Source organism: Bos taurus, chromosome 20 (assembly GCF_002263795.3).
Source record: "Bos taurus isolate L1 Dominette 01449 registration number 42190680 breed Hereford chromosome 20, ARS-UCD2.0, whole genome shotgun sequence".
Taxonomy (NCBI): Eukaryota; Metazoa; Chordata; class Mammalia; order Artiodactyla; family Bovidae; genus Bos; species Bos taurus.
This window is the reverse complement of record NC_037347.1, coordinates 22527337-22671515: the sequence shown is the minus strand read 5'-3', so window position 1 is coordinate 22671515 and position 144179 is coordinate 22527337. Positions and strand designations below refer to the sequence as shown.

Here is a 144179-nt window from a genome sequence, read left to right as displayed (position 1 = left end):
GCAGCACGCCAGGGTTCCCTGTCCATTGTCAACTCCCAGAGTTTACTCAAACTCGTGTCCATTGAGTTGGTGATGCCATCCAACCATCTCATTCTCTGTCATCCCCTTCTCCCGCTTTCAATCTTTCCCAGCATCAGGGTCTTTTCAAATGAGTCAGTTCTTTGCATCAGGTGGTCAAAGTATTGGAGTTTCAGCTTCAGCATCAGTCCTTCCAATGAATATTCAGGACAGATTTCCTTTAGGACCCATATGTGAAAGTGAAAGTGAAAGTCGCTCAGTCATGTCCGACTCTTTGTGACCCCGTGGACTGTCTCTAGGCCAGAATACTGGAGTGGGTAGCTTTTCCCTTCTCCAGGGGATCTTCCCAACCCAGGGATCAAACCCAGGTCTCCTGCATTGTGGGCAGATTCTTTACCAGCTGAGCCATAAGGGAAGCCCATAATAGTGCTGTCTGTAAGAGACTCTCTTCAGATCTAAAGACACACACGCAGACTAAAAGTGAGGGGATGGAAAAAGTTATTCCATGTGAATGGAATTCAAAAGAAAGGCAGGGTAGCAATACTTAGAGTAGACAAAACAGACTTTAAGACAAAGACTATAACAATAGGTAAAGAACGTTACATGCCAATAAAGGGATCAATTCAAGAAGAAGACGTAACACTTGTATTGTGTGTGTGTGTATATATATGTGTGTGTGTGTACACACACCAAACAGGAACACAAATACGTAAAGCAAATATTAACAGACATAAAGGGAGAAATTAACACAATAATAGTAGGGAACATCAACACCTCACTTACATCAATAGACAGACCATCCAGACAGAAAATCAATTAGGAAACCCTGGTCTTCAATGACACATTAGACCAAATACACTTAACACATATGTATAGCACATTACATCCCAAAGCAGCAGAATACACATTCTTTTGAAGTGTACATGGAATATTCTCCAGGATAGATCATATTGTAGGCCAGCACATTTAAGAAAACTGAAATAAAATCAAGCTTTTTTTTCTTGCCACGATGCTATGAAGTCCGAAATCAAAAGGGAAAAAAGTGCAAAAACACATAGAGGTTAAACAACTTTCTATTAAAACCTAATGGATCACTGAAGAATTTTTATTTTAATCTGGAGACATGAAAATGAAAACACAACTCAAAATCTACAGGATGAAGCAAAAACAGTTCTAAGAGGAAAGTTCATAACAATAGAAGCCTACTTCAGGAAATAAGGAAAATCTCAAACAAACAACTTAAATTTACACCTAAAGGAAAAAGAAAAGAAAGAATGAATAAATACCAAAGTTAATAGAAGAAAAGAAATCATAAAGATTAAAGCATAAATAAATAAAATAGAGACTTAAAAATTATCAAAAGGATCAATGAAACTAAAAGCTGGTTCTGTAAAAAGATTTTAAAAAACATTGATAAACCTTTAGTCAGTCTCATCAAGAAAAAGAGAAAGCCCAAATCAATAAATTGAGAAATAAAAAGGGGAAGTTGCAACTAACACCACAGAAATACAAAGGATCATACGATATTACTATGAATAACATATCCCAATAAAATGGGCAACCTAGAAGAAATGGACACATTCTTAGAAACGTACCATCTCCCGAGACTGAACCAGAAAGAAATAGAAAATATGAACAGAGCAATTACCAGTAATGAAACTGAATCAGTAATTAAAAAACCTTCAACAAATAAAAGTCCAGGGCCAGTTGGTTTCAGAAGTGAATTCTATCAAACATTTAGGGAAGAGTTAACACCTATCCTTCTCAAACTATTTCCAAAAATCGCAGAGGTAAGAATGCTTCCAAACACTTTCTGTAAGACCAGCAGCACCCTGAAAACCAAAAGATACTAGGACATAAAAACCAAAGATATTAGGAAAAATAAAATTACAGACCAATAATACTACTGATGAACAAAGATATAAAAATTCTCAACAAAATATTAGCAAACCAAATTCAACAATACATTAAAAGAATCATATACCATAATCAAGTGGGATTTATTCCAGTGATGCAAGGATGGTTAAATATTCACAAATCAATCAATGTCATACATCACATTAACAAACTGAGGAATAAAAATCTTATGATCAACCCAATAGAAGCAGAAAAACTTTTGACAAAATTCGACATCCATTTATGATAAAAACTCTCCAGAAAGTCGGTATAGAGGGAACATATCTCAACATAATAAAGGCCATATATGATAATCCTACAGCTTATTATAATACAGATTAATAACATCACACTCAACAGTGAAAAGCTGAAAGCATTTCCTCCAACATCAGGAATGAGACAAAGATACCCTCTCTCACCACTTTTATTCAGCACAGTATTGGAAGTTCCAGTCGTAACAATTACACAAGAAAAAGAAACAAAAGGAATCCAAATTGGAAAGGAAAAAGTAAAACTGTCACTGTTTGCATGTGACATGATACTATATATAATATCTTCAAGACATCACCAGAAAACTATTAGAGTTCATCAGTGAATTAGGCAAAGTCACAGAATACAAAATTAATATACAGAAATACGTTGGCATTTCTATACACTAATGATGAGCTGTCAGAAAGAGAAGTTAAGAAAGTAATCCCATTTACCATGGCATGAAAAAGAATAAAATATCTAGGAATAAATCTAAGGAAGTAATTAAAAAAACTGTACCCAGAAAACTATAAGACATTGATGGAAGAAACTGAAGATGATACAAACACTTGGGAAATTTTACCATGTTCATGGATTAGAAGAATTACTATTGTTTAAATGACCATACTGGAGAGGGCAATGGCAACCTACTCCAGTACTCTTGCCTGGAAAATCCCATGGGCGGAGGAGCCTGGTAGGCTGCAGTCCATGGGGTCGCTAAGAGTAGGACACGACTGAGCGACTTCACTTTCATTTTTCACTTTCATGCATTGGAGAAGGAAATGGCAACCCACTGCAGTGTTCTTGCCTGGAGAATCCCCAGGACGGGGAAGCCTGGTTGGGCTGTCTATGGGGTAGCACAGAGTTGGACACGACTGAAGCGACTTAGCAGCAGCAGCAGACCATACTACCCAATGAAATCTACAGATTCAATGCAATCCTATCCTTTTCATTACAGGGGACTGGAATGCAAAAGTAGGAAGTCAAGAAACACCTGGAGTAACAGGAAAATTTGGCCTTGGAATATGGAATGAAGCAGGGCAAAGGCTAATAGAGTTTTGCCAAGAGAACGCACTGGTCATAGCAAACACCCTTTTCCAACAACACAAGAGAAGACTACATATGGACATCACCAGATGGTCAACACCGAAGTCAGATTGATTATATTCTTTGCAGCGAAAGATGGAGAAGGTCTATACAGTCAGCAAAAACAAGACCGGGAGCTGACTGTGATTCAGATCATGAACTTCTTATTGCCAAATTCAGACTTAAATTGAAGAAAATAGGGAAAACCACTAGACCATTCAGGTATGACCTAATCAAATCCCTTATGATTATACAGTGGAAGTGAGAAATAGATTAAAGGGACTAGATCTGATAGATAGAGTGCCTGATGAACTATGGACAGAGGTTCGTGACATTGTACAGAAGACAGGGACCAAGATCCTCCCCATGGAAAAGAAATGCAAAAAAGCAAAATGGCTGTCTGAGCAGGTCTTACAAATAGCTGTGAAAAGAGGACAAGTGAAAAGCAAAGGAGAAAAGGAAAGATATTCCCATTTGAATGCAGAGTTCCAAAGAATAGCAAGGAGAGATAAGAAAGCCTTCCTCAGTGATCAATGAAAGGAAATAGAGGAAAACAACAGAATGGGGAAAACTAGAGATCCCTTCCGGAGAAGGCAATGGCATCCCACTCCATTTCTCTGGCCGGGAAAATCCCATGGACGGAGGAGCCTGGTAGGCTGCAGTCCATGGGGTCGCATGGAGTCAGACACGACTGAAGCAACTTAGCAGCAGCAGCAGCAGAGATCTCTTCAAGAAAATTAGAGATACCAAACAGCTTATACAATTGGATATAAAAATTTTTTTAAATGGGCAGAAAATCAGGCACATGAAAAGATAATTCATGATGTTGAGCATCAGAGAAATAAAAATCAGTACTACAATGAGATATCACCTCACATCTGTCAGAATGACCATTATAAAAATGATCACAAATAATAAATATTAACGAGAATGTAGAGACTGAGAATGTGCAGAAAAGGGAACCCTTATACAGTGTTGAAGGGAATATAAATTGTTACAGTATGAAAAACAGTATGGAGGTTTCTCAAAAAAACTAAAAATGGAACTATCATATGATCCAGCAATTCCACTCCTGGGTGTGTAGCTGAAGAAAACAAAAACGCTAATTTGAAAAGATATATGCACCCCAATGTTCAAAGCAGTATTATTTACAATAGCCAAGATATTGAATCAACCTAAATGCCCATCAACAGGTGAGTAGATAAAGAAGAGGTGACATATATATATGTGTGTGTGTAAGTAAAGAAGTATTAGTTGCTCAGTTGTGTCCAACTCTTTGTGATCCCATGGACTGTAGTCCACCAGGCTCCTCTGTCCATGGAACTCTCCAGCCAAGAACACTGAAGTGGGTAACCATTCCTTCTCCAGGGGATCTTCCCAATCCAGGGATCAAACCCGGGTCTCCTGCATTGCAGGCAGATTCTTTACCGTCTGAGCCAACAAGGAATGTATATATATTAATATACATATACAAACACACACACACAAAGGCATACTATTGGCCGTAAAACAGAATGAAATTTTACTATTTACAACAACATGGGTGGGCCTGGAGTGTACTATGCTTAGTGAAATAAGTCAGACAGAGAAAGACAAATACAGTATGTTATCACTTATATGCGGAATCTACAAATAAAACAAATTAATATAATAAAATAGAAGCAGACTCACCGATATAGAGAACTAGCAGTTATCAAATGCAGAGGCGGAAGGAAAGAGAGGCACAACAGGGGTAGATACAAATTACTACTACTCTTACAAATTAATAGATACAAACTACTCTGTATAAAATAAATGAGCTACAAGGATATACCTTACAGTGCAGGCAACACAGTCAATATTTTAGAATCAGTACAACTTTAGAATTCTATGGCTTTCAAGAATAGGCAAAACAAGCCCATGGAGATGAAAATAAGAATAAATGTTACCATAGGCTGGGGAAGTTGGGTAGGAACTTTCTGGGGTGCTAAAAATGTTTTATATCTTAATCCAGTGCTGACCGGGCTTCCCTTGTAGCTCATTTGGTAAAGAATCTGCCTGCAGTGCAGGAGACCCAGGTTCGATTCCTGGGTTGGGAAGATCCCCTGGAGAAGGAAATGGCAACCTACTCCAGTACTCTTGCCTGGAGAATCCCATGGACAGAGGAGCCTGGCAGGCTACAGTCCATGGGGTCACAAGAGTCGGACACAACTTAGCGACTAAACCACCACCACCAGTGGTGGCCACATGGGTAAAAAGTATGTAAAAAGTCTTTGAGATGTACATTGTACATGCCTGCCACTTATAATCTAGAAATTATATCTCAATATGGGCTGGAAATGGAAAAAATATTGAAAATGTTTTTCAAAATTGAAAATAATTTTTCTAGTAAGTCAGAATTTCCCACTCTACTTCCATGGTAGCAGTTTAGTTGAGACCCCATGGACTGTAGCCCACCAGGCTCCTCTTCTGGGATTTCAAGAATATGGAGTGGGTTGCCATTTCCTTCTCCAAGGAATCTTCCTGAACCAGGGATCAAATCTAGATTTCTTACATTGCAGGTGGTCTCCTGCATTGTAGGTGGATTCTTTACCAACTGAACCACCAAGGAAGCCCTACTTTCATAGACCCCTCCAAAAAACTTCAACATTCTACCATGTCCTGTTTAGATAAGTATATCTTCTGACCTATCCCTCAAAAATCACTTATTCATCTGTTATTTGTGGAGCATTCACTATATCCTCCAAACAGCAGAATTGTATTTGTGGAGCCACAGATGGGAAAACAACCAGCTTATCCCTAGAGCGCACCTGCCCCATGACAGACCTGGGCTTCTGCGTGAAACACAGAAGGAGAGTCAACTCTCAGTCATGTATACAAGTGTCTGGTTGAACTAGAAATGCAGGGGAAGGCATCTCACCTACAGACAGGTGAGTGAGTGTGGAGATGGGAGCGCCTTGCCCCCATTTAATCTCCTGTCCTTTTTGTAATGCGCCTGTCTGACAGAAGATGTGGTGGAGCATGGGAAGAGGGGGAGTTCATCCTGATAAACAAAAGGTTGCCAAACCACCTTCAAAGGTGTTGAGACAATTCAATAGGAATCACTTCTTCCCTTCAGAGTACAAAGAACTGATGGCATCTAGGGGGGTTGTCTAGTGGAGGGCGGGGTCAGAGCCAGTGCTGTAGATACAGGGAGGAAGTTTAGGAACACAGGTTTTCCAAGCACAGCACATGGGAACAGGGGGTGGGGAGAGGGCTTGGTAAGTTCCCAGAGTCTGCACCAGCTGAGGGTTTCTGGTACCACTGTCTTCAAGGAAATTCTAAATACCTTCCAAGCTTTGTATTCTATGAAACAGAACTAGATCCATGCTTTGTTGCCAAAGGCACAAGCAGCCTGTCACTGGTGTTCACCAAGGACAGTCGATACAGTATCCAAAGGAGCCAACGACCAAGTTTCTTTTTTCAGGAATTTTAGGCCTCAATGCAGAGAAGCAGTGTTATGTATAAAATTTGGGTGAATCCCGCTGTATTGTTCCTTGTTCACTGTCTCATTATCCTCAGCTTCTAAAGATGATGATATCTTCTCTTACCTCAAACATTTATAACCTTTCACCAAGAAATACCAAATTTTAAAAATACATATTCTGGTCATTTTTACAACTATATATTTTTCTATTTAGACATTTTAGGAGAAACACACACATGTATCCATCAGCTTACAGCACAAACCCTTAAAAGAATGTATGCAGAATACCCTAGAGTTTGTTAAAAAGAAAGAGAGAGAAATTATACTAAATACATACCAATTTTAAATAAACATTAATTCCTTTGAAATAGTAACTAGGAAGATACTTATTCCAACAAAACCTCCTCTTTGAAACTATCTCTAGAGCTACTTCATCAGTGGCCTCTAACACAGTGATAGATAAAATAAAATTCATTATTTTATAATTACAACTTTTTTCAGTTAAGAAAGATGTTGGCCCAACTTACAATCAAAACCAAAACCACCCTTAAAAAGCATGATTAAAAAAATATCTGCAATTCAAAAGTGTAATTATTTTTTTAAGTGTGGTAAGCAATGGTGGCATTACAGGAATGTGTGACAAGCCTCCCATGCAATGCTTTAATGGAGACAACAGTCATTTTTTTATAATAAGACTTTTTTTTGTGAAATATCTTTTAAAAAGAGAGGGAATTCCATGGTGGTTTAGGGTTCAATCTCTGGTCAGGGAACGAAGATCCCAGAAGCTGTGCTGTGCAGGCAAAAAAAAAAGAAAAAGAAACAGAAACCCACATAATTTTCAATCTCATTATAATGTCATCATAATTCTTTCAGTTGAGTATACTCATACATTTGTACCATATATCATCACTTTTTGAATAAGTCCTTTTTATTTTTTAAAAGATAATTTGTAAATTTTTCCTATTAATAAGTTAACATAAATTAATTGAAGAGATCAAAAAACTCAGACAAGTTTTGAAGAAAGTATAACCACTTATGGTCCCACCAATAAGATTAATTATTTTAAAACAAGCTTTATATATTACCTTAAAAAGGTTAGAATGAAGTTAAGATGGCCCCGATGATTGAGAAATAACATTCAGGAAAATTTGTATTTATCTTGTAGAAACTGAATACTGGGAGAGAAAATCAAGTTACAGCATTTGGTCTGCAAGTCAGATCTCAAGTTACCAATGTCAGATATATAAGTGCCTTTGGCATTAAGGATTCTTAGCATATCATCTGAATAGTAGTGCCTTTCCTAGCTGAGAAAAGTCATGTCTCACAGAACAGAGGAAGTCAGGGGCTGTTTGTCTTTCCAGGCAAGTCGGCCTGAGGAAAACAGAACAGGAGGTGTTATCAGCCTTGCCCTCTGGAATGTAGAACGGGGCCACTGAAAACTTCCGTCCACTGCATGCATGCATGCATGCTAAGTCATCTCAGTCATGTCCAACTCTTTGCAACCCTATGAACTGGAGCCTGCGAGACTCCTTGTCCATGGGATTCTCCAGGCAATACTGGAGTGGGTTGTCATACCTTCCTCCAGGGGATCTTCTCGACACAGGGATAAAACCCATTCTTTTATGTCTCCTGCATTGGCAGGCAGGTTCTTTACCACTAGAGCCACCTGGGAAGCACTTTCAACCACTGTGTACTGTAGTGCCAGCTGCTCAGTCGTGTCCGACTCTTTGTGACCCCACGGACTATAGGCCAACAGGCTCCACTGTCCATGGGATTCTCCAGGCAAGAATACTGGAGTGGCTCACCATTTCCTTCTCCATAGGATCTCCCGAACCCAGGGATCAAACCCAGGGCTTCTGCATTGCAGGCAGATTCTTTATTATCTGAGCTACTGGGAAGTCCAACCACTAGCTATGGCCAAATCCTGCCAACACTCCAGAAAAAAAAGAAAAGAAACCTACTCTTCTTAAGGGCACCAAAGTTCACCTGTGAAGGCCAAGGTAAAGAAGAAAGCGTTCTTGACAAATACCTTCCCGGGTCCTGGAGTCCAAATGTTTACCCACTAATGATTGCACTTGTGAGCCAACAAAGTCTCATGCATCCCCCTGCAACTTCCTGCATGCTCTTGGCCATAGAGATGCTTCTCCCCTGTGTCTCGGTCACTGAGCTGGGTGCTAACGCTATGGACCTGGAGCAGAAAAGGAGCCAATCTGGGCTGGAGAGGCAAGTTCAGGAGATATTAGCATATAATATGGACTGAAGTAATAGACTGAATTATATCCTCAAGGAAGAGCACATAGAGGAAGAAGAGGAAAAGACCCAGACAGAGATCTGAGGAATCCTTAAAGTCTGGCAGGACATGGTGACTGCCAGAATATAGGGGACAAGGAACAGGGGCAGGCACAATGTGGTACTTGTATTTTGAATGCATACCATGTTATCATCATTTGTTATAAAGTTCTCCTTTATATTGAGTATCTCAGTATAAAGGCTTCGTCCTGTTTATCTTTGGGCCTTTCTTAGTACCCAGCAGGTGCTCAATTGATATCCACAGAAGAGAGAGTAGGAGAAAGAGGAGAGAGAAGGAGAAAATGGCAGAGACGGAATGGGAACTAGAAAGACAGGAAGGAGGAAAGCAAAGAGGTAGTATTTCCACAGAGTCCATGTCCACATTGCCCGTAATAAACTCAGAATGTTGGTGCCTAAATTAAATTCGGAACCAGAAGAGACAGAGCAAGAAGGCTGGATACAGAACATCTGAATACATGTCCTGCCGAACATACTGTTGCAGATCTCAAAGCCAGCTCCGAGGAACGAGCCTCCAGAACAACGATGAGGAGCCCTGCTCCCACTCAGAAAGTACTGCAGTGTTTCCAGACCTATAAGAGAAAATAGTGTAACTTCAGCAAGGTTGCTGAAGGCTTCTTTATTGGTTCCTTGGGCTGTCTAAAGACAAAGCAGTAAAATAGATCTGAGGAGCTCAGCTGGCCTAATACACGGCAGAAAAGACTTAGTAGCAGCCACATGATGTGTGTTTAGAATAACCTGTTCACACTGGTGCACTGGCTTCCAGGACATAAGACTGTGAGGTGGATTATGGAGTGGGCAGAGTGGCTCTGGTTCCCATGGCATTCATACTGCACCCGTGGTGGGGTCCCACAATGATGCCAAATGATAGTTCCCCAAATGACCCTGGTCTGCATCTTTGAAACACGCCTGCTTATTTTCTCCCAATAAAAGATTCTCTCCATTTGACTTTGTAGGTCCTTGAAGCTAATAAATTATGAAACTGCTTGCCTAGAAAAATATTTTTTATGGAAAGAATCAATTGTAATCTAGAGGAAACACTCACTGTCTGAATTCCAACAAACCTGTTCCATGATATGGCTGAGTTCTTGCACTCTGTGCAAAGCCAAGAGACATACCACGAATAGAAACAGTTCAAGGCCCTTGGTCCAGCACTCCTGCTCTGTCCTGCGAACTCAGCCCTCTGATAGGAAGGTGGGGTGAGAGACAGGGAGGCTCAGAAAAATCTTTTTATCTGACCATACTTGGAACTTTTTGTTTAGTCTGGAGAAACCCAAACGATACAGCTCTTAAGATTCTGTACTTTTTAACTTGCTGTTTGTGTATGCTACATGCACACACACACACAAAAAACTGTCCAATTACAAAACACATTTCTAGAGCAATTTAAAGTTGACTTGCTAAATAATGAATTACAACAATGTACTGCTTTTCTGTAGTTCCTTTAGAATACAACATTTAGTCTCTGGATACTTACAGGAATTTTCTTGACAACACAGATAATACCCCATTTTTCAAATTAAAAAAAAATTGATAAACAGTCCAGAATAAGCTTATTATTTCTGATGAAGTCCTCATTACCTGTCCAATTTTCCCCTCCAATTTTCATTCCACTCCTCCCCACTCCCAAGAAGGGCACTAGACACCACTCATTTCTTTGCAGTATTCACACACATACAAGCATGGATGCCCGAAGCATTCACCAAATTTTCTTATTTTCTACAATCTTGATGCTCTGGTGTTTGGGGCATTGATCCTAAGAGACTGCCCCTGCTAGTGCTAGCTGTCTCCCAAAGACAGCGAATGACTTCCCCAGAAGCAAGCCTTTAATAAACTAGCCAACCAGTTCAGAATCTACACCCCTAAGCATCACCCTTATCAAATTCTCACACACCAAGCCAATATTTCCCCCCTGCTTTAAATCACACCAGGGCTAGATATCAGAAATCTAGGGACCAACCACTCTTACAACCCAGAATCTACCTAAATTATAAATTATCCAAATTATTCAGTGTACCTTCCCGGCCTCATTCATTCCTCTCTCCCCCCTCCCTCCCCCCCCCCCACCAAAAAAAAAAAACCAGTAAAGGCTCGGGCCATGCTCTGCCCTGCCCTCTCTGCCTCCGGATTCATCCTGCTTCCTGTGTGGCCCTGCATGGCCTGCTGTGCTGGGTCTCATGTTTCCACAGATCTGCAAGTACACAACTCTCTCTTCGTGACAATCATTTGTGTCCATGTGTCTTACCATACCTGATTTGAACAAACTCCAGGTACATTTTTAACACACCCACATTCTGAGAAAACCCAATAATCTAAGTGCTTTAGAGTTCACTCACTTTTACTAGGCCATCTAAGAAATAGAAGGATAAGGATGAAAAATTCTAGTTCAAGGATCTAATCCCTAGAGCAGAAGGTATCTTCTAAGTCTCAAATTTCATTCTATCTGACAATACAGAACCCTTACTTTGAGTACTAGGCATGTGGACCTAATTGTGTTTTTATGAAACTGCAACAGGTACACATGCATTTATGGGCCTCCCAAAACCAGGCATAATAACTCACACAGTTTTGCTTCTGCTATTGCTCCTAACACATGGAAAGATCAGAAGGCGTAAACAATACTGATAGTGACTAAGACCTGGTCACTGAAGTTAGAGTTTGGCTCTGTCGCTACCTTGAGCAAGATATTACTCAAGGCTCAATTTCCTCAACTGTAAAACGAGCATAATGACATGACATACCTCGTGGAGAGGGTGAATAGTTAAATGAGAATATATGTAATAAATTTAGCAAAATTCCTAGAAAATAGTACGCCTTCAATCAATATTTTCTACTACCTTCACTGTAATGGGTGCTTTAGTGTGATAGTTAAATGGCTTTTAAGACAAAGTCTCTTCTTGTTATGGCAAAATAGCTTGTACCTATCCATCAGTTTACTCAGAAAAAAACAAAACAGAAAGGGAACATTTATTAAGTACCCTATGAAAGCCAGACTCTGAGCTAGACCTTTTGCATTATTAATTTTATCTCATCCTCACAACAACACTATGAAGTAATATCATATCTGTCTTCCAGATGAGGTGACTGAGCCTCAGAAACACCAGTAGCCTCAAAATAACCCAACTTGTAAGTAGCAGAGTCAGGATTTGGACAAAATTCTGCCCAGCTCACAAGCCTACTGGTCCTTGTTGCTTCTTGAGTGGAACTTGAATCCAGCATCCCTGGGAAGTTCAACTATTTTAGGGATTCCTGGGAACTGGTAGAAAGCAAGGATGACACAGTGATATGCTCCTTAGCAAAGAGAAAATACTCAAGATCGCCACTGCAAACCAATAACACAGAATAGAGATACAGGCACTGAGGGAAAACATAAAAAGACAGGAGTAGATGAAATAAGAACTGACGGAATTTAGAAAAGAAGTGGAAGAAAAACATTCTAGCATCACAAAAAATGGGCTTCCCTGGTGGCTCAGATGGTAAAGATTCTGCCTGGAATGCAGGAGACTCAGGTTCGATCCCTGGATCAGGAAGATTCCCTGGAGAAGGAAATGGCTACCAGCTCCAGTATTCTTGCCTGGAGAATTCCATGGACAGAGGAGCCTGGCGGGCTGCAGTCTATAGGGTCGCACAGAGTCGAACACAACTGAACTGACTTAGCATGCACACGCATGCATGGTAAGAAAATGAGTAAAACAGCATATTGGAAATAAGCAGATTTTTTTTTTTTTAAGTTTAAAAAAGAAAAAAAAAAAAGATGATGAATATGAAAGAGACTAAATCAGAAAACATGAGCAAAATTGGTACCCCTGAAAAAGAGAATCCAATAATGGAACAGTAAAATATTTCAAGATACAATTCAAAGTGACTTCTGCTCAGGTGGGGGCCCCCCAGGATGAGGGGGTCCTTCTCTAGAGAGTTAGAGCCAACAGAATTCTTTAAATCCAGCTCCACCAGCCAATCCAAGGAGTGTAACATTTTGAATAACAAAATTTATTCTTTGGTTATAAAAGCTAAAGAGGAATTACTTAAATTTACAAATTGAAAGATATATCTTTGTCCCTAGGGGGGGTGAAAAACACAGCACAACTGTTTGGCTACAAAAATTTTTTTAAAGAACCATTTTAGTATCCTGGAAAAATAAACAAACAACCATCAAGTCACTTAACAGAGGTAGAAAAAAAATCAGTGCTAGAAAACAGAAAAGCAAAGCCAAAAAATTCCTCAGGAATATAAAGTGTGACCTAAGAATTTTATTATCGACCAGCAGAAGTGTAAAATCAATGGGTAAACTTTTCTGAAAATATAAGAGATCATTGGCCATAGCTTTTCATCTGTGAAAGCTACAAGAAACAAATATTACCCAACCAAAAGAATAAAACCTCCGCATTAAAGAATGACTGGTTGTTTTGTGTATTTTATCCAATTAACTGGAAGGAGAACAACTAGAACAAATGTGGGTATTTATTTATACAGTGGAAGGTACAAATCTGGAGCATGTGTATATAATTAATAATATTTTTAAGGTGAAGAAGAGAAGATGTGTGATGATGACTCAACACTGAGTTTTGCTCTTTCTGTTCAGAGTTAAAGACCCCAACCCAGAGTCCAAGGGATGGACCCTGGAAGCCAGGACCTGAGGAGAGTGTTGTAAGTAGCTCTGCCCCAGCAGACTTTGTGGTAAGGCAAGAGAACTGTGGTTGGAGGGGCCTTAGTGAGGGAATACTGAGGGACTTTCAACAGTGTCCCATGAGAGTGTCACTATTTGGGCAGTTGCTTTCTTAGGTTATTTGCCGAGAAGCCTACCCTGAAATGTGGGTTCCTGTGAAAGTAAGTGATTATCAAAGAGTGCATCAAAGAATCTGCTAAGAGGGTGGGGGAAACCTGACCGGGAAGGAGAAGGGAAGGGACTATGAGATTTCAGGCATAGTCCCAGTCTCCCAGGCTACTCCCACTGGGGGCTCTAGACTATAAATTACCTCTCAGAGCTTGTCTGTTTCGCAGCAAGGGGGCTAAGCTTTCGTTATTCTGTTCCATTCAGTCATTGGCTCTCAGGGAAATGTGCTGGCTTAGTCCCTCCGTTGTGTCCAACTCTTGCAACCCCATGGACTGTATGTAGGTAGCCCACCAGGCTCCTCTGTCCATGGGATTTTCCAGGCAAGGCTATCGGAGTGGTTTGCCATTTCCTTCTCCAGGGGATCTTCCCAACCCAGGGATCCAAACTGGGTTTTCTGCACTGCAGGCAGATTCTTTACCAACTAAGCTACCAGGGAAGCCCCACTCAGGGAAAGGGGGATGATATAAAACTCCAGTCTCCCAGGCACACCCACTTCTCTACATCTACAGGTGAAGAGGCTACAGCCCAAAGGTGCTCCTCAAAGAAAAGGTGTAATCCACCCAGTCCACCACCCCTGAAGAGCCAGAGGTCACAAGATGAGCATGGAGGAGCAGCAGAAGAGCAAGGCTAGGAGTTGGTGGAAGGCAGACGACACCCCTGGGAACATCTGAGCCACAGCCAGGCCCCAGCTGGAGAAGGGGAGATGTTTGCATTGGTAACAGAGACTGATGTTTTGATTCCATATTAGTCCAAACTTTTTAGTGAAAGCGAAGCCATCTGTTAACACCAGAAAGTGACAAGAAAAATTAAGGATCTACCAGAGATCTACCAGAGAATTCATCTGTGGGCAGGCAAGAAAACAGGAGAGTAAATTTCAGGAGCCAGGGAACGAGCAGAAATAAAGTTACTGCTTATACCCTACTAACTCTAACTCATTCACCAAACTGCTTACAAATATATGCTAGCCACCTTATAAATATGCTTATAAGTAAAGATATGCAACAAATCAGTAATAACAGCAGTTACCCCAGGGGAAGGAACCAGGTGACTTCGGGGCAGAGGAGTGAAGGAAAAGTCAATTTATGACTTTGAATTCTGACTACAAACACATATTTTTTAAAAATAAAATCACTTCCATTTAAAATCTTTTAATGAGTATGGAAAATAAAGCAAATAGAAAATTAAATAGGAAGGTAAGCTGGAGTCAGGCAAGAGTTAGTTTACGAAATATATAAGATAAATCTTATCAAGTTGCTGTGGAACAGAAGACAAATCTGGCTCTGGGTTCTTGGCTACCAATGTGAAAAAAGTAACACCACTATTCCCAGCATCTATCAGATGAAAACAAACCACTTGTTCAAGAAAAACAAAGCTATTCCTAGAACTAAGATTAGAATTAAATTTTTCCTATAGGTCTTCTCTTTCGGATCCTAAAAAGGAATGAACAAATTTTCACTAAATTCATTATTATAAACAGGGCAAAATTGGTAGACTTGCTAATCTCATGATATTTGTTAGTATTAGTAATAAGAGCAGAAGGTGATGTTGACCAGGAAAACAATTATCGGCTTCATAGGTGAAGTAATGAAATCACAGCAATTATTTGGCTTTAGTAGGAGAGATGGGAAGAAAATTAAGGGGGCTAACAGCACTGAGTCATTAGGCTGCTGCTGCTTGAAATTCACTTAATCTTCCGAGTCAGATAGAACCAACTATGCACTGAGGATTAAATGTCACCACCGTTTGTCTTCAGATAGTACTTGAGTTTTGTGGCATATTCAGTATGTAGTAAATGAATGGTACGAATGCAACACATGAATGGTGCAGAATGTTCACCTGTTTTTCAGTGCAACACAAAGCAAATGTGAATCAGCATTACACAACCTATTAGAGTGGATGAAATAAGAAAGAATGACCATACCAACGTTGTGGAGCAACTGGAACTCTCATACCCTGCTGGTGAGAATGTAAAGTGGTGCAACCACTTCAGAAATTAGTTTGACCTTTTCCTTAAAAGCTATACATACACTTATTTATGATCTAGCCATTCCTAAGGATTTTGCCTAAGAGAAGAGGCAAACTGATCATACAAGGCTTGTACACAAATAGTAGCAGCTTTATCTATAATAGCCAAAAACAGGGAGGAACGCGAATGTCAAAACAACAGCTGAATGGATAAACAAATTGCAGTAGAGCCACAAGAGAGTCCCACTTACCAATAGGAAGAAATGAACTATTGGCATATGCAACGCCAGTGGTTAGGTGGTTCTCATGTGGAAGGCACGTTACACTGTTTCACTTCAGCCTCACAGGCACTCTACAAGGTAAATACTGTTCTCTTTCTAGAGCTGAGAAAATGGAAGCTTAGAGAAGGCAAGCAGTTCAGTGGGGTCACTCAGCTGGTGAGTCGCCAGAGGCAGCACGCAGACCAAGCCAGCCTGATGGAAAGTCCTCATACACACTTTGCTCAGCAGGAAGTGCTTTGGGTTCCTTGGACCCAGCAGGCTCTTTGAGATGAGGCAGTACCATTCAGGAGGTGACCTCCTAAAACAAGAAGGGGTCCAGAGAAGGAAAAACAATTTTTTTTTCAAATGATACCCAGGTGACTCACCCTTTCTTGTCACTCTGCTCCAAATTTTCATGTCTTAATCTTGATATATCAGATCTAGGGACCCATTGGAGTGCTCCCCAGGGAGGCTGCCCTTTTGTCTCAAGGCACAGGTCTGTACAAGCAGCAGCTCCACCTGGGCATCTATTACCATAGCAAGCTGCAATTTTATATTCTCTTACTGTTTACTTCTGCCTTAATTACAGGGTGGGGGAAAAGAGCGCCTAAGGTTTGCCAAAAACTTGGGTGATTTTTTCAAGTTCCTTCCTTTCTTTCTAGTTGTTCAAGTCTGTTGGGAAAGGCAAGAAGAACGCTTTTGGAACTGAACTTGCTGATGAGTTGCCAGGGTTTAGAGATCTCTGCAAAGGTCGTTGTTTTCTGTAAAGGTCATTGTCTTTTCATGAAAACCCCGGCGAAGCATGCCAATGCAGGAAAGCCACCAGCTTGCCAAATGTTCAGTGTCCCAGTCACCTGCTCTTCCTGCCCTAGGAAGGATGTGGATGATCTCTGGAGTAAAGGCATCAGATCGGTTTTGTTCCTTTCTTGCTCTTAAATCAGCTGCAAAATGCACAAACAAAGCACACACAGGACTGTTCTCAGAACCCTGTGCTGCTGCCTCGTTAAACGCCAGCAGCTGCTGGGTGTTGCACAGAGCGCGATAAGCAATGTGACATTCGTGGCCATTCACATCCTGAGCCTGGATCATTGTGCTCTCAACGGAATTTCTGAGGTTTCAAGCCCCAGAGAATATCCCACCAGTGAAAACACGGACAGGCGGGTGAGGTCCAGGCAGGGGGTCCTGGGTGGGGTGGGAGGGTGCACAGCAGAAGTGGCCAGAAGAATCAAGCAGCCCAATCACGAGTTACTTGCTCTTCGGAAAAGCAACTCTGCTGACAAGAGAATTAGGGCAGGATGATTTTGGCAAGCCGCGTGTTGTGTTAGCTGCACAAACTTTTTCTTTCCTCTTCGGCAGCCTCTTAATAATTGGGTGGGAGCTTCTTTTCACATTTCGTGAAGAGGCAATTCCTGTCAGATGTTTTTCAGAGGGGTTTCCACCTTATGTTTGCCAAACACACACAACTCCAGATGCAACTCTGAGTCTATTCAGTTTGAGAAGATTAGAGGTCGCAGGCATTGGCAGGGTTTTTACTTTCCTGCTGGCCTCATAGTTTCTCACGTAAAGTGAATTTTTACTCTTATCGCTACAGCAGGTCTTAGTGCAAACTACGAGGGAGAGGAAAGGATCCAGAGAGTCACAAGGGAAACTGGCACCTCCCTGGAAGCTGCCAGACCATGTGAGAGTGTCCTGACGGGAGACATTTCCCTTCCCCCAGGAGGGGCCTCTATTTCACCTCCTTATGGGCAGACACTAACTTCCATTCCCATATGGGGCTTGTTGGAGGAAATTATTTCAATTACTTCCCTTCCATCTTCCTGCCTGTTCCAATAACCTCTGTGTCTCACTATTGCAACTGCAATAATCCAGGCAAGAGATAGTGGTGCTGGGACAGGTGGTAACAGTGGAGGTGGCAGGAGGAGGAAGTTTCTAGATATGAATAGAGAAAGTTGCAGGATTTGCTGATGGACTGGGTTGGCTGAATGCCCTCAGTCTTGAAACTTTTGGTAAAGGGATGGTCCCAGCAGTGAGTTCAGAGAGGCATAGGACTGAGCTGTGCATGCTCAGCTATGTCCGACTCTTTGCAACCCCATGAACTGTAGCCTGCCAGGCTCCTCTGTCCACAGAATTTTCCAGGCAAGAATACTGGAGTAGGTGTCATTTCCTACTCCAGGGGACCTTCCTGACCCAGGGATCAAACCTGCATCTCTGGCGTCTCCCCCACTGGCAGGCGGATTCTTTACCACCCCATCACCTGGTCAGGTTCAGAGATATAAACGCGCCTTAAATTCTGGCACTTGGGCAAGGAGCAGAAGTCCCACTTATTGAGTACCTGCTAAGTGCCAGGTGTGACCTTACCTACTTTTCACAGAGACTTCCTCCTCACAAGTCTTCGCAGTAGGTTTGACTGTTTCCACCCCCATAGGACCTGTGTCTGACCCTAGAAGCTGTCACCCCGAGCCCCTTACAAGGGACAGCCCCAGGGGTGTGCACAGCAGAGTGACTCCGTGAGGATCCATAGGCTCAGCAAGGGCAGGCATCATAGCGAGGGGGCCTGACACCTCCCCTACTGTTCAGCTTTTCAGCAGAGCTCCAGGGTGGAGCTGCAAGACCTGGGTCTGACCCTGCACTGCGCTTCCTCAACGGGATGCAGGATGCAACTGCCGGGGCTGCAGCTGCCAGAGGCAGGAAAGCCAAGCAGGGAAAGGCAGGCAATCCTGTTGACCCTTCCAAACCCCGGATCCAGCTTTCCCATGCTGACAGAGAGGGCCCCATCGGGGCACGGCTGGCAGCCCCCGTAGGCAAAGCCTCCCGAATTCAGAGTTTCCACATGTTGGTCTCCACACCCCAAAACTTTCAGCTAGCCATCCTGGAGGAGTTCCGAGGTCACTGATTCCAGGCCGGCCAGGGCTGTTGGGAGGAAACGGGCCCACTCAACCCAGTGCACCTGCACTGGGCGTAGTGTATTTCTCCTCTGGTTGCCAGAGCAACAGAAACAACAGTGGCTGCCTCAACCCCCTCAACACCACAGCCCAGACGGACCCCGACCAACGGAAGGCAGACTTCGCATCTGAGTTCTCCTATTTTTTCCCCACATACCTACAAGTATCTTCTCTGAAACCAAGAACTTACCCAATCCTCATCCTAAGCTGAAACTATTCTCAAAGCTCGGCATTAAAAAAAAAAAAAAAAAAGAGAGAGACAATTGCCTGGAATCTGCCCCCTCCTCTATTTTGGATTTCTGGCTAGCCTCATAGATTAAGCCCCTAACTCACGCTCCCCACAAACAAGCTTTTCCTGGCATGTCTGGGTTTCTCTGAATCGCAGACACCAGGGATAGAGGGGGAAGCTTGGATCCAGGCTTGGAGCCGAATACCCAACTGGGGGAGTGTCCCCTGGAGGCTCCTCTTCGGAATGACTGTGCAAGATGCTTTTTCCAAACCCAAGTGAAGTGTGCAGTTTCCCAAGCTGCAGCCACAGCTGCTGACTACAGAGCTCGTACCCCACCACACGTGGGCCTGGCTACTGCCCTTACCAACAAACCCCGGACCCATGTGTGTTTTTTTCACAGAATTTTTTTTTTTTTCACAGAAAATTCCTCCTCACAAGTAGGTGCAGTCCTTTATGAGAGGATTAGTGTCTTCATTCCACATGAGGACCCACTTCAAGAGGACAAATGAGTAATAATAATTTATGACACCAACTGACTTCTGTGAAAGTGACTAGGAAATGGACAACTTGTCCTGCCTGTTAATTCACCAATGGACATAATAAGTTCAAGACACACTTGCACGGAAGCAGAGAGATATGGCACCAGCCTCCAAGTCCAAGTGTACAAGGGGCACGACTGGCTTACATGTGCCCTCCCGGCTGCAGAAAGAGAATGGAGACAGGATGCCAGGGTCCTCCGCCCCACCCTGGTCCGTTAGCATCCACCGCAGAAGTACCCTGGAGGAAGAGGAGGTAAAGCACCTCTGTGCTATTTCTTGAGTTCCCTCTGAAATCCCACAAGTTAGATATAGCACTTCCCACACGTTACAAATAAGAAAATCCAAGTTCAGAGAGGTCAAGTGACTTGCCTGAGCTCATAGAGCAGGCACATAGCAGGACCAGGACTTGAATCCAGATTTCCTATTTCATGTTTTTCTTCAGTGGCTTATTGAAAGACTTACGGGAGAGGCTCCTTTCCTTAATTATTCCGTGCAGTAAACCAGGGCATATATACCAAGACCTATCTTTTTGATTCTATTTTTAACTGTCTCCAAAATGTACTCTGTACTTTAATAGGCACTTGAATGGGTGAAAAAATAAGAGCAAGCTTTTACTGAAAATCAAATTTTAGTTTCCATTCTGCTCGCAGATTTTTCAGAGAGCATCTCCCGTGCACAAAGCACTTTGGATATTACAATGCCATGTGATACATAGTTCCTCTACTCAGACTTGAGATGGGTTGGGAAGACATGAACCTAAATAACTACCATACGACACAGACATGATTGGTATGTGCCCCAAGAACAGTGCCCTCAGAGTACTGGGAGGTCCAAGGGGGTAAGACATACTGCTGTTTGACATGATCAAGGAAGGGTTCCAGGAGGAGGTGACTTTGAAGCTGAGCCTTATCTGTCACATGATTTTCGTAGACAGAGATTGAAGATTTTAACGTTTAGCAAATATCTGATTGGACTTCAGGTTTTTTTAAGTAAAATAAGAATAATATTTCCAGTATCATTCTATAACACGTCCTAGGCAAGGAGCATTTCCCAGATGAGAAATGGAAAGTGGCAGTGTCCAGAGAAATGGAATCCAGCAGCTCAATTCATCTGACTCTATCCTAAGTCCATGCAGAAATGGCTGACAGGTCTCCCCAGACTTTGTGGCACCTTCTCTCCCCTCACTGTGGTTCCTGCCTCCCTGCGACAGCCAGCAAAAACCTTACCACTGTTGTGGCCAGGAATAGGGGTGGGCATCGTGTGTTCATCCCTATTTTTCATTCACCATTCAGAAATCAGCAGGATACTTATTTCCCATGATAGAATAAGGCAGGTCTTATGCAAACTGGTGGTTCCAGGACCATTTGTACCAAGAATAAGGTTTTTCTTCTGTCTTCTATACCAGCCTTGAAACTCTGACTCTTTTTCTTTCATTGTTCTCCTGTATCCATCTTTAATAGAGCAGATGATCACTGAATCCACAAAAGCAGTGTGCTATACTGCAGGAAATCTCAGGGTTCTAACAAGCATGGGATGTGTCTGTCTTGTACTTAATTCTCCCTATCAGGAAAGCCTTTCTCCCTCTTTCCGTTCAACCTAGTTACCTCCTACCCAGTCAAAGGGCACCTCTTCAGGGAAAACTTTTCCCCTTCACACATATATACTGAGGCCAGACTTCCCTATTGTTGTTGTTTAGCCACTAAGTTGTGTCCAACTCTTTTGCAACCCACCAGGCTCCTCTGTCCATGGGATTTCCCAGGCAAGAATACTGGAGTAGGTTGCCATTTCCCTCTCCTGAGGATCTTCCCAACCCAGGGATCGGACCCATGTCTCCTGCATTGGCAGGCAGATTCTTTACTGCTGGGCCACCAGGGAAGCCCCTAGGCGTCCCTACTACCTACTCTCATTTTAATTCCTTCGAATTTTAATCCTTCCTAGTTTGCAGTTACATTAGTGTGAATCTCCTGTAGCAGATCTTAATCCTGAAGGCAGGTATAGCCTAGGATTATCATCATATTTGCCACATGGAAAGTACTCTGTCAATAACTGTGGACAAACATCCTAAGGTAGTGATAAGCAGAGTCAGACAGCACTTGGCTGGAATGCCAGCTCGAAAACTTACTATTTTGACAATTAATTACACTCCCCATATCTCAGCTTCCCCTTCTGCAAAATGAACATAACAATATCTATTTCACAAGGTTATGTTAAGAAAAATATAGATAAAAGCATCTAGCTGGCACTTTGTAAGTGCCCACTCAGTAATATTCATTTCTTTACCTCTCTTGTCACCAGGGCTCCCAGGGCATCTTTGACCTTGACCCTCAGCCCACACAAACCTTTCTTCATAAACCCAAAAGTCCACCCTAGAATTCAGATTAAATGTGAATTTAATTCCCATTCAGACTTCAGATTAAATCTGAATTCAGGTTAAAATTGTTCTCTGGGGTTATCTGAAGCTGAGTGATGAGTTTCCACTCATCACCTGTGTCTGTCAGGATTCTAAGCCGCAAGCAGCAAAAACCAACTTATTCATTTAAGCAGAAAAGCTATAAAAAGCAAATGGGAAGCTCAGAATTCCTAGGATGGTATGGAATCAGTCTCAAGCTCTCTACCAAGAACAATGCTCCGAGTTGGGCCACAGGGCTATTTCGAAAGTTTATTTTAGTTGCTCTTAGCCTATGGAGAATAAGAGCAATTCCATGTTTACACAGTATGTTAGGCAAGAGTTTTTCCTCTCGTGTGGTCACCTATGGCAATGTCTGAAACAGCCAGTCCTGGTGAACATTCTGCTCTTAATGTGGTCCCCAAAATAGTATTCTTTGGGCAAATGAACTTGAGGAAAGTTCCCCTGTGAAAGTCACAAGGCACAATAGCCAATTATAGGCTCTGAGAAGTCATGAGATAATGAAATTTGTTGAATTTTTCAGCCCAACACTTTTGAAGCTTATTTGACTACAAACCACTGCCACATTTTATTGGGGCTCTCACGACACCTCTTGACATCCATACCATGCTGCAACACAGATTCCTTGAGATCTACTCAGAAGATTCTGCAAATTTCCTTTTTGCTGTCTGTCCTGCCTCCCTCAAGAAAGTTATCACAAAGTAAGTGAATCTTGATTGAGCCTAAGATCATGGCATCTAGTCCCATCACTTCATGGCAAATAGTTGGGGAAAAGTGGAAGCAGTGACAGATTTTGTTTTCTTGGGCTCCAAAATCACTGCGGACAGTGACTGCAGCCATGAAATTAAAAGATGCTTGCTCCTTGCAAGGAAAGTTATGACAAACCTAGACAGCATATTAAAAAGCAGAGACATCACTTTGCTGGCAAAGGTCCATATTAGTCAAAGCTATGGTTTTCCCAGTAGTCATGTATGGATGTGCAAGTTGGACCATAAAGAAGGCTGAGCACCGAAGAATTGATGTTTTTGAATTGTGTTGGAGAAGACTCTTGAGAGTCCCTTGGACAGTAAGGAGATCAAAGAAGTCAATCCTAAAGAAAATCAACTCTGAATATTCATTGGAAGGACTGATGCTGAAGCTCCAGTACTTTGGCTACCCGATGTGAAGAGCAAACTCATTGGAAAAGATATTGACGCTGGAAAAGATTGAGAAGGGGGCAACAGAGAATGAGATGGCTGTATGGCATGACCAAATCAAGGGACAAAAATTTGAGGAAACTCTGGGAGATAGCGGAAGACAGAGGATCCTGGCATGCTGCAGTCCACGTGGTCACAAAGAGTAGAACACAACTTAGCAACTGAACTACAGAGAAGAGAAACATGGATGGTGCAGGGAAGCATAATACTTGCTGCTCCAAGTCCATGGACCAGCAATACCAGCATCACCTGAGAGGTCTGAGAAATGGAGGCTCTCAGACCCCACCCCAGACCCAAGAAAACAGAATCTGCAGTGAAACAAGATCCCCAGGTGATTCGTCTGCACAGGAAGGTCTGAGTGATACTGACATAGATAACTTCCACACCTGTAAGCTCCAATTCCAAGTAATGAATGTTTAAGGAATTCAATTACCACCCAAATTCCCTCACTAGATAAATGGTGTCTATACCTCCAGGGGATCTGGTTCCTCCCTTTAGCATTTTACAGAGCTCAGCATTCTTTCAAAGGGATTGCCTACACCCTTTGGGATTTCGGGACTTTAAGGAAACCTTAACATTTTGTGGTTTGGCCACAGAGAAACTGAGCTGCCTTCTATGATCTTCTTTAAAACATCCTGTGGGAGGCCCTGGCCCCTGGCACTGAGGGATGTGCCATCCACATCACTGTCTCCAAAAGGTGCTATTGTAGCTAGCTGCAGACCACGTGACACTTAGAAATCCAGCTCTGCAGAGCACAAAGGGAATTCTAAAGAGGCACTTCATTCGTTTTCTGCAAAAACTAGGGTCTCTCAACCACCAGTAGATGTGTTAAGTAATATACTGTTAAGTAAGATGTGTTAAGTAAGATATTAAAAAATATAAAGGTACATTTTTTTTTAATGTAAACTATAAACAGAACCAGTTTTGGCATCTGGAGCTTAGCCTGCCTGACATCTCATTCACCTGCCTTAAATTACAAAACGTCTTACTATTTCCCATAAGCCTCTGCTTTCCTGAGCAAGATTTCAAGGGATTTACAGTAACACAGACCTGGGTTCAAAGATGGGCTCTGCTACTTATTAGTTCAGTGGCCCAAGCATTTTGCTTTACCTCTCTCAGCTGTGGATTCCTTCCTAGAAAAGAGCCATGAGGACCAGTTTCACGGAACTGTTGTGATAAGGACTCCATCAGGTAGTGTGGGGAGCACCAGCACAGTGGCTGCTTTGTGTCAAGGGCTCCAACCTCATTCCATACTGGACCCCCACATAGCCTTTCTCCAAGCCCACTCACAAGTCTCAACTCAAAACCTCCCTGCCCACCACAGTCCTCCAGTCTGACGGGACCACCCTCCTAATCCACAAGCTGTGGGAATAACAGCATGGATCTTCCCTCACTCCCCAATTACCCCTCCCACTTACTCAGACCACAAACTCTACAGCCTTCCTAGAGTTCCCCACCTTCCCAGCACCCCTCTGGGGCTTCTCTGGCCTGTGCTTGGGGAAGGAGATAGAGGGAGCTTGGGAGTAAATGGAAGAGGAAGGGCTGGAAGAGTCCTTTTTCCAGAAATCTACAATCTGGAGTCTATTCCCACTGCTTCAGAGACTAAGGAAGGAAAAGGAAAATTCGGCATGTTTTTTTTTTTAAGTCATGGGGATAATCTTTCTTCTATTTATACTTTGAACTGTAGAAGTTGATTCTACTAACCAATTCTCACACATGGGTACAGATTCTATCTTTGGGGGGGGATATTATGATATATAATAAATATATATTTGACCTTCTTCCACAGTTCCCAGCACTGAATTCCTAAAACCCCTGAAATCTCCTAAGTGATGAGAGCTATAATGTGGTCTTTTGTTATGTTACTGTGGTGACCTCACCTAAGGATGGGGGTTGGCTGCCAAGAGGATCAATCAAGTGATTAGAGGGTTGAAACGTTCAGCTCTACCCTCTTTGACCTCCAGGGAGGGGAGAGGAACTGGGGATAGAGTTCAATTGATGACTAATAAATTAATAAAATCAATGGCTAATGATGTAATCAATCATGCCTATGAAATACAGCCTCCATAAAAACCCAAAAGGACATTGTTCAGAAAGCTTCTAGGCAGGTGAACACATAGAGAACCCTACCTTCACCTCCCACCCTCTGACAGACACACACTCTTGGAAATTGGAGTCATTTTAGGGGGGATAAAGAAAAATTACTTGTAAGTCCCTCACTCATCCTTTACAGAGAAGAGACAGAGAAATGACTCCAAGTGACATGTGGAGTGAGATGGGAGAAGACCATAGGCCACCAACTAATATTTGTTCTAGATCTATTTGTGGACTCACTGTCAGTACCAAGGGAATGCCATTGTTAGTCATCCCAGCAAGAAACAAGTGTTTCCCAGAAAGATAACTTGTTCTGTGGACCAAAAGAATGCACATTAGCAATACTAAAAAGGTGGAAATGACTGATGTTGCTAAATAGCAAGTCATATGCTTAAATGCATTAAGCAGAAAAATACATAAGACTTTTTTCTGAAATATGCTCTACCAATAACTATATTTTAAATAGTCAACAAAATGATTGTTTAAATTCAACAGTTCTAGGTTTCTTAAAGTACTTGAAGGAGGCCCACTTCCTACATCAAAGGCTCAGGATGGACCCTCAAAGGACTTAATGTAGGTCCCAGATAGGGGATCTATCCATAGCTGCATCTCATGGAGCAACTCAAAGTGTGGCCCATGGACCAGAAAGACTGGCATCACTGGAGTTATTAGCAATGCAGTCTCAATACAGACACAGAATACAAATTTATGGTTACCAAAGAGGATGGTGGGGTGGGGGGTGGAGAGAAATTAGGAGTTTGGAATTAACATATACACACGACTACGTATAACATAGGTAAATGACAAGAATAGCAAAGGAAAACTCAATACCTTGTAATAACCAATAATAGAAAAAAAAATTTGAAAACGAATATATATGTATAACTGATTCACTTTGCTGCACACTTGAAACTAACACAACGCTCTAAATTAACTATGCTCCAATTAAAAGAAGAAAAAAGAAATGCAGAGCCTCAGACCCCACCCCAGAATCAAAATCCACATTTTAACAAGATCTGCAGGGATTCAGGTGCTCATTGCAGTTTGAGAAGGGTTGTTTTAGAACATCAGAAGCGTAAGGAATTATCCCAGAGGTCATCCTCTGAGGGACAGTCAGAGGAAGGCAGATTCATTCTGTCACAGCTATAAAACAACTTTAAGAGATAGTGCTTTTTTGAGGCATTACTCAGCAGGGCAGGAGTAAGGCACTTTTTTCAGACACCCTGACACATTCCTACTTTGATAAATCAACAGTCCCAATTTAGAGGTAGACTCTTGGGGCAGGAACAGTCAACCTACATGCCAATATACCCACGGATCCACACGTCCCTTTCAAGAAGCCTACAACAGTGTTCCGTGGTTCGCAAGGCTCATGAGGTAAACTTGTTCTTTACAGCCACACTCACTTAACCCTCAACCATCAGCCATATCATAAAATTGATGTGCCAGAAAATACAATAACAGATTGAGCAACATCAGTGAAATGGAATCATAGGATGAAGGAGGAGGACAGAAATGGAAGGGATATGTTACAACTTCTGTAGCAATCAGGGCCAGTAGAATGTGTGGAGTTTTAGGCTTGGGGTAGGGATGAAAAAAAGTAGAAAGGGGTCAACAACAAAAACTGTCCTAACTGGCCTCTGGCTTTTATTGAATAAATTCAAATGTGTTCTTAAGGCCCTTTGACTTTCTGAAAATTTCTGGCAATTTATGATTAGAGTGTTTGATGAAGCAGTTTAGACTGAGCAGAAGAATGTCTATACCAGAACATTTTTATCAGATGTTTAAAAATGCACCCAAAGCTTGTGTGCAACATATAAAAATAGGCATATTTATTTATAACATTGAAAGCAGACCAGTTCAATCTGTGTCACCAAGAGCCTGCCTCCAACTGCCTCCTTCTTTATCCCATTTTGCCATTTTGAGAACTGCTAGAAAAATTACAGTAGTGCATTAGCAGGGTTCTACTTCCAAATCCTGCAGTGAGAGAGAGCTAAATGTCACAGAAAAATGGTAAAAGACTGAAAATTCCCTTGTAGAAAGGCTGATGGAAGAGTTCATTTACATGGGAAAAAGAAGTAGAAGGCATGAAAAAGAAAGCCCTTTCAGTGGTACTTGTCCAAATTTTATCTTCTATCTGCACTCACATATCTTCCACTTTAAAATACTCTGCCCAAATTTTCAGAATAAAATTTAATTCTTCTGCAATCCTGTCTCATCCCCACTGGAAGAAAAAGTGGGCTTCTAGAGCAACAGCCCTGCCCCTGACTTGGATAAGAGGACATACACAATGTATAGTAACCTCTACCATTTGTATGGCCCTTTCGCTTTATGAAGTCCTCTAACATACAACATCTCAAGCCTCTGAAGAAGTATGAATTGTGTTTAATTAAAGCCTGGGTGATGGAAGTGAATAGAAAGTTATTTTGAGGTTGTTCACATATCTTCAGCTCCTCTTATCAAGCTTTCAGAGCTCTATTCTAAACAGTTAGGGGGTGGTAGGAGGCAATTATGTCTCTTCTCTAGCAGCTGCCAGAGATTACTGCCGTCAGAGTAATTATCACCAAATAATTGTTCCCTTTCTTCCTTGCTGATGAGGCAGAATGGGAACACAGACTCATATGAAATAGATTTTATACTTTCTGAATACTAGTTGGATAGCTCAGGTCAGTGGACACCCACTGAAGGATTTCCATGTTGTGTCTTAAAGAAAATTAAAATTCATTTCAGACAAAAGGAAAAACCATCAGATGTCACCTACATGAAGTTAACCAGGTTTCCTGAAGTTGACCGACTGTGGTTTCAGATGGGAAAAAAATGCCCATTTTAGGTTAAAATGGACTTCCTCTGCTGAAGATGATTTCGGAAGATGGTAACAAGAGTAGCATTTTCTTACTCTGAACTTTCAGGCAAGTACCTGGTTTACCCCTGTAGTGGTATTTGTGAAAAGACAGTGCTGACAACCCCAGCCCACTCCCTGCCTTTATGACATTCACAGGGAGATTATTAAAATTGTTTACTTGGCTGGGCTCTGGAGCAGTCACGAAGTCCAAATTCTTTAACGGAGTCCTCAAAGTTGTCACAGGACTGAAGATAAGACAGGCTATGATGTGAGTGGACAGTTCTGCAAAGTTGGCAGCATTATTTTCAGGCTCCCATCTACCCCAGAATGCCCTAGACAGCTGTGCGATGAATGTTCCATACAAACAAATACTTATGGGCAATTCAGTACAAATTAGTGGGCCAGAACAAAGCTGAATAGATTATCATCAGAATATTTACATTCTGTGATATAAAGGTGGCCATCTCTTTATTCCCTCATCAAAGTTCTTGATCCTCAATTGCTGTTGTTTGGTTGCTAACTCATGTCCAACTCTGCAACCCCATGGACTGCAGCATGCCAGGCTTCCCTGTCCTTCACTATCTCCTGAAGTTTGCTCAAACTCATGTCCATGGAGTTGGTGAGGCCATCCAATCATCTCATCCTCTGTCACCCACTTCTTCTCCTGCCAACCTCACTCAATAAACCTGCATTATTATTGCCTGATGTGTACCAGACAATGTGGTAGGGACTAGAGCAGGGAGGAGCCTGGGGAAACCAAGATAAGCTCTCTGCCCTCAGTGGGTTCACTGTGGTATTCCTCACTCTTTTCTGACAGAGGCAGACTGGCAATAAGACTTCTGAATTAGCAGTCACAAGATCAGGGTTTGAGACCTGGGTCCACACTTGCTAGCTATTGACCTCTCCTTGCTTCAGTCTCTTCATCTGTAAATTAATGGTAATAATACGCTGGCAACCTACCTCACAGAATTGTTGTGAAGACCGAATGAAATTAAATATGAAAAATCATTGCAAAGTATTATGCAAATGTGAGCATTATTATAATCATGGGTCACAGTGAAAGAGCTATTAGAATCCTAAAAACAATGCTACCTCCAACATGAACAATAACAACCACCCACAGCAACTCCCATTTTCTAAGTCCCCTAAAATCAGCACATAGGAAAAGTCAAGTCTGCTTTCCTTTAAAGGCAAGGGTGTATCATAAGTATTTGGGTGACTCTAGTGCCAAGAGCACAGTAGGTGCTCAAATACATTGAAAAAACAAAATTGCCATGTGGTTCCACGGTTAAAATAGACAAAACAGAACCAAAGAGGCCACTCTGGCCACTGCTGGTAGGAAAACGGGGCTCAGAATCATACGTCTTAATGGTTATAATTGATAAACTTATCTTCTTATATAATTATGCAACTATGTCAGTAGTAATAGTAAATTCAAAACTATTTTCTGTAGACCAACTATAAGCCAAAGGGTTCCTCCTTGTCTCCCAGCATAACAAGACTCATTGCTAAGAGCTTTGAATGTTGCTTATGTTTCACCAAGATTGTAAAATCATAGTCAGTAGCCTATGAAAAGGGTCTGAGAAAAGTATAGAACCATGACTTCTTAGATAACTGGAAGCTAGCTTCATAGGTATAAAGTTTAAGGAGGAAAAGGATTCAGAGTCTAGATTGGGTAGGACGCAGCACAGAGACTCAAGACACACATCAATTTCTGGGGCTTTGATTTCCAAAATGATGATAATGGGTGGAGCTGTAGTTGGGGTTCCACTTTTCAGCCTTAGGCAAATAGCTTAAATCTGCTCATCTATGTTTTCCAAATCTGAAGGCAGGAGGAGAAGGGGACGACAGAGGATGAGATGGTTGGATGCCATCACCAACTCGATGCGCGTGAGTTTGAGCAAGCTCTAGGAGTTGGTGATGGACAGGGCAGACTGGCTTGCTGCAGTCCATGGGATCACAAACTGAACTGAGCTGAACTGAAAACATATATAACATCTTTCTCAGTATACCACAAACACAACAAAAACAACAAATACCCCTAGGGCCCATGAGAAGTGAATGGGAAAGGGAATTTTAAAAAGTAATACTTATTCACTTAAGCCAGTGCAGAAACTGACAGAGAAAAGTATGGGGAACAGAGTTGGGGAAAAGTACAAGAACTTGATTGCGGGCAGCAGGAAGCTGGCCTAGAATAAAATTCCCTGCATGTAACTGTGAAACATATACCTCTAGTTAGGGGACTGAGCACAGAATAGACCAAGGATTCTTTATATGGACTTGACAGAAGCAAAAGATATTAAGAAGAGGTGGCAAGAATACACAGAAGAACTATACAAAAAAGATCTTCATGACCCAGACAACCATGATGGTATGATCACTCACCTAGAGCCAGACATCCTGGAGTACAAAGTCAAGTGAGTCTTAGGAAGCATCACTAAGAACAAAGCTAGTGCAGGTGATGGAATTCCAGCTAAGCTATTTCAAATCCTAAAAGATGATGCTGTGAAAGAGCTGCACTCAATATGCCAGCAAATTTGGAAAACACAGCAGTGGCCATAGGACTGGAAAAGGTCAGTTTTCATTCCAATCCCAAAGAAAGGCAATGCCAAGGAATGTTCAAACTACCGCACAATTGCACTCATCTCACACACCAGGAAAGTAATTCTCCAAATTCTCCAAAGGAGGCATCAACAGTACGTGAACTTAGAACTTCCAGATGTTCAAGCTGAATTTAGAAAAGGCAGAGGAACCAGAGATCAAATTGCCAACATCCATTGGATCACAGAAAAAGCAAGAGAGTTCCAGAAACACATCTACTTCCACTTCATTGACTACACTAAAGCCTTTTACTGTGTGGATCACAACAAACTGTGGAAAATTCTTCAAGAAATGAGAAAATGAGACCATCTTACCCGTCTCCTGAGAAATCTGTATAAAGGTCAAGAAGCAACAGTTACAACCAGATATGGAACAATGGACTGATTCCAAATTGGGAAAGGAGTACATCAAGGCTGTATATTGTCACCCTGCTTATTTAATTTGTATGCAGAGTACATCATGAGAAATGCTGGACTGGATGAAGCACAAGCTGGAATCAAGAATGCCAGGAAAAATACCAATAACCTCAGATATGCAGATGACATCACCCTTATGGCAGAAAGCAAAGAGTAACTAAAGAGCCTCCTGATGAAAGAGAAAGAGGAAAGTGAAAAAGCTGGCTTAAAACTCAATATTTGAAAAATGAAGATCATGGCATCTGGTCCCATCAGTTCATGGCAAACAGATGGGGAAACAGTGGAAATAGTGACAGACTTTATTTTCTTGGGCTCCAAAATCACTTCAGATGATGACTGCAGCCACAAAATTAAAAGATGCCTGCTCCTTGGAAGTAAAGTTATGACCAACCTAGACAGCATATTAAAAAGCAGAGACATTACTTTGCCAACAAAGGTCTGTATAGTCAAAGCTATGAATTATTCCAGTATTCATGTATGGATGTGAGAATTGGACAATAAAGAAAGCTGAGCACAGAAGAATTGATGCTTTTAAATTGTGATGTTGGAGAAGACTCTTGAGAGTCCCTTGGACTGTAAGGAGATCCAAACAGTCAATCCTAAGGAAATCAGTCCTGAATATTCATTGGAAGGACTGATGCTGAAGCTGAAGCTCCAATACTTTGGCCACCTGATGCAAAGAACTGACTCACTGGAAAAGATCCTGATGCTGGGAAAGATTGAAGGCAGGAGGAGAAGGGGACAACAGAGGATGAGATGGTTGGATGGCATCACCGACCCAATGGACATAAGTTTGAGCAGCTCCAGGAGTAGGTGATGGACAGGGAGACTTGACATGCTGCAGTCTATGGGGTTGCAAAGAGTCGGATACGACTAAGTGACTGAACTGAACACCTTATAATAAGTCTGTGTAACCTCCTATGGCCAACAGTCCAGTTAGATGTGTGAAAGAATCTACCATGCCCTGCCATCATAGCGCAAAAATATATTAGAGCATCTGAGAAGAGCTCCCAAAGTGCAGAAACCCAGAGTATGGGTGTGGGTCAGACAAAACAGGTGGCCCACACAGGCTTCTCACTTCCCTTGTTCCAACCCAGCTTACTTTCCCCTCTACCACTCTCCACAGGACATATTTAAAAAGGAAAAACTATCTTGAAACCAAAGCTATTCACTTACACTTCACTTACACTTCAACAAAGTTGATTGTTTTTTGAGGGAACACAGGAAAAGAAACAGATAAGGAGAAGGGAAAGGAAGCACATAAACAGAACTTGTATCAGACCCCGAATCGTTTCAAGTAGAAGGACTTTCAGAAATATTCTTACCTCCTCATCTCAGCAGAGGCCAAAACAACTAAATGTGCTGAATCAAAGCTCTGGGCAAAGAATATGCCCGCAGAGGCAGGCCTCTTCTGGCCAGCCCTGAATCCAGCCTCTCCAGACCCAATCATCTTATCTGGGGTCCCAGATCTACTCAGGATGGCTTGTCAACCCCTCGTTTTACAGGTGAAGGAAGACGCATATGGTGAAGACTTGCCCAAGGCCCTAGATCTGGTGAATTACAACTGAGATCTTCCAATACCATCCACCTGCTCTTGCATGCTCATGAATAATGTTTTGTTTTATTTTTGCCTTAGGAGGGACCTGGCTTCATTTTCCAAAGAAACCAACTCACCAATTACCAAACTGTCAAACCTAGAGGAGGGATTTGCCATTATTTTTCAAATCTGTGCACCGAAAGTACACCTAACACAATACCTTAAAACTGATTCCAGGAACAGATCTTGTAACCAAATAAAGTTTATTCATGAAGGAACACATATGCACACAGCAGATCTGTTCCATTCAGTCTGTTGGTCTTCTCCCTTCTTTTATCACATGTCCCTGGCTCTGGGATTGTGTCACGGCCAGTCATAAGACTAAGGATGTGTTAAGATGTTGTGTTGACAGATATGTAGAAGAACACTAGTTTCATAGTTTGGCCCTATGTTTCAGTTGATACAAGTAACATACACGTACTTTTACTAAGAAATAAATATAAAGCAGCCAAAACCAGACAAGTTCTAGATCACTGGGGCTTGACACCCAAGCCTAAGATGGTGTTCCTGGAATGCAGCCCAAGATCCTCTTCTACCCATTGTCCCCCACCCTCTTTGTTGTTCAGTCGCTCAGTCGTGTCTGACTCTTTGCGACCCCATGGACTGCAGCACGCCAGGCTTCCCTGTCCATCACCAACTCCCAGAGCTTGTTCAAACTCATGTCCATTGAGTCGGTAAGACCATCCAATCATCTCATCCTCTGTCATCCCCTTCTCCTCCCTGTCTTCAATCTTTCCCAGCATCAGGGTCTTTTCCAATGAGCTGGCTCTTTGTATCAGGTGGCCAAAGTATTGGAGCGTCAGCCTCAGCATCAGTCCTTCCTATGAATATTCAGGATTGATTTCCTTTAGGATTGACTGGTTTGATCTCCTTACAGTCCAAGGGACTCTCAAATATGGATCAAGTGTCCTCGCCAATCCAGGCTTTAATCTTCCTGTGGCACATGATCAGTGCCTCTTTCTTACTCCTCTCCTGGAGATTTCTGTGTTGTGAGTTTGGAAACCCTTTCTTCCACTATATCATGTTCCTCTTCTGGTCATTTTGTCTAAAACAGAGTATGGTTCTATTCCTTAGTGAACCCCTCATGTACTGGTCTAAGCTTGAACTTCTACTTCTCTACTCTGAGCGCCTCTCTGAGGCATCAACTCTATTTCCTGACCAGAAGTAGAATTTCACTCTCCCCCTGTTCAAAAGCTCCAAAAAGTTTTAGATTCATTCACAGAATCCTGTTTTATGTACCTCTTTATTTTCCTGGGCTCCAAAATCACTGCAGATGGTGACTATAGCCATGAAATTAAAAGACGCTTGCTCCTTGGAAGGAAAGCTATGACAAACCTGTACAGCATGTTAAAAATAAAAAAACACCACTTGACCAAGAAATGTCCATATAGTCAAAGCTATGGTTTTGCCAGTAGTCATGTACGAATGTGAGAATTGGACCATAAAGAAGACTGAGTGCAGAAGAATTAATGCTTTTGAACTGTGATGTTGGAGAAGACTCTTGAGAGTCCCCTGGAAAGCAAGGAGATCACACCAGTCAATCCTAAAGGAAATTGTCCCTGACTATTCACTGGAAAGACTGATGCTGAAGCTGAATCTCCAATACTTTAGTCACCTGATGTGAAGAACCAATTCACTGAATAAAACCCTGATCTTGGGAAAGATTGAAGGCAAAGAAGAAGGTGGCAGAAGATGAGATAGTCAAATAGCAGCACCAACTCAATGGCCATGAATCTGAGCAAACTCTGGCACAGTGAAAGACAGAGGAGCTTGGCATACTGCAGGCCATGAGGTCACAGAGAGAAGAACATGACTTAGAGACTGAACAAGAAATTATCATTAAATGAAGCAAGTCAGGAAAAGACAAATATCATATGATATCACTTATATCTGGAATCTAAAACCACGATACACATGAACTTCTTTACAAAACAGAAACAGACTCCCAGAAAACAAACTTATGATGACCAGAGGGGGAAGGGGAGGGGAAGGATAAATTAGGAATTTGGGATTAACATATATACACTAGTATATATAACACAAATAAATAAGAAGTACCTACCTACTGCATAGCACAGGGAACTATATTCAGTTTCTTGTAATAACTTATAGTGGAAAAGAATCTGAATTTAAAAATATATAACTGAATCACTTTGCTGTGAAAAGTGATTTAAACTTTTAAATCAAACTTGAAATAAATTTTAAATAAAACCTGAAAAGTTTTAAACCAACTAGGCTTCAATTAAAATAATACATTAAAAAAAACTACAGTCGTATCAGCATTAAAACAGATAGATCAAGGGAACAGAACAGGAAGCCCAGAAATAACCCCATGCCTGTATGGTCAACTAATTTATGAAATGGAAACCAAAAATATACAATGGGTAACGACAGTCTCTTAAAAAAATAATGTTGAGAAAACTGGACACCGCACATAGAAGAATGAAACTGAGCCGCTATCTTACACTATACACAAAAGTTAACTCAAAATGGATTAAATATTTGAATGTAAGACCTGAAACCATAAAACCGCTAGAAGAAAACATAGGTGGTAAACTTCTTAACGTTGGTCTAGGCAATAATTTTTTTGGATTTGACACTGAAAACAAAGACAGCGAAAGCAAAAATAAACAAATGGGACTATATCAAACCAAAAAGCTTCTGCACAGGAAAGGAAACCAACAAGAAGAAAAGAAGAAAATATTTGCAATCACATGTTTGTTAAGGGGTTAATATCCGAAAATGTAAAGAACTAATACAATAGCAAAAGATCTGAATAGACATTTTCCCAAAGACTTTCAGATGAAAAAATGCTAAGTATCACTAATCATTAGGGAAATGCAAATCAAAAACACAATGAGACATCACCTCACACCTGTTAGAATGACTATTATCAAAAAGACAAAATAAGTGTTGGCCAGGATGTGGAGAAAAGGGAATTCTTGTCCTATAAGCGAGAATCTAAATTGGTATGGCTGCTATGGAAAACAGTATGGAAAGTCCTCAGAAAAACTTAAAATGAGCTACAGTATGATCCTGCAATTTCATTCTGGGTGTTTACCCGAAGAAAATAAAAGCACTAACTGAAAAAGATATATATACCCCCATGTTCATTGTAGAATTGTCTACAATAGCCAAGATATGGAAAAAATGTAAGCGTCCATCAACAAATGAATGGATGAGGAAGATGTGGAGTGCATGTGTGTGTATAAAAGTTGCTGAACTCCTGCCATTTGCAAACTCATGCACGGAATTCAAAAGCACTATGTTAAGGGAAACAAGTGAGACAGAGTAAGACAAATACTGTATGCTGTCATTTATATGTGGAATTTAAAAAGAAAGGACGGAGAAGGCAATGGCACCCCACTCCAGTACTCTTGCCTGGAAAATCCCATGGACGGAGGAGCCTGGTAGGCTGCAGTCCATGGGGTCGCTAAGAGTAGGACACGACTGAGCGACTTCACTTTCACTTTTCACTTTCATGCATTGGAGAAGGAAATGGCAACCCACTCCAGTGTTCTTGCCTGGAGAATCCCAGATGGGCTGCCGTCTATGGGGTCGCAAAGAGTCAGACACGACTGAAGCGACTTAGCAGCAGCAGCAGCAAAAAGAAAGGAAGTTCATGGCTATAGAGCACAGGTTGGACCATATGGAAGCTCTATTTTTAGTTTTGGACATGTATCAGAGAAAAAAATAGAAAGGATACATATACCCCAATTTTCATTGCAGTACTGTTTACAATAGCCAAGACATGGAAACAGCCTAAGTGTCCATCGACAGATGAATGAATAAAGATGTGGTACATATATATTGGGTTGGCCAAAAAGTTCATTTGAGTTTTCAATAAGGTTTTATGGAAAAGCCCAAATGAACTTTTTGGCCCACCTAATACAGTGAAATATTACTCAGCCATTAAAAAGAATGAAATAATGCCATTTGCAGCAACATGGATGGGCCTGAAGATTATCATAATAAGTGAAGTAAGTCAGAGAAACACAAATATCACATGATATGGCTTATATGTGGAATCTAAATAAAAAATGCCACAAATGAACTTATTTACAGACTTAGGAAAAGAACTTATGGTTACCAGGAAGGAAGGGTAGGGGGAAAGATTGGGAGTTTGGGCTTTACATGTATATGCTACTATATTTAAAATACAGTAGTGACCTACTGTATAGCACAGGGAACTCTGTTCAATATTCTGTAATAACCTAAACAGGAAAAAATCTTTGAAAATTGATACACATATATGTATAACTGACTCATTTTTCTGTATACCTGAAACTAACACAACATTGTTAATCAACTATGCTCCAATATAAAATAAAAATTGAACAAAAAAGAACAGATTGTGGTTGTCAGAGGTGGGGTGTGGGTGAAATGGGTAAAAGACACCAGAAAGTACAAACTTAACGGTTATAAAATAAACAAATCATGGGAATATAATATATAGCATGGCAACTATAGTTAATAATATTGTATAGCATATATGATGGTTGCTAAGACAGTAAATTTTAAAAGTTCTCATCAGAAAAAAATTCTGTAACTATGTTTGGTGACAGATGTTATCTAGACTTAGTGTGGTGATCACTTTACGATACATAGAAATATCAAATCATTATGTTGCACATCTGAAACTAACACAAAGTTGTATGTCAAGCCTACTTCAATTTAAAAAAAAAAGGAAAAAAAAAACAGCAACTGCTATTGGGGAACCAGAACTTCCTGCTATAGTAACCCTCTGAGAAACTGCATAGAACATTTTTCAGCATGAAGGTAAGGAAGCAGGGTTACTTATCTAGCCAGGCCTGTCCCTCCTTGGCTGAGGGTTGTTCCTCAGGCAATACTCTCGGCACTTGCAGTCTCATCTATCTGCTTTCAAGCTCACATTCATGGCCAGAGAATACCCACAGGCAGAGAGAAGCAGGGGGATGTCCATTTGTACAGGCTGTCCATAGTTGAACCCTGGCGCATCTGCTACAAAGATGGTTGTTGCTGTCACTCAGAGTTCCCCCTTCTGTATGATCTTTCAGAATCCAACTTAATTTAAGATGTATTGAATGCCTACATTCCATAATGTACCAGACTGGACTCAGGTGAGTACAAAGATGTATAAGATACAGTTCTTCCACACATGGAACTGCATATCTGATATATGAGAAAAACAGACATATAAGTCACCATAGAATAAAGTAGAATATGAGAAATGTTGTATTGGAGCCACAAGCTATGAGAGCTAGAGGAAAATGAGATTCGTGTTGACGAGAGGGAAAAGGCTATCAGTGCAGTTTTCCAAAGCCAAAATATTTTAAGCATATGCTAAATCGACAAACATCCAATTCCCACCAAAAGCAAGAGAAGAAACATTCTTTCACAGGGCCCTAAAGCCAGAAAAACAGCAAGAAAATTAGAACCACTTTATCTCAACTCATAGAAGGAAATAAGTCACATACTTCAGTATCGCCCAGTCTTCTAGATACATTTTAAATGAAATCACAACAGCAAGATACTCCTTCTGCTTAATATTTCATTGTCCACTTTTAGTCTGCTGTCATGAGAAGAAACACAGAATTGACAGTCTTCATGAGACTCTCAAGCTCAAGGAATGTGCCCTTCTCCTGTTTTCTCTGCAACAGGCAGTTACTTTCCAGGTCCCTGCTATTGACAGACCATTTTGGAATGAAGCTGAACCAGACCTCAGCAGTTTTCCAAATCCAGGTGAAGAAACTGGCTGACTTCAGCATGAAAGACAAGGGCTGGGGAGCAGAAGGTGGATGGATGAGTCAGCCCCCATTCGTGGAAAGCAGAGGTTTTGTTAGGAGAATTTCAAGCTTTCATTTTGTGGTATTTGGGAGCTTAATTCCTTGCTTCTAATTAGATGTCTGAACTGTAATCACGAAGGTATTTCACAATTAGTTTCTTAGATCTTTAAGAGGTTCTATGAATAACTTAAGTGAGGGGAAGAAGAGGAGCCATGTGGCGAAGGAACAGAAGGGGGCTTCAGGAAGCTGCCTGCTGATTAGGTATCAGAGATGTCACAGCCCAACTCTAATATCCAAATACTATTGATGGAGAAGTGTGAGAATGAAGGCCTGGGGTGGCGGTTCCTTGTTCTTTTTGCCCAGCTCCTGCTTTTCTGACTCTTCTGGCTTTCCTGCTCTAAACCAGAGACTTATAACAGCTGGAAGTTTGGGGACAGAGCTAGAAGCAGCAATTGTACTATCACAACTCAAGTTCTATGCAGCTATGCCCCTGCCACCATCTCAGATGCCAGAGGGCAACAATAGGGAAGACAAGGTTGTATGGCTCTGTGGAAAAACAGCAGATTGAATCTGCCCTCTCTAGCTGTTACTCCTTCAGTGTCAGCTGAGAACACTGGGGAATACTTGCCAGGATTCTCTCCTTTGATCTCTAACAGAGAGACTCAACAGCATTATCATGCCCAAGCCAGCCACAATCCAACCACTCTATTACCAAAAGGAGATCTTGCCTAATACCACCATATACGATCCAGGAGTACTGAAGACTGTATGTTTTCCAGAGGGAAGAAGAATGCCATATTCAGAAGTTCGAGTCCAAAATAAATTGGGGTCCTGAGCATTTCCCCAAGTGTGCTCTGTGATTCGGCTACACAGCGTTACTTCAGAACCACAACAGAACAATCCCTAGTAAGGGTAAGTCCTAGATCGTTGGAGCCAAAACCAAAAAGTCCTAGATTACTGTAGTTTGTGGTCCAAGCCTGGCTTGTCTCCTTTTATGTGCTCTTAAAACATCTTCAGGTGAAGAGTAAGAATGGAAATGATAGTATATATGATTTTTGAGGGCCTCCAGACGCCAACTGCTTCAAAGTCATTACTTCATATCACAACCCTGAACAGTAAATATTATTATTCTCTACTTCATAGGTGGGATCAAGAGGTCGAGACTAAGGAACCTGACCCAAACCATGCAGCTAATAAATGACACAGCCAACTCAGAAACCAGCTCTGACTGACTGCAAAGCTCTTTCCACTCCAATGTGTCCTGTCTGCTAGCCTGTAGCACACCTGATGAAACATGGACAGTTCCCATCTGAGAAATGGGAGTGAGTTGGCTGTCAGGCAGACCTGAATCTGATTCCACAGTCTGCCATAGGAATTTGAGAAAGTTACTGGGATTCAGTTTCCTCATCTGTAAAATGGGGGAAAAAACAGTACTTAACCTCATCGGGTTGTTGAAAGGACTGAATGAGATACTGTTTGTGAGACACTTACCATAGTGTCTAGCACACGGTCATACTTGACAAATCTTGGTGATTATTGTAGTTAGGGTCTGGACTCAGAGCTCCCCAAAGAACTTTAAGTTTTTTTAACTTGGATACACAGAATTGGGTAAGCTATAATCTTTGATTTATGACACATTCTCATCATTAATCCATGGGTCCTCTTTATTAACTCACATACTTATTTCATACTCAATACCCACAAAACTACCACTCAACATATACAACTGATAGTAACTTATACTCTTTATGCATACTAGGGACTTCATATTTATATAATATGTATGCTTACATATAGCTATGTTGTTGTTGTTTTAGTCACTAAGTCACATCTGACACTTTTGCAGCCCCATGGACTACAGCCCACCAGACTCCTCTGTCCATGGGATTTCCCAGGTAAGAATACTGGAGTTGGTAGCCATTTCCTTCTCCAGGGGATCTTCCAGACCCAGGGATCAAACCTGGGTCTCCTGTATTGCAGGCATATTCTTTACCATTGAGCCACGTGGGCAGCCCACATGGAGCCATACATCTAGTCTAAATGTATCAGCACAATGAAAGTACTCAGTGTTCACTGGAAAAATGACAGAATCAATAACTGTAACATTTCTTCATTGATCTCTTGTACAATGTGACTGAGTGTTAAGACAGAAGTCTTTTAGCCTCATTGGACCAGATAATAGATACCACACTCCAAAAGAGATGCGATGCTCGGAATAGAGTTTGCAAAGGCAGTATGTACAGACTAGTTTTTATTAGCCCTTTATCACATTAAGAGCAAACCCCACTCAGTTGAAAGATGAATGGTCATTTAAGATAGGAGGATTTGGGGAGAGAACAATGGCGGCACTCTGGGTCTCATGCCCATCCCATGGGGTAGGGGTCAGAGTGCTTTCCCTGGACCTGAAGTCAAGAAAAGGGGCATAAGTGGTCCACTTAAGAGACTGACCCATGTGCCCTGAATATGGTTGATGTCTGTCTCAGGGCTGAGACATGTTAAGGGCAAGTAGTAAAGGCTAGCAGGCTGCTGTCACAATGAATAAAGGAGCATGGTTGCATCATGATGGAACAGTGGTCCCAGACACTCAGAGTAGAAGAGACATGAGTGTTTCTTGTGGATTAGATATCAGCCACAAAAGACAGAGATGGCCTGAGATCATCTCACATCCTAGCCAAGAGGGCTGTCTGGAGGGGCAAAGTGATGCCATAGGAAGGCAGGCCATCAAGAGTCCCAAGGTGAGAAACTGTGAGCCAGCAGCAAGAGAACTACAAAGCCACCCCCAGAATGAATAGACCGCAACTGCAGGACTCACAAAGATCCCCCAAAAGAGCTGGCCACAGCCACCTGCAGGCTCTGATACATCTCACAGTGCTGGTTAAGTAAGAACTTTCCTGCTTCCTTCTCTCTTCTCCTTCCCCTACTTCCAACACAGGAAGAGCCAGAGGCAGCCCAGAGAGTGGATGAGAAGGGCTGAGAAACACAAGGCAACACAATGGAGAAGCAAATCTCCTCCTCATCCTCCTCCTCCTCCACTGGAGATCCGCATGTGGGATGGGGCAGCAGTGATAGGGAGATGTCTTACCTTGGAAGGAAATGTACATTTTTCTTACAACATTGGACTGGGCATAATAATTACTAAACTGACACTGTTTTCTGACTAGGAATGATCAACATAGTTGTCCAAGAGGGTCCAGCTTTCTGGATTGGAGAAATTAGCTGTGTTCAAAAGAAATGAAATTAGCTACGTTCTGCATAGGGTTTCCCCGGTGGTGCAATAGTAAAGACTCTGCCTGCTGAGCAGGAGACGCAGGTTCGATCCCTGGGTCAAGCAGATTCCCTGCAGAATTAAATGGAAATCCACTCCAGTATTCTTATCTGGAAAATCCCATAGACAGACTGTAGCCTGGCAGGCTACAGTCCATGGGGTTGCAAAGAGTCAAACACGATTTAGCAACTGCATGCGTGCACACACACACACATACACACGTTCTGTGTAAATCCTGTGAGTCCCACTTGCTGAAAGTAATGGTTATAGTTATAGGAGCTCAACTGAAATCTCTAAGGATCAATGTACAGTCCTCTAGACATACCCTGGGTTTATCAAAAATTCTTACCCAAAATGGGATCAGGAGCCCTATTTTGGATCTCTCTCTTCATCTAGGGCAATCAGGAGTTTGAACTGTGCCCAGAAAATGTTGGAAGAGCCTCCAGATTTTCTCCATTGTGACCAGCCTTGAGATGCTCATTAACCATTGAAAAATAAGTGACTGTCCTGCTTCTGTGTCAAGGCTGGATCCTTAATGAAAACTGGAGTCTTCCCCTTAGTGGTCCTACCACCTCTCTGAGCTGCCAGCAACAGGCAGAGCACTGGTTCTCTTACTCTGGAGATGCACTCCGAACCCTGTCACCTTCATGATTTGAGGGGGTTCTCGCTGTTTTTCATGCTTTCAAGCATATTTTGTCTATTCCATCCCTTCCAGAACTCCTCTGCATAGCGTCCCTCCACGAGCCCTTAGGTATACAACCGTCCTCTTCATCCAAGGTCCACGCTCAGAGGAATAATCGAAAATGTGAGTCGCTGAGTTGTGTCTGACTCTTGGCGACCCAATGGACTATAACCTGCCAGGCTCCTCTCTCCAGGGGATTCTGGAGGCAAGAATGCTGGAGTGGGTTGGATTGCCATTCTCTTCTCCAGGGGATCTTCACAACCCAGGGATTGAACCTGGGTCTCCTGTATTGCAGGCAGATTCTTTACTGTCTGAGCCACCAAGGAAGCCCTTGTCTATAGCAAGTTCTGCTGTGCTCCACTGCTCTCACTTGCCATCTTCTGCAGAGGCCTACCCTGAATGTCAGTTTCACTTGGCCTGGAAGCACCCAGAGCTGGAAGTGCCTGGGAGTTTACATTCCTGCCACCCAGGCCTCATGGCTAATGAATGCCTGATGCAAAAGTAAAAGTCCAGCTCTCTTGCCCAGTCCTAGGACAAACTGCAGTATAGTTTAGACTTAAGCACTCCTCTTGGGACCCAGCTAAGGGTGGCTTCTCACTTTAAGTCATAAGTGTCCTTAGTATTTCTAAAAGCCTTACCTGTCCTTCTTCTCTCCTGGTTTTGCTTCCCTCCCTTCCTGGTTTCTCCTTAGAGCAGTTTATCACTAACCATTTATACAGGAATCCTCTTCTCAGGGTCTGCTTCCTAAACCCACCTAAGACAAAAGGGTAGACCCACTCTGTTTTCCCAAACCTGCTAACTTTATGCTGCAAAAAAGAACTAATCTCTAAGCAGGAAAATAAAAGAATGGAGGTCTCAGGCAGGAGCAGCTCGGTGACCCAGAGCACAATCCAATCCTAAAACCCCTCCTTCCCCTCCAATCTCAGACAGCAAAGAAGTTAGAATGACTTCTTAAGCACTCTTTGAGTGCCTAAACTCAAAGACATTAATCACAAACAAACTTTTATTCAAATTTGTTTTGACTCTCCCTCTTTGTTTTCAAATCTGTTTGGACTGCCAATCTTTCTTTTAGTACCTGAGATTGAATAAACATTCCACTTAAAAGCAGGCATTTTAAATGCTGAATACCTATTGAAAGCTAAGAGACCATAAGGATAAAGGTCAAGATAAGCCTAAAATGAAGTCCCAGTGAAATTCAATACCTGTTTCTTTATATGGAATGGTGCAAAGCTAAGCTGATTGAACTGGATGATAGAGCAGCAGTCCTCAGAAAAATCAACAGAGGTACACTGTGCACCTATTTAAAGGACATCAGCCCATTAAGAAGACCTACGCAGCAGAACTCATGGTCCTAAAACAGATGGGGAAATGGCAGCTCCTTAGAAATCCAGAAGTGGAGGCCTCTGACTCCTGGCTGGGTCTCACCAATGTGGATGCACCTGCTATTTCCTGATTCCCCACTTAGAGAGCACTGATGAGTCACGAAGAACTCAACATGCCCCTCCTTGACCACTTGGGACAAGTCAGCCAGGACTGTGTTCTGACTGTGCACGAAGGTAGTGTGACCCCCATCACTCCAAGCAACTTTACAGGGAGAAGAGTCAATGACAAAAACGATGACCACATTTCACAGTTCCCCATTTGGTCCTGCCCTCCTTCTCACAAGTTGCTCGTTACAATCAGAATCCACATCAGCAAGTACCCAAATTTACTTTGTTTCAACCCTCCCCTGAACCAACTGTGTTAGAATTAGTGGTGGGGCAAGTGCTGATGAAGACTTAGGTTCTAAGAGTTGAAACCAAAGCAAAATGTCTTTTTATGTATATTTTCATTTGTTGGGAGGAGCATTAACAGAAATACATTAGGAGGCAAAACAGCTCAGTTGAAATTAGTGCTGGAGCCAGACAGCCAGTTAAAATCCAACAGCAAAGCATTCCAATTGTGAATCCTTGAGCAAAGTTCTTTGACTCTACGGTGCCAGTTTCCTCATTTGTCAGATTAGAATAATATAAGTGGCAACCTCATAACAATAATAAGCTCTAAGGGAGTTAATACTTGAAAAGTCCTTCGGTAAGTTGTTGTTGTTCAGGCACTAAGTCATGTCCGACCCTGTGTGACCTCATGGACTGCAGCATGCCAAACTTCCCTGTCCTTCACTATCTCCTGGAGTCTGTTCAAACTCTTGTCCAGTGAGTCAATGATGCCATCCAACCATCTTATCCTGTGAAAACACTCACTAGATAGAACCTGTGACTGTTGTTGCAGTTGCTGTTATTTATTTCTCTATCATCATAATCATCAGCCAGCACTTCCCTAAGAAAATTTACAAACTTGAATCAATTTCTGTTGCCTATTAATTGAAGTTAAACAAATATCTGCCCTACCACTCAAGTTCCAAGTATCTGAATAAATCTCTCAGATTGTCTCTACATGTATCTTGATCTAAAAGTCTATTCTATAGAACTCTTAAGCCAAATATCTCTTGCATTCCATTCTATGCAACTCCTCTGATATCTCAGAAATTCAAGGGATTCAAGATAAGAAGTCTCTATTTATACTGGATATTGAACACGCTGTAAGAAAAGCATAGGTCAAATAACTCAATTCAGTGTGTTTCTCTTCTTGCTACACAGAGACTCACTGCTACAGCTTACTAGGTTTAAACAAAACCAGTAATTGAGTACTTTTAGTACTTTCCCTTCTGTTATTCCACCAGGCTAAGGTTATTTTCTGTTACCTGATGTGTAAGAAAAATATGTCCCTCTTCCCTCTTTCATCCTCGCCTTCTCTAGTGGGTTCAACGTGCAACCTGAAGAGTATATGTGGTCTCTACTAAATTTCAATACCAATACTCAAACGGGTTTGATACTCAATAGTACTAATACTGCCTAATATTCAAACACTAAAGGAGCATAAACAATGAAGTAAAACACGTGGTCAGGACAGACTTCAGAATTTGCAGGGCTCACATCACTTCATCCTTATGGCAGAAAGTGAAGAGGAACTAAAAAGCCTCTTGATGAAAGTGAAAGTGGAGAGTGAAAAAGTTGGCTTGAAGCTCAACATTCAGAAAACTAAGATAATGGACCATGGCCCTGGTCCCATCACTTCATGGAGATAGATGGGGAAACAGGGGAAACAGCGTCAGACTTTATTTTTGGGGGGCTCCAAAATCACTGCAGATGGTGACTGAAGCCATGAAATTAAAAGACTCTTACTCCTTGGAAGGAAAGTTATGACCAACCTAGATAGCATATTCAAAAGCAGAGACATTACTTTGCCAACAAAGGTCTGTCTAGTCAAGGCTATGGTTTTTCCAGTGGTCATGTATGGATGTGAGAGTTGGGCTGTGAAGAAAGCTGAGCACCGAAGAATTGATGCTTTTGAACTGTGGTGTTGGAGAAGACTCTTGACAGTCCCTTGGACTGCAAGGAGATCCAACCAGTCCATTCTAAAGGAGATCAGTCCTGGGTGTTCATTGGAAGGACTGATGTTGAAGCTGAAACTCCAATATTTTGGCCACCTGATGCAAAGAGCTGACTCAGTTGAAAAGACCCTGATGCTGGGAAAGATTGAGGGCAGGAGGAGAAGAGGACAACAGAGGATGAGATGGTTGGATGGCACCACTGACTCAACGGACATGGGTTTGAGCAAAGGACAAGGAAGCTGGCGTGCTGTAGTTCATGGATTCACAAAGAGCCGGACATGACTTAGAGAGACTGAACAGCAACAAGTACAAAATGAAAATGTTGGCTCCTTATTCAAAAATTATTAAAGAATTTCAAGATGATGACAGCAGAGCATCAAACCTAAGTACTGTCTGCAGAAGTCATATGCCCAGTAAGGCCTGATCCTGGTCACAGAGCTGTCACCACCAGCGCTACCACTCTGGCCCAATACTCCTAAAACTGCCATCTCTTGCTTTACTCCAGATATCTGCTCAAGACAAGAAAATCATTTGCCATCATCCTCCTGTGAGACTTTAGGTGTCACATGCCATTCACTTCATCTGTAGTATCCTGCTCACACAGACTCTAGTCTCTTCAAAGCTTTGTTCAGTACAGTTTAGATGAGGCATGGCAAAGACAGAAGGGGCTACTCTCCCTGCTGACATCAGGGTCCTGGAGTCTGGGGGCAGATAAGGAGGTAGCAGAGACATGGAATGTGCTTCAGGGTGAAGCCTGCAGGGACTCCCAGCACCCCAGAGTTCTCCCTATTTATCTGCACTATTCACTGCCCAGAAGATCTAGTTCTGGTGTGTGCAACTCTAAACAGGTAGGTGACATGTAGCTGTGCTGTTTTGTTTTCACAGGCCTATTTGCATTTTCCCTACTTCCCTACCATTAAGACCTCAATACACACAAGGAAAAAAGACTAGACTTGGAGTCAGAGCCTTGGTGCCTCATCTTGGCTCTCACTAGGTATGTCATCCTGGGCAAGTCACTTAACCTCTCCAAGCTTCAAGTTCCTCACCTATAAAGTGGGGTGATGAACACAGGCTCTGCGTACCCCACAGGATTACAGTAATTCTCAAATAAGATACGATATGTGAGTGACCCCCTGAAGCAGGATCTGTGCCCCAGCCACTCTTTTTTGTTCTCATCTCTCTAAACATAGCACAGTGTATTCAATAAATGTTGGATGAATCAATAAAAACCGCATAAACAAATCAATTTTGTGAGGGCAAAAACCATTAACTTTCATTTTTAATTCCTATATCAAAAGGTTACCCGAGGTCCTACTGTATAGCACGGGGAACTCTGCTCAGTGTTATGTGGCAGCCTGGGTGGGAATGGGGTTTGGAAGAGATTGGATACATGTATATGTACGGCTGAGTCCCTTTGCTGCCCACCTGAAACCATCAGAACATCGTTAATAGGCTATGCTGCTGCTGCTGCTAAGTCGCTTCAGTCGTGTCCAACTCTGTGCGACCCCATAGACTGCAGCCCACCAGGCTCCCCCGTCCTGGGATTCTCCAGGCAAGAACACTGGAGGTTAATAGGCTATACTCCAATATAAGATAAAAAGTTAAAAAAAAGGTTACCAGGTAACTTCCAAAGAGTATTCCTTCGTTAATACAAATAATGGTTCCTCTTTTCTTTCCCTGGGTTTCAGAACTGTAATGTGAGTACAGTCACTTTAAAATTCTTTCCTGTTTTCCACTCTCTCTAATTACATGGTATCAGGAGCCAAAAGATAGACCATGAGATCCTGAGGTTGCTACAACTTGCAAGTGACGCAAATTATCATTAGCAAACTGCATCTGGAACGGAGCTAAAGCACTTCACCCAAAATGATCCCAGGAGAAACAGCTCACTCTAATGACAGTAAAACCCAAATTCACAGCTTAAGGAACAACATATCGTGACCAACCTGTAGCTGTATTAAAAGCACTCATTATTGCTAGGGCATGTTGTACGGAGACTAAACCAACTGCCCTTATCTGTAAAAATTTTTAAAAACTGCTACCAAAGCATTTCACACATGCTGAAAACTCCAGGCTAAATTGGTTGCAAGACATAAGGCCATCAGCACATTCAAAGAAATAGTCTCTGCAATTATCACTAATTAACCAGCCCTAACAGCTGGGAACCAGTTGGAGAGGTTTACACTTGAATGTAAATGAGGGAGGAGGGACCTGTGTAATGAGATGAGGAACATATTTGTTTTGTTTTGACTTCTTTTCAGACATATTTCAGTTTACATAAATATTTGAAGGTTGGATCAGACAGGATTTACAGCACAATGGTATTAGGAATGTCTTTATAAAAACTTGGATATGGCCTAAATTAGTTTTCAAGAAGGAGGGGTAGAGGTGGGAGCAGAAGTTTGATTTTCTTTTTTAATATTTAACTTCACGCCCTGACCAGCACCTCATACCACTTAATAAATCACAGGTAGCTCTGACTTAAAATGAGTGAGGAGCGTTTCCATGGCTTCAATTTTTGCTATAGATTTCAGAAGGAACAGATACTGCCTGGAAAGCATGCCAACCTTTTGACTTAAGCACTGCATGTGTGACCTCTGGTTGACCTTGGGCTCTGGGATTGGAGGGTTAAAGTAGTCTTTTGGCATTTGAGCCTGATTTTTTTCTTTTTTTCCTCCGAAAGTGTTTAGAGAAATAAGAGAGGGCCCCACCCTATGCAACGGGGCAAGCTGTTTCCTGCAGGAGCAAGAATTCCTGGCTATCTCAGTGCCTTGTGAAAAACACTTCTTCAGGAGAGGAGCTCTTTCTCAAAGGATCTGCTTCTGCTCTGTTTCTCTTTCAGCATCTACTTTTGCAAAGAGTTCTTTTAGAATTAGCACGTTCTTCTGCCTAAACACATGTAAAACAAAGGCAATGCTTGAAATGCCAAGTCTATGTGTTCCCAAGGTGAGAGTTGGTCCAAAACAGGAATCTAACTAGTTGAACCTCTCGGAACATGGGCTTTCTTAGTTTTCTTCTGAAGGTTGATAGTTGAGGGGCAGGTGGACTATGGGAAACTTAACCTACATAATCATCTCTTTAATAAACGTACACTTTTATTAAGCCTGATGTTTGATTACAGGTATATGTGAAATGAATTAGCCTACTTCTGAGTAAAGTAGGAAAGCCTTCATAAAGAGGTTTTATTGTTTACATTCAATGCAAGGAGAAGTCTGACTCAAAGTACTCAGATTTAATCTTGTTCTGAATTAAAACCGTTCTATTATACTGTAACTACTGGTGCTGTCAGGAAAGGTGAATCCAGGATTTTTGCCAGCCACGGAATCCCTTTATACAAGGAAGGTATACATGTGGCCACGAACACACAAACATGCCTGGTTTATTGGCAGCTGTCCTCAGTGCAGGAAGAAGAGTTTATTTTCCTTTAGGAACCCACACTTGAATAATGTGCTGGTGCCCTAGCTGTTTCATAACTCTCCATGTAATTAAGCAGTTGGCATGACCTTCCAAGGCAAGATAATAATAGGAGTTAAGCAAAGGCAGGGCTTGTACACAAGGACACTTTGGACTGCTCAAACTCACAAAAGCCCTCAAATAAATGCAAAATTCTTTCAAATTCAAAGCATTTTCCCAGTGTAGTGACAGCCCCTCCAACCACCCACACAACCCTGCGTGTGAACATGGTGAAATCTTCTGTAATTCAAGAACGGCAAGGTACAATTCAAAAAGGGGTTGGGGGTGAGGGGGAACAGATGCTGGCTATCATTCCTCAAAGCCACCTCCACTGTCCAGATGAGTTCAAGGATGAATATCAAAGCCAGTCATTTGTAAAAGTAAATCGCTATAGATTGCCAGAAGTAAGCTGGTTTTGAAAAAGAAATGACAATTAAAAAAAAAAAAAAACAGTCAGAAGCACACATTATATGGCCACTTGACTTTTAGATCTTAAAGTCAAGATCTAATAGAGCAGATTTGCACCTTTCCTGGGGACAGAGTGGCTGTCCCCTGAGTGGCTCAATAAGCAGGCAACAGGTAGGTGGGGTGGCAAATACCCCCCCAAAATGGAAGATGGCTGCCACCAATGCCTTCCCTTCCTGCATGCACATACTGCCTCTCCCATCAAGATGTGTATTCCGATTCTCTCTTTGAAGCTGGCCTTAGTGATTAGCTGGACAATGCTGCTGCTGCTGCTGCTGCTAAGTCGCTTCAGTCGTGTCCAACTCTGTGCGACCCCATAGACGGCAGCCCACCAGGCTCCCCCGTCCCTGGGATTCTCCAGGCAAGAACACTGGAGTGGGCTGCCATTTCCTTCTCCAAGCTGGACAATAGATACAGCAGAAACGAAGTCATATGACTTTTGAGGCTAGTTCATTAGAGCTTGACAATACCCTGAGACTTAAAGAACACTCATTCGTGTACTAGCCTCCACACTTAAGAGAAGCGCAAACCTCATGAGAAGTCACATGTGGGCATCCTGGTAGGCAGTCCCAGCTGGACTCCCAAACAATAGCCAGTACCAGCTGCTGACCACATGGGAAAGCCACCTTGAATGGGCCACCCCAGCCAACATCTACCTGCAACGACATGAATGACCCCAAGCAAGAACTGCCCAGTTGATCCCAGTTAGCTCACAGATACAGATAAGACAGACATACAAGTATATGCACGTATATACATATTTATATATATGAAGAATAATAAAATGACACCCGGGCCCCCTCTACTATACCCTGAGCTTTGAGGGCCCTGTGTTCCCCTTCCTGGTCCCCAGTGCTGAGGTAATGCTACACCAAATGAGCATTAAACATTCTTTTGCTTTCCTTCATAGTTTTACCACATGTGTATTTCCCTAAACAATGTATCAATATATATGTTTAATATAATAATGTTAAATTGTATGTGTGTATTAGTTGCTCAGTCATGTCTGACTCTGTGACCCTATGGACTGTAGCCCCCAAGGCTCCACTGTCCATGGATTCTCCAGGCTAGAATACTGGAATGAATTGCCATTCCCTTCTCCAAAGGATCTTCCCAACCCAGGGATCCAACCCAGGTCACCTGCATTGCAGGCAGATTCTTTACTGTCTGAGCCACCAGAGAAGCCCATATCAATATATATGTTTAATATAATAATTATGTTAAATTGTATATAAATTATAATTATACATGTATTAATCTTTACCTTTATTGTTAGTTTTTTTTTTTGTCTTGTATGTGAAATCTTTCTCTATTCTGAAGTCATATAGTCTGTATTTTTACTGAAAGCTCTTAAATTTTGCCTTTTCATTTCTAAGTCATGAATCTCTTTGAAGAGGAAAGCATTTTCCATTTTTAAATCCATCATAAGGATAACCAATGGTACCCGTACTTTTAATTAAATAGTTCTTCCTTGTCTTTGATCTTGTACCTAATGAAGATGACATCTTTTAGGAGTCTCCGATTTATGCAGAACTCTTCAATTTATCCTTATCTTGATTAAGCTCCAGTTTTTGCTCCCCTTGAGAACATCTGGCCCATTAAAATCTAGGCAAAATCCACCAGGGATCAGCATAAGGAGATGTTGTACCAGACAGACACACTACTCCAAGGTCACATCCTCCTGTGGAATCACTCTTTCTTCTGTTTCTGGCTTCTAATTATTCTTAGTTTACCAACAGCTGAATCATACTTTATATTCATTTAGGGAATATACTGGCAGTCCAGTGGTTAGGACTCCATGCTTTCACTGCCAAGGGCCCAGATTCAAACCCTGGTCAGGAAACTAAGATCTCACAAGCCACACAGTACAGCCAAAAAATTAATAAATAAATATTTATTTATTGCAGGTGTCAGTACAAGATTTTCTATACTTGCAATTTAAAACGTTGCCCTTACTTTTAAAGCTAAATCAATTGTGTTTTTCCCCCCAGTTTTTTTTTACTTCATCTATGAATTTGGTTTCTTTTTCTCTTTTTATGGGCTTCCCTGGTGGCTCAGACAGTAAAGCGTCTGCCTACAATGCAGGAGACCCGGGTTCAATCCCTGGGTCGGGAAGATCTCCTGGAGAAGGAAATGGCAATCCACTGCAGTATTCTTGGCCTGGAAAACCCCATGGACAGAGGAGCCTGATAGGCTACAGTCCATGGGGTCACAAAGAGTCAGACACAACTGAGCGACTGGTGGCTCAGATGGTAAGGAATCTGATAATGAAACAGTTCAATCCATGGGTTGGGAAGATCCCCTGGGGAAGGGAATGGAAAGACACTCCAGTATTCTTGCCCGCAGAATCCCATGGATGCAGGAGCCTGGTGGGCTATGGTTCTTGTGGTCCCAAAGAGTTGGACACGACTGAGTGACTAACACCCTAGTCTCTTTTTACACTATTATTATTTTTATTCTGATTAGCTGAGTTACATTTTCAAGAAATTTTCCAGGAAGGGTTTGTGAATAATTCCATTCCTGAGAATATTTTGGTACTGGCCTCACATGAGAATGACACCTCAGCTGGGTGACACTCAACATTCTTTCCCCAATAACATTCTACAGATGGTATTCATTGTCTTCCATCAGAAAATGCTCCTGAAGAATCAGAAATTAGTCAGAACCATTTGACTGCTTTTGTTTTTGTAGTTACAAGTTTATGGAAATGGGGAGAGAATAGGAATAACAGTGACCTGTTTCTGTTTGTGGACATTGTAGAATTTTGTTTTCCTTTACTTAACTTCACCAGAATGCATTTTGAAATGCGGTTATAATTTATTAATTTTTCCTGGACCACCATAAATGCTTTAAATCTAAGGACTCAGATCTTCTTTAATTTTAAGAAAGTTTTCTTCTAGTATATCTTTGAATCTTTTTTTTTTCTCTTTTCTTGTCCATGAATAGTTTGTTTCTGTGTCTTGGATCCCCACTGGCTATTCTTCATATCTATAACTTAATTTCTAATCTCTTGAAACTCCGGCCTTTTCCTTAGCCACTTCTGTGATTTTTCTCAATCCTATCCTTTATGTCACTGATTTTGGTGCTTCACAGTATTAATATTGTTCTTTTATTGCCTTTAATGTAATTTAAATTCCTATAACAAGACAGCAATGCTAGATTGCAGTCATGAATGCTCTATAGCAGAAGTCCCCAACCTTTTTGGTACCAGGGACCAGACTGGTTCCGTGGAAGACAACTTTTCCATGGACGAGGGTGGGGGGAAGGTGTTGGGGTGATTCAAGTGCCTTACATTTATTGTGCATTTGATTTCAATTATTATTACATCAGCTTCACCTCAGATCATCAGGCATTAGATCCTAGAAGTTGGGGACCTCTGCTGTATGGTATTTCAGATTTAGGATGGCCTTAATATAACAATTTCTACCAGGAGTAAAAAGAAAAAGCACAATTGACTTTATTATGAAGGAGGGAAAAGTGTACATACAAAGGGATAAATCGGCATTTGTAATGTCTTTACATGCTCTTATTTTGTCTCTTTTCTTCAAATGTACATTCCATATTGAGAAATAATTTAGGAAAACAGCCAAATATGAGTAAGCTTCGCCACACCCAGAGTGAACTGACAAATTCCTTTCGTATTCTGCAATTCTATAACATAAACTGTTCAGATAGTTTCAAAATCCCACCAATTCCTCTGATGTATTGAGGAAATATTTGTACATCATTTTTTCTTTTTTCATGAAATAACCAGTTTGCTATGAAAATTAAGAGTCCTTAGATAGAATCCTGCACAAAGAATCAAAAGAAAGATTAAATAGTCATAGTGCTTTCCATCCTTAGGGTCTAAATGAAACACAAAGGAACCCAGAAAATCAGAACCTTCTGCATGTGCTGAAATACCCAGACCAGATCACTTCTAATTTCCCTTTGGAATATAACAGTATTCACTTTGGATATGAAATAATTTCACAGATTCTAACTTCAATTATTATGGTCTTATGACGGGAACCTCAGGTGCTATGGAAGGAGCTCTCTAAAAATAGTTCATAAACTTAGAGTTGAATAAAGACCAGGCCCCTTATTTATCTCATTTGTCTTTTTCAAAATGCATATAAGAATGTCTATTTAAGGAACTCCTGCCCCTTAAGAGTAGGTGGAACTACTATTGCGAAATTGTCACTTTCAAGGGAAAATTCTGTGGGCAACTTCTTTTATGTCTGGACAAATGAGAGCTGTACAGGAATTTTCTAATTAGTATGTGGTGATGGCTCCATTCAGTAGCCTTGGCACAGGGCTCTGACAAGGACAACACAAGGATTTTCTTAAGTCATTTCTCCAAGTATAAGAAAAGATACATGGAATTAGAATTATTTAACTTAATAAGAAGGAATTATTTAATTTAAAAGGTGAATGCCAAGGGCTAAACTTGCTATTTTGTAATACCTCGTGAGTACAATTCTCTGTGGCCAACGAAGAAGAAAAGTAGACCACTGTGGGCAAAAGAGTTGGATTGCAGGGAACTTCCCAATTATAAAGATCAGAGGAGAAATAACTGAAGAAATTACAAAATATAATTACAACAACAGTAGTTATCACTTATTGACTATATTATATATCACTTTTGGGACTTTGCTTGTAGTCCTGAGGCCAAGACTCTAAGCTCCCAATGTAGGGGGCACAGGTTTGATCCCTGGTCAGGGAACTAAAATCCTGCATATCACATGGCATGGCTGAAACAAACAAGCAAAGAAAATCCTGCTAAGTATATTATATATCACTTTCCTACTTTAAGCACTTTATAGACATTATCTTATTTAATCCTCATAATGGTATTCTATGACCTTACTGTTCCCTTCATTGAACATTATTTATTCCACATTTTTAGAGGGCCTTAGGGTCGCAAAGAGTCAGATACGACTGAAGCAACTTAGCACTTCTATGTGCCTGGCACTGTACTCGGCAGTAGGATTAAAGATTCATAAGACTAGACAAAGTCCCTATACCCAAGAACCTTTTATTCCAGGCAGGAAGGGGAGGTTAACAATAAGAAAACAAACAAGAGAAGTAGCTTATAGTAAAAAGTATTATGCAGAGACATTACTTTGTCAACAAAGGTCTATCTAGTCAAGGCTACGGTTTTTTCAGTAGTCATGTATGGATGTGAGAGTTGGACTATAAAGAAAGCTGAGTGCTGAAGAACTGATGCTTTTGAACTGTGGTGTTGGAGAAGACTTTTGAGAGTCCCTTGGACTGCAAGGAGATCCAACCAGTCCATTCTAGAGGAGATCAGTCCTGGGTGTTCATTGGAAGGACTGATGTTGAAGCTGAAACTCCAGTATTTTGGCCACCTGATGCAAAGAGCTGACTCAGTGATGCTGGGAAAGATTGAAGGCAGGAGGAGAAGGGGATGACAGAGGATGAGATGGTTGGATGGCATCACCGACTCAGTGGACATGGGTTTGGGTAGACTCTGGCAGTTGGTGATGGACAGGGAGGCCTAGCATGCTGCAGTTCATGGGGTTGCAGAGTTGGACATGACTGAGCAACTGGACTGAACTGAACTGATTATGCAGAGATTACAAACAAAGGGATAGGGACTTCCATGGGGGTCCAGTGGCTGTCCACTCTCTCAATGTAAGGGTCCTAGGTTCAATCCCTGGTCAGGGAACTAGACTCCACATAAAACTAAGCGTTCACACGCTGCCACTAAAAAAAGACCCACATGCAGCAATGAAGATTGAAGATCCCATGTGCTGTGACTAAGACCCGGCACAGCTAAATAAATAAGCAAATAAATAATTTTTGAAAGAAATAGAAGGATAAAGTGGCTACCAGCTCATCTTGTAAAATAGATAATCAGAAGAGGCATCTCTGAGGAAGTGAAATCTGATTGAAGGAAGGAAGCAGCTAAGAAAAGAGAGGCAGCAAGAACATTGCTGATGGAAAGAGTAGGTAGAGACAAGGACCTAAGGCAGGAACAAATTCAATCACTGGAAGGCCACTGAGACTACAGCACAGCAGATGAGAGTAAACAGCAGAAGATGACCAAGCAAATGTCAAACAATGGGTTATGGGGCTTTCTGAGGGCTAGGGTAAAGACTCTGGATTTTATTCTAAGCCTTGTGAGTAACCCTGGGACAATTTTAAACAAGAGAGTGAAATCATCCTTTTTTTTTTTTTTCTCTTTCTAAAGCCTTACTTTATCTTCTGTGGAGAGAACGCGCCCCAAGAAGGCAAGAATGGAAGTAGGGAGATTTCTGCAGAGAGATCATCCAGACTTTCCTTGGAAGTAGGAAGAAGCTTCGCCCGGAAAAAAAATGAATGCAGGGCACTTGGTCACTTATCTGTTCCATAATTCAGTCACAACTAGAGCATATTAAATTCTCCCACCGTACAGAAGCATGGATGGACTTGTAAACTCCCCAGGTAATAAATACTGTCTTTTTCCTTTTAAAACTTTTAAGTCTTGGCAGCAATTAACTTACTTACCAACATACCACAATTCCTACCAAAAAGCAAATAAATTTGGGGGAAAAAGTGCATTTTTGCACTATTTTTAGTCATGCAGAAATGCCTTCAATTAGAACTTGACTTGGACCAACTGTTATCTGTGATGCAAGGCTGACTCTATCCAGAAAATATTTTTCTTTTGTTTCTAATAGTGTGTCCCACAAAAATTAATGCACAGGAATTCTTAAGAAACAGTTTATGATACTGGGGAAACTCAGCCTACCAAAGTTATTAGAAAAAAACAAACAGGTTTTAAGGAGGTTATTCCTCAAATATTGTTGCATAAGGGGAAATTAACAATGTGGCATACAGGATTCGATCCCTTGACTAAGGGGGGAAAAAATAAAAGGGATCATGAATCTCCATGCATCTCTCATTTTCTTCCTATAATATTCTCAAGTCAAATGAATGATGTCTAAAGTTTATGTCCTTCCAGTATATGGAATAGGTATTAGAAACACAGGTTTCTGTTCAAGATGGCAACCGGGGAGGATCTGGGCTCACATCCACTCACAGACATAATGAATTTGCAGCTAATTATAGAACAAGTGCCTGGGGGAGCAGTGGTTGGGGAGACACTAAAACCTGACTGATTCTACGCATCAGGCAAACAATCAGACGGAACACCCATATGGAAGGGGTAGAAAAGTCTGGGACATAATCTCACCAAAATCCCACCAGCTGTGAGGCAACCCACAGTCAGGAGGGAACTCAAAACCCAGAGCTTCTCCCTGAGGAGGGAACTGTTTGAACCCCACAGCAGTTACCCCAACTTTTAAGACAAGTACCTGAGAGACAAGCCCCAAAACATTTAGCTTTGAAAACCAAAGGTGCCCCAAGGCCCACCAGGTAACAGAAATCTGAGAAAGCACCCTGAAGGGGCTGGCTGTGGGCTCACTCACCCGAGGGCTGATCCAGAGGCGTTCACATTGTGGTGAATGAGGCCCCTTTGCTAATCTCGCCTGAAGGGCAATCATGGAATTCATGGCTGTGGGGTGCCATCTTCAATCCTCACGCTAGTCAGGGAACACCAACTTTTGTTTGTTTGTTGTTGTTGTTTTAATACAAGGCTTTTTTTCTTTCTTTTTGTCCTCTTTTTTTCTGTGGGCGTTTATACACTCCCTCTCTAATTCCAGTTCCAGCGTGGGCGCCATGTCCACACTCCAGGCCATGAATAGCTCTAGGAGGGGAATATTTACAATGTCTGGGGCCCAGGTTTTGCATCTGCTGGGCAGGGGACACTCCGACTACCTGGTTTTGGTGGCCACGGTGGGCTTGCTTTTCTGGGTCCCAGAGGCTTGCAACAAACGGAAAGACAGTTCTTGGCAGGCTACCACCTCAGGGCACAGTTCAGGCTGCTAACTGAAACAGCAGCCCAGTCTTTTGGTGAGGGAAGCCCATTTGCTCGTCCTGGACCGTTGACCTGAGGCGCAAACTTCCTTTTTGCCACACAACAAGAGGCCTGTAGAGTGCCTCTCAGTTCTCGCAGAGGAGAGGCTGTGAGCGCCATCTTTGTTCTCCCTATGCTTTCCTACAGCTTGCTGACATCTCTTTGAAGGGAGCTTATACACTCCACTGTCTGGAGCCCCTTGAAGGTACCTTCCAGATCACCTTCCAGATGGCCTGGGGGCTTATGCTTGGGGGGCCCGCAGGACTGTATATATATTTGCATATTTTAAAAGCTGCTACCCAAGGGTCTGGATTTCTGTCAGCCTGAATCTAGGTGCGTGAATCTAGATGCTCCTGTTTGTTACACTGACAGGTTTTGGCACAACCTCAACTACTGGAAGCCATTAAAAATGAAATAATTGGCTTGGACCATCACAAAGATTTGAGAGACAACCAAGAGCTAGGGCAGTGTTGAATGATGAGGTTCGTTTCCTACTCCTTCCAGACTGGGAGAGGTGCTGTTTTGTCTACTACAGAGAAACCAACACAGAGTCAAGCAAAATGAGGAAATAGGAATATGTTCAAAATGGAAAATCAAGATAAAAATCTCAGGAGGGAAAAAAGCCCTAATGAAACAAAGATAATTATCAGAATTTGGAAAAACAAAGGTAAATAAACCTTTGAATTTTAGTAATTAAATAATTTATTTAATAATTTAATTTTTAAAAGTAATGCAGAAATCCTTGATCTGTTTCTTGCAAAAAGTAGACTGCCCAAATCAAATCTCCTATAGGACATCATTATGTTCTATGTACACATCTGTGTCCACAGACACAATAATTTAGTAGTGGTTTTTTAAAATCAATGTCAATAATAGTAACAGTATTTGTTAAGAACTTCCTACAAGTCAGGCACTGTGTTAGTTGTTTCTAGTTCAGTTCAGTTCAGTCGCTCAGTCGTGTCTGACTCTTTGAGACTCCATGAATCGCAGCATGCCAGGCCTCCCTGTCCATCACCAACTCCCAGAGTTCAAACTCATGTCCATCAAGTCAGTGATGCCATCCAGCCATCTCATCCTCTATCATCCCCTTCTCCTCCTTCCCCCAATCCCTCCAAGCATCAGAGTCTTTTCCAATAAGTCAACTCTTCGCATGAGGTGGCCAAAGTATTTGAGTTTCAGCTTTAGCATCAGTCCTTCCAATGAACACACAGGAATGATCTCCTTTTGAATGGACTGGTTGGATCTCCTTGCAGTCCAAGGGACTCTCAGGAGTCTTCTCCAACACCACAGTTCAAAAGCATCAATTCTTCGGCACTCAGCTTTCTTCATAGTCCAACTTTCACATCCATACGTGACCACCGGAAAAACCATAGCCTTGACTAGATGGACCTTTGTTGGAAAAGTAATGTCTCTGCTTTTTAATATGCTATCTAGGTTGGTCATAACTTTCCTTCCAAGGAGTAAGCGTCATTTAATTTCATGGCTGCAGTCACCATCTGCAGTGATTTTGGAGCCCAAAAAATAAAGTCTGACACTGTTTCCACTGTTTCCCCATGAAGTGATGGGACCAGACGCCATGATCTTCGTTTTCTGAATGTTGAGCTTTAAGCCAACTTTTTCACTCTCCTCTTTCACTTTCATCAAGAGGCTTTTGAGTTCCTCTTCACTTTCTGCCATAAGGGTGGTGTCATCTGCATATCTGAGGTTATTGCTATTTCTCCCGGCAATCTTGATTCCAGCTTGTGCTTCCTCCAGCCCAGCGTTCTCATGATGTACTCCATATATAAGTTAAATAAGCAGGATGACAATATACAGCCTTGATGTACTCCTTTTCCTGTTTGGAACCAGTCTGTTGTTCCATGTCCAGTTCTAACTGTTGCTTCCTGACCTGCATATAGGTTTCTCAAGAGGCAGGTCAGGTGGTCTGGTATTCCCATCTCTTTCAGAATTTTCCAGTTTATTGTGAGTTGTTTCTAGAGCTTTCCCTAAAAAAAGAAAAATGCTTCTAGAGCTACTGATGACTTGTGTCTCCAAAATCTAAGAAAAGTCTCTATAATACTCTTTGGGGCTCACTAGAAACGTTTCCCATTAGGAAATGGCTTTTGGTTGTTCTGCTTTTCCACCTAAGAAAGAGTTGAAGGTATTTAGTCTGGATGGAAAGAAGAGCTTCCTAATGCCTAAATTATTAAAAACAGAAATACATGTATTATTTAAATCACACAGAGTTGGCCTCTAACCAAAGAAGAGAAAGATAAGACATAAACACAGAAAGCATTTAATTCCTTCTTTGTATATGTAAAAGGTATAAATGGTGTACTTTGAAGATAGCAACAGGATGCAAAATTGATGAATCATGTGGTTAATGTTATTATGTAAAACAGCTATGAAAACATTTGAAGCAAAAATAGTATGCTTTCTCTCATACCTGTACAAACATTAAGGGCTTTCCCATGAAGATAATCACTAAATAACAAATAATGCCATTTGTTCTAGTCCTTAGTAATTGCTAAATGTCACATTTACATGATTACTTTTTTCTTTTTCTGTTTTTAAAAGTAGTATTTGCTCATTAAAAGAAAATCTGGGACATTAAGAAGATTAAGATGATAAGAAGGGAAATCACCCATAATCTCACTACTCAGAATTTATGACTGTAATTTTTTCTGGTAGATTCATTCTAGCCTTTTCCTTAAACAAACTTTATCTTTTTTTCACAGTTAAGAAACAACTGCATATACACATTTTTTGAACTTTTTGTTTCAATTAATCTTATGCAATGAGTACTTTCCCAAGTCATTAATAATTCTTCTTACATATTAGAAGATACAGAATATTACATTTCTAACTAAACCTCTATTTTCAAGCATTTAGGCTGCTTCCAATAATTTCCTATTATGACAAAGCACTAAAAATATAATATTAATGACATCACAACACAGCTCTATAAAACAGTAAAAGAGCTCCTATTCCATGAAGAGGCAAACAGACATGGTACTTTCCTCCATTAAGCTGGAGCATGAAATAATTAAAAGAAAGACAGACTAGAGAGTTCTCTCTGTTTGCAACATATTGATTAATAGGGTATACCCCATCACCAACATGAAAGATGTTCCGTACCTCTTTTTGCCCATCTTTGCTATCTACTATTAATCCCTCCTCTCCAAGAAAACTAGAAGTCTGTTGGCCAGAGGTCTGTTGGCCACAGAAATGGCCCTGTGCACTTTAACCTCAAACCAAATTCCCCAAAGTACCAACATTGATCTAGAATATTTCCTCATCCAGTACCACTGGGTCCCACAACTGCAGCAGTACCATTTGTATTATTTTATATGTAATGGTCTTCCTTGGACTTTTGTATCATTGCCCCACACTGTTGCTTCACATTTATACAACAGCAAAATGAACAAAAGGAGAGAGACTGCCTATTGAAGAAGTCTTTTTACTGGTCTCACCACAGTTCTAATGCTGGAAGCTCCTTTGGCTTCAGTGTCGAAGATTTCACTTGTTAAATCAGTTTGAACATATTTTCCACATGGAAAGGTTTTTTGTTTTTTTTAAAGACACCTCGCCTCCACCCCCACCAAGGTACAGGGGCCACAGGACTTCTCCAAAACAAAAACTGAACCAGGACAACAAAGAAATTGCCTGCTCCTACAGCCAGGCTACTGCTGGAGTATCCGACTCTGTGTGACCCCATGGACTGCAGCCCACCAGGCTCCTCCATCCATGGGATTTTCCAGGCAAGAGTACTGGAGTGGGGTGCCATTGTCTTCTCCGACAACCAGACTAACAGGCACCAAATAACAAGAAGCAGAGTCTACTCTTGGTTGAAGATCAGGAGCAGAGAGAAAAGCCTCTGAGATACCGGAAGGCTTAAAGCTGCAGATGGAGCAAGAACATTGAAAAACTCTTCCAGTAATTCAACCTCCACCGCAAAGTAGTAGAGGAATTTGAAGCTAGTGATATATTGAAGGTAACTACGTTGTTGTTGTTGTTCAGTCACTCAGTCATGTCCAACTTTTTGTGACCCCATGGACTGTAGCACTCCAGGCTTCCCTGTCCTTTGCTATCTCCCAGAGCTTGTTCAAACTCAAGTCCATTGAATTGGTGATGCCATCCAACCATCTCATCCTCTTTCATCTCCTTCTCCTCCTGCCTTCAATCCTTCCCAGCATCAGGGTCTTTTCAAATGAGTCAGTTCTTCCATCAGGAGGCCAGAGTATTGAAGGCTCAGCTTCAGCATCAGTCCTTTCAATGAATATTCAGGGCTGATTTCCTTTAGTATTGACTGGTTGGATCTTCTTGCAGTCCAAAGGATGCTCAAGAGTGTTCATCACCACAGTTCAAAAGCATCAGTTCTTCAGTGTTCAGCCTTCTTTATGATCCAACTCACACATCCATACATGACTACTGGAAAAACCATAGCTTTGACTAGATAGACCTTTGTTGGCAAAGTAATGTCTCTGCTTTTTAATATGCTGTCTAGGTTGGTCATAGCTTTTCTTCCAAAGAGCAAGTGTCTTTTAATTTCATGGCTGCAGTCATCATCTACAGTGATTTTGGAGCCCGAGAAAATAAAGTCTGCCACTGTTTCCACTGCTTCCCCATGGTAACTATAGCAAAACAAAAAAAAACAAACACAAAGTCAACTCCTGATTAGACTGAATAACACTATCACCCTCTTCCCCCACTGATGGCCTAACAAAGGAAGTGTCATGTCCATTTCTAGTCATACAAATATTTACCTCAGATCTGTTATATCAGGCAATCAATCAAAATTAGAGAATACACCAAAATATTAAGGATAATAACTCATTTTCAAAACACAAAGCAGCCAACAGAAGAGACTTAGAGATGAACCAGATGTTGCAACTATCAGAGAAGTAATTTAAAATCACTAATTAATATCTTTAAAGATTCTACTAGAAAAGGTGAACAGCATGAAAATCCAGATGGAAATCTTAAGCAGAGCAATCAATACTATAGGGGGAAAAAATGAAAGTGCTGAAAGTAAAAAATAATAATAACAGAAAAAGAATGCCTTTAACTGGATGATTAATAAACTCAATAAACCAAAGGAACTAAGTGGAAAAAACATTAGTAAACTTATAAAAATAGTCATTAAAAATTCCCCAAATGTATAAAATGGAATATTATTAGGTCATTAAAAAAGAATGAAACTTTTCCATTTGCAAAATTTTGTTGAACCATGAGGGCATTATGCTAAGTGAAAGAAGTCAGACAGACAAATACAAATCCCATATGATCTCTTTTATATGTGAAATTTTTGAAAAGGAAAAAATACCCTTGTAGATATAAGACAAACAGCATGCCAGTTGTAATTAATAATACTGTTTGTAGTATGGTACTGGCATAAAAACAGATATATAGATCATTTTAATGGGATAGAAAGCCCATAAATAAGCCCATGCCCTTATGGTCAATTATCTACAATAAAGGAGGCAAAGAATATACAATGAAGAAAAGACAGTTTCCTCAATAAGTGGTGCTGGGAAAACTGGACAGCTATTAATACACATAGAAAAGTGAAATTAGAACATTCTCTAACACCATATATAAAGGCAAACTCAAAAATGGATTTATGATGTAAATGTAAGATCAGCTACTATAAAACTCCTAGAGGAAAACATAAGCAGAACACTCTGACAAAAATTGCAGCAATATCTTTTTAGATTCATCTCCTAGGGCAGTGGAAATAAAAACAAACAAACAAAAAACCTATAAAAATAAACAAATGGGGCCTAACTAAAATTTAAAACTCTTGCATAACAAAGGAAACCATTAACAAAAATAAAAAAAACAACCGAAGGACTGGGAGAAAATATGTGCAAATGAAGCAAACAACAAGATTAATCTCCAAAATACACAAAAAGTTCACAGAGCTCAATATCAAAAAACAAACAACCCAATCAAAAAACAAGCAGAAGATCTAAATAGACGTTTCTCCAAAGAAGGCATTCAAATGACCAAAAAGCACATCAATAGATGCCTAACATTAGAGAAATGCTAAACAAAACCACTGTGAGGTATTTCCTCACACTTGTAAGAATGGCCATCATCAAAGTCTACGAACAGTACATCCTGGAGAGGGTGTGAGGGAAAGGGGACTCTCCTACACTTGTTGGTGGAAATGTAAATTGGTACAGCCACTATAGAGAACAGTATGGAGGTTACTTAAAACACTAAAAAATAGAGCTACCATATGATCCAGGAATCCCACGCTGTGGCATATATCCAGAGAAAACCACAATTCGAAAAGATACATGCATGCTCCCCAGTGTTCACTGCAGCACTATTTATAACAGCCAAGACATAGAAGCAACCTAAATGTCCACTGACAGATGAACAGATAAAGAAGATGTGGTACAAATATACAATGGAATATCACTCAGCCATTATAAAAGAATGAAATAATGCCATCTGCAACAACATGGATGAACCTAGAGGTTATCATACTAAGTGAAGTAAATCAGACAAAGACAAATATCATATGTATCACTTATATATGGAATCAAAAAGTGATACAAATGAACTTATTTATGGAATAGAAATAGACTCACAGACATAGAAAATAAACTTGTAGTTACCAAAGGGGATAGTGGAGTCGGGGGAGATAGAAATTAGGAGTTCGAGATTAACATATACACACTACTATATATAAAATAAGTAAGCAACAAGGACCTACTGTAGAGCACACAAACTATACACAATATCTTGTAATAACTTGTAATGGAAAATGATCTGAAAAAGAACGTGTAATGCATATATATATATATATATATATGAAATCACTTTGCTGTATATTTGAAACTAACACATCACTGTTAATCAACTACACTTCAATATTTTAAAAAAAGAAAAAATAATAATACTGTTTGCATTGAAAGTTACAAACAGAATAGACCTAAAACTCTCATCATAAGAAAATGAAACACTGTAACCATGTGTGGTCATTTCTAATATATTCAAATATCAAATCATTATATTGTACACCTGAAATGAATATAATATTGTATGTCAATTATACTTTTAAAAAAATGGTTAACTACCCAAACAAAAACAAAGAGACAAAAAGTGAGTGAAGAAAAGCAAAAATTATAGAGCCATCGGAACTATGGGTCTAACTTGTGTAAGGTATAAGAAACATTTGAAGAGATAAAGACTGAGAATTTCCCTCCAGATCATGAAATATATAAGCAACAGGTCTAAGAAGCTCAGAGGATTGCCACCAAAATACATATTAAAATAACAAAGTAAAGAAGAGAAAGAGAAGGAAAACCCATACCACCCACACACATCTAGACCCATCATAATCAAGTGGATTAAAACTAAATATAAAGAGAAAATTTTGAAGACAGTCAAAGAAAAAGGAAACCGTACATACAGAAGAGAAAAGATAAGAATGCCAGTAAGCTTCTTATCTGAAACTATACAAGCCAGAAGAGAGATACCTCTAAGATACTGAGCTGGGCTAGGGGATGGGGGTTGCAGGGGGACAATTAACCCAAAATTTATACCCAGTGAAAACTTACTTCAAAAATGAAAGAGGAAGACTTCTTCAAATATGGAAAAATTAAGTTTGTTACCAGCAGAACTACACTACAGAAAATGTTTAGGGAAGTTCTAAAGACAGAAAATGATACTAACCTGAGAAACAAGCAGAACCCCAGAAATAGTTAAAATTAAGGTTTTCCTAGCTTCAGGTGGATGAAATTATCTTTAATATAAAAAGTCAATCGAGTAAACTCTGTTGGTGCTCCACCCAGACCCCATTTACTGGGCAGGAGCACCTTCTCCCATGTGCTGGAGGGGGAAGGGCTGCTATCAGCTCACAGCTGCACTTTGCTCTTGAGAATTGTCCTTGACAAGTGGCAACCACTTGGACACAAATATGTGGGAGGTTATGCCTAGCCCTCAAGTGGGCTGCAGCCAAAGACTCACAGATACGGGGGACCAAGAAGACCTGCCTCCTTACCTCAACCTAACTCTGCGGTGCTATTGGTGTTCCCTGTTGGAGTTCCCTGTTCACGAGCTGAGGCTAGCATTAGCTGAAAGAACATCTTTGTCCAACCTTTTCCCCTGCCTATCCTGTTTCCTTCACTTTCTGTCAAGTTTCTCCTGAAAACTCTCATTCAGGATTCCCTATCTCAATCTCTAATTCTGAGGACCCTAACCCAAGACACTCAATGTTTCCCCACAAAGCATGATGTTGCTGTAGTTTTTGTACATGTTATTTATCAAGTTAAGGACTTCCTTTCTATTTCTCGTTTCCCGAGGAGTTTATATCAAGAATAGGTGCTATTTTTTTCTGTCAATTTTCCCCATATTTATTCTTATGATCATATGGATTTTTTATCTCTCTCTCTCTTTTTTTTTTTTTTGGTTAATGTGATAATTTATGTATAATAGAATTCTTGGAATAAATGAAACTTGGTCACAATGTTTTAAAAAAGAACTTAATACACTATTAATAGTTTTTAAACATACTTGTAAAATACAAGGATTTTCTTTTGTGTGTGTGTGTTTTTACAAGTGTTCACCTATAAACATGATAGGAAGGAAAAAGAGAAGGAGATATTCCAAATACACTTACACCTTCTGAAGTTGCTAACTACAGAACTCCAGGTTGGCAAAAAAAAAAAAAACCAGCCCTGCCTGCTGGTAAGGGGGCACTGAGAGGGGATGCAAGTTTCCATCAATTGTCTGACTTCTAAAACCAGCTTGTGCTTGAAAAGCCAATGCAACTCTATGCTACAGCCCATGGGCAGATCTTTCTGAGCATCGGAATACACGGCTCAAAAATCTCAGGATTATAAGAGTCGAGAGCATAGAAGGAATCCAAAAACTGGCATAGGGCCTTTCACAGAATAGATTTTCAATAAATATTGGCAGATCAACAGATTTCTGTCACTTTTAGTCATAGAATCCCTTTCTCATCTTTATTTGGTCATTTTAGAAGTTGGAGGAACTTGGACCCAGTTGCTAGAGTCATTTCATCACTAAATCTTTATCTTCATTAATGAGAAAAAAATAGCCATCAACATTCTGACTAGAATATGCATGAGTCTTTATGTATGGACTGATGTCACCAAACAACCCCACCCCTCAAATACACAAGCTCTGGAGTGATGACAAGTTGACTGTGACCCAACAGACCCATTCAGTCTCTCCTGTAATTTGTATTCTTGAGGTGGCTTATCAAGGCTGATACAGTCTTTAACTGTAAGGGTAAAATTTTCCAAGCCTGTTACCCACTCTAAGTGTCTTTTTGCAGTCTCTTCTAAATTCTGCATTCCTCCAATGCTGTGAATGTATCTTGTCTTTCATTCTGTCTTCCCTGGGAAAATCCTAAGGACACAGGAGATTTAGTCAATCCTTACTGAATAAGATATGACTGGCCCATGGACCTCCACACTGGACCTCGGATTCACTAACACCATTCTTTAGCCTGAGGCGCTACTAAAGAATGTATCCATGATGGTACTGAAGACCAAAATCCTTATATACTCTGAAATCATTAGCTTTCTCTAAATTTCTCTCCATGATCCTTCCACTTCTTCATGAGATCCAGTGCCATTAACCTGAAGATCTAGACTGCTAAGAGTACTTTTCAAACAGTTGATCAGCCATGAAATAAATACTCATGAATACTCAGCACCATCTGATTGGTGCTGACTTATGACTTGGTTTTTCAGGGAACTCTCCCATGTCTCAGTTTAATCATTTCACCAAAGAAGAGCTTGTGCTGTTTGTCAGCTCAAACCACTGTTGTTAAAAGAAACTGGCCTCTCCCTTACTTTCCCAGATTTGATCTGTTCTTTCCCACCCTTTGTAAAAGTATTTCTCTGAACAATCTTATTGCTGATGCAGCTAGTATTAATTTGCCACCAATAGCTTCTGTTTCTTCTCTTTACCCTGGAATCCCTTTAGTTTGAGAGGCAACAATCAATGGAAAATGGCCCCTATCCCTTACATCTTTGGCTTCTAATATTTTACCAGAGTTCTAACCCTAACCATTTTGTTATAACATTATATCAAGTTACACCAATTAATTTTACTTTAGAGATCATCAGATTATTGGAGGAGGTGGAAGAAACCTCAGTAATTTACTAGTCAACTCCATTTTACCAAAACTGAGCTCCCAATATAAATGCCTTAGACTACGCTTAGCCTTAGCTTCCATGGTGGCTCAGATGGTAAAGAATCTGAAATGGGGAGACCCAGTTTCAATCCCTGGATTAGGAAGATCCCCTGGAGAAGGGAATGGCTACCCACTCCAGTATTCTTGCCTGGAGAATCCCATGGATTGAGGAACCTGGCAGGCTGCAATCCACAGGGTCACAAAGAGTCGGACACGACTGAGCAACTAACACTTTCACGTTTAGAGACAGAACTGAGACAAAACATCAAGTGTAGCCCTTTTCTAGAAAGCGCACTGCATTACCCTATGAGCATGACCAAATCTGAGAAAATGAGCTTGCAGGTTCATGCCCAGCAACACGAAAATTTCCCAACTCTCTGGAAACAATGTGGTAATTTAGGTAAGCGAGATCTCACTATGGGTTTCTTGCCAGAATGAGGTAGCAGGGCTGCCCTGAACAAGGACACCTCCTGGAGATTTTCTTGCTGTGTCCCAAAGACAAAAAGGGTCCGTGACAGATCTTTTTCACGTTCCTGCTTCACTGACAACTCATGAGGCTTCACCGGAAACGGTCCCAAACACCTTATTTCTTTTTTTTTTTTTTCCAAACACCTTATTTCTAACAGTATGTTAGAAATCTCCCTGTGCTGTTCGTCCTCCCCACCCCAACCTCCTACCCTCTTCTCTGAGAGTGGTTCCACAAAGGGGAAGGCAGAGAGCAGTCACCTCTAAAGTCTGGGATGGGAGCCCGCTAAAAACTGCCCTGTTTCCAATAAGAAATTGTTTTTTCAGACCTCTGTGTGAACAGAACTTGAAAACTTGAACTTTGAGTTGTGATTTAATACCTGAAATTCCTTTCATTCCATAAGTAAAGATAAGGCTTTCAGGGTAAACAAAGCAGGACTAAGCATTCTCTGGACTCATTAATTCACATAAAGGGATAAATAACTGATATGGGTCATTTCCTAGAACTGGTTTTGGAAAAAGAGGAGGGGAAAGAGAGGTCAAGGGCACTGAAGGAAGAAAAAGAAAGGCTAGAGGCAATGAAGAAAAACTCTGACCCCTTCACCGTCTGCCCTGAACAGCTCTACGTCTAATTGCTTCTTGAACTGTTCTTCACATTTTTTTTCTTTAATCAACTTTAACCAAAAAGGTAACTGCTACTGGTTTTCAAATGTACAAGGCCGTCTTTAGGTGGCATCTATCTAGACAAAGATGAATGGGAAATAGTTGCTTATAAACAGACATTCTACAAAACATGCATTAATAACATGCCTGCTCTACTGATTATTGTACTCAGGATGGTATTTTATAGTAATTTGGTCCTTCAGCTGGAGAGCTTAAAATGAAAAAGGAATCATATATTTATAAAAAAGAGAAAAAAATCGGTTTTCTGGTCACCCTCTAGAGTGTTGTATGCATTAGAAATCACAAAACCATGAAAGATAAAATCAATGTTTATGTTAAAGAAATTTCCATATTGGTGTGATTGTTTCCATAAATGGAAAAATGGAAGTGGTGATGGTGTTGAGAAAATGATAGCATGCAATCACTTTTTATTTTCCGGGGGAAAAGGAGGCAGAGAAAGAAAAGGAAAAATATAGAAGCAGATAGAGCTTCCATTTACACACTGCCTGGGTTAAAATGTAACTGACAAGATTAATGGCTGCATAATAATTGCTTTTATTGTTAACCATCTGGATGGTGGAATGCAGCAAGTAGATAGGATCTGTGTGCCAGGTGTAATCTTGCTAAAGAAGATGTTCAGGAAGAACTAACTGTGCAGGGAGACCTGCTGATGTTCCCTCTGGTGGGGCATGCCTCTCTGCACTGAGTAAATAGTCTCACTTCAAAATTGCTATATCCACTGTGGCGGAACAGAGCCAGGTGGGCCCAGCCAAACTGCTCCACCTGAGGAAGACAAAGAAAGAAAAACATTCAGGGTCCAGAGAAAGGTCTCCTTTCTGTCCTGTCCAAAATGTAAAACAAACAGCAGTGTTCCTCTTGGCTGTTCCTTGCACTGCCCTGGGATGCGCTGGGAAGCACTCCCCTTTCATCTGCAGATTTACACGGATGTGAAGATACATCCCTCCCGCTCTTTCCTGACCCACTTTCAAAGCTCCTGCTTCTAGCACTTGTCGTTGTGAGTTGAGCAAATAGACAGGACTTTCAGTCATGGATCATAGAGAGGATTTCCACGGAAAGGTACCGTGAGTCCACCTGCCCTGCCGCTGATCTTCTCTTGTCTTGCTTCTCACATGGACCAGAGTGATCTGATGGACAAAACAAGGGCTGTGTCATTTCTCCTTATGTGGCTTCATTCGAGTATGGGTCACACATGTTCTCCTTGATTGCCTCAACCTTCATGGGTTTCCTCACTTTCTAACAAATCAAATTCAGATTCCAGACATCTGAGGAGCCTCTGGGATAGGGGAGGCTAGTATTAATGCTTGTCCTCCTGTCCGCTCCACCCTAGCTGACACTGTCTAACTGTGTAGTTTCATAACTTTCCTCCTTCCATCTTGATGTCTTCTTCAACACCCCCTCTGAGTATATTCAAATCTTACTCCTTTGGTGCAAACCATGCTGTATCTCCCTATTCTTCCTTCTTCTACACCTTATACTTTATAACGTTTATCCTTACTGTCATTAAATACTTACAGTGTAGTCACTGGTGGGGTGGCTTTCCTTCTTACTAGATAATAAACTCTCTCAAGAGGAGGACTGCACATATAATGTTCTTTGACATATATCTAGCAGTAGGCCAGTAGGTTGTGCTTAGATTAATTGTCAAGTTAATAATTATTTTAATGAATGTAAAGACTAGTTCAGATTTTTCACTTCCTTCACTGACTCAGTCTTCGGCCTCTCCAGCTGAGTATACTATTAGTCATCATTTGAAGTAACTAGTGAATCTCTTGCTTCCTGCTGGCACTATCATTTTCCATGTTTTATCATCGTTATCTAGACCTTAGATTTATCTCCCTTGTTATTCTACAGTTCCTTGAGAGCAGAGGCTCTCATTTATTCTTTAACTTGTTCACAACTCCAAATGAAAGTTTTTCTAGCTGGGACTCAAAAACTGTTAGCTGAGTGGTAAGATAATTTTTTTAAATTTATCTCTCTTTCTGCTTATTTATGTAATGCCCATAGTTCCACAATCTGCACACACATTACTTTTCCTACATTAGAGAAAAAGAAATAAGTAACCAGTCAACAAATCTTTTCAGTTTCAGCCTTGCGGCATACGCTTGTTCCACAGGCATTCCATTCCATCCGGCGAAGTCTTGAATTTCAAGATATGACGGCAGGGCATGAAGAAGCTCTAAATTTTTGCCAGAAACAACAGAGGAGGGAAAAGGCTGGAGCCCTGGGGGAAATGAAGACAGCAGGATTAAGTACTTGCAACTGATGGTTTAGATGGAAAAAACAGGGCTCTAAAAAACTCACAGGAGTGATAGGCTTTGAGTTGAAGCCTTTATTCTATATAAACTTGAGCTGAAGTCTTTATCCTGTATTTTCTGTGTGACTTGGGGAAGGTCACTTTTCTCCCTGGATCTGTTTCCATATGGGTGAAAAGGCATGAATGATGCCTATCTTTCAGATTGTTTACAGGATTTCCCTGATGGCCCAGTGCTTAAGACTGCACTTCCAATGCAGAGGGCATGGGTTTGATCCCTGGTTAGGGAACTAAGAGCCCACATGCCTCATAGTGTGGCCAAAAATTTAAAAAACAAACAAACAACCCAACAGATTGCTTATGAGATTCTTACATGAGAAATTTCTCTGCAAGTTCATGAGTGTTTTGCAAGTGGTATTACTTAAATGGTGGCTGAGGACCCAGAACTGGAGTGAGACAGCTTGAGAGGGTTTGAGAGATCATACACCAAAGCTTACATTTCATCTGGAGATTAAGGGGCAGAATCAGCCTAAAGCCCATTTGGGGTGATGGCTGACGCTACTTCATGTTCATCTGATCTAATTAGCATAATGTCATCAGTGTGACATTTTATAGACTGTTAAGAAAAATAGATGAAAAGAAACCCCAGAATTAAAGCAAGAGAAAGTGCCTAAGCCAGGCACTCTAGTCAGATAACAATACCATTTCTTCTTCCTAAACATGCAATACACTACATTCTCTAGACTCCCTTGCAAATGGGTATGGCCATGTACCAAATTGTAGCCAAACTAATGGAAAACAAAATGATGTTGGTCTTTCCTAGACCAGGCACATGAAGACCTTCCAGCTGTGTTCCTCCATGCTAGTTCCCAATCTAGAGGATGGGTACTCATGCCCAGTGACTTTGGAAGCCACATGTTGAAGATGGTGAAGCCACAAGACAAAGTTGCTCAAGTTCTGCATCACTGCTTGAAGTTTGCAACCTTATCAATCAGGATGTCTGTTTCAGACTTCACATCAGCAAGAGAACAAAGTCTATTGGGTTTAAGCCAGTATACATTTGGGGTGAGATTATTACAGCAGCTACATTACATTAATCAATTAATTAATTTGATGTGTGCAGTAATTAATCATTACATTAATTAATAGCATGGGGAGGTAACTGAGGAGCCCTCTGCCTTTTTGAATAGTGAAAGTGAGAATTAAAAGAAGGAGTGGAAACAGCTGAGAGAAAGAAGAGGCTGGCAGATGGTATCTATGGGTAGTCTTTGAAGCTAGGGTCTCAGAATAAATATCAAACTATGGATTTAACAAAGCAGGTACTATTGCACATCATGACCCAATCAGTCCATATCTGTCCCTGTTCAGTGACTCCCATCTACTCTATAACCTTGGCCATGGCATTTAACATGTCCTTGACTTTCTATTTATAACCACAAAAGAAAAATACCAATCAAGTTTTTACAGTAGTTTCTCTAAAACTCCAAGTTCCTTCTCTAGCTTTCCCTCTCTCTCTTCCCCAACCTCCAAATAATTTTTAATTGTTTAATGTGGGAAAATGTTTTATGAGAATTGCATTCCTTTCTGAGCCACTGCCTGGGTCATTTAAAAATAAACAATAGACAAAGGGAAACATTAACCTGGGGGACTTTATAATAATACCCTCCAGGGCTGATCCGTGATTGGCTAGGAAGATAAAAGGAGTTAGAAGATTTGTGGCCACCCAAGCTACATTAAAAAAATTCAGCTTTCCTCTCTTCTCCCCAACAGGTATTCCCCAAATGGAGATGATGTCAAATTAATTCTGTGGTCCTGTCAGTTCCTATTATTGCTAAAGTGTTCTCAGATGTTCAGATAAGTCATAGGCCAGTGAACAAATATAGTTACTAAAGGCTAAAATTTGTAGAGACTCTGGAGCCCTTCAAGCAAAGACAAGGTGTAAACAGGATTTATTATAATTACTATTATTATTATTATTTTAAGCACCTTAAGTCTATCATCCAGGACATGCAAACTTAGCTTTTGAGTCTTTGTAGTAAAACTTTAGGCACTTTTCTAGCCCTTATTATAGAACCAATAAGAGATTAAACTAGAAAACAAATCTCCAAATGAGTAGCTATCTTTTAATTAGTAAGCACTCTCCTTCATATAAAATTCCATGCCAGTCTCTAATAGCCACATTTAATACTTACCTAAAGCCTTTCATCTGAAAAGCTCAAAGCACTTCTTACAAATACCAATGCCAATTCACTCAAAATTCCTGTAAGTCAAGGAACTACAATTCCCATCCACAGGATATTTTGGCCTTTGCTAAGGTCTGAGCTCTTCACTCTCCACCCAATGTATCTGTGAGTGACACTCCTTCCCAGATCATAATCTCATCCCCAATGAATGAAGGGGAGAAGTATCCTATCAGAACAAGAAATAGTGGTTTCACATCAGAGGCAATCAGATGCAAAAGAAAGCTCAGATTTGGAGTTAGACCTGACTACAAACCCTGGCTTTAAACAAATCATCTTAACCTCTCTGAGCTTCAGTTTGCTCATCTATAATCACAAGTGTAAGGTGATATTACAGTTCTTGGTACACAGTAAATACTCAATAAATACTTCCTTACTGGGGCTTTCCTGGTGGCTCAGATGGTCAAGATTCTGCCTTCAATGTGGGAAACCCAGGTTTCATCCCTGGGTTGGGAAGATCACCTGGAGAAGGGCATGGCAATCCATTCCAGTATTCTGGCCTGGAGAATTCCAGGGACAGAGGAGCCTGGTGGGTTACATTCCATAGGGTTGTAAAGAGTCGGACATGACTAAGTGACTAACACTTATACTTTATTGGTATAAGGGGGCTTCCCAAGTGGTGCAGTGGTTATTAAAAAAATAATCTGAGATGCAAGAGATTCAGGTTCAATCCCTGGGTTGGGAAGATCCCCTGGAGTAGGAAATGGCAACCCACTCCAGTATTCTTGCCTGGGAGAGTCCATGGACAGAGAAGCCTGGCAGGCTCCAGTCCATGGGGTCGCAAAGAGTCGACACAACTGAGCACACACACATACATGCACGCACACAATTGGTATTAAAGTCATATCTTCCTTTATATCCTAATTTCAATGGATCTTTGAAACCAATATTTTATCTGATTAATAGCTTTATGGTAATGCTGCTCAGAGTAGGCACCTAGTAAATGCTAGTGTAGTTGTCCTGCTGTGAAAGAAGTCTATATCCAGTGCCCACACTACCCAGGCCAACTTGGGTTTTCCATAAGAACAAGTCCAATATTATCTCACATAAATGCTAATTCATGGGTATGAAAGATCTATTGAAGTGCTGCTTCAGTACACTTGGGTTAATTTTCCAAATCCCATCATATCCTATATTTATAAACAAAGGAGAATACTGTCATGAACTTTATCATCTTGTTAAATACCAAATATGAAGTTATTAGTTACAGAGATTTATTGAAAAAAAATTCTTTTAAAATTGTCTTGTTAGACACTTGAATGTATTACCATGCTTTATGGGGGTTTTTTGGATTATTTTTAGAAGGCAAATGCTTTAGTCCTTTCAACTATTTGAAAACAAAACAGTGCACCTTGAATTATAAAGTGTTACATTCAATATGCCAGCAAATTTGGAAAACTCAGCAGCAGCCACAGGACTGGAAAAGGTCAGTTTTCATTCCAATCCCAAAAAAAGGCAATGCCAAAGAATGCTCAAACTACCACACAATTGTACTCATCTCACATGCTAGTAAAATACTGCTCAAAATTCTCCAAGCCAAGCTTCAACAGTACGTGAACTGTGAACTTCCAGATGTTCAAGCTGAATTTAGAAAAGGCAGAGGAACCAGAGATCAAATTGTCAACATCTTCTGGATCATCGAAAAAGCAAGAAAGTTCCAGAAAAACATCTATTACTGTTTATTGACTATGTCAAAGCCTTTGACTGTGTGGACCACAACAAACTCTGGAAAATTTTTAAAGAGATGGGAATACCAGACCACCTGACCTGCCTCTTGAGAAACCTGTATGCAGGTCAGGAAGCAACAGTTAGAACTGGACATGGAACAACAGACTGGTTCCAAACAGGAAAAGGAGTACATCAAGGCTGTATATTGTCACCCTGCTTATTTAACTTCTATGCAGAATACATCATGAGAAACGCTGGGCTGGAAGAAGCACAAGCTGGAATCAAGATTGCTGGGAGAAATATCAATAACCTCAGATATGCAGATGACACCACCCTTATAGCAGAAAGTGAAGAGGAACTAAAAAGCCTCTTGATGAAAGTGAAAGTGGAGAGTGAAAAAGTTGGCCTAAAGCTCAACATTCAGAAAACTAAGATCATGGCATCCGGTCCCATCATTTCATGGCAAATAGATGGGGAAACAATGGAAATAGTGGCAGACTTTATTTTCTTGGGCTCCAAAATCACTGCAGATGGTGACTGTAGCCATGAAATTAAAAGACGTTTGCTCCTTGGAAGAAAAGTTATGACCAACAAAGCAGAGACATTACTTTACGAACAAAGGTCCATCTAATCAAAGCTATGGTTTTTCCAGTAGTCATGTTTGGATGTGAGACTATAAAGAAAGCTGAGCGCCAAAGAATTGATGCTTTTGAACTGTGGTATTGGAGAAGACTCTTGAGAGTCCCTTGGACTGCAAAGAGATCAAACCAGTCCATCCTAAAGGAAATCAGTCCTGAATATTCGTTAGAAGGACTGATGCTGAAGCTGAAACTCAAATACTTTGGCCACCTGATACAAAGAAATGATTCATTGGAAAAGACCCTGATGCTGGGAAAGATTGAGGGCAGGAGGAGAAGGGGATGACAGAGGATGAAATGGTTGGATAGCATCACCAACTCAATGAACATGAGTTTGAGTAAACTCTGGGAGTTGGTGATGGACAGGGAGGCCTGGTGTGCTGTATTCCATGGGGTCACAAAGAGTCAGACATGACTGAGCAACTGAACTGTACTGAACTCTACTGAAATCATAACTCAGCCAAACTATTCATTAGTCATGAGTTATAAAGTAAAAAGTCATCCTTAATCCATGGATTTAAAAAAATTTTAATTTGATAAATTTACTTGGAAGCCCATGATAGTAACATTTCTTACTTAGAACCTCAGCAAATTCAAAACATGGTGTCAACTGACAAAACATACAACCTAAAAGTTGAGAATGTTTTATTCAGGGACATTACTGAGACAGCCTCTTACATAGCTCTGAGAACCTGTTTCAAAGATGTTAGGGGAAAACCAGGATATATAGGAGTTTTTGCTGAAACAAACAAACAAACCTGTAGTCAAATATCAAAAGATGACTGCTAATCACAAAAAAAGCAGACATCTCAAATTAAAGATTTTAGTGCTTTTCTATGTATGGGAAGTTGCAAGAGTCTGGGCTCATTGAAATTATTCCTCTGAAGACATCTTTACTATACAGGGCCAGCACTCTGATTTTTCTCCATCCTGAACTCCCCTCATGGCACGCTGGTGTGGGTGGGGAGGGCTGGAAGCTGCAGTAGCTAATTTTTTTTTAAACTTTTGGCCACACCAAAAGTATGTGAGATCTTACTTCCCAGGCCAGAGATCAAACCTTTGCCCCCTGCAGTGGAAGCATGGAGTTTTAAGCAGTAGACTAAGGAAGTCTTTTTCTTACTTTTTCTTTTTTGTATCTTAATGGTTGGCAACATTCATGTTTACTGGAATGGCAGGTAACATTCTTTGTCCACAATGGTAATGACCAAATAGTAAGGACAGGAGTTGAGGGAACTTGTGAGTAGATAAAACAGATGTTAAACATTCATATATAACAGTCAAGAATTTCATTCAGAAGAGATACTTCAGAGTATCACTCAGAGCTAAGACACCGTTACTTTGTTGACAATCCTAATAAGTTTCTTCATTTGATTTCCCCCATTGTCAGTTCATGAAAAGTGGCATGTCAGAAGTGTCCAGACACTAGAAGAAGAAGAGTTCTAACAGCTGGCAGCCAATAAGCCAGCAAATCAACAAGGTCACTTTGAATGTTAACTACTTTTCTGGCACTTTAGCAGATGTTAAGGGACAGAAAAGTAACATTATTATCCTTGCTTTCCATAACTTATACTTTGCTTGAGGGTAGAAAAGAACTCTCCACACAAGAAACAAACAGAAACAAACCATGGAGCACTGACCACAAACTTTCTAAAATTCAGAGAAATCAGCAAGGAAGAAAGTACAAAAATTTCACTGAGGCCAAATCATTTTTTTTTAAACTTTAGAAAAATTAGAGCTGCCCTTTGTCACAAAAGCTGAAAGGACAGAGGTTCATGACATTGTACAGGAGGCAGTGATCAAGACCATCCCCCAAGAAAAAGAAATGCAGAAAGGCAAAATGGTTGTCTGAGGAGGGCTTACAAATAGCTGAGGAAAGAAGAGAAGCTAAAAGCAAAGGAGAAAAGGAAAGATACACTCATCTGAATGCAGAGTTCCAAAGAATAGCAAGGAGAGATAAGAAAGCCTTATTCAGTAATCAATGCAATGAAATAGAGGAAAACAATAGAATGGGAAAGACTAGAGATTTCTTTAAGAAAATTAGAGATATCAAGGGAACATTTCATGCAAAGCTGGGTACAATAAAGGATAGAGACGGTATGGACCTAAAAGAAGTGGAAGATATTAAGAAAAGGTGGCAAGAATACACAGAAGTTCTATACACAAAAGATCTTAATGACCCAGATAACCACGGTGGCATGAACACTCACCTAGAGCCAGGCCATCCTGGAATGCAAAGTCAATGGCGGGGGTTAGGAAGCATCACTACAAACAAAGCTAGTGGAGGTGATGGAATTCCAGCTGAGCTATTTAAAATCCTAAAAGAAGATGCCGTGAAAGTTCTGCACTCAATATGCCAGCAAACTTGGAAAACCGAGCAATGGCCACAGGACTGGACAAGGTCAGTTTTCATTCCAATCCCAAAGAAAGGCAACACCAAAGAATGCTCAAACTACTACACAATTGCGCTCATCTTACACACTGGCAAAGTAAGGCTCAAAATTCTCCAAAGGAGGCTTCAACAGTACGTGAACCTAGAGCTTCCAGATGTTTAAGCTGAATTTAGAAAAGGCAGAGAAACCAGAGATCAAATTGCCAACATCTGTTGGATCATACAAAAAGCAAGAGAGTTCCAGAAAGACATCTATCTCTGCTTTATTGACTATACCAAAGCCTTTGACTGTGTGGATCACAATAAACTGTGGAAAATTCTTAAAGAGATGGGAATACCAGACCACCTGATCTGCCTCCTGAGAAACGTGTATGCAAGTCAAGAAGCAACCGGACATGGAACAATGGATTGGTTCCAAATTGGGAAAGTAGTACATCACGGTTATACATTTTCACCTTGCTTATTTAACCTATATGCAGAGTACATCATGCAAAATGCCAGGCTGGATGATGCACAAGCTGGAATCAAGACTGCCAGGAGAAACACCAATAACCTCAGATATGCAGATGACACCACACTTATGGCAGAAAGCAAAGAGGAACTGAAGAGCCTCTTGATGAAAGTGAAAGAGGACAGTGAAAAAGCTGGCTTAAAACTCAACATTCAAAAAACAATGATCATGGCATTTGGTCCCATCACTTCATGGCCCATAGATGGGGAAACACTGGAAACAGTGACAGATTTTCTTTTCTTCGACTCCAAAATCACTGCAGATGGTGACTATAGCCATGAAATTAAAAGACGCTTGCTCTTTGGAAGAAAAGCTATGACAAACCTAGACAGCATATTAAAAAGCAGAGACATTACTTTGCCAACAAAGGTCCATCTAATCAAAGCTATGATTTTTCCAGTAGTCATGAATGGATGTGAGAGTTGGACTATAAAGAAAGTTGAATGCCAAAGAACTGATGCTTTGAACTGCGGTATTGGGGAAGACTCTTGAGAGTCCCTTGGACTGCAAGGAGATCCAACCAGTCAATCCTAAAGGAAATGAATATTCATTGGAAGGACTGATGCTGAACCTGAAGCTCCAATATTTTGGCCACCTGATGCAAAGAACTGACTCATTTGAAAATTTCCCACCTGATGCTGGGAAAGATTGAAGGTGGGAGGAGAAGGGGACAACAGAGGACGAGATGGTTGGATGGCATCACTGACTTGATGGACATGAGTTTGAGTAAGGTCTAGGAGTTTATGATAGACAGGGAAGCCTGGCATGCTGCAGTCCATGGGGTCACAAAGAGTCAGACACAATTGAGCAACTTGTCATAAAACCAAAAACCAAATGTCTGAAAAGTGATGCCTTGAAATCATTGTGGGAGATATTTAAAACATTTTTATTAAAAAAAAAAAAAAAAAAAAAGTCTTACTCAGAAGAGAAGATGGAGAGTTTTAGCAAGCTTCAATATCTAAAACAAAATGATTTTTTTTTTTTTTTGCATGTGCCTGGAAAACTGAGTAAGAAGAAGGAAAGAGTGAGATAAAGTTTGGAATGTATGCTGTTAAGTCACTTCAGTCGTGTCCGACTCTGTGTGACCCCATAGATGGCAGCCACCAGGCTCCCCCGTCCTTGGGATTCTCCGGGCAAGAACACTGGAGTGGGTTGCCATTTCCTTCTCCAATGCATGAGAGTGAAAAGTGAAAGTGAAGTCACTCAGTATACTTCAACACAATTGTGTTTTTTTAAAGTCTTTCATTTGTATGCTGCCCTTTAAATGGTTTCAGTGAAACAGTGTGGAGGCAGAGTTGTAATTGTTCAGTTGATCAGTCGTGTCCTTCTCTTTGTGACCCCATTGACTGCAGCATGCCAGGTTCCCTGTCCTTCACCCTCTCCCGGATCTTGCTCAGATTCATGTCAATTGAGGTGGTGATACCATCCAACCATCCCATCCTCTGTCATCCCCTTCTCCTGCCTTCAATCTTTACCAGCATTAGGGTCTTTTCTAATGAGTTGGCGCTTTGTATCAGGTGGCCAAAGAATTGGAGCTTCAGGTTCAGCATCAGTCCTTCCAGTGAATATTCAGGACTGATTTCCCTTAGGATTGACTGGGTTGATCTCTGCAGAGTAATGGATTCAGTGACCCCTTCCCTTCAGTAGTCCTGGGTTGCTTGACCTGCGTAGGATCAGCTCCCCCGCCCTGCCCCGCCTCGCCCTGCCTCACCCCACCAGCTGGGACAATCCATGGAGAACTCACACCATCCCAGCCGAAGCGCTCTCCATCAAGGAGCTTTACAGATAATATTATCTGTAAGCAGGATTCTGAACAAGAACTTCATTAACTACTCTCCTCGTGACCCAAGTTGGGAAAGAGGGCGAAGTCTGTCTACTAGCATCAGTGGAAAATAGTGATAATAAAGACTGCAGGCTGAAGGTTCTGAAGGAGAGCAAATATACACGCATCAAGTTTGCTGTCTGACTCTTTGGAGATAGATACTGGCTTGGAATTTGAGGGTCACCAACTAACACTTTGACTTTCTCTTTAAGATAACCTGCAAGTCTCTCTCTTACCAACAAGAAAAGCAATACACTTCTAAGAAAAGCATTTAGTTTTAAGCATTAAATGAGTGTATTTTAAATGTTTATGGTATAAATGAGCATATGTGAAAAGTAGTGGAAGTGAAAGTCGTGTCTCACTCTTTGCGACCCCATGGACTGTAATCTGCCAGGTTTCTCTGTCCAAGGAATTCTCTAGGTAAGAAAAATGGAGTGGGTTGCCATTCCTTTTTCCAGGGGATCTTCCTGACTCAAGGATCAAACCCAGGTCTCTCACATTTCAGGCAGATTCTTTACTGTCTGAGCCACCAGGGAAGCCCAAATGAGGATAAACACACATACACACACAGAGACACATATAATGGTGTGGTATTATATACAAGTATAATGGTGTGATTTGAGAGGCACCAAGATAATACAAATCTCTCTCCCACCACCAAGAAAAGCGATGCAGTACAGTGGAGAGGATAATGGTTGTCTCTCCTCCAAGTGAAACACAGGCAATAAAAACCAAGTTCTAGGAATTCCCTGGCTGCCCAGTGGTTACTGCTCTGCGCGTCCACTCTTGGGGGCACCAGTTCAATTTCCCTGGTGGGGGAATGAAGATCCTGCATGCCTCGCAGCATGGCCAAAAAATAATAATAATAAACTTTTAAAAAATTTTAAATAAATAAAAACAATAAAGTTCCTACCGGCTAGGCACAACTAATGATATATGTTCCAAGTAAGTGGCTATGTGCAGATCTGTCCTAGATCAAAGACCACAGAGAATAGATTTCAAAAATGGAAGGAATTATATTCTCATTCTTTTGAATGCCATTCACAATGTAACAACTACAAATGTGACTTACTTTTAAATTTAATTTGCATATCCTTCAGTCTAGATTCTAGACAAACAACAAAGCAGTAGATCAAGCCCAGATTTGTAGCATTTGAGAATTTCTATGGTGCAAAGGCTTCCACCATGGCCAATTTCAAGCTTCGAAATTAACATCACAGAAAAACAGAGTTGGAAAGGGATGAGCAATAGCTCACCTTTCTATAGTGTTTCCACCAGACACATACAATAGATATAAGGAATGTCAAGAGCAGAGATAATAGCAAAGAGCAGTAAAATTATCAGAAAGTGATGAGTTTTACCAATTTACTACCTTTGTGTTTATTTCAATTTTTTCACGAGTTTATATAATTTAATTTTTAACAGTGCTTGTGCTCACAAAATTCCTGAAAATTGAATGATCAGCTCTTGAGAACCAGTACAGCCCCGATTTAGCACACCCCAGTCTCCATTCATTCCTGAGACCCAGCTATATTTCTGTACTTCCCTGGTAGCTCAGATGGTAAAGAATTGGCCTGCAATGCAGGAGACCTGGGTTCGATCCCAGGGTTGGGACAATCCCTTGGAGAAGGAAATGGCAACCCACTCCAGTATTCTTGCCTGGAGAATCCCATGGACAGAGGATCCTGGCGGGCTACAGTCCATGGGGTCGCAAAGAGTCAGACATGACTGAGCGACTTTCACATGAGCTATAGTTCCACTGTGATTTCAGGAGCTGGTAAATGCCCTCATCTGTTCAATCTATACTGATCACGTTGTTTTCCCGTCACCTGCAACCAAAAGAATGGAGATATATTGAAGAGATCCCTGCCAACTAGAGTGGATGGGGACTGCTTTAAGAGGCTACTACCTCTGAAGACCACTATTCCAGTCTACCTCTATGCTGCTGCTTTTTTCTTTATTTTTTAAACTGGACTTTCTATGAAAAATCTGGCCATGCCATGCAATGGTCCCTTTAAATGTCTGCCCCAGATGCAAACTGTTTAATCAGCTGAGCGGAGCCTGTAGACCCCACAGGAGTTCGGGAGGATGTTCACAGCTCACAGCCGCTCCTGCCCTTCCCAGGAGCCCCAGCATCACTTTGTGAAACCACACAGGGTGGAGCCCAGGCTTCTCCCTGGAGAGGAAGTGGCTGCCGGAATGCCAGATGTGCCATTCCCACAGCAGCTGGTGGAGGGCCCGTCTCTCCCAGGGTGAAGAGCCGCCTCTGCAGAGACCAAGCCCCGGAAGTTCGCCAAGTTTCCACAGGCTGAGGAGAACCCAAGCCGCGCAGGGCCCCAGGCAACACAGGATGAGGAATAGAACATTATTCAGGGCTGATGCTCCCACCCACCTCCTTTGTTTCCTTCCTCTAGTGTTTGGAAAACCTGTTTAAAGAGTTATTCCGAGTGTTTTTTTTTTTTCCCCCCAAGCCTCTAATCTGTCTTCAAAAATATCCTCAAAGAGGAAACAAAGATTGTTTGCTAGCAGTCACCAAGGGTGGAAATGGCCAGGAAAAGTCTTTCCAGTACACCTAGGAAAGAAAGCCACAAATTAGAGCTTGGGAGGGTTGGACAGACTCCAACCAGGTCCATCGGTTAGCAGAGCTCTATGTGTTCTGCTGGTTTTAAAATAAGGAGCAGCTGAAGTCCACGGTGCTCTGTGAAACCTGGGGGAGGGAAGATGAGGCCAGAGGGGAAGGAAACAGGAGAGCAAGGGCGGAGATGTTATGGATGATGGGAAGAGGAGAGAGGGCTGGATGGGAGAATCGGTAGGGAGATCAAGTGTGCAGTTCATCTGAAATCTTGTGTAATGTACATTTTCTCAGGGGGGTTGAGCCGAGCCCTTCAGCTGTGCATCCGAAGTTTATTAAAAACCTGAAATTTCCCGTAATTGGACCTCATTAATAAATTCCTCAGGGTTCCAGGAGGCTCTGAAGAGGTAGAACAAGGGTCTGGACAGATGAGAGCAACAGGAGGTTGTAAGATCCCAGGCTGTGGAGTTAATTCCATTTAATCAGCTTGGAGAAAGTCTGCATTCACAACAACCCCCAGGACGTGCGCTGAGCCCTCCACCCTCTTCAGCAGGGCAAGAGTTTTCTCTCATTCACGTCTCCCAACTTTTTAACCCCCCAATTTCCAGCCTGGGTAACTAACTGCCTCACAGATTCTACCAGCCAGCTATTAGGGACTAATGCCTCTCTTCTGTTAGGACTCTCACTGTTTCTACAGTAGGGGTGATTCCAGCAGCTGAGCCCATAAGACTGTCACCTCACTGCCTCCTCTGTTTATTTCCCATCCTCCACCGCCCACCACTGCTCTGCTCTGCCACACCCTGCTCCTCCCCTCCCATCTTTATTCCCATCTCTATTCTCAGTTGTTAGCTTGACCCCAGATTTACATGTAATCCCAAACCTTGAATTGAGTACATTAGCACTGGCGCGTCGCCATAATAAATCTTCAGTGGTTAGTAAACGGCAAGACGGCTTGGCTTGTAATAAACCTCTTTTTCCTCTGGTAGAAAAGAGCGTCAGATGCAAAATGTCCAAGAGTCAGATACCTGGGGGAAAAAAAAGAAGGGTGAAGCCAAAGCTGGAAAACCAACTTCTGAGACAGAGGTCAAATGCAGGAATTTGGCCAGGGTTCCAAATAGTTCATTCTCATAGCATTCACATCTTGCAAATTTTCCTTCCTCTTCTTTGCATTTCAGTGAGAAATATTATCTAATAAAACCTGCTGTAAGAGGCATAGAAATATCAACCTCCACTCCCAAGGATCATCAATTTCCATCCCCAAGGATACCAAGGCGTCAGCAGAGTCATCTTCTGGTAAGAGTCTTCTTCCTGCTTCATAGCTGGTACCTCCTTCTTGCTGTGTCCTCAACAGTGGAAGGGGCTGAAGTCTCTCTTGTGTAAGAGTGCTAATATAAGGGCTCTTCCCTCATGACTTAAGTATCTTGCAAAGGCCCACCTCCTAATACCATCACCGTTGGGGTTAGGATTTCGACACGTAATTAGGAGTGGGGACATAAATTTTCACTGGGACTGGGGGCAAGGAAAGAGAGAGGCTTTTATTTATTTATATTTGTCTAAAATTTTTGTTTGTCTTAGTTTTTAAAACATTCATTTTTAAATCAATAAATAAACAAACTGAACTCTGGCGATACCTCCTGTGCTGGTTGCTAACACTTTTCTGATGCCCCAGATCTCCCCTAGACAAACACAAGGTCCACCTGTTGTTATTGTTCAGTCGCTAAGTTGTGTCCGACTCTTTGCGACCCCATGGACTTCAGCACACCTGGCTTCCCTGTCCTTCGCTATCTCCCAGAGTTTGCTCAAACTCATGTCCATTGAATTGGTGAAGTTATCTCACCATCTCATCCTCTGCTGCTGTCTTCTTTTGCCTTCAATCTTTCCCAGCATCAGGATCTTTTCCAAGGAGTTGACTCTTCGCATCAGGTGGCCAAAGTATTGGAGCTTCAGCTTTGGCATCAGTCCTTCCAATGAATATTCAGAGTTGATTTTCTCTGGGACTGACTGGTTTGATCTCCATGTAATTCAAAGGACTCTCAAGAGTCTTCTCTAGCACAATTTGAAAGCATCAGTTTTTTGGTGCTCAGCCTCTTTATGGAGGAGGGAATGGCAAACTACTGCAGTATTCTTGCCACGAAAATCCCATGAACATGAAAAATATGAAAAGGTTCTCCCAGCCAGTCCCAACTGGCCAGTCCTTCAAACTGAGGAAAACCTTCCATATAGAGATATATCTATAATCAATATATCAGTATAGAGAAAACTCCGTATCAGAATAGTTGTCAAAAGACAAAAATTCAAACTTCTGATGGTCCCTTTCCCAATGACTCACTCAGAAACACTTGAAAAAGGCTTGGTTGCCAGGCAACAAAGTGGGATTTGGGGAATAAGCCGCCACTAGCTCCACCTGAGGAGAAGGCAATGGCACCCACTCCAGTGCTCTTGCCTGGAAAATCCCATGGACGGAGGAGCCTGGTGGGCTGCAGTCCATGGGGTCACGAAGAGTCGGACACGACTGAGCGACTTCACTTTCACTTTTCACTTTCATGCATTGGAGAAGGAAATGGCACCCCACTCCAGTACTCTTGCCTGGAAAATCCCATGGACGGAGGAGCCTGGTGGGCTGCAGTCCATGGGGTCACGAAGAGTCGGACACGACTGAGCGACTTCACTTTCACTTTTCACTTTCATGCATTGGAGAAGGAAATGGCAACCCACTCTAGTGTTCTTGCCTGGAGAATCCCAGGGACGGGGGAGCCTGGTGGGCTGCCGTCTATGGGGTCTCAGAGTCGGACACGACTGAAGCGACTTAGCAGCAGCAGCAGCAGCTCCACCTGCTTCCTTGAAGCAGGGGCTAGTCTGGGTGGGGACAGGAGCGGGGCACCACGGAGGTTGGTGGGCACAGGGCCCTCTCTCTCTTGCCTATACCACTGTGGGGAAGAGATGAGGAGGCTGAGAATCCTGCTCCAGGATATGATTCCAACTATACGATGTTTTGGAAAAGGCAAAATTATGGAGAAAGTAAAAAGATCAGTGGTTGCTAAGGGTTGGGAGTGGGGATAGGCAGAAAAAGGTGCAGCACAGAGCATGACCCTGTAATGGTGGATACATGTCCTTATACGTTTGTACAAACCTTAGAATCTACACCACCAGGAATGAATTTAAACTATGGACTGTGGGTGACTAGGATGTTTCAATGGAGGTTCATCTGTTGTAACAAATGTACCACTCTGGTGGGAGACGTTGATAATGGAGGAGACTTTGAAGGTGTGGTGGGGGGCGGGGCAGGGAATATATAAGAAATCCCTGCACCTTTCTCTCAAAAAATAAACAAAAGTATTTTATGAGATAGCAAATAATGCTTCAATATGCTTCCCAGGTGGCATAGCTTTAAAGTATCTGCCTCCCAATGAAGGAGACGCAAGAGACAAAGGTTCAATCCCTAGATAAGGAAGATCTCCTGGAGTAGGAAATGGCAACCCACTCCAGTATTCTTGCCCAGAAAATTCCATGGACAGAGGAGCCCAACAGGTTACAGTCCCTAGGCTCGCAAAAAGTCAGACACAACTGAACATGCACCCTTTTTAACCTTTTTGATGCTTGTTGGATGCTAACTAAAAGCAAATCCTTCCATAAACATTGCTAATGCATCCCCCAGGAGGAAGAACAGTGCTCATCTCTCACCTGCTTCTCGCGGCCAGGGACACTTCGCCCTCAGGGCTTGGCCAGCTTCCACCTGGAATTTCACTCTTAAATACTTGGTGATGAAGATGGGGGTGCTTTCCTTTTTTTTAACTCCACATATATTTATAACTTAGATTTTTACAAGAATACTTTCATGCACTGCTTCTTTAAAAATAAAATAAAATACCAATATCTTAATTCATCCCACCAACACTGAAATATATACATTTCCATATGTAAAATGGATAGCTAATGGGAAGTTGCTGTATATATAACACAGGGAGCTCAACCTGGTTCTCTGTGACAACCTAGAGGGGTGGGATGGGGTCGGGGGTGGGAGGGAATATCCAGAGGAAGGGGACATACGTATACTTATGACTGATTCAAGTTGTTGCATGACAGAAACCAACACAACATTGTAAATCGATTGCTAAGCTACTGCTAAGTCACTTCAGTTGTGTCCGACTCTGTGCGACCCCATAGACGGCAGCCCACCAGGCTCCCCTGTCCCTGGGATTCTCCAGGCAAGAACACTGGAGTGGGTTGCCATTTCCTTCTCCAATGCATGAAAGTGAAAAGTGAAAGTGAAGTCGCTCAGTCGTGTCCGACTCTTCGTGACCCCATGGACTGCAGCCTACCAGGCTCCTCCATCCATGGGATTTTCCAGGCAAGAGTACTGGAGTGGGGTGCCATTGCCTTCTCCATGTAAAGCAATTATCCTCCAATTAAAAATAAACTTTAAAAACTAAAATAAATAGAACTTGGCAGTATTATATTAGTTAAGCCTCTGACTTCGATTATAAACCAGATATCTGCTCAAGCCTTTCTGCTCTCTTAGACTTATTAACCTTGGCTTAAACCTGCCTTCTGAGGCTTGAAATAGGTCCATCCCTTCCCCACAATTGTCCTGCCTCCATCCCTCATTCTCCTCTTTGCCTGGGCCCCACAACCTCCCTGTGCAATGCTTCAGTGGAACACCACACCAGGATGTTCTCAGACCCCACTGTCTTCTCTGGTCTCATGATAAACCCAGAAATTTCACAAGGTTAGTAACTCTCTCGGGTACGATGAGAAGGCATAGCTGGTCTCTCCACCATTTTCAGCCCCTGAGGCAGCAGAGTCCACGTTCTCTCACTGTCTGCCTTTCTCAGCTCTCTCAGGAACTCTGATGAATCCATTTCTTCCCATTTGAACAGAAACTAACTCCAGCTAGCTTAAACCAAGAGAAGTATGTCATGACGGTACTGGGGGTCTCAGGAAATTTAGACGGACTGTAAGAGGAACTGGGAAGTCTGGGGAGGACCATCTCTGTGTCTCCTCTTTGCTTATACATCTGCATTCTTCTCTCTCTACTGCCCATTTCCTTTGCTTCTCCACCATATGAGGGGATGTGGTTTACCTTAGTAAACCAAGTGTCCAGCTAGAAGAAAGACAAACTGGCTGCCTCAGAATCCCAGTCCCAAATTCCTGGGAAAGAGTGTCAGTTAGTCCCTTGTCTATCACCAGCCAGAAGAAAGAAGGTCTTATAGCAGCAGGTCATGTGAAAGGGGAATTGTTCACAGCTAGGCATCTGGTCCCATCACTTCATGGGAAATAGATGGGGAAACAGTGGAAACAGTGTCAGACTTTATTTTTCTGGGCTCCAAAATCACTGCAGATGGTGATTGCAGCCATGAAATTAAAAGACACTTACTCCTTGGAAGGAAAGTTATGACCAACCTAGATAGCATATTCAAAAGCAGAGACATTACTTTGCCAACAAAGGTCCATCTAGTCAAGGCTATGGTTTTTCCAGTGGTCATGTATGGATGTGAGAGTTGGACTGTGAAGAAAGCTGAGTGCCGAAAAATTGATGCTTTTGAACTGTGGTGTTGGAGAAGACTCTTGAGAGTCCCTTGGACTGCAAGGAGATCCAACCAATCCATTCTAAGGAGATCAGTCCTCGGTGTTCTTTGGAAGGACTGATGCTAAAGCTGAAACTCCAGTACTTTGGCCACCTCATGCGAAGAGTTGACTCATTGGAAAAGACTCTGATGCTGGGAGGGATTGGGGGCAGGAGATGGGGACGACAGAGAATGAGATGGCTGGATGGCATCATCGACTCAATGGACAAGAGTTTGGGTGAACTCTGGGAGTTGGTGATAAGACAGGGAGGCCTGGCACGCTGCTATTCTGGGGTAGGAAAGAGTCTGACACGACTGAGCGACTGAACTGAACTGAACTGAACTGAGGCACCCTCGGGTGTGTATGTATCACAGTCTTACAGAATAGAATAGACAAGTAATATTCTTTCTAGGATTTGAGATTTGATTACGTTTTCAAGAAAGCCATTTTTTCTATTTTTACTGAAGTGGAACAAACCATAGACTTTGAGATGAGATACATTTTCTTTTGAGTCTTAGTCACTTAATAACTGTACAGTGTTGAGACAATCACTTAACCTCTCTGATCCTCAATGCCCTTGATTATGACATGCATTCAGAGGGTGATTGTGGGTGGGGGATGATACCACTTTTCTGAAGTACCCGCTTCACTGTGGGTTCTCAGTAAAGGCTGATTTCTTTTTTTATTTAGGCTCTTAATAGTGAGAGTAATCCTTGTATAACGTCATCTGTCCATGTCACTCCCCTGCTTAAAGCCTTTCTGGGGCTTCCCATACCCTCAGAATAAAGTCCTATCTCCTGAAGATAATACAAAAAGCCCTGAAAGATCTGCAGTCCACACTATCACTCTCCATCACACTCATGCCAGCTACACTTGCAGTTCCCAGCTCTCATCCTGCTCTCTCTCCTTCCTGGTTCTTCTTCCCACCCAAATCTGAAACTGGGTCTGCCTAATGTCTACTCCTTCTTGGGCACTTTTCCTGGGAAAGTCTTCCTTGGCTATCACTTCCACCCACAAGACTATACTAAGAATCCCTCCCAAATGCTACTAATCAGGAACTTTCCTCAGCTTCCCTGGGAACCAGCCTACCCAACTTAAAAGTTCTAGCGAGTTTGCATTAGAAAATAGCCCAGTCCACTGCTAATTTCCAGAAGGTTCCACCACTCTCATCCCAACTGACAACAGAGCTGAAAATGACTCCCCAGGACTTCCACCCAGTAGTCTTAGCATTTACCCTGGTGGTTGTTGTTCAGTCACTCAGTCATGTCAGACTCTTTGCAACCCCATGAACTGCAGCACTCTGGGCATTCCTGTCCTTCACCATCTCCCAGAGCTTGCCCAAGTTCATGTCCATTGAGTTGGTGATGTCATCCAATCATTTCATCCTCTGTTGCCCCCTTCTTCTCCTGCTCTCAATCTTTCCTATCATCATGGTCTCTTCTAATGAGTTGGCTCTTTGCATCAGGTGGCCAAAGTATTAGAGCTTCAGGTTCAGCATCAGTCCTTTCAATGAATATTCAAGGTTGAATTCCTTTAGGATGGACCAGTTTGCTCTCCTTACTGTCCAAGGGACTGTCAAGAGTCTTCTCCAGGACCACAGTTCAAAAGTATCAATTCTTCCGTGTTCACCCTTCTTTATGGTTCAATTCTCACATCTATCTACTGGAAAAACCATAGCTTTGACTATACTAACCTTTGTTGGCAAAGTGATGTCTCCGCTTTTTTAACATGCTGACTAGGTTTATCATACCTTTTCTTCCAAGGAACAAGCGTCTTTTAACCTGGAACAACCCTCAAATTACTGGAAGCTTGAGTTAGTTACCCTCTCCCTCACTTCCCCAAATCTATCTCTCCATCCCTTTACTGCTGCTGCTGCTACTGCTAAGTCGCTTCAGTCGTGTTCGACTCTGTTCGACCCCATAGACGGCAGCCCACTAGGCTCCTCTGTCCCTGGGATTCTCCAGGCAAGAATATTGGAGTGGGTTGCCATTTCCTTCTCCAATGCATGAAAGTGAAAAGTGAAAGTGAAGTCGCTCAGTCGGGTCCGACTCTTAGTGACCCCATGGACTGCAGCCTACCAGGCTCCTCCGTCCATGGGATTTTCCAGGCAAGAGTACTGGAGTGGGGTGCCGTTGCCTTCTGCATGGGAGGGCTGCTGCTGCTGCTAAGTCACTTCAGTCTTGTCCGACTCTGTGCGACCCCACAGACGGCAGCGCATCAGGCTCCCCAGTCCTTTACTAGACCGCAGGAAATACTGTTCAGAGAATATTCATCATCCCATTCATACACTAGCTTGTCCCTATTCTTCTCAAAGCCTGTTGCTCAAGCCACCACCTCCCTATTATGGATCCTACAAACCTACTCAGCTTCGGACTGAGTCACTCTGGTAAGCAATCTACCTATGTCCTATGGAGCTTCTGGTCAATTACACCCTCTCCAAACCCTTATCATATAACCTGCTGTCATGCCAAGTCCTGTCTCTCCCCACCCCTGGACTTAACAAGTAACTGAAGTTACACAACAAGCCAGGGGCCAAGACCAGAAGTCATTCCAAGATTTATGATCTCTAATCTATCAGGGTTCAGCAATTCATCTCTCCACAGTTCTCTGAACTGATAGCCTTCCATATGTTGATATAACAGCTTAAGTGTGACTGATGTTTACTAAGGGTCTACTCCATGTCAGGTTCTGAGCTAAGCAATATTTTTTCATTTAACCTTACAACAAGGACTTTACAGATGAGGAAACTGAAGTTTAGAGAGATTAAGAAATGTAATCAATAGCCCAATAGAATGGCGGGTTAGCTTAAAGAGCAAAGCAATGTCTTACAAATATGGCAGTTTTGGATTCCCGTATTTCTCCCCTAAAATTAGGAGTTTCCTAATTTTAAGCCATTGGTATACAAACGTGACTTCATTTAAACACAGGAGAGAGAGAGAATTCACATCAGTCAAACAAAGTTTGAGGGTCCAGAGAAACAGCCCAGCCCTCAGCTATTCATCTTCTTAAGTGTTCTGGTGCCTTCTTAGAAGATGTAGAGAAGACACAGCTTTTGCTTCACTCATCAACTCCTTTTGTTAACCTGAATGTGATGTAAGAACAGGTTTTGCAACCTTGAAAAGCTTCTACAGACATTTGTTGTCTGTCTTATACAACAACCGCATCTCTGATTAACTTGATTCAGTTCAGTTCAGTTCAGTTCAGTCGCTCGGTCGTGTCCGACTCTGCAACCCCATGGATCACAGCACACCAGGCCTCCCTGTCCATCACCAACTCCCGGAGTTCACTCAGACTCACGTCCATCGAGTCAGTGATGCCATCCAGCCATCTCATCCTCTGTCGTCCCCTTCTCCTCCTGCCCCCAATCCCTCCCAGCATCAGAGTCTTTTCCAATGAGTCAACTCTTTGCATGAGGTGGCCAAAGTACTGGAGTTTCAGCTTTAGCATTAGTCCTTCCAAAGAAATCCCAGGGCGGATCTCCTTCAGAATGGACTGGTTGGATCCCCTTGCAGTCCAAGGGACTCTCAAGAGTCTTCTCCAACACCACAGTTCAAAAGCATCAATTTTTCGGCACTCAGCCTTCTTCACAGTCCAACTCTCACATCCATACATGACCACAGGAAAAACCATAGCCTTGACTAGACGGACCTTTGTTGGCAAGGTAATATCTCTGCTTTTGAATATGCTATCTAGGTTGGTCATAACTTTCCTTCCAAGGAGTAATCGTCTTTTAATTTCATGGCTGCAGTCACCATCTGCAGTGATTTTGGAGCCCAAAAAAATAAAGTCTGACACTGTTTCCGCTGTTTCCCCATCTATTTGCCATTAAGTGATGGGACCGGATGCCATGATCTTCGTTTTCTGAATATTGAGCTTTAAGCCAACTTCTTCACTCTCCACTTTCACTTTCATCAAGAGGCTTTTGAGTTCCTCTTCACTTTCTGCCATAAGGGTGGTGTCATCTGCGTATTTGATGTTATTGATATTTGTCCCGGCAATCTTGATTCCAGCTTGTGTTTCTTCCAGTCCAGCGTTTCTCATAATGTACTCTGCATAGAAGTTAAATAAGCAGGGTGACAATATACAGCCTTGACATGCTCCTTTTCCTATTTGGAACCAGTCTGTTGTTCCATGTCCAGTTCTAACTGTTGCTTCCTGACCTGCATACAGATTTCTCAAGAGGCAGGTCAGGTGGTCTGGTATTCTCATCTCTTTCAGAATTTCCCACAGTTTATTGTGATCCATTATTCCCAGTCAATCTGATGTCTGGACTACAAATTATTGTAAACTCTTGCTTGTTTTCTTAACACAATTCCAAAATTTCCCTATATTCCGTTTTTGAAAGGCATTAGTTACTTGTTGTTATAGCTAAACCATGAAATGAGAAACTTGTGTTGATTGTGTTGCTTCCCATGTAAAGAAGATCTCCTTAACCTTGTGGCCTTCTGATGACACTGACCAGCTTGACTGGCAGGTAGAGAAGTTGTCAATCATGTCACTATCCTTGTGATCTCTGTAAGATGAATAGATATCTGTCCGCCAAACCTTTCACCCACTTCTGGAACTCAGGGGGACCAGAGGCTATTAGCCAACATGCTGGGCAAAAGCTTCCAATGGAAATTTCTGCTGGTTGAACACGAGCTTGTTCTGAAGCAGGATCAGACATCTGACTGCTGAATGTGTGGCTTCCCAGAAGATTCAGAAACAAGCTTGATGTGGGTATGGGATGGGGACAGGGGAATTCTTGCGGTCTACAGGGCAGAGAAGTGCTCCAAACACAACATTAGGGTTTGGCAAAACCCAGGAACATCATGCCAAGACCTTTTCCCTTCACTTTTAACCCCATATGCATTTCAAAGGGAACTTAATCCTCATTTCAGGAGCAAGTACACATTAGTCATCAGTGGATAGTGATATTAGCAGTAAGGACTCATTCTAAAATGCCCCACTCTTTTTTTTTTTTCCTATCCAATTTCTACGTATCCCTCAGAATCCAATCTCTCCATATTAAGACTTCTCCATCGAATCTTCCCTGGAGGAGGACCTGACAAACCACTCCAGTGCTCTTGCCTGGAGAAATCCAAGGATGGGAGCCTGGAAGGCTGTAGTCCAAAGGGTCGCACAGAGTTAGACACAACCGAAGCAACTTAGCATGCATCGAATCTTCCATGGATACTGTAGGCAAGAGTAACCACTAGTCTATGACAATATAACACTCATTACTGAAAAGGTGGCTCTTGACCATATATAGCCTTATGACATCTTTTGAATTATTTAACTGTATGTATATGCGTATGTATGTCCACATTCATCTCATAACTTTCAATACACTTAGTCAAAAACTGAGAACCTGCTCCTGCCAGATCTGTGCTTGCTGTTAGGGATGCAGTGGAGCATAGGAAAAGTGGATCTTGGCCCTTCCCTACCTCACCGTGGGGAATCACATCAGTCAGAGTCCAGACAACAGAACACATTCATAATGTTATTTCCAACTGAAAGGGATTTAGTGAAGGGAATGGAGTGCTTACAAAACTGTTGGGAGGACTGACAAGGAAATCAAGGATGCATCACTGGACCATTTATCTCAACGGTATACAGTTTTAACTCTGATCTTGAACACGGGGAGATGCTGTTACTACTGACACCGCTGTCCCCTCACAACTAACTCGAAGCTGGAGACCAGAATTGGTATGCCACGTGTATCCACCACAACCAACTCTAAGATCTCTATGGCCTTGCTCACCAGCAAGAGAAATTTACATGTATTTTCTGAATTTTGGAAAGGAAGGAAGAAGGGGATGAGTATGGCCAAAGACTTCTGTGTTCTACACAGTATAATACAGCAGTCAGGCATGTGCTAAACACAGATGACTGAACTGCCTTCTCTTTCTTGAACCTGGTAGATTTTTTTTTTATTTATTATTTTTATTGAAGGATAATTGCTTTACAGAATTTTGTTGTTTTCTGTCAATCCTCAACATGAATCAGCCATAGGTATACATATATCCCCTCCCTTTTGAACCTCTCTCCCATCTCCCTCCCCATCCCACCCCTCCAGGCTGATACAGAGCCCCTGTTTGAGTTTCCTGAGCCATACAGCAAATTCCTGTTGGCTATGTATTTTACATATGGTAATATAAGTTTCCATGTTCCTCTTTCCATACATCTCACCCTCTCCTCCCCTCTCTCCATGTCCATAAGTCTATGCTCTGTATATGTTTCTCCATAGCTGCCCTGTAAATAAATTCTTCAGTACCATTTTTCTCTGCTAAGTCACTTCAGTCGTGTCCGACTCTGTGAGACCCCATAGACGGCAGCCCACCAGGCTCCCCCGTCCCTGGGATTCTCTAGGCAAGAACACTGGAGTGGGTTGCCATTTCTTTCTCCAATGCACGAGAGTGAAAAGTGGAAGTGAAGCCGCTCAGTCGTGTCTGACTCAGCGACCCCGTGGACTGCAGCCCACCAGGCTCCTCTGTCCATGGGATTTTCCAGGCAAGAGTACTGGAGTGGGGTTGCCATTGCCTTCTCCAACCGTTTTTCTAGATTCTGTATATATGCATTAGAACATGATATTTATCTTTCTCTTTCTGACTTACTTCACTCTGTATAATAGGCTCTAGGTTCAGCCACTTCATTAGAACTGACTCACGTGTGTTCCTTTTTATGGCTGAGTAATATTCCATTGTGTTTACATACCACTGCTTCTTTATCCATTCATCTGTCAATGGACATCTAGGTTGCTTTCATGTTCTAGCTATTGTAAATAGTGCTACAATGAACATAGGCTTGGAAGTGTTCCTTCCTTTGCAATTTTTTGAAAGAGTTTTAGAAGGATAGGCACAAGCTCTTCTCTAAATGTTTGACAGAATTCTCCTGTGAAGCCATCTGGTCCTGGGCTTTTGTTTCTTGGGAGATTTTTGATCACAGCTTCAGTTTCAGTGCTTGTAATTGGGTTGTTCATAATTTCTTTTTCCTCCTGGTTCAGTCTTGGAAGATTGAACTTTTCTAAGAATCTGTCCATTTCTTCCAGGTTATCCATTTTATTGCAATACAATCGTTCATAATAGTCTCTTATAATCCTTTGTATTTCTAATAGTCCTTCTTTATTTCTAATTTTATTGATTTGATTCTTTTCTCTTTTTTTCTTGATGAGTCTGGCTAAAGGTTTGTCAATTTTGTTTATCTTCTCAAAGAACCAGCTTTTAATTTTATTAATCTTTACTATTGTTTCTTTCATTTCTTTTTCATTTATCTCTGCTCAGATCTCTGATTTTGATTTCTTTCCTTCTACTAATTTGGGGGTTTTTTTTGTTCTTCTTTTTCCAACTGTTTTAGGTGTAAAGTTAGGTTGTCTATTTGATGTTTTTCTTGAGGTAGGATTGTATTGCTATAAACTTCCCTCTTAGAACTGCTTTCGCTGCATCCCATAAGTTTTGCGTTGTCATGTTTTCATTGTCATTTGTTTCTAGGAATTTTTTGATTTCCCTTTTCATTTCTTCAGCACCTTGTTGGTTATTTAGAAACATGTTGTTTAATCTCCATGTGTTTGTGTTTCTTAAAGTTATTTTCTTGTAACTGATATCTAGTCTCATAGCGTTGTGGTCAGAGAAGATGCTTGATATGATTTCAATTTTCTTAAATTTACTGAGGTTTGATTTGTGACCCAAATGTGCTCTATCCTGAAGAATGTTCCATGTGCTCTTGAGAAGAAGGTGCATTCTTCTGAATTTGGATGGAATGTCCTGAAGATATCAATGAGATTTATCTCATCTAATGTATCATTTAAGACTTGTGTTTCTTTATTAACTTTCTATTTTGATGATCTGTCCCCTGGTGTGAGTGGGGTTTTAAAGTCTCATACTATTATTGCATTCTTGTCAATTTCTCCTTTTATGTCTATTATGGCGACTGCAGCCATGAAATAAAAAGACACTTACTCCTTGGAAGAAAAGTTATGACCAACCTAGACAGCATATTCAAAAGCAGAGACATTACTTTGCCAACAAAGTACTGGTCAGGTACTCCTGCCTGCTCTCAGCTGGTGTCCTGCATGCACGTCTGTCTAAAGATGTATTCCTGACGTATCCATGGAGAGAGATGTACTCCACATCCACCTACTCCTCCACCATCTTGTTCTCTCACGTGGTAGATTTTTAAGTCAAGTAACGGTTTACATTTGACATTTCTCTTTTGGGCTGGATTGGTCTTCCTCTCCCTTACCTTTTTTTTTACTGAAGCTAAAAAAATCTCTATTCATCTTTGAAAATACAGCTCAAGCATGACCTGTTCTTGGAAGTCTTTCTTCTTCTTGCTAACATAAGAACTGGCCACTCTCTCCTTAGGTTCCCCATGCAAGCAAGTGTCGATTCTCATCATGAAGCCTACTCTACTTCTTTGCACTCATACCACCTACTTGTGTAAAGTGTTTAAAGCAATTCTGTGGCATATGGTAGTGACAGAATTAATGATTGCTGAATGGATGGGCAAAGCTGGGGTTTTTACCACAGACCCAAAACATAGGTGGAGATTCCAGTAGTACCTATTACCCCATCTAGTCAAAGAAGAACTAAATAAATGAGTCTTCCTGTTTTCTTCTAGGCTGAAATTTTGGACAGTTTTTGTATATCGTAGCACTGGAACATGCATACCATGTGCTAAGTCACTTTTGTCGTATCTGACTCTGTGCAACCCTATGAACTATAGCCCACCAGGCTCCTCTGCCCATGCGATTCTCCAGGCAAGAATATTGGAGTGGGTTGCCATGCCCTCTTCCAGGGGATTTTCCCACCCAGGGATCAAATCCACTTCTCTTACATTTCCTGCATCTGCAGGCAGGTGGGTTCTTTACCACTAGGGCCACCCGGGAAGCCCTGGTGGCACAGTGCTTGGGGAATTTGCAAGATACTGTAGCAAAGAACTGAATAAGGGTAGCCTGGGCAAGGAATCAGTTCAGTTCAGTTGCTCAGTCGTGTCTGACTCTTTGCAACCCCATGGACTGCAGCACGCCAGGCCTCCCTGTCCAACACCAACTCCTGGATTCTACTCAAACTCATGTCCATTGAGTCAGTGATGCCATCCAACCACCTCATCCTCTGTTGTCCCCTTCTCCTCCCACCTTCAATCTTTCCCAGGATCAGAGTCTTTTCAAATGAGGCAGCTCTTCTCATCAGGTGTCAAAGTATTGGAGTTTCAGCTTCAACATCAGTCCTTCCAATGAATATTCAGGACTGATTTCCTTTAGGATGGACTGGTTGGATCTCCTTGCAGTCCAAGGGACTCTCAAGAGTCTTCTCCAACACCACAGTTCAAAAAGCATCAGTTCTTGGGTGCTCAGCTTTCTTTGTAGTCCAACTCTCACATCCATACATGACTACTGAAAAAATCATAGCCTTGACTAAACGGACCTTTGTTGGCAAAGTAATGTCTCTGATTTGTAATATGCTGTCTAGGTTGGTCATAAATTTCCTTCCAAGGAGTAAGCATCTTTTAATTTCATGGCTGCAGTCACCATCTGCAGTGATTTTGGAGCCCAAAAAAATAAAGTCTGCCACTGTTTCCCCATCTATTTCCCATGAAGTGATGGGACCAGATGCCATGATCTTAGTTTTCTGAATGTTGAGTTTTAAGCCAGCTTTCTCACTCTCCTCTTTCACTTTCATCAAGAGGCTCTTTAGTTCTTCTTCACTTTCTGCCATAAGGATGTCATCATCTACATATCTGAGGTTATCAATATTTCTCCTGGCAATCTTGAATCCAGCCTGTGCTTCATCCAGTCCAGAATTTCTCATGATATTATAACTGCATATAAGTTAAATAAGCAGGGTGACAATAGATGGGCTTGATGTACTCCTTTTCCTGTTTGGAACCAGTCTGTTGCTCCATATCCAGTTCTAACTGGTGCTTCCTGACTTGCATACCAAGTGCAGATTTCTCAAGAGGCAGGTCAGGTGGTCTGGTATTCTCATATCTTTAAGAATTTTCCAGTTTGTTGTGGTCCACACAGTCAAAGGCTTTGGCATAGTTGATAAAGCAGGAATAGATGTTTCTCTGGAACTCTCTTGCTTTTTCGATGATCCAGCAGATGTTGGCAATTTGATCTCTGGTTCCTCTGCCTTTTCTAAATCCAGCTTGAACATCTGGAAGTTCACAGTTCACATATTGTTGAAGCCTGGCTTGAAGAATTTTGAGAATTACTTTACTACCGTGTGAGATGAGTGCAATTGTGCGGTAGTTTGAGCATTCCTTGGCGTTGCCTTTCTTAGGGATTGGAATAAAAATTGACCTTTTCCAGTCCTGTGACCACTGCTGAGTTTTCCAAATTCACTGGCATATTGAGTGCAGCACTTTCAGAGCATCATCTTTTAGGATTTGAAATAGGTCAACTGGAATTCCATCACTTCCACTGGCTTTGTTTGTAGTGATGCTTACTAAGGCCCATTTGACTTCACATTCCAGGATGTCTGGCTTAGGTGAGTGATCACACCATCGTGATTATCTGGGTCATGAAGATCTTTTTTTGTATAGTTCTTCTGTGTATTTTTGCCACCTCTTCTTAATATCTTCTGCTCCTGTTAGGTCCACACCATTTCTGTCCTTTATTGAGCCCATCTTTGCATGAAATATTCCCTTAGTATCTCTGATTTTCTTGAAGAGATCTCTAGTCTTTCCCATTCTATTGTTTTCCTCTATTTCTTTGCATTGATCATTGAAGAAGGCGTTCTTATCTCTCCTTGTTATTCTTTGGAACTCTGTATTCAAATGGGTATCTCTTTCCTTTTCTCCTTTGCTTTTCACTTCTCTTCTTTTCACAGCTATTTGTAAGGCCTTCTCAGACAGCCATTTTTCTTTTTTGTATTTCTTTTTCTTGTGGATGGATTGATCCCTGTCTCCTGTACAATATCATGGACCTCCGTCCATAGTTCATCAGGTACTCTTTCTATCAGATCTAGTCCCTTAAATCAATATCAAAATCAGATTGTTTATATTCTTTGCAGCCAAAGATGGAGAAGCTCTATACAGTCAGTAAAAACAAGATCAGGAGCTGACTGTGGCTCAGATCATGAACTCCATATTACCAAATTCAGACTTAAATTGAAGAAAGTAGGGAAAACCACTAGACCATTGAGGTATGACCTAAATCAAATCCCTTATGATTATACAATAAAAGTGAGAAACAGATTTAAGAACAAGGAATAGGAAGCAGAAAAAAAGTTAGCATTGGTTAGGACTCTCTTAGTTGCAACTAAATGAGTTAACAGAAACTAGTTTACAGAAACCCAACTCAAATGAGACAAAGCAATAAAAATAAATGTTCTGATCAGCATAACTGATAGGTCAGGATGCTGGCTTCAGGCATAGCTGAATCCAGTCTACTCTCCATGTTAGCCAGGGTCTGTCACTCTGGCCCAGTTTTCCTCTGCAGCCTATGGATTTCTCACAGTGACTCTTCCCACATGAAAGCAAAGGTGATCACCACAGTTCCCAACTTGGACTCTACATAGCCAGGACCTCAGTGGAAATGGAGACTATCTTTCCTGATTCTTCTCCCAAATGTTTCTGCTCAGGATTGACTCTGTTGTAGCCCAGTCTGGGTCCCAGCTATCCCCACACAAAGCCAGGAGGATAGAAGATCAGGCCAGGGTGCTGTGCCCACCCTGAAACCAGGGAACCTCATGGTCAAATCAATCCCATCAACATCCATGGGCTGAGTGTGGCTCTCAAAGGAAAACTGAGGTGGTGTTTTAAAACAGAGAAATGGAGATGTCGGGCTGGGAAAACAGCACATTTCCTGCAGCGGACATCTAGGACTTTGCTATCTCCAAAGCTATACTCTTCATTTTGAAAGAGACTTTGAGCTATTCTGGGGCTCAAGATTAACAGCCAAACTGGAGATATTCTGGGGGTGCTTCCCTGATGGGCTGCCCAAGGAGACTGGTACAAAACAGAGAAACTTTTTACATCATTTCTAAGTTTCAGTTGAGACTAGGGGGGAGAAGGGGAAAAGCCATCAGTGTGGGGTCTTGAGTAATAAAACAGAGAGTAAGAAGGAAGAGGAAAAATGCTTGAGATGTAAATGTGATGAACAACAGGAAATAATTGAAAAGGAAGTGGCTTCCTCTCGTGTGTCAGGCCAGCCTTGGGAAGAACAAGAGAAGCACCTTTTCTGGAGCCTCAGCTGCTCTGCTGCCTTTCCAGCCGCCTCCTTGGAAAGAATGAGGCTTTAACAACCAGCGTGGTATCGGCGCTGGCTTCCACCCAAGCCTGAACAGTGCCCCCATTGAGGGACCCCGGGGCCAGCCCTGGATGCCTCTCCTTTCTCCTGCACCCCCTCAATGGGCCATTTGTGGGGCTAACAAGGACCGGGAGACACACTGCCCATCTTCTGCAAGCCCCCAGCAGCTGCAGGATTCCTCTAAAGGACCCCTGCACATCTCTGCTAAGAGACCAGCAGGATGGATGCTGGGTTCAGAAAGAGGTCCCCAGGAGCCTCCTAGATGGAAGAGAAAAATACTCCTCAGTTCTCCTCTCCCCTCCAGGCCTTTCTCCCATCTCCTGGGATGGTGTTGCTTCACCCTGCAAATATTTGGTATCCTGCCTTCTTGCAGGGTAGACACCCTCCCTATTCCACTCTCCTTGCTGGCTTAGAGAGAGAAGAGAGACAAGGAATGAGCTGAGAGTTTATGATTGCAGCTATGTTCAAATAATCCATCTTTATAGCCCTCTTTGAAGGCGAGATTAAGATGACCTAGAGTGGAAAGGTGGCTAAAAAATTTCTATCAAACACCAAGATCACAGCTACTGTTTGTACTAATCTTATTGATCCCATCACAAGGCAAAGGAAAGGTAGACAGCAATCTATTTCTCCAGCACCCATTAGGTAATGACTGCTATTGTCCTGAGGAAACAGAGCAGCATACTGTCCAGAGTAGGCAGATGAGGATGCATTGTCTGCAATTTCCTACCTCCATGGAATATAAGGATGTGATTTTATATTTTCATCTAGGCAAGTTGACCTCTGCCTAGATGTCTCCCTCCGGGAGCTTCTTCTTGCATGTAAAAATCTCCCATTCTTGTAACACTGCCTTTGTTTGTAGGCTAAAGCAAGTGTCCATTTGTCCTAAGTTGCTTCCTGTCATGTCCGACTCTTTATGACCATCAGGACTGTAGCCCACCGGGCTCCTCTGTCCATGGGATTCTCTAGGCAAGAATACTAGAGTGGGTTGCCATTTTCCTCTCCAGGAGATCTTCCCAACCCAGGGATCAAACCCACTCTCCTGCACTGGCAGGCAAGTTCTTTACCACTAGCACCACCCGGGAAGCCGAAAAGCAAGTCAGCACGAAACGAAGTGCTCCACACTATTCGGTGGAAATTTATTGAAGTGTCAATTTCTCAAAACCTCAAGTCTTATACGTCATCAATACTGTGGTGGGATGCAGGTGATCCTGTCATTCCCAAAGTAACCGCTGGGGTAAAGGGGAGACGGGACAGCTCCAGAGACAAACTTTGCCTACTTAGCAACGGACGGACTCTGAAAGGCAACCTAATGCATCCTCACGCTTCAATCTCCCCACAACCTCCTTGCCAGAAGGTTGATCTCTGGCCTCATTCTGCAGGACCAGGGGGCTTCCCTCTTTCCATGCCAGGGCATTTCACTTTTGAACAAATCTTATTCATCAGAGAATTTTCCTTTATTTTAACCCTCAAAGGATTTCCCTTGCAATCTTCAGACATTGATCCCAGTCTTAGCCCAGGGCCAGACTGTCAAATTCCAGAAAACCCTCACCCTTTCTGATAAATCTTTCCAGACAGCAATCATTCAGGACTCCTCCTGAGGTTTTCCTCTTTGGGCTAAATCATGGCTCCTGAAATTCCTGCAACAGTTTCCCACAGGATAGAGTCACTCGATTTTTGTCTTGGACCCTTTTAAAGACACGGAATTCAGGCGAGGTTTGGCCAGGGTTAAAATAAAGGCCCACCCTTGATAGGAGAATTCTAACTCATGAATGCACTCTAAGAGTTGATGCTTGTCATGTGATACTGCAAGTTCCCACTGAACTTCCTGGGGATAAAACTCATGAGACTTTTCCCATGGACATCTGTTAAGCCAGTCATTTCCAGTCAATTGAATGATTTTAACCTAAGATCTGGGATTCCCTGATGACTCAGATGGTAAAGGATCCACCTGCAATGCAGGAGACCCTGGTTCGATCCCTGGATTGTGAAGATACCCTGAAGGAGGCCATGGCAATCTGCTCCAGTATTTTTGCCTGGAGAATCCCCATGGACAGAAAAGCCTGGCGGGCTGCAGTCCATGGGGTGGCAAAGATTTGGACACAGTTAAGCAACTAAGCACAAACAAGAGCACAACCTAAGATCTAATGTTCATTTCTTATAAAATTTTATCCTTTTTGTCTCAGTCCATCAATCTAACATGTGGACTTCTTTTAGAAATATTGATTCAGATTGTAGCATTTATGTAAGAGTAGTAGAATTTATCCTCAAATTTATGTAATCTACATACATCCAAATGGGTGTCCTCTATTTGCAATCAAATTATTAAGAAAAGCGAAGGCAACACTGACAAGCTCAGATGAATAGTCCTGAACTCAGTGTTAGAGACCTTTCAATGCTGTGTTAATACAAGAAAAATAGATTTCAGGATGCTGAGAACTCACTCCTGCTTTCCAGCCCAGAGACACCTCACATAAAAGAATACTGTACTATTAGACAGAAGGAAGTATTTTTATGTTTTTCTTTAGTTGATTTTGGATAGGGGTGGTCAGTACTGGTTTTATACTATGCAAACATAAGATTCTAAGGATGTAGCAGAAGCAATGGCCCTTTAACCTAGCTTAGGCATTAAGTAGTGGGTCTCTGAGCTTTAAAGATTATGTTTTATTAAAACAGCCTTCTTGCCAAAATCTGATATGCTTCTTTCTAAGATAGATTCCCAAACCAAAGCTTATCCAATCGATATGACAATAAAAGGCTCATCAAAACATTATGCCTGCATTTTCCCAGATTTCTCCAAACCTTTCCCTAAGAGGTGCTATGTTTTCATTTCCCAAGGAAAAAGAGAACCACTCTATAAATTATTTTCAGAAACTACTATGAATTCCACATCCAAAGTTCTTGCAATCATATTTGAATGTTCAGTTAAGGCAGTTCTCAGGGTGGAAGCCTCCCAGGCTGAATGCAGAAACCCCTTCTGGCAAAGTCGTGTGAAAAATGTCTCAATCAGATGCTTTTTCTAAGCCATTCCCAAGCTTCATGTCAAACAGAGGCTGAGTGTGAGCTGAAAGATGGCTGGATAATAGCATGAGAATAAATAAGTCACTTATTTCAGGTTTCTAATGGAAAAGAATTTTCACTGAAAAAGAAATGCACAGATAACTTCAGGTTTTGAACGAGTCCAATCATGGGGTGAAGACCCAAAGGGAAACAAACCCAAGTAATTTTGTTATTTTGGGAGGTCAAGTCCATTGAAATATTAATCCCTTTCCTATAACCACCTATTACAAATAATAAGTTGGATCATAGCTTACCTTGCCACATTTCAGTTTTATCAAGGGAACTTTACTTCTTTCTACACAGCTTACCTTTTTCCCTTTCCAAACCCTGCTCAATTTATCAACTGATACTGATACTGTGTGATTAGATTGACTGATTAGTCAATCTAATCACACAGACCACAGCCTTGTCTAACTCAATGAAACTAAGCCATGCCATGTGGGGCCACCCAAGACGGGTGGGACACGGTGGAGAGGTCTGACAGAATGTGGTCCACTGGAGAAGGGAATGGTAAACCACTTCAGTATTCTTGCCTTGAGAACCCCATGAACAGTATGAAAAGGCAAAATGATAGGCTACTGAAAGAGGAACTCCCCAGGTCAGTAGGTGCCCAATATGCTACTGGAGATCAGTGGAGAAATAACTCCAGAAAGAATGAAGGGATGGAGCCAAAGCAAAAACAATACCCAGTTGTGGATGTGACTGGTGATAGAAGCAAGGTCCAATGCTGTAAAGAGCAATATTGCATCAGATCAGATCAGTCGCTCAGTCGTGTCCGACTCTGCAACCCCATGAATCGCAGCACGCCAGGCCTCCCTGTCCATCACCAACTCCCGGAGTTCACTCAGACTCACATCCATCGAGTCAGTGATGCCATCCAGTCCTCTAATCCTCTGTCGTCCCCTTCGCCTCTTGCCCCCAATCCCTCCCAGCATCAGAGTCTTTTCCAATGAGTCAACTCTTCGCATGAGGTGGCCAAAGTACTGGAGTTTCAGCTTTAGCATCATTCCTTCCAAAGAAATCCCAGGGCTGATCTCCTTTAGAATGGACTGGTTGGATCTCCTTGCAGTCCAAGGGACTCTCAAGAGTCTTCTCCAACACCACTGTTCAAAATCATCAGTTCTTTGGTGCTCAGCCTTTTATTGCATAGGAACCTGGAGTGTCAGGTCCATGAATCAAGGCAAATTGGAAGTGGTCAAACAGGAGTTGGTAAGAGTGAATGCCGACATTCTAGGAATCAGCAAACTAAAATGGACTGGAATGGGTGAATTTAACTCAGATGACCATTATATCTACTACTGTGGGCAGGAATCCCTTAGAAGAAATGGAGTAGCCATCATGGTCAAAAAAAGAGTCTGAAATGCAGTACTTGGATGCAATCTCAAAAATGACAGAATGATCTCTGTTCGTTTCCAAGGCAAACCATTCAATGTCACAGTAATCCAAGTCTCTGCCCCAACCAGTAACGCTGAAGAAGCTGAAGTTGACTGGTTCTATGAAGACCTACAAGATATTTTAGAATTAACACCCAAAAAAGATGTCCTTTTCATTATAGGGGACTGGAATGCAAAAGTAGGAAGTCAAGAAACACCTGGGGTAACAGGCAAATTTGGATGGAATGAAGCAGGGCAAAGGCTAGTAGAGTTTTGCCAAGAGAACGCACTGGTCATAGCAAACACCCTCTTCCAACAACACAAGAGAAGACTCTACACATGGACATCACCAGATGGTCAACACCAAAATCAGAATGATTATATTCTTTGCAGCCAAAGATGGAGAAGCTCTATAAGCAAAAACAAGACTGGGAGCTGACTGTGGCTCAGATCATGAACTCCTTATTGCCAAATTGAGACTTCAATTGAAGAAAGTGGGGAAAACCACTAGACCATTCAGGTATGACTTAAATCCAATCCCTTATTATTATACAGGAGAACTGAGAAATAGGTTTAAGGGACTAGATCTGATAGACAGAGTGCCTGATGAACGATGGATGGAGGTGGTTCATGACATTGTACAGTAGACAGGGATCAAGACCATCCCCATGGAAAAGAAATGCAAAAAAGCAAAATGGCTGTCTGGGGAGGCCTTACAAATAGCTGTGAAAAGAAGAGAAGAAAAAGCAAAGGAGAAAAGGAAAGATATAAGCATCTGAATGCACAGTTCCAAAGAATAGCAAGGAGAGATAAGAAAGCCTTCCTCAGAGATCAATGCAAAGAAATAGAGGAAAACAACAGAATGAGAAAAACTAGAGATCTCTTCAAGAAAATTAGAGATACCAAGGGGACATTTCATGCAAAGATGAGCTCGATAAAGGACAGAAATGGTATGGACCTAACAGGAGCAGAAGATATTAAGAGGTGGCAGGAAGAACTGTACAAAAAAGATCTTCATGACCCAGATAATCACGATGGTGTGATCACTCACCTAGAGACAGACATCCTGGAATGTGAAGTCAAGTGGGCCTTAGAAAGCATCACTACGAACAAAACTAGTGCAGGTGATGGAATGAACCATTTCAAATCCTAAAAGATGATGCTCTGAAAGTGCTGCACTCAACATGCCAGCAAATCTGGAAAACTCAGCAGTGGTCACAGGACTGGAAAAGGTCAGTTTTCATTCCAATCCCAAAGAAAGGCAACGCCAAAGAATGCTCAAACTACCACACAATTGCACTCATCTTACATGCTAGTAAAGTAATGCTCAAAATTCTCCAAGCCAGGCTTCAGCAATACATGAACTGGCAGAGGAACCAGAGATCCAATTGCCAACATCTGCTGGATAATTCAAAAAGCAAGAGAGTTCCAGAAAAACATCTATTTCTGCTTTTTGACTATGCCAAAGCCTTTGACTGTGTGGATCACAAGAAACTGTGGGAAATTCTGAAAGAGATGGGAATATTAGATCACCTGACCTGCCTCTTGAGAAACCTATGTGCAGGTCAGGAAGCAACAGTCAGAACTGGACATGGAACAACAGACTGGTTCCAAATAGGAAAAGGAGTACGTCAAGGCTATATATTGTCACCCTGCTTATTTAACTTCTATGCAGAGTGCATCATGAGAAATGCTGGGCTGGAAGAAGCACAAGCTGGAATCAAGATTGCCGGGAGAAATATCAATAACTTCAGATATGCAGATGACACCACCCTTATGGCAGAAAGTGAAGAGGAACTAAAAAAGCCTCTTGATGAAAGTGAAAGAGGAGAGTGAAGAAGTTGGCTTAAAGCTCAACATTCAGAAAACGAAAATCATGGCATCTGGTCCCATCACTTCATGGGAAATAGATGGGGAAACAGTGGAAACAGTGTCAGACTTCATTTTTGGGGGCTCCCAAATCACTGCAGATGGTGATTGCAGCCATGAAATTAAAAGACGCTTACTCCTTGGAAGGAAAGTTATGACCAGCCTAGATAGCATATTAAGAAGCAGAGACATTACTTTATGAACAAAGGTCCATCTAGTCAAGGCTATGGTTTTTCCTGTGGTCATGTGAGGATGTGAGAGTTCGACTGTGAAGAAAGCTGAGCACCAAAGAATTGATGCTTTTGAACTGTGGTGTTGGAGAAGACTCTTGAGCGTCCCTTGGACTGCAAGGAAATCCAACCAATCCATTCTAAAGGAGATAAGTCCTGGGTGTTCTTTTGAAGGAATGATGCTAAAGCTGAAACTCCAGTACTTTGGCCACCTCATGCAAAGAGTTTACTCACTGGAAAAGACCCTGAGGCTGGGAGGGATTGGGGGCAGGAGGAGAAGGGGACGACAGCGGATGAGATGGCTGGATGGCATCACTGACTCGATGGACATGAGTTTGAGTGAACTCCGGGAGATGGTGATGGACAGCGAGGCCTGGCGTGCTGCGATTCATGGGGTCGCAAAGAGTCAGACACGACTGAGCGACTGAGCTGAACTGAAGTGAACTGATTGATACTGATACTCTTCTCACTCATTTTGTGACAACTCTTCTGGTAAAATCTTACTTCCCTCTTCTAGTTGTAATACCCAGTGTCTTCCCACACAATGTCACCAAATCCATTCCTCACACTATCTCCTCATCCATCCCCTCCTTTGTTTCCCTGTTACTTTCTATTGGGCTTCCCTGATGCAGAATCCGCCTGCAAAGACACAGGAGACACAGGCTTGATCCCTGGGTCAGGAAGATCCCCAGAGGATGGAGTGCATGGCAACCCACTGGAGTGCATGGCAACCCACGCCAGTATTCTTGCCTATCGAATCCCATGGGCAGGGGAGTCTGGCAGGGTACAGTCCAAAGGGTCACAAAGAGCCAGCCATGACTAAACAACTAAGTGCCTCCTGTCGGGATGACATATAACGAGTCCATCCGGCTTTCGGGTTGCTCTTTCTTTTGATATCCAGATATAGTTCTTAGAACTGCAGAAGGGCCAGCCCAATATTTCAGAAAATCAGCTACAGGATGCTTCCCCTGGGGGAGAGCCCGTCACCTCTGTCCTCAAACCCCTGGTCCAGAATCCTCCCAATCAGCCCTGACCCTCTTGTCCACTCTTTACAACCCTTTATCCTTTGCACACTCGCTGTTCTTGCCTCTTCTCTCCAGTCGCTGTCAACAGAAGTCCATGTTGCATGGACTAATGCTGAAGGTGTGGAAAACTTGGAAAGGAATTATACAGTACATCATAAAGTCTAACTCGGGCGTCACTGCTGCTAATGTCCATTCGTAAGGAATCCTTACCTGGCCAAGTTCCTGGGCATACCCTCAGAATGGAGTCCCAGCTACCACTTCCTCTCTTCCTCACCCACCAAAAGAAAACTCAATCTTCCTCAGTATTATGAAAAAGAAAACAACCCACCAAAACACTACAGTAATTCAGCCATCTTGAAGTACAGGTATGCCTGTAGTCAGGTTTTTTAGTATCATTTTTTTTTAATTTAGTAAAAAGTTTTAATGACATAAAAATGCAAAAAGAAATAATGATATAAAAATGCAAAATTACTGGAGCATTATTTATTAAAAGTCAGAGTATGTCAATATGATGTAATAGCATTCAGTTCCTTAAGGTTATTGTGCTACCTCTAAAAGGAGCAGCCTCTGAGCAGGTATTCGCAGCACCCTTCAGTTTAGGAAAATTGCTTATTATGTAATGTTAGAGAAAACTAGGATCCAAATGCTATACAGAGTGTGATTTCAACTCTGTAAAAAATCTGGAAGAAAGCATGCCAGATTATCAATAGGAGTTACAGGAATATGGGTGTTTGCTATTTTATTGCTTCAGTTTTCTGTGCTTTTTAAGCCCGCTGGATAATCACTGTCTTTTAAGACCATGCAGACCATTGAGATTTGCATGCACCAACACCTGCCTGACAGATGTAAGACTGTTTTCAGGCTGAGGTTTAACCTAATTCAGAGAAAATATCTCATTCCATAAGACTCAGCTCAGACATCACCTGTGAAGCCCTCTGTGCCCACCCATCTTCCTCCCACTGAGCAATTGGTTGCTTCTTCCACCTCCAAACTATAATACTCTGTACAACCCTTTTTAATACTTCTCACATCTGTATCAGTCAGGGTCTGTATCAGCTTATTACAAAGAAGCAGTATGGAAGGAAATCACAAAAGATAGTGCATCCCCAGGGAACAGGGGGGGCTGGTACCAACTCTAGCCTGAAAGGGTAACAGGAAGGAGTGGTTCTCAGAGCCTGGCAAAGGAATGAGAGGAATTCTTGGCAGGAATTGGAACCAGCCTATAGCAAACCCTCAGGAAAGGAGCAAATTCACTCTCTTGGCTTCTTCCAAAAGTCTACTGGTGTTTGTCAAGGGCCAAATCCAGCTGGAAGCCAAGGAGCAAGAAAGCCCTGTAACGTGACCCGTAGAGGGAAGCCTCCCAGGAAGAAAGCAGAGAGAAAGATGGTGAGTGGACCTGGGTGAGTGGACCTGGAGGGATAAACCAAAGATCCAGTACAGTCACACAATTTTTGATTTACAGGTGCAGCCCCAGTGTCTGTTACCTGAGGTTTCTCTTTCCTTTATATTGCAAAGCATGCAATATTTCAGTGCATGGGCTGAATCTGCAAAGTCCAGACTCCTTCCATTTTCTCTCCAGTGGATTTCAGGGGATGAGCTTCTCCTGAGCTGGGCCTTACTTCATCCTGCCTGGTTCCTCCATCTGCCCTCCTCTCACTAGACCACTTCCTCCCGTGCTGGACACCACCCTTCTTCCTTCCTCTTTCTCAAAGCAGATGAATCTGTGGATTATTGTATGTATCAGACATCTCACTGAGGGGTAGGGGACAGAGTGGGTAGTTGCAGCACAGTGTAAGGAACAACGTCAAACCCTTTCGAAACATTCTTTCATAAATATTTATCAGTCATTCTCTACTATGAAGAATTTCTCATTTGTGCTCACCACCATCTTCCAGGAACCCCATGCCCTCAAGGGCCTTCTCCTTCTCATGAAAAACCTCCTAAACCCTAAACTCTGTAACACTCTTGTCTAAATCTTGAGATATTTTACTGCAATGGTTTTAAAAAGTCAAATTGGATTACTTTCTAAATAAAAAGTTTTATTGGAACCAGGACCAGAATTAGGGTGAGGAAAATGAGATAAGATTATACACTTGCAGGATCAGATTCTCTCTTCCTTTAAAATTTGCACCCTTTGTTCATCATGGACTTTTTTATTTTTTAAGTGTTACATTCTAATAGTATTTATCTTGATCACTAAGTTTTTTGGCATCCCCTTCTTTCTGCATCTAAGGCAAATGTTTCACATCCCTTTGTCCTGACCTTGCCAGTTCAGAAGAAGAGGGAAGGGCTCATCTTTCCACATTAAACATGCCCATTAAAGTGCTTTTCCAAACCAAAAGCTAACTCTTTTCCAAACAGAATTTTGAAAACTGCCAGTCAGTGTGTGTGTGTGTGTGTGTGTGTGTTTTGGCCACGCCACGCAGCATGTGAGATCTTAGTTCTCCACCAAGGACCGAACTTGTAAAACAAGGTTGTATTAGAAGCTCAGTGTCTTAACCACTAGACCACCAGGGAAGTCCCCAAACTTCTGCCAAATTTGAGAATAATTTCTTCCTGCTATCCCTCCCCATTAGACCATGAGATCCTCCAAGAAAGAAAATGATAGAAAATGCTGCTTTCCTGTTTCTGTATCCCAAGTGCCTATATTAATAGATGAATTATAAATATTTACTAAATATAGGACCTAGGGCAAAAATTTGTAAGTTAGGTCAGCTTGTTACTTGTTGAATCTATTCAGAGCTTTTCTTTTCCATGCTGAAATGAAAAATCTTAGAAAACTAGCTGGCAAAGTTTTAAAGAGCCTTCAATCTAATCTTTTCATTTCACACATTAGGAGACAGAGGCTTATTTCCATGGTTATATTTGCAAGCAATTAGCCCATGATTTACCAAGAGTCACTAGCATTTCCTACTGTCAGAGTGTCACCCTACCTGAATAATTTTGACAGCCTCCCAGTGGGAAGACAGGAGTAAAAATTTCCAGGAGTTCAGGAAGCCCCCCACCACCATTATAACACTATTATTTCTCCTAATAGAAACCTAAGTACGGGCACGGAAAGTGAAGCTCATCATGTGAGCACACACACGAGATGGGAAATGGGAAAATTCCTGCCACAACCTAGTGACCTGAGTCAGAACCAGAGTTTGAGACACAGAAATACAAACATTAAACAAAACTGTTCTATCCAAGCCAGAATCTGTGTTTGCCTGAGGTAAAGGCATGCATGTAAGAGCTACAGAGAGAAGGACACCGGTGCTAAGGAAAGTTTGCTTCTTTACAATGAACTCATTGTGTCAAACTGCTGAGGCACCCAGCAAGCTGACAAGGGTCCCTTCACCCCTGTGCCCAGGACAGGCTGGCCAAAGGACATCTAGGGTGACAAGCCGCAAACAGTCAGCACTAATCTCTTATCCCGGAATAGCCCAAAGAACCCGTCCAACCTGACTGGCTGCCCTTCACAAACGCCTTTGGAATTCTTTGTTCAGTCTTGCTTGGTTTACACTGGACTGTCTCTCCTGGGACATCTCTGGTGACCTGATCTCCGGCCACGACAACATCCCCCAAGAGATCCACCAGTCCCCAGATTTGCCCAGCAGGCGACACTAATAAGATCCAATGAGAAGCAATGCATTCAAAACAGACGAGAAATGCATTCACACACAAGTCAGAGTTGCCACAGTCTCTTCTTCCTCACCACATTCCCCAGGCAGAAAAGGGGTCAAACCGACCTTGAAGGAGAAACGGCCTTTTTTGATCAGTTACCATGGCAACACCAGCCTTGTCTCCCTAGGGCACCTGCCCCTGGGGCTTGCACCTGCCAGCTGGTAGCCAGAGTGGCCCAGCAGCCTTAGTTCCCTGACACTGGGCTCATTTCACCAACAAAGGTGGCGGCAGTGCCAGTTGGCTTCATGCTATGGATACCTGCCCACTAAGCATTGGCCTGGACATCGGGGACTTTCACAAAGGCCAGCCAACAGCTGGCAGGCAGGCACCACCAGGTCACTGTCATTCTGGGCTGAATTGGAGACAAAGGCTCTGTCTGTAGCATGGTATCACCCCCGCCCCCCACCCCCCCGCCAACCCCCTGCCCCCGGTGTTTTATTTTCAGCTCCACGTCCTTTCCTATGGGAGGACAATGTGGCTGAAGACGCCTTTCTTGGCTTTTTGTTCCTTTAGCATTAACCTGCCTGTGTATGCTGCTAAGGAAAAGCTCCCCTGTCCCATGTCTCATTTTACTGCAAATCAGAAAGTCACCCTCAGCCAGTGGTTCAGATTTGGAGCTGGTAACCCGAAGCCGCATCAGACTTCCCCACCCTGGCTCCACACCAAGGCCTCGGAGGATTTCTTGTCACATGAGGTTAGTGGAGTTTCACATCCTCTAAAGCAAATCTCTGTTGAAACTCTCGAGTCTCACATGGCTTCAGCTCAAAACAACCACCCCACTCAGCTGCTCCCGAACTGTTTCAAGCATCAAATCAAGAGACTTGGGTTCTTGTTCAGCTTAGTCTACATAACCCTGAGCCATCACTGGTCCTCTATCACTTCATATGGAAAATTAAGGGCCAATACAGCTGTCATTAGGGTCCTTTTCAACTCTTTCCTAAAAAAAACCCTTCATTTTCCCTTTTTCCCTACTACTTTCTAAATATATTGCTAACCTGATTCTCTGAAAATGTGAAAATGAATAGAGATTATTTTAGTTTAAAAAATAAATGGATATACATAACAATATGAATGAATTTCAAAATTTCAATGAAAGAAGGCTCACGAAAAGTTCTAGAATAAACTCAACTACTGTACGGTAAAAAGAAATAGAGGAAAGCGGTAGCCTCTGGGAGTGAGGTGGGAGCAGGGACTCCCTGGAGAGAGGCCTGAGGAACTTTCTGAGGTGAAGACTATATTTTATATCTGGATAAGGGTTTGGGTCACACAGGTGAAAGCCTTTGTCAAAACTCATAGAATGCTCTTCTTGAGACAGATTGATAGAGGGATGAAGAGATAGGTAATAAAATAATTCTAACAAAATGTTCATTGTAGAATTTAAGTGGGCATATAGGTGTTCACGGTGTAATTCATTCACTTTTCTGTATATTTCAAAATCTTCACAATAAAATATTGGGGGTAGGGGAATATGCTATAACAAATTACAAAATTCCCTTCCCACCCACTCTCTCCCTCTTTCTTGACTGTCTTCTTTTTTCCCACAAACTGAGCCAGTGGAAATGGCAGTATTTACTGACCTGAGTGGACAATTCAACAGAGCTCTGTGATGAGTAATTCTTTTATCACTGCCCATGGCCTTCAAGGAAGGGGGACACAAGTTCTGCACATCCAGAGCCCTTCCTTCCACCTCACCTTCCATAGCACAATGATCAGAAATGGGTTTCCTGTGAGGCTGGCTACCCGCCCACATCAGGGGTTGGTCTCTCTTTACCCCGCATGAATCTCTGTTCTGATTTTCAACATCCTAACAGCCTTAGAATGAATACATGGCAATTATGACATTTAATTCCAAATGAAATGGGAACATAACATTTTTAGAATCACTCTGGAGGTATGTCAATTACCAAGAGACAAATTACAAACACATCTTTTACTGGACTCACTATGCTGCTACCCTACCATAAATGGAAATATCATAAATATGTTCCTGAAACACTGACTTTCTTGACCACTTCCCTTTAAGACTCTCAAAACACATTCTTCTTTGTTCCTTCTCAACTTGATTTCTTCTCCCTGAAAATCTTTAAGCCAGACCCACACAAAAGAGCTTATGTTACTAATGTCTTTGCAGACACCATCAGAGACCTAATTCACAGCTAATTTCTTTGAGGGGAAGAAATTAAAGAAAATAAAAAAAATACTAAGAATACAGAGTAAATATACTTCCTCAGGGTAGAATTCATGATTTTTGTCTATTATTCTCATTGGCAAGTTAATAAAATCTGACAGAAATACACATTTATTGAGTATCAGATATGGTCAAGGCCTTGAGTTACCCAAGGGATTAGTTTCTTCACTCCAAACCAGTGTATAGTCTAATCCAGTGGAGGATTTCAAATATAAGCTTATACAAAGCCGAACAGTAAAATACTCAGATACTTATTCCATGCAGCAGTGGAAAAGGTGTCCAAACTGCATAAACAATGAACCAAGGACTGGATGGTTGGAACTCTGGGAATTTAAGAAAGGACCTAACACCTCTGACAGGAGTGGAGGTCAGAGGTCTTACTTATAAGAATTGGATTTCAGCTATGTCGGGAAGAATAGGTAGGATTTGGGAAATGCAAGAAGGGGAAAGACCACCTTGGGAAGGTAAGATTGGTAATTAAAGGGGCACTTCTGTTCTCAGTACTTGAAATCCAAAGCATCATTCCATTTATTTACTTTAAATAAACAAGTAAAGCCATAATATGTCAGATATTGATAAGTGCCATGGACAGGAGGTGTTGACTGAAGGGGTAAGGAGGGTGGTTGCTATGTTTTATATTTAAGATGGTCTTGCTGATAACCTGGGATGAAAGAAATGAGAAGGCAAATTTTGTTTGTATCTGGAGGAAGCACTTTTCAAGCAGAGAGTCAATAGTGCAAAGACCTAAGCAGGAGGAGGATCTACTTGAAACAGCAAGAAAACCAGTGTGGCTACAACAGAATGGGTGCAGGTACAGTGGAAGGGGATGGTGTCTGAAAGTGGTTGGTGCCAATCACGTGAGGTCTTTTAGAGCAATGGAGGGGCTCTGCTTTGTATGGAAGGTGAGATGTCAAGATGTGGAAGGTATGGAACAGAGGAGTGACAGGGTCTGATTTCCATTTAAAAGAATCACACGACGTACATGCTGAAAAACAATTGTAGTCTCTTATTGGCTATGACAGTAATCCATGTGAGAGATGATCATGGCTTGAACTATGATGGTAGTGGTCGAGATGGTAAGAAGGAGGAAGATTCTTAGAGGTTCAAGCCATGGGACTTCTTGGTGAATTGGACATGGGGTATGAGGAAAAGAGAAGAATCCATGACTTCGAGCTTTTCCTCTTGAGCAGCTCTTGGGAAGAATTGCTTTTTGCTAAAATGAGAAAGACTATGGGAGTAGTGGTTATGGTTTGCAGGGGAGGGGATCATGAATCATGAGTTTAATACCAACTTGTTAGAGTGGAGATGCTTTTTAGGTACCCAATTAATAGATACATCATATTACAGACATCCTATTAGAGATGTGTCTCAAGTATGCAGTTGAATATACAATAGAATTCAGAGCTAAAATCCAGCCTGGAGATCCAAATGTTGATGTTGTTAGCATCTGGATGATATTGAAAGCCAAGAGATCAAATGAGATCATACTGAAGGTGGATAAAAAAATAAAAGAGGAGCCTTGAGACACTTCAGTGTTTGAAGGTCTGTGAGATGAGGAGGAACCAGCAAAGAAAGAGGAGGAAGGGACCAACAGAGATACAAAGATCAGAGACCAGTACCCCAAGTTAGGTGAGCTGTCAGCGCATCCAAAGCTGCCGGCTCTGGATGCAAAATGAATGTAATAGGCAAAGCAAAAAGTAGCTACCTGTGTCTCCTGCTGTGACATCTACATGCATGCGTGCTCAGTAGTTCAGTTGTGGCTGACTCTTTGCAGCCCGTGGACTGTAGCCCTCCAGGCTCCTCTGTCCTGGGGATTCTCCAGGCAAGAATACTGGAGTGGGTTGCCATTTCCTTCTCCAGGGGATCTTCCAACCCAGGAATCAAACCTACATCTTCTGCGTCCCTATTACATCCACAGCCTCCTGTTAATAGTAATAACAGAAGAATAGTAATAATTAAGAACTACCACCTATTGAGTGTCAATCAAATTCCAAGGATTGTGCTTTGGCAAATCTTGCTTGCCAACTCTGATAGATAGATAGTAGCTGCTGCTGCTGCTGCTAAGTCGATTCAGTCGTGTCCGACTCTGTGCGACCCCAGAGACGGCAGCCCACCAGGCTACCCCGTCCCTGGGATTCTCCAGGCAAGAACACTGGAGTGGATTGCCATTTCCTTCTCCAGTGCATGAAAGTGAAAAGTGAAAGGGAAGTCGCTCAGTCGGGTCCGACTCTTAGCGACCCCATGGACTGCAGCCTACCAGGCTCCTCCGTCCATGGGATTTTCCAAGCAAGAGTACTGGAGTGGGGTGCCATTGCCTTCTCCTGATAGTAGCTACTTAGGTCATTGTGTTGAGGAGTCTGAGACTGCTTCTTAGCTTAAAGTAAAGGATTGAGTTGCAGGACTTCTCTGGTGGTCCAGAGGTTAAGAATCCACCTTGTCATGCAGGGGACAGGGGTTTGATCCCTGGTCAGGGAGATAAGATCCCACATAAGATCCCACATTCCAGATAAGATGCCACAGAGCAACTAAGCCTGTGCGCCACAACTCCTGAACCTGTGCACTCTGGAGCCTGTGTGCCACAACTAGAGAACCTGTGTGCTGCAATGAAAGATCCCACATGACATTAAAAACAAAAAAGATTCCTGCCATGGACATTGAAGAACTGGCCTCCTATTTGCCAGTTATTCATGATCCCTGTAATAAGACTTTACATACATTTTCTATAGGGTCCACAACCCTTCAGTGGTGCTGTAATGAACACCATGTTACAAAGGCAGGAACTTAGTTCAGAAAAGTTTATTGCTTGCCCTGAGTTGGCACAGCTAGATATGGCAAAGGGGAGACCTGGCCCAGGTCAGCTGGCCTTTGTCCCACACCGCACTTTCCCTCCCCATAAGAAAAGTGCACAGAATTTCAGATTCCCTCAGGTACACCCCTTCTAATTGAAACCTATGCCACAGAAAGCATATAATGAAAGGTATAAACTTCAAAAGTAATGGTTCCTTCATGCTTATATAGAATATGGTCCAGCTGGCCCCATAAACTGATTTAGAGAGAGATGTTTGCAAATTTAAGTGCAAAAGAAAAAGGAACAAAACATGACACAGGAGTAGTCAAAGTGATTTTAGCAGAAGTTTTTTTCAATCTAGGGCAGTTGAAGATGACACAAGTAAGAGCAATCATTAAAAATATGACTATTATTTTGTCTTCATCATTCCCATAGCAACCTAGTAGTATTGCCTGCCAAAAAATAACTCAGTAGGCACCAAGAATTCTCAGCTTCTCTTTTAGCACCAAGCCCTTCCCACAGTCATTTATATTAACATTTGCAAAAGATTTATTTCCCTTTGATTCAAATAATTCCACATTCCCAAGAATATCTGGACTGGAGCATGGCCAGTTGCCTGCAGGGCCTGCAGCCGTCTCCCTGGTCCTGGGTAGCTCCCCGGGTGCGCATGAATGGCTCATTGTTAAAGACAAACCCACTGCAGAAAACACAAAACACAGAAGAGGAATCAGTCTCCTGTTCTGAGGACTAGTCTGGATTTTGAGCAATGAAACTGAGTGGGCGTGGCAAGCACCTAAGGCTGTTGTGGGTCAGTGATAGATGCCTCTCAGCAGGCCTAGGGCTCCTCTGAGATGCTGCCCCAGGTCACCATCAACAACTCATCCAGGAGATTCTGAAGCCAGATCCTTCCATGTAGCCATGCAGAAGGCTAGAGCAGACACAAAACTGAAAGTCATCTTTATCACCCCTCGAAATCTGTTAAGCACCAACTGTAAGCAGGAGGAAACACTATTCAGAGAAAATGGAATGGAGGTCATCTTCCAATGGTGTATATGGCTTGACCTACTGACCAAAAATCCAAGCCAAGTATGACCTTTAGACTCTTATATGATGGAGACTAGGAACGCATATTTTGATCTGATTTTTGCTATTAGCTTTCTGCATATATTGTTTTCTCTCTCCCAGCTAATAGCACACTTTGGGGAAAGATCCAACTGCCCACTTCAAAGTCTCTTAAAATAGAAGATTAAAAAGTGCTATAATTTTAGCATTTCTTGGAATTGATCAACCTTTCACTAAATTCAATTGCAGACTGGGTTAACTGCTTTCCTGATGTAAACTTTCTACATTTAGACCATGTTTATTATTTCAGAGATATATTGAAAAATGCCACAAGTAATGCTTGATGAGTATAATTTAGTAACTACATGCCTATAGTTCAGATATGGCTATTTTCAAAAAGTTACACTTTCTGATACATATTTAGACTTTTTACTGTCTTTATTTGAGCCATTTCTTTTTTAAATTCACTTATTTTTAATTTTAGGATAATTGCTTTACAATATTGTGTTAGTTTCTGCCATACATCAACATGAATCCAGCCTTAGGTATACATATGTTCCTTCCCTCCTCCTGATTCTCTATCCCACATCCCCCCGCCTCCTGCCATCCCACCTTCTTAGGTTGTCACAGAGCACCAGGCTAAGCTTCCTGTGTTATATAGAAGCTTCCCATTAGCTATCTATTTTAAATATGGTAATGTATATATTTCAATCCTACTTTCTCAATTTGTCCCATCCTCTCCTGCCCCTGCTGTGTCCATAAGTCTGTGGTCTATGTCTGAATCTCTATCCTTGCCTTGCAAATCGGTTCATCAATTCTACATATATGCATTAATATACTATATTTGTTTTTCTCTTTCTGACTTACCTCACTCTATAATAGCCTCTAGGTTCATCCACCTCATTAAAACTGAAGACTACCATATTTCAAGATAAAATTTTCATATCACATTACTTCTCCCAGCTCTCAAAAACCCACCAAAACATATCAGGGAAAAGCAATGAAGTGATCCAGAAACAATAGACTAATTCAGCTATGGTCATAATTCATTTATCTGCAAAAACAATAGCTATATCTGCTCAAGTGAACAACATATCTGACTTTATGCCTTGGAGAAAAATAAACCTAACTTGTTAAAACATGCCTCTCTCTTTCAACTACCCTACTTAACATTCTGCAAATAAGGCAAAAAAAAAAAAAAAAGACAAGCTATATGGAGTCTAAACTTCTACCCTGTGGACACATCTCCATCTTCACTGAGGCCATTAACATATTAAAAACACTGATGAAGGGCTAGTTGTTGGGTAAAGTCATTTTTCCCTTGACATTTATTATCAGTAGAAAAGTTTTTCTGTTTTAATACCCACATTCTGGCATATAATTACTGTAATAAAGTCTATTTCACTCTGGGTGACTGCTGCCAGTATTATGAAATCATGGCAATGGTTGTAAAAATAAGGGAGGTCACAACCTTTCCACACACACACACACCCACTCTGCAGCTGATATTAAATAGCTTTGGTGGGAAAATGCAGACCTTTAAACTTTCTCTACCAAACTCAATGCATTCTGTATTTAACTTCTTCTTTAAAACGGTTTGTGTTATAAGAATTCAAAAACTGTGTATGGCCATGGGGGGGAGAAAAAGAAGAAGAAACTTACACTTAATTAGTTACTAAGTCCAACTTGGATATAGAACAATAACAACCATTTCTTTGTGCTAACTATTTTTAATGATATGCATTACATGCATCGGCCTGTCTATTGCTCCGACTGTTCCAGCCTCAATCCAGGTTTGCTAGTACGTTGTTGGCAAAGGACAGCATTGGGAAAAGTATCCATTTCGATGTTTTGCATTTTGATAGAGATAATAATGCCTAACAGCATAAATTCCCTCTAAATCCCTAAACCACCACCATGGCTTCCTGACAACGAGACAGTCAACCTCAAAGTACATCAGACACTGTACAAACATCCTCCTTACACCCCTAGCAGTACTCAGTATTTTGATTCACCCTCTCTGGGCTTAACCTGCTCAAATATTTTAATCCAATTGCTTTCAACTATTCTCTTACGTAACTGTTGGATGTAATTTCTCAATTCAAGTCAAGCTAATTCAGAATCATAATAAGGACAGATAGGCCCAGAAAGAGTATCTTGTGCATTTAAAAAATTTTTTCCATATGGAATAGGAATTTCTTTAGGGAGGATCTAAGGAAACACTGATTTTAAAAGTAGAGTTTTCGCTTTCCAAATTCAAATAACCTTGAGTAAAGATACTGCTTGGGAGATCAGAAGATCAGGATCTCTCTTTGCTCTTGGAATGGGAAATCCCTAGAAACCATTGTCTTTCAAAGCAACAAAGAGAATATGGATGCAAATAGAATGTTGGAGAACAGTTGTGTTAGACCAACAAGAGAGTACCAACAGAGTACCATACAGAGAAAGCCAACCCTGGGACTGCCACTTACCCTGCTTCAATCAGAATTCTGCTGTCATCTGCTTTATTTCCTGGACTTATGTGTCAGGTTTTGCTTAGGGAGGAAGTGAAGTGAAGTGAAGTGAATCCTCTCAGTCATGTCCTACTCTTTGTGACCCCGTGGACTATAGCCCACCAGCCTCCTCCATCAACGGGATTCTCCAGGCAAGAATACTGGAGTGAATTGCCATTTCCTCCTCCAGGGGATCTTTCCGACCCAGGGATCAAACCCAGGTCTCCCGCATTACGAAAAGACCTATAATAACCATATTGGAAAACAGTTTGAGGCATGCATACCCTTTGACCAGCAATGCTGCTCCTAGATAAGTCTCCTGGAGAAATCTGTACCTATGTGCCCAGACTGCATGTCTAGGAATGTTCACAGCACTACTGGAACGTTCACAGCACATACAGAGTCATAATGGCTCCAAACCAGAAGCAACTCGTGTCCATCCTTAGGACAATGGATTGATACATTGTGGTGAATTCGTACAATGGAAAACCATACAGCAGTAGAAATTAATAAGCCAGAAATTTGTGCCAAAACCTGGATGAAACTTGCAAACATAAGGCTGTATGAAAAAGGCAAGACACACAAAAAAAACCACATAGAATTATTCCATTTATGTAAAATTTTTAAACCAACAATATTAATCTATACTGTTTAAAGATGTACATACAGGCAATAACACTTGCTGCTGCTAAGTCGCTTCAGTCGTGTCCGACTCTGTGCAACCCCATAGACGGCAGCCCACCAGGCTCCCCCATCCCTGGGATTCTCCAGGCAAGAACACTGGAGTGGGTCGCCATTTCCTTCTCCAATGCATGAAAGTGAAAAGTGAAAGTGAAGTTGCTCAGTCGTGTCTGACTCTTAGCGACCCCATGGACTGCAGCCTACCAGGCTCCTCCACCCATGAGATTTTCCAGGCAAGAGTACTGGAGTGGGGTGCCATCATCTTCTCCGGGCAATAAAACTTAGGAAGAAGCAAATAAATGATTTTCACAAAAGTCTGAAGACTATTTCCTCTGTGGGATGAGATAAAGTTGTAATCACAACTCAAGATGGGAACTACAGGAAACTTCTGGGATGATAATAATGCTTTGTTCCTCATCCTTCAAAATTTTTCTATATGGATATTTTATCTTTTACTTCAAAATTGGAAAAAAAAAAAACCACCACTCTTAAAAAAGAGAAGTTTGAAAATTCACTTCTTCATGGCAAAGATAAAGACCTGGAGGTCAGGGAGATTAAGTCAATTGCCCATTTTTTCTGACACCTATCGTGCAGCTCAGTCACAGAGCCTCTTCTCCAGTGCGTTGGGCAGGGGTATACATACATTCTGAAGACAGAGGGCCTGTCATTGCCGCATTCATTTCTTCAGTCCAGTTTGCAAACTGACCCACTCCTTTCCCTCCCTCAGCATCTCTCCTTGTGGGTCCCCAGCCAACATCCACCTCGAGCCCCCTGGACAGATGTGTACACGATACATGAATTCACAGATAGATACGCACACCCCCTGTACCTGTACCCTCTCTTAGGTCTACCAGGAGTGACGATATTTCATATTTAATCTATATTTAATCTATAACCTATATTTAATCTATAACCTATATTTAATCTATAACCTAAAACCTATTATACTTTGCATGTTACAGATATCTAAAACAAAAATAAAGCTTGTTAACTACTAATATTAAATTTAATGCATCTATAGATACTTTTCAAGTTGTTAGTCATTCAGTTGTATCTGACCCTGTGGGATCCCGTGGACTGTAGCCTGCTAGATTCCTTTGTGCATGGAATTCTCCAAGCAAGAAAAGTGGAGTAAATTGCCATTTCCTTTTCCAGGGGATCTTTCCAACCCAGGGATCAAACTTGGGTCTCCTGCACTCCAGGCAGATTCTTTACCGTCCAAGCCACTGCTTTTTAAGCATCCCTCCAATAAACTGTGGGGGGGGGAACAGTACAAGTTGTAGTCTTGCCATTTGAGGATTCTTTTCCTGAACTACTTCAGAGCTGCACAGAATATACTACTTTCATAGTGGAGTTTAAAAAAAAATCTTTATTATCCCCTTTCTTTCTAAAAAAACAATCAGTTGCTGAAAAAATATTTAGCCAGAAATTTTTTAGAAAGTAAAATTGCGAATTAAGAAATTCTAGGGAAGGCATTGCATACAGATACAAATAATAAGATGATTTTAAAGCTTATGCAGGAGTCTATTACTAAATCTCTCTGAGTCAGTGGTATTATTGGATGTTTTTTCATATTTAAAGATTTATTTTCTTACAGCAGTGGGAGCAGTTTTAGGCTCACAGCAAAACCGAGAGGAAGATGCAGAGATTTTCCATTTACTTCCTGTTCCTACAAAAGCATATCCTTACCCATTATCAACAACCCCCCCCCCACACACACACACACAAGAGTATTCTGTTTGTTACAACTGATAAACCTCCATTGGCACATTATCACCCAAAGCCCATAGTTTATATTAGGGTCTACTCTTGGTGTTGTACAGTCTACGGGTTTGGACAAGTGTGTAATGACATGTATTCATCATTATAGCATTATCACACAGAGTCTTTGCAGCGCCCCAAATATCCCTTGTGATCCACCCATTTATCCCTCCCCTTTCCTTTAACCCCTAGTAATCACTGACCTTTTTATAGTCTCCTTAGTTTTGCCTTTTCTAGAATAGTATATAGTTGCAATCAAACAGTACACAGCTCTTTTCAGATTGGTTTCTTTCACTTAGATATATTCGTTTCAATTTCTTTCATGTTTTTTCATGGCTTGATAGCTCATTTCTTTTTAGCACTGAATAATATTCTGTTGACTGGATGTACTTCGGTTTATTCATTCATTTACTGAAGGACATCTTAGTTGCTTCCAAGTTTTGGCAGTTATGAATAAAGCTGCTATAAACACCCATATGTAGGTTTTTGTGAGGACATATGTTTTCAAATCATGGAGTTAATGCCAAAGAGCACAACTGCTGAATTGTATGGGAAGAGTATGTTTGGTTCAAAAAAAGAAAAAACACCAAACTCTCTTCCAAAGTGACTGTACCATTTTGCATTGAACCAAAAACTTCAGATTTGACAAGGTAAATGTAGAAAAGTGAAGCTTTATCTCATACATGAGGAATTCTAAGATAATTCTCCTAAATACCAGAACTACAGAAGAAGCTAAAAATCCAAGATAGACAATCCCACCAAGCAGAGCAAAAGCACAGAAGGGAAGAACAGGTAAAAACATAGGCAACAGAAGAAAAATATTACATAAGAAAAACCAAATAAAGGGATTGAGGACTTTCCTCTGAATAAACTTGCTGTCCTTCTCAAAGAAGCCCTATGTAAGTCAGAGTTTTCCAGTCACGGATAAATAAGAAGGAACTATCATTTCAAGAAGAACTGGCCATAGGGGGAAAAAACGCTTTTGTCAGAAGAAAGGCAGTATTTCCAATCTTAAACCTTATCAGTAGAAGGACAATGTAACCAAAGACATCTGAAGAAGTCAAAATCCTCTGTGTGTCATGCTGGTACCATGCCAGTAGCAGATAAAGCAAAACAAGAGGCATGATTGTTTCTCTTTTTTTCTTTGAAACAACCCCATGCACAAAGATTTGGTTTCCACCTTCAGTAGGATGAACTCATTTAGTTAAGATTCCAGACCATACCACTTCTTGAAAAATAATTCTCAGGAAATTTGTTCCCTGGTTCTCTAGTCTGTGCCTGACAGTTCAATCCCCATGATTTACCATGCTGCTCCAGCCCAACAGCCCATGGTGAGAGCCTCTTGGCTTTGAATTCCTGGGACCCATCACTTGTATGAACTCACTGTCACAGAGCACTGCACAGGGGCTTCAGCCTTCCCCAAGCAGGCATGGTTTGTTTCCCCACCCGGATTCAAATGTCATGAGAGACGGACTTCTTGTGCTTTCTTGCGCATCCCCTACCACAGTGCTGAACTCACCACAGAGGCTCAAACCTTCCCCAGTGGTTCATCACTCCATGCAGTCTTCCCACCTGCAGCTCAAAATCACCAGAATTAAATTCCCTTACAGCACCACCCACCATGGGAGTCATGGCTCCCCCGACCTCTGTTCTTCCAATGCCTTCTCTTCCTCTGTTTTACTTTAAAAGCAGATGGTGGACAGAAACAAACATCAAATCCATGTCTGTGAGTGTGCATTTTAGGAAAACAGCAGCTCTCAACACAAGGATACAGAGCAAGTCACCACTAAACTTTAACACACTCTGATGGTAACACAGCTCATAAATGGTGATAAGCATCTGGGCAGGATCACTGTGAACAACAAAGCAAATCAAGGAACAGATTGAAGCTTTCATAGTAATTTGGAATTGGACTCTCAAGGCTTTCAGGAGTACTGTTTATTCTGCTCTAATGGGATATGTAGATTCCTGAAAATAATCTGATTTGTCAAAAATTGTGATGTTGAAAAAACTGACTTTGTGGAAGGGGAAGATATGGAGATTAGGATTAAAGTTTCAGTCACAAAAACCAACAGTAGAGAAATTTTACAATTACAAGTAAATATTATTATCTTAACCTAAAATGTATATATCCATTGATTAAAGATGACAACCCACACTCAAATGTTTCATTCCACATACTCAGGAATTTCTCAGTCTTTTCCATGTCCTTTAACTTTTATTTTGAATTCTGTGTGTTGAGCTCCTAGTCTTCAATCAAAGAACAAAGAAATATAAACCAAATGGCAGAACAACTCAACAAGGAGACACACTTCTTGTGTGTGTGGGAAGCAGCATCTTCCCAGGCTGTGCAGGACCATAACTTTTCTCCCCCTTCTTGGGGTCCTAGTCCCTCAATCACCCACTATAATCAAAAGTAGTAGCATAATGCAACAATGCTCCTTGATTAATAAAATACCTCATATCTAATTTCCATTATGAAAACTCCTAATGTAGGAAAAATGGTTGGACTCCAGGTTCAAAATTAAATTGGGGCTTTTCACATCAATCCCTGGCTTCCTGTGGCCACATCCGTGATGTTTCTGCAAGGAGTCTATGGCCATAAAGATAGCCTTGCATGCATGCGTGCTCAGTCTCTTCAGTCAAGTCTGATTCCTTGCAACCCTATGGACTGTAGCCCACCAGGCTCCTCTGTCCATGGGATTCTCCAGAGAAGAATACTAGAGTGGGTTGCCATGCCCTCCTCCAGGGGATCTTCCCAGCCTGGGGATCGAACTCACATCTGCCTGCATCTCCTGAAATGCAGGCAGATTCTTTATCCACCCAGCCACCTGGGAAGCCTGACATTAGCCTTACCCATTCTTAATGAGCCCCTCCAGATTCACTTTTCCCTGGAAATGCAGGAAAAATGGTTATTGCACAATAAACAAAATCCAAAAATCTAGTAGAAAAGGCCAAGTGTGCCTCCTTAAGGTATAGGCACTTCTCCACAACAAGAATGATTTTGGAGGTAAGATTGAAGGCACCTGTAGCCATACCTCCAGGGTAACTCTTCATGTCCTGTGTCTCATTGGGATATGGTTTTTTAAAACAATGTCATCAACAGTGAAAAGTAGCAGATTCCTGAGAAAGGTGGAAATAAATATGTATTAGGGGAAAAAAAGTCATCTGGATTGTCTTCTACAGAATCCACCAAATCCATCCTAGATGAATGGGTGAAGAGTCTCACTTTCATGTCATCTAATTAAGTCCATTAATCCCATCTGGTACTAACATATCAGTCTGAGTTTATTTGGGATTTTGACTAAAAAGCTTATATAAAATTTTGATTAACTCATTCTAAGTTATTGTGATACCCTGGGAAAGTCAAACCTGACTGCTAAGTGCTCTATCTGGATAGTATAATCCATCCCCACACTTTCAAGGAAGAGTTCAAAAGCCCCTTTTCACAGATGAAATAAACAAGACTTTGCTCAAGAACATGTGCCTCGTAAACTTAGTGGAATCAGGATCAAACCCAGACCCTCTGATTCACCCATATAGGCTTAACCACTACCCTACACTGCCTTTCCTGGATAAGCCACAAGAACAAAGGGTAGAAAAGATGATTGGTGATTTGCTGGTGCCCGTATCACATCCCCAGGGGCTGGAGGGCTACAGTGCATAGGTTTGCAAAGAGTCAGACATGACTGAAACCACTTAGCACACACACAGCCTTCTTTATGATCCAGCTCTCACATTCATGCGTGACTACTGGAAAAAACCATAGCTTTGACCATACGGACCTTTGTCAGCAAAGTGATGTCTTTGCTTTTTAATACACTGTCTAGTTTTATCATAGCTTTCCTTCCAAGGAGGAGGGAATGGCAAACCACTCCAGTATTCTTGCCATGAGAACCCCTTGAACAGTATGGTAAGGCAAAAAAATTTTGTATTAAATTATCCAAAAAGCAGTTCTGGTCCTCATGTTGTCATATGCTGCCCTTTTATACAATCTAGACAAGTCTTGAAGCTTAATTGACAAGTTCTCTTCATCCAAGTAAAACTTTATAAAGCCAAGCCCTTTCTAATTATGTGACTTTAAGGGGCATATCTAGGACCCGATTGGTGACAGTCCCCCTAAATTCCTGAGGGTATGTCTATAGAAGGATCAGTGACAGGATGACGAGAGACACAATGTTCATTCAATCCAACCCTGCTGCTGCTGCTGCCACTAAGTCGCTTCAGTCGTGTCCAACTCTGTGTGACCCCATGGATGGCAGCCCACCAGGCTCCCTCATCCCTGGGATTCTCCATGTTTCCACAAATGAGAAAAGCAAATTGCTCAGAGAGTTGTTGGGCTGTGCAGCATGCCCCTCAGGCACTAAGAACTGGAAGAACAGCCCAGTTGCCCACACTGCACTGCCTTCTCCACAAAAAGCCAACCACGGACAAAACCCAGCCTGAAAAATCCTTCCTGGTCCCTGTCTGCTGTTGCTCTAGAATCAATATGGGATACTGCTTTGTGCAAATATCATAAAGACTCCCATCCTGCCTGTATGAACAGTAATGAAAAAGCCATAGTCCCTCAGAAACATACCATGCAGTCAATGGTATAATCATAGGTAGTAATCATAGGTTTGTAGAGTTTTAGAGCTGAAAGAGGACTGGTGGATGGTTATACATTGCTAGGTGTCATTAAATTGGAAAAACTAGATATTTCTCAAAATAACTAGCAAATTGTTTCTTTTTTTTAAATTTCTCCAAATGTTTTATTTTTCCAGAGAGCAATAAAAATAATTAAGATTTATTGTGTGATTATTATGCTAATTGCCTTAAATGTATTACATATTCCCTACATTGTAGGTAAAATTATCACCTCCTTTAACCCTGGTAAGTGTCAGTCACTCAGTCATGTCTGACTCTCTGCAACCCTCTGAATGTACCCCACCAGGCTCCTCTGTCCATGGAATTCTCTAGGCAAAAATACTGAAGTCGGTTGCCATTCCCTTCTCCAGGGGATCTTCCCAACCCAGAGACTGAACCTGGATCTCCTGCATTGCAGGCAGATTCTTTACCTTCTGAGCCACCAGGGAAGGCCCTTAACCCTGAGAGCTGCACCATAAACTCAGAGTAATAAGTTAATATTCAAAAAAAGAAAATCTGTGTATGCAATTCCTCACATAACAAGACATCATAAATGTTTTTTAGAGGTCTGTGACAGTAATGTTATTTTGATTGAAGACTTATTTTCAGTACACTGATTATTACAGGGGAATATTGTTTGTTTGTTATGATAAAATACACGTAAAACTTACCATTGTCACAAATTTTAAATGTGCCACTTAGTAAATTATATTCATATTGTTGTGCAACCCATTCCAGAACTATTTCATCTTGCAAAACTGAAACTCTGTACCTACTAAACAACTCCCCACCCCCCTCTCCCAGTCTTTGGCAATCACCATTCTACTTTCTGTTTGTGTGACTCTGACCACTTTAGATACCTCAGATAAGTGGAATCATGCAGTATTTGTCTTTTCGTGACTGTCTCGTTTCATGTACCGTCATGTCCTCAAGGTTCATCCAGGTTGTAGCATGTCAGAATTCCTTCCTTTTTGTAGCTGAGTAACATTCCATTTTAAGTATATAACACACACTGTTTATCCATTCACCTGTTATGGACACCTGGATTGATTCTACCTCTTGGCTACTATGAGAACGCTGTTATGAACATAGAGGGTGCTAGCAAATTGCTCTGAAGTAAAATAAACTGGTTACATTTTGTAGTGTTAATTCCAGCTCACAGTCATACATTCGCGTTCTCAAGAAAAGCGAACCTCAGTCCCTCTTATCCAGTTATTTACATTTGGAATAAGTTTAGCCTTTTGGCCAGTCATGATCGGGTGTAACCATTCATCTCATCACTCAGAGATGAAGAAATAGGCTCACAGAGGGCTGGCCTTGCAAGATTCATTTTACAAAGTGGTGATAAAGTTCTTTAGGGAGATAATATAAGCATGGTGATTATAAATACAAGTCTGGCATCAGAACTCCAGTTCTATCACTTACCAGCTGTGTGACCTTCAAAAAGTTACCTAACTTCTCTAAGCTTCAGTTCCTAGTCTCTAAAACAGAAGCAGTGATGATAATAATAATAGTCCCTGTGTCCTAGGGCCAAGGTAAGAAATAAATGAAATAATCATGTAAAGAATTCAGTGTAGTGTCTGGCATACAGTAAGTGCTCAAGAGTTGTCAGCCTTTATTCTGTGGTTATAGGTCACCAATCCCCACTCCCTCATTAAAGATGAGGTCCAACAAGATAAAGCACACACTGCTGCCTTGATAAGCACAGAACTCTGGATGGGCAGAGCCCCCTTGTCTGACATGAAAGTGATCAGAGACTGACTACCGTTTTCATCACAGCAGTTTGCTTTATTTCCAAACTTTGATTTAAAAAAATACACCACTTAACCTAAGGTTGACCCTTTTAAGCACACAGGCTTAAAAAAATAAAAGCTAAGAAACAGGAACTGAAAATGTTAAAAAAAAAAAAAAATCTGAGCAAAACCAAGTAAACATGGCAGACATCTTGCTGCTAGAAAAATCCTTGACCCCATAAGTGTGTCTTAAAATCTTGTTCAAAACGTATTTGGTTTTCTTTTGCTTTTGCATCAAATGTGAGTCATCATAGCCAGCGTGCAAAGATCACTACATTTTAAATAATGATCCCTGCGTTTACTTGGCCTTTTCTCAGGCTGTGCCTCAGCATTTCTGCCTTTGCAATTCCGATGGACTTAGAGTTTAACATACTTGGGCAGTTTGTTGGACTCAAGGCAACTAGGAGCCACATTAGGATAGAATCAAAAACTTTCCCTCCATCACCTTACACCTGAGTAATTCCCAGTCCCAGAGAGGAGTCTTCCACCTCCAGCATCCTATCTAAGCCCCAGATCACAGCACCCTTTCTACCCCATTGTATGCTTCCTCTAGCTGTCCACACAACTTGAGGAACCTACCTGGCCCTTCTTTGATCATATTTACATTCCACAATATTCAGGGTTCATAGTGAGAAACAACAGTAAAGACTTGTTTCTTTCCTGGGTCATGATGCTTTGCTCCTATTCACTGGTGATACCCTCAGGTCAAGAACCACCCAGCACAGAAGTGGCTAGCAACTCTGGCTGTACATTAGAATTCTCAGCAACACATTTTGGTAAAACTGCAAATACCTGGAGGTCACCCTAGTTCATCTGAAACGGAACTTCCAAGGATAGAGTACAGAATTCAGCGGTTCTCAGAAGCTCTGCAGGTGGCTGTGATGGGTAGGGAGGTTGAGAATCTCTGCCCTAACCAAAACAGGAAGTCAGATTGCAGCATCAGGCACCATGTGTAAAGATTGGCAACGCTCAAGGTGAAACATAGAACACCTCAAGCCATGTCATGGACCCCAATAAGGGACCCCAATTCATCACTAAAGGGGAAGAGGTCCTTTCCCCAGCTAATCTAGACATCAAACCCACACAACTCATTTCTAACTGCAGCTACTGAAGGCCTGATCCATGCTCCAGTCAACTGCACACCCTGAGTGCTCATCTTATCCAGCCAAACTCTGCTTCCAGTCTATCTGCAGTGACTACACCTGCACAACTAGACTTTACTGAAGAGTAAGTTAAGTAAGAGAGAATTGTATTCAGTAATGGCTCTTCAGTTCATTTCAGTTACTCAGTCGTGTCCGACTCTTTGTGACTCAATGGACTGCAGCATGCCAGGCCTCCCTGTCCATCACCAACTCCCAGAGTCCACCCAAACCCATGTCCATTGAGTCAGTGATGCCATCCAACCGTTCATCCTCTGTCGTCCCTTCTCCTCTTACCTTCAATCTTTCCCAGCATCAGGGTCTTTTCAAATGAGTCAGTTCTTTGCAGCAGGTGGCCAAAGTATTGGAGTTTCAGCTTCAACTTCAGTCCTTCCAATGAACACTCAGGACTGATCTCCTTTAGGATGGACTAGTTGGATCTCCTTGCAGTCCAAGGGACTTTCAAGAGTCTTCTCCAACACCACAGTTCAAAAGCATCAATTCTTCAGTGCTCAGCCTTCTTTATGGTCCAAATCTCATATCCATACATGACTACTGGAAAAACCATAGCTTTGACTAGATGGACCTTTGTTGGCTGTCTAGGTTGGTCATAACTTTTCTTCCAAGGAGCAAATGTCTTTTAATTTCATGGCTACAGTCACCATCTGCAGTGATCTTGGAGCACCCAAAATAAATTCTGTCACTGTTTCCATTGTTTCCCCTTCTATTTGCCATGAAGTGATGGGATCAGATGCCATGATCTTAGTTTTCTGAATGTTGAGTTTTAAGTCAAACTTTTCACTGTCCTCTTTCACTTTCATCAAGAGGCTCTTTAGTTCATGGCTCTTAGGAGATCACAGAGGCCACCACCAGCATTCTTTATAAACAACAAGACCAGAGAACATGAAAATGGTCAAGATCTAGAAAGCAGGCAGATCACCGAGCTAGATATCACTCAAGAAAGATGAAATAGGCAGACATGCTGAAAGTGTTCAACAGCAAGATTAAAAAGAGAAGAACATACCTGGAGGCCCATCCTGATACAATCAGAGTGGCAGACAAAGAATCAAGGCAGAGACTGTAGAAACAGGATGAAGAAGCAGAGTGGCATGGTGGGTACATAATTGGGCTCTGGTAGTAAACTGTGTGGATTGAACCCTGGCTCTGATCCATAATTTGGAACAGGTGAAAAAACAAAACAAAACAAAATAGTCTGAGCCTCAGTTTTCTCATCTGCAAAATGGGATAGTAAGTATGAGGATCAGCATAACAGCTGATACTCAATTAAATGTTAGCAATATCATTGTAAGAAAAGGAGGCAGTTCTTAGGACCCAAGATAGAGGCTTAGTCAAAAGGAAATAAGACAGGGACTTCCTTGGAGGTCCAGTGGTTAAATCTCTGCACTTCCACTACAGGAGGCCTGGGTTCTATCCCTAACTGGGAGCTAAGATCCCTCAGGCTGAGCACAAGACAAAAAAAAAAAAAAGGAAATAAGACAAAAGGCCTGTTATCCTGTTACAAGTCGGAGCAGACCCTGCAGCAGAAAGAGAAGCCAGGTTACTGTGGTCATGGTGGTAATAGACTAGAGCTCTCAGTTCTAGATTCTTTGTAAAAACAGGGTTGGACCCAGAGCCTTGGGCTGAGTGGACAGTGTAGCCTTAGCTGCAAAGGTTAGAGGAGTGCAGGCAAGGGAGCCAAGCTGATCATTATACCCATCCATGGCTTGGCACAGGTTCAAAACTGAGGGTACTCCCTGGGACTGCTACAGGTTACTTTCCTTTCAATCCACAGGTCCTTCCCCACGTGGCCCTTACCTTCAGGAATTACTTTAAAAAAAAAAAAACAAAAAACTAGTACTTTCTAACTCCAGCTACAGGTTCCCATTTTAGTTTCTCTAGCACCTCTCCTGTTTTGCTTAGCCTCCCCACCAGCCTTCATTCTAGGCCCTTTAAACAGGCCCACGGAGTGCCCAGAGTCCAAAAGAAGGCTTTCTTCCCTACCCTTTCTCCCCACCCCCACCCGGTCCCACACCCTGCCCACCCCCAACCAGCTGGAGTCTTATTAGCCTCCAACTCCACCCTATAAAGCCTTCATTTAGGAATTCTCATACATATTCCATGTTAATAACACCCACCATCTTCCCTGGAAAGTTCCCATTAGCTTTTCCTTAAGCTCTCAAAATACAGTAAGACTTCACATTCATGTCTTAACACAGAAACCTCTGTCCTGCTGGCTCTTCAGTTCAGTCATTAGGGAGAAGGGAAGCATTTGACAATACTCTGAAAACAAACCACATCAGGAAGTGGATAAATGGGGACCTTTTTCTAAACATGTTTGCTTCTGACCTTGTCCCCTCCAGCCCCCCAAGCTGACATACCCAGGGGACTAGACCCGCACTCTGCTTCTCATTGCAGCACAGAAATATTTGGGGGTCTGTCCCCAGGACAGACCAATAGACCTATTCTCTTCCAGGACAAAGCTTGAGGCTTTAACCCTGTGCAGCCACTTCACAAATTAGTGATAAGGCAGTTATGCTAACATAGCTCAGTCATGTCCAACTCTTTGCAACCCCATGGACTGTAGCCTGCCAGGCTCCTCTGACCATGGGCTTCTCCAGGCAAGAATACTGCAGTGGGTTGCCATTCTCTTCTCCAGGGGATCCTTCTGACCCAGGGATCAAACCCAGCTCTCCTGCATTACAGGCAGATTCTTTACCATCTGAGCCACATGGGAAGGCAGTTATAGATCTGTGGTAGGAGGAACCAAGCTAGAGAGCCCACATGGAGCCATTCGAGAGCATTAGTGTGGCTCAAGATCAACAGGCGTCCATCATAGAAGGTCAGAAACTATAACACAGGTTATAATGCAGAGGTAAAATTTCATAACTACATTTGAAAAACAACACCCATATGCCATATTAATGCTTCTAACAACACATTCTAGAAATGCTCTATCCTTTTACTTTGGGCTGTAAGAATTACCTCCAAGAATTATAGAACTTGAACTTGGGTTCTGGGCCAAACAAAGAATAATCAATGTGAGAGGTTTTTTTATTAAGTGATAAAAAAAAAAAAAAAAGATTGTATCAAGGATTGATGTTCCCTTTACAAGGTAAAACAATGTGAGTCCTCATCTAGCAACCATAATTTATATTACTACCTCATTTCAATTAAGATTAGTTTTCAGAAATCCTAGTACATATTAAACTTCTTCATTCCTATGTATTTGTTAAAATATGATCATATATTCAATATAGCTTAACTCCAAAAATTTTAATATTTCCAATATTAAGAATTTAGCACTACATAACCACCTACTGGGAAAATGCCAAAGAACTGATTAAAAGTTCACATTCCTTTTTTCATTTATTAAAACAAAATGACTTGGTATATGATAATAACATCTTTGGGAGATATGTTTTGCTTTCTTTTATGATTACTACACAGCTAGAAATCAATTTAATTTGCATGATTTCTTGTGCAGTTTCTTCTTTTGTTCTACATTTTTTCTTGATCTCCTGTGCCTCAAAATATTTTACTATCAAAATAGCTGAGCTGCTATTATTTTTGAAAGACTTAATATAGAAGACTTTTAACAGTTACAGGAAGTTGAAGTTGACTTGAAAAGACATTATTGATTTTAATAGATTAATTATAATTTGACAGTGAGAAGCTGGGGAAGGAATTGAAGAGAACAAGAAGAATATGAGAAGAAAGGAGTTTCTTCAATAAAACAATTTTTGTTCATTTTTTAATCCAAAATTGAACCCACTTTTTATTCATTTTCACAATGTTATAAACACATTTTGAGGTGTTATTTTTAGATGTTTTTAATTTGTCTAGTCTAATATACAATCTAAAAATTTTCCATTTAGGGTGTGACAACGCTCAAAAACAAAACCAAAACAAACACTTTTTCCTGTTCTGTATAAGGTGGGTGGATCAAAGAATGTCTGGGCAGATAAGGGAGCTTCAGACTTTGGGCAGCCCGTTACTGAAGAGGATAAAAAGGAGGGTACTTAAAAATCATATCTGTGAACAGTTTCTTGCCCAAAAAGTCAAGACAATTCCCTAAACACTTGTTGGTAAATGTTCAATTCAGTTTGCTACATTTCGCTTCTTGACAGCTTCAAAGGCTACAGATTTGAAATTGTATTGGGTGAGAAGGTTTTGAAACTCAAATTCCATTTATCCTTGGCCAAGTCCAGCAGTCGGATTCCTGGGATGCAGACAGGGGAGGGTCAAACTGTTGGAATGGTTTCTGATTATTTCCTCATCATTCAAGCTCCCCAGAGAAGGAGTCAAAAATGGTTGGTGTTTTGTTTTAAGTATGAGTTTAAAATACAACCGACAAGTTTTTATTTTGTTTTATATTTCAGCAGCCAAGATCAAAGATATTCTGATTCTGTAAATTGAGTCCTACCTTTCTTATTGGGTAACTTCTGTTTGGTTGGTTGGTTGACTGGTTTATGTACTGGGCACATTGACGCTTTGAAAGAAATCTGAGACTTGTTAGAAAGGAAAAAAGGAAAAAGAGATTTTAACTACATGCATTAACTATCTGGGCTTCTCTGATGGTTCAGCAGGTAAAGAATCTGCCCGCAATGCAGGAGATGCAGGAGAAGCATGTTCAATCACTGGGTTGGGAAGATCTCCTGGAGAAGGGCATGGCAACCCATTCAAGTATTCTTGCCTGGAGAATCCCAAGGACAGCTATCTGTTACTATTATATAACAAATTACCCCCTAAACTTTTGGCTCTAAGCCTTTCAAGGCAAACCATTCAATATCACAGTAATCCAAGTCTATGCCCCAACCAGTAATGCTGAAGAAGCTGAAGTTGAAGGGTTCTATGAAGACCTACAAGACCTTCTAGAACTAACACCCCAAAAAGATGTCCTTTTCATTATAGAGGACTGGAATGCAAAAGTAGGAAGTCAAGAAACACCTGGAGTAACAGGCAAATTTGGCCTTGGTGTACAGAAGGAAGCAGGGCAAAGGCTGCTGGAATTTTGCCAACAGTATGCACTGGTCATAGCAAACACCCTCTTTCAACAACACAAAAGAAGACCCTACACATGGACATTGCCAGCTGGCCAACACCGAAATCAGATTGATTATATTCTTTGCAGCCAAAGATGGAGAAGCTCTATACAGTCAGCAAAAACAAGACCAGGAGCTGACTGCGGCTCAGATCATGAACCCCTTATTGCCAAATTCAGACTTAAATTGAAGAAAGTAGAGAAAAACACTAGACCATTCAGGTATGACTTAAATCCAATCCCTAATGATTATACAGTGGAAGTGAGAAATAGATTTAAGGGACTACATCTGATAGACAGAGTGCCTAATGAACTATGGACAAAGGTTCGTGACATTGTACAGGAGACAGGGATCAAGATCATCCCCAAGAAAAAGAAATGCAAAAAAGCAAAATGGCTGTCTGGGGAGGCCTTACAAATAGCTGTGAAAAGAAGAGAAGCGAAAAGCAAAGGAGAAAAGGAAAGATATAAGCATCTGAATGCACAGTTCCAAAGAATAGCAAGGAAAGATAAGAAAGCCTTCCTCAGCGATCAATGCAAAGAAATAGAGGAAAACAACAGAAAGGGAAAGACTAGAGATTTCTTCAAGAAAATTAGAGATACCAAGGGGACATTTCATGCAAAGATGGGCTCAATAAAGGACAGAAATGGTATGGACCTAGACACAAGCAGAAGATATTAAGAAGAGATGGCAAGAATACACAGAAGAACTGTACAAAAGAGATCTTCATGACCCAGATGATCACGATGGTGTGATCACTGACCTAGAGTCAGACATCCTGGAATGTGAAGTCAAGTGGGCCTTAGGAAGCATCACTATGAACAAAGCTAGTGGAGGTGGTGGAATTCCAGTTGAGCTATTTCAAATCCTAAAAGATGATGCTGTGAAAGTGCTGCACTCAATATGCCAGCAAATCTGGAAAACTCAGCAATGGCCACAGGACTGGAAAAGGTCAGTTTTCATTCCAATCCCAAAGAAAGGCAATGCCAAAGAATGCTTAAACTACCACACAATTGCACTCATCTCACATGCTAGTAAAGTAATGCTCAAAATTCTCCAAGCCAGGCTTAAGCAGTATGTGAACCGTGAACTTCCTGATGTTCAAGCTGGTTTTAGAAAAGGCAGAGGAACCAGAGATCCAATTGCCAACATCTGCTGGATCATTAAAAAAAACAAGAGTTCCAGAAAAACATCTATTTCTGCTTCATAGACTATGCCAAAGCCTTTGACTGTGTGGATCACAATAAACTGTGGAAAATTCTTAAAGAGATGGGAATACCAAACCATCTTACCTGCCTCTTGAGAAACTTGTATACAGGTCAGGAAGCAACAGTTAAAACTGGACATGGAACAACAGACAGGTTCCAAATAGGAAAAGGAATACGTCAAGGCTATATATTGTCACCCTGCTTATTTAACTTATATGCAGAGTACATCATGAGAAACGCTGGACTGGATGAAGCACAAGCTGGAATCAAGATTGCCAGGAGAAATATCAATAACCTCAGATATGCAGATGACACCACCCTTATGGCAGAAAGTGAAGAAGAACTAAAAAGCCTCTTGATGAAAGTGAAAGAGGAGAGTGAAAAAGTTGGCTTAAAGCTCAACATTCAGAAAACAAAGATCATGGCATCTGGTCCCATCACTTCATGGCAAGTAGATGGGGAAACAGTGGAAACAGTGTCAGACTATATTTTTTGGGGGGGGGCTCCAAAATCACTGCAGATGGTGATTGCAGCCATGAAATTAAAAGACCCTTACTCCTTGGAAGAAAAGTTATGACCAACCTAGATAGCATATTCAAAAGCAGAGACATTACTTTGCCAACAAAGGTCCATCTAGTCAAGGCTGTGGTTTTTTCCAGTAGTCATGTATGGATGTGAGAGTTGGACTATAAAGAAAGCTGAGCACTGAAGAATTGATGCTTTTAAACTGTGGTGTTGGAGAAGACTCTTGGGAGTTCCTTGGACTGCAAGGAGATCCAACCAGTCCATCCTAAAGGAGATCAATCCTGGGTGTTCATTGGAAGGACTGATGTTGAAGCTGAAACTCCAATACTTTGGCCACCTGATGCAAAGAGCTGACTCATTTGAAAAGATCCTGAGCTGGGAAAGATTGAAGATGAGAGGAGAAAGGGACGACAGAGGATGAGATGGCTGGATGGCATCACCAACTCAATGGACATGAGTTTGGGTAAACTCCGGGAATTGGTGATGGACAGGGAGGCCTGGGGTGCTGCAGTCCATGGTGTTGCAAAGAGTCGGACATAACTGAGCGACTCAACTGAACTGAACTGAACTGAATAACCATGTATTTTCCCAGATAATTTCTGAGGAAGAAGAGTGAAGAAGCAGTTCACCTGGGGATTCTGTCTCAGAGTTAGTCATGAAAACACCGTTGAGCTGTCAGCCAGGAGTGCAGTCACCTGAAGGCTCAGGGTCCACTTCAAGGTAAGCCACATGGCTGCTGATAGGTTTCAGTTCTTCCTAGGCTATTGGGTGGAAACGTCATCTCCTTACCACGTGGGCCTATCCATAAGGCTGCTCACAATAAGGCTTGCTTCCCCCAGAGTAAGTGATCTAAGAGACAGAGGCAGACAGACAAAAAGACGGACCAGGCCCAGGATGGAAGTCACAGCTTTTAGAACCTATCTCAGAAGTGCTATTTCTACACTTGAGCTATATCTTATTGGTCACAAACAGAACACCCTGGCACATGCTAAGAGAGGCTCACATGCCAGCATGTATACCGGGAGATAGGGATTGTTAGGGGTTGGTTGGCTTGGAGGTGGGCTATCACAGAAGGCAACTAGCAATATCTGCCAAATGTTGACCCCCTCCTTTTTTTTTTTTTTGGCTTGCCACGTGAGTTGTGGGATCTTAGTTCCCTCACCCAGGATTGAACCTGGGCCCTCACAATGAGTGCACAGAGCCCTAACCACTGAACCACCAGGGAATTCCTGAGCCCTTAATTTATATTTCATATACCACTATTGATATTCCACACAGCCACAGCACCTGGGACACACAAAAAATGTTTTTTGAATAGGTGAGTTGAGAAATGTACGCTTCAGTGTGTACTTACTGTGCCACACTGCCAGCTTTTGGCCAACAATTAGCAATATAACCATTTTATTAGGACTTCAGCATTTCCTTCTGCAATTATTTCATAGGAGTGATTTTCAAATGATGTTCTAAGGGGGCCCAGATGGAGTGCCCAGAAGATACTCCTCAACCCTTTTTGATTCAATCACAGCAGCTCTCCTGAAGTCTATTTTCACATGTTGGCCTTCCTTTGAAAAATAATTCTTTAACTAAAAATGGCGGGGGTGGGAGAGTGTGAAACTAAACCTTTCTTATGCATTTCGCCTATGTTATTTTAAACAAACATTAGAAAATGGAAAAATGAAAATGTGGATAGTGCTAAACAGTACTGTACTCTAAATTTAGAAATCCTTGGGGAAGCCCAAAGCAGTGAACACTGAATGTCAATTCAGTCATTAGGTTTAAGCTGGTTAACTTTGGATTCAACTACACAAAAATTACACACGCAGGGACACACATACACAAAAGACAGGGGAAAATATATGCAAAAATCTAGAAGGATGCAATTAAAGATTATGTCTTAAAAATAAGTTCAAATTAATTTTTAAAAATTTTTTCTAGTTCTTGAAGAGTGAGGACCTTCTGAAAACATATGAGCCTATCTTTTGACCTTTATGTCACTTTCCTATTAGTTTTGGGGTACAAATTACATAGCGAGGTAGAATCTTATCTGAATGTCTGTAAATTTTCTGGATTCATCATCTCATATCTAAAATTCCCTACATTTCCATGGCTAGCCAGACCCTAGTCAAATACTGAAAGTGTTTCAAAGGGCCCTTTACAGCCATTGGGCCTTGACCTCATCTTAAGCTAGACAGACTATTTGGATTTCTAGCAAAGTAGCCTTTCTTCACCCAAGTCTCAAAAACCACAAGTCTCTCAAGTTATCTTCTAATTTTGTGTGTTCTATCTTAGCGGAGGGCAAAGGTCATTTGCCTTACCATTAGCTCCAAGTCTCAGTTGATTTTAAAGTACTCATATATCTACACAGTGACTCTAAAATGTCATTAAGGTATATCATATCCTCTTAATTATTCCCATAGAAAGGAACAAGGGAAAAATTAATGAATTAGTCTTGACTTATAAGGGAAACAAAGACCTGAGCTATTGAATTACAGTATCTAAAAGTGAATGTTATGGATTGAATCGTGTCCCCAAAAAGGTATGTTGAAGTCCTAACCCAAACTATGTGACTTTATTTGGAAATAGAGTCACTGCAGATGTAATCATAATGGAGTAGGCTGGGCCCCTAATCCAAAGATAATTTTTTAATATATTTTGGCTCCAATTATAAAGTTGAGAGACTTCCCATTAAAATCTAGATTCTAGCTTCTCTTAAATAAGAAAATCTTTCAGCAAACTAAAACTCAGGAGGATTCTAGTCCTTCTGCATCTTATCTGCCTTGAATTATAGTTGTTTTTATACCTGCTTTACCCTCTTCCAAGGGCTTTCCTGGTGGCTCAGATAGTAAAGAATTTGCCTGCAATGCAGGAGACCTGGATCTGATCCCTGGGTTGAGAACATCCCCTGGAGAAGGGAATGGCTACCCACTTCAGTATTCTTTCCTGGAGAATTCCGTGGACAGAGGAACCTGGTGGGCTACATACAGTCCCTGGGGTCGAAAAGAGTTGGACATGACTGAGCGATTAACATGCACATACCCTCTTTTAAACTTAAATAAATCTCACTTATCTATTCATCCCCTATCACAGCAGTTGTTTAAACTTTAGCAGGCCCCAGAATCACCTGGAAGCCTTATTAAAGCCAACCCACTGGCCCTACCCCAGAGTTTCTGATGCAACAGGTTTGGGGTGAGGCCAGTGATTTGCATTTCTAGAACTTCCCAGGTGACACTGCGGCAGATGGCCCAAGGACTACACTTTGAGAACCACTGCCCTACAACACAGTGTAGGGTCTTGCACATAAAATGGGTTCAATAAATTGCTCAATTATTATAATTATTGTATAGAAATTAAGAGGGGCTTCCCTGGTGGCTCAGATGGTAAAGAATCTGCCTGCAATGCAGGAAACCCAGGTTCAATCCTGGGTCAGGAAGATCCCTTGGAGAAGGAAATGACTACCCATCCAGTATTCTTGCCTGGAGAATTCCACGGACAGAGGAGCACATTCCGCTACAGTCCATGGGGTGGCAAAGAGTCAGACATGACTGAGTAACTAACAGTTTCATTTTCACTTCAGAGATTAAGAGCACATAAATACCATTTGCAACTTCCAATTTCATCACTATGACTTTGCACAAGTTACTGAATTTATTTGTACCTCTAGAGCCCTCCTAGTTTAATTAGAAAAATAATAACACTTGTGTACCCCAAAAGGCTGGTGGCAGTATAAAATGAGTCGATACAGGTAAAATGCTGCAGCTGACCATCAGTGCTCAGTAAACATTAGCTATTATTACTATTTATTAATTCTTTCTTGGTCTGAATGTTTGAAGCCAGAGTCTTCCTCTCATTTTCCTTTATGTAACCACCCCCTGGACCTTCACCATTATCTAAAGCTGTGCCTCACCCATAACAGGCACTGAAAAAACATTTCCTGAACGAATGAAGGAAGAAGCTAACACGCATTCAAATTGTGTGGGCTGAATATGTCAGTTAGGACAACCAAGCTGAGTTGACACTTTTCTAGAACCCTTATAATTTTAACACAAAGCCGAATTAAAATGGGTATTCCCCACATTAAAGTGTAAACTCAGAGATGATTGGTAAGTGTAATAATTCCCCAAAGGGGCATTAACAGCTCGCTTTTTGCACACACCCTTGGCGCCAGACACTGTTCCCTGTCCTCTGTGCTCATTCACCCATCGAATCAGACCTTGTTAATGTAAAACCTCAAGTTGATATATCAGTTAGGAATTGCATTTGACTACTTGTGACAGATACCAAAAATAATGACCTGAACACACAAAGGAATTTTCTCTCCTAAGGAAAGACCAGAGGAGGCAGGTCAGAGCTGGTGTGACAGCTAAACAAAATCTTCAGGGACCAAGGCACCTTCTCTCTTCCTGCTCCACAGCTCAACCCCCAGCTCTGTCTTCAAGGGCACCGTGGTGTCCAGCATGGCTAATTGGGGCAACAGCCTCATATCAGCTTTCCAGGCGGCAGGGAGATGGGAAGGGCCAAAGTATCTGCCCTCCGTTTGCAGAAGGCTTCCTGGAAGTCCCGCAGAATCCTCTGCCCAAGTCCAGTCAGCCGAAACCTGGTCACATGGCCACACCCACCCCAGGGGAAACTCGATCTTTGAGCTGAACCCGTTGCAGCCTTGGGAATCCAGCTTCTATTAGTAAGGAGACAAGGAGTGCCGGTCTAGAGAGCATTTGCTGTGTGTGTCTGCAACAGCTAACTCATGTACACACACACACACACACACACACTCATACTCTGCATCTTGGGCTCACACTGAACAACAAATCATACGTTCGGAACACGTCTCAAGTTTGTTAGGTAAGTTACCGTGAGGGCAGGTTTCACTCACACATTTCTGCCGTCACTTTTTTAATGAGGCAAAACATGAACCTTAACTATATCTCAGCCTTGGGGAAAGCAGCTGGCTCAGGCTTCCGTCCTGTGCATGTGAGGAGTGTGAATTTGGATCTCACACACACACACACACACACACACTGTGATGATGCTGGCAGTGGGGATAAAAATAAACACCTCCCAACACCCTCCACACTGTGATCGTAGAATTCAAACCTTGAGCCCGAGGGTGCTGAAAGCAAACAGGAGAATGAACACCCTGTAACATCTCCTTCAAGGAAAGCTGATAGGATCTGCAAAAACAGGAGACATCTTTCAGCTGGAAACTCTCCTTCTCTCTCCCTCTCTCTCCCTCTGTCTTTCTCCTCTCCCCCTCCCCATTATCTAAAATGTATCAGGGTTGCAGTTTTAATTAACTTTGTGACTTAAGTTGTAAAGCACCTGTATGCAAACACCCAAGAGCACCTCCTCCATTGAAACCCTCTAAGCCCGCAGCTAACCTGGATTTCCAGCTTCTCTGTGGCTGGAGCCTTGCGAGGCAGACAAAAACTCCTTTATAAAAGTGCTCGGAAAGAACTGAACCCTGAAACGATAGGGTCTCTGTGCTCTTTGTGCAGCTAGGCAATTTCCCAGCAAGGTTTCAGGTTTTGCAGTTAGCTTTTGTAATGACAATAAAAGAGAGATAGTAACCTTTACAGTGAGTGGCAGCAGCACGCTAACACTAGGCTGTGTGAAAACGGATCACATTACCTGGAGCCTCACATTGCAGCGGGGGGTTATTGTACAAAACTGGGTTCTGTTGTGGGCATCCAGGTAGCCTTTCTTCATTGAGGCAGGCCATTGCACCTGTGTGAAGAGGATTTTTTTTTTTTTCCATTAAAGGAAAAATTCCCTCCCAGCAGTTCAACTGATTTTGAAAGTCACTTGCTAAGTGGATTTGCTGTGGGTTGGGGGTCAGGGAGCGGGGAATGGGCAGAGAGGAAGAAATCTTGCAAGGAGCAGGGCAAGCCTCCATAGGCTAAGTTACTACTAAGTACACTACGAGGCTAACTATACTACATAGGCTAAGTCTCACCACAGGGTGAGACCGCTCAGGGATACCCTTGGTGGCTGTGCGTGACTTTTGGTTACCTGGATTAAGCCGCTGGACTAACAGACTTTGGAAAGTGCTGGTCATCGTCACTTACACTTTCCTGTGATGAGAACAAATGCTATTAAATTAGGAACTGATTGGGATTTACCTGGTCATTTGTTTGTTAGGACTCCATGCTTCCACTGCAGGGGGCATGGGTTACATCCCTGGTCTGGGAACTAAGATCCCGCAGGCTGCAAAGTAGCAAATAGAAAAGAACTGTTTTCAATTCTGAAGACTTTCTTTTAACTTAGTTCGTGGAACATGAGCACTGCATACAATTATACCCTTCCTAATAAATACCAACATTAAAAATCACATTTGCAAGTAGCAAATCGTTCTTTGTGCTGACCTTCTGCTCATATCACTTAAAGAAAATGGTTCTTATCTATCAATATTAATAGGCCTTCTCCACTTCACCATGGAGGGATTGAAACTGTGGAAGAAGGGGTGGATGTTGGAAATTCAGTGTCAATAAAGGCTGCTCAACTGACAGATGTGTACTGAGGAAGACAGTCATGCAATCAATATTTATTGTATTGTACACCACTCTAAGACACCG

General features: G+C 41.7%; 1 long non-coding RNA gene across 1 annotated transcript; it reads right to left on the bottom strand.

Annotated features, from left to right (window-relative positions):
• Window positions 1–60142: 60142 nt before the first annotated feature.
• On the bottom strand, window positions 60143–110546 carry LOC112442995 (uncharacterized). Its single transcript, XR_003031236.2, has 3 exons — window positions 110124–110546; window positions 84166–84310; window positions 60143–62496 (listed from the first exon to the last, which is right to left on the bottom strand). It is a non-coding gene; the product is annotated as an uncharacterized lncRNA (long non-coding RNA).
• Window positions 110547–144179: the final 33633 nt, after the last annotated feature.